Source organism: Akebia trifoliata, chromosome 3 (genome assembly GCF_017979445.1).
Source record: "Akebia trifoliata isolate Shusen 1 chromosome 3, ASM1797944v1, whole genome shotgun sequence".
Taxonomy (NCBI): Eukaryota; Viridiplantae; Streptophyta; class Magnoliopsida; order Ranunculales; family Lardizabalaceae; genus Akebia; species Akebia trifoliata.
Window position 1 is genome coordinate 35,813,265 of NC_141377.1, and position 144,179 is coordinate 35,957,443.

General features: G+C 33.4%; 8 protein-coding genes, 2 long non-coding RNA genes and 2 pseudogenes across 21 annotated transcripts; 6 read left to right on the plus strand and 6 right to left on the minus strand.

Annotated features, from left to right (window-relative positions):
• The window catches only part of LOC147406627 (UDP-glucose flavonoid 3-O-glucosyltransferase 7 pseudogene), a 1,701-nt pseudogene extending 449 nt beyond the window's left edge, over positions 1–1,252 (plus strand).
• A 25,771-nt stretch (positions 1,253–27,023) lies between these two features.
• LOC147406628 (scopoletin glucosyltransferase-like) lies at positions 27,024–28,562 on the minus strand. The gene has a single exon (XM_086432552.1). The coding sequence runs from the start codon at positions 28,560–28,562 to the stop codon at positions 27,024–27,026; it is 1,539 nt and encodes a 512-aa protein (XP_086288678.1).
• An 18,159-nt stretch (positions 28,563–46,721) lies between these two features.
• LOC147406629 (scopoletin glucosyltransferase-like) lies at positions 46,722–47,138 on the plus strand. The gene has a single exon (XM_086432553.1). It carries the CDS (start codon positions 46,722–46,724, stop codon positions 47,136–47,138), a length of 417 nt encoding a protein of 138 aa, XP_086288679.1.
• A 5,260-nt stretch (positions 47,139–52,398) lies between these two features.
• LOC147406630 (coatomer subunit gamma-like) lies at positions 52,399–58,806 on the minus strand. 8 transcript variants are annotated; one of them, XM_086434762.1, is made up of 8 exons: positions 58,233–58,804; positions 56,881–56,955; positions 56,571–56,770; positions 55,106–55,216; positions 54,787–55,015; positions 53,686–54,156; positions 52,722–52,794; positions 52,399–52,607 (listed from the first exon to the last, which is right to left on the minus strand). In XM_086434762.1, the coding sequence occupies exons 2-4, from the start codon at positions 56,911–56,913 to the stop codon at positions 55,192–55,194; spliced, it is 258 nt and encodes an 85-aa protein (XP_086290888.1). In that variant the 5' UTR covers positions 56,914–56,955; positions 58,233–58,804; the 3' UTR covers positions 52,399–52,607; positions 52,722–52,794; positions 53,686–54,156; positions 54,787–55,015; positions 55,106–55,191. The 8 variants fall into 8 exon arrangements, 7 of the variants coding, with proteins under 7 accessions (XP_086290888.1, XP_086290887.1, XP_086290886.1 ...); XM_086434761.1 differs by lacking the exon at positions 55,106–55,216 and having other exon boundaries at positions 53,686–54,166; positions 58,233–58,806; XM_086434760.1 differs by lacking the exon at positions 55,106–55,216 and having other exon boundaries at positions 58,233–58,805.
• A 6,470-nt stretch (positions 58,807–65,276) lies between these two features.
• LOC147406631 (soyasapogenol B glucuronide galactosyltransferase-like) lies at positions 65,277–67,285 on the minus strand. The gene has a single exon (XM_086432793.1). The coding sequence runs from the start codon at positions 66,838–66,840 to the stop codon at positions 65,311–65,313; it is 1,530 nt and encodes a 509-aa protein (XP_086288919.1). The 5' UTR covers positions 66,841–67,285; the 3' UTR covers positions 65,277–65,310.
• A 10,162-nt stretch (positions 67,286–77,447) lies between these two features.
• Positions 77,448–79,708, plus strand: LOC147406632 (uncharacterized). The gene is made up of 3 exons (XR_015176527.1): positions 77,448–77,527; positions 79,369–79,474; positions 79,569–79,708. It is a non-coding gene; the product is annotated as an uncharacterized LOC147406632 (long non-coding RNA).
• Positions 78,277–84,622, minus strand: LOC147406633 (ACT domain-containing protein ACR3-like). The gene is given in 8 exon segments (XM_086434764.1): positions 78,277–78,689; positions 78,692–78,782; positions 79,000–79,104; positions 79,414–80,040; positions 80,747–80,814; positions 80,923–81,037; positions 81,924–81,969; positions 84,425–84,622. Coding segments are annotated over 8 exon segments (1,353 nt in total). The 5' UTR covers positions 84,496–84,622; the 3' UTR covers positions 78,277–78,459.
• Positions 84,623–92,129: 7,507 nt separating this feature from the next.
• Positions 92,130–93,086, minus strand: LOC147406634 (uncharacterized). Its single transcript, XM_086432554.1, has one exon. It carries the CDS (start codon positions 93,084–93,086, stop codon positions 92,130–92,132), a length of 957 nt encoding a protein of 318 aa, XP_086288680.1.
• A 9,472-nt stretch (positions 93,087–102,558) lies between these two features.
• LOC147406635 (anthocyanin 3'-O-beta-glucosyltransferase pseudogene) lies at positions 102,559–103,362 on the plus strand (annotated as a pseudogene).
• A 7,567-nt stretch (positions 103,363–110,929) lies between these two features.
• On the plus strand, positions 110,930–112,750 carry LOC147406636 (scopoletin glucosyltransferase-like). The gene has a single exon (XM_086434765.1). It carries the CDS (start codon positions 110,997–110,999, stop codon positions 112,485–112,487), a length of 1,491 nt encoding a protein of 496 aa, XP_086290891.1. The 5' UTR covers positions 110,930–110,996; the 3' UTR covers positions 112,488–112,750.
• Positions 112,751–117,588: 4,838 nt separating this feature from the next.
• LOC147406637 (replication protein A 70 kDa DNA-binding subunit D-like) lies at positions 117,589–135,626 on the minus strand. Of its 5 annotated transcripts, XM_086434767.1 has the most exons (14): positions 135,163–135,625; positions 131,330–131,389; positions 130,499–130,584; positions 128,104–128,218; positions 122,510–122,691; positions 122,166–122,436; positions 121,924–122,026; positions 121,689–121,819; positions 121,493–121,571; positions 121,267–121,396; positions 121,008–121,162; positions 120,813–120,927; positions 118,761–118,871; positions 117,589–118,180 (listed from the first exon to the last, which is right to left on the minus strand). In XM_086434767.1, exons 3-13 carry the CDS (start codon positions 130,547–130,549, stop codon positions 118,809–118,811), a joined length of 1,395 nt encoding a protein of 464 aa, XP_086290893.1. In that variant the 5' UTR covers positions 130,550–130,584; positions 131,330–131,389; positions 135,163–135,625; the 3' UTR covers positions 117,589–118,180; positions 118,761–118,808. The 5 variants fall into 5 exon arrangements, with proteins under 5 accessions (XP_086290893.1, XP_086290892.1, XP_086290894.1 ...); XM_086434766.1 differs by lacking the exons at positions 117,589–118,180; positions 118,761–118,871 and adding an exon at positions 120,358–120,695; XM_086434768.1 differs by lacking the exons at positions 117,589–118,180; positions 118,761–118,871; positions 130,499–130,584 and adding an exon at positions 120,358–120,695 and having other exon boundaries at positions 135,163–135,622.
• Positions 131,917–132,972, plus strand: LOC147406638 (uncharacterized). Its single transcript, XR_015176528.1, has 5 exons — positions 131,917–131,944; positions 132,035–132,255; positions 132,345–132,667; positions 132,757–132,850; positions 132,939–132,972. It is a non-coding gene; the product is annotated as an uncharacterized LOC147406638 (long non-coding RNA).
• Positions 135,627–144,179: the final 8,553 nt, after the last annotated feature.

Genomic DNA, 144,179 nt, shown 5'->3' on the forward strand with positions numbered 1-144,179 from the left:
TAGCTTGTTCTCTCAATGCGCAATCGATTCTCTCCAACGCTACTATACAACAAGTAGCGACAACAAAAAATCCACCTCATCATCCGATTTTATACTACCAGACCTTCCAGATGAGATCAAGATGACCAAGTCCCAAATCCCTGAACACCTAAGGATTCAAATTCCTTATACAGATGTCATAAAACGGGCCCGTGACTCAATTCCTGGTAGCTTTGGTTGTGTGATGAACAGCTTCTACGAGTTAGAGCCAGCTTACGTTGATTACTTCAAGAAGTTTTTGAACAACAAAGTGTGGTCTATAGGTCCAGTGTCTCTTATAAGCTGTAACGAAGATACGGTCTCTGACGACAAGGCTAAGAGGAATGGTAGTGATCATGAAAGTAGTGAACTTAATTGTATGAGTTGGCTCGATTCAAAAAAACCCAACTCTGTTATTTATGTATCATTCGGTAGTATGACAGGTTTTGGTAGGGCACAGCTTCATGAGATCGCTCTTGGTCTTGAAGCTAGTGGTCATCCATTTATATGGGTTATTAGGAAGCCCAATAATATTGGAGATGAAGAAGAACAAAGGTGGTTGTTACCAGATGGATTTGAGGAGAAGATGAAGGAAAGTGATAAGGGTTTCATCATAACCACGTGGGCCCCACAGTTACTGATCTTGGAACATCCAGCAATCGGAGGGTTCGTGACTCATGCAGGATGGAATTCTGTACTTGAAAGCGTAGGCGCGGGTGTACCAATGATCACTTGGCCTCTCTACGCTGATCAATTTTACAACGAAAAGTTGGTGACTCAAGTTTTGAGTATCGGAGTTCCAGTGGGTTTTGAGAATGAGATATGGAGTGACAATATACCAGAAATAGAAGAAGAGAAGGTAACGGTGACAAGGGAGAAGATAGAAAAGGCGGTGATTGGGTTGATGGACAGTGGAGATGAAGCGATGCAGCTGATTAGAAAGAGAGTAAGGGAGCTTGGAGAGATTGCTAAGAAAGCTATGGAAAAGGGGGGATCATCTTACAACAACATGACTCATCTCATCCAACAGATTAGGCTTTACAACAGGAGCGATAATTGAGACCCAATTAGTCGATCGCCTCGTCCCTTCTCATGGATGTTGTATGTGCGTTATTATGATGTTGTATGTGCGTAATTAGTTCTGTTTTGTCTCTAAACTAAACCCTGCCCCCCCGCCCCCCCTTATGGATGTTGTATGTGCGTTATTATTAATTAGATCTGTTTTGTCTCTAAAAATAAGCATTATTGTTAATTTAGGATTTAATACTTCCCTTCCCCTCCCCTCCCCTCATGGATGTTGTATGTGCGTTATTATTAATTAGTTCTGTTTTGTCTCTAAAAATAAGCATTATTGTTAATTTAGGAGTTAATACTCCCCCCCCCCCCCCCCTTCTCATGGATGTTGTATGTGCGTTATTATTTATTAGTTTTATCTCTAAAAATAAGCATTATTGTTAATTTAGGATTTAATACTCCCCCCCCCCCCCCCTCCTCTCATGGATATTGTATGTGCGTTATTATTAATTAGTTTTGTCTCTAAAAATAAGCATTATTGTTAATTTAGGATTTAATACTTCCCCCCCCCCCCCCCCCCCCCCTCCCCCTCCCCTCTCCTCCCCTCCCCTCTCTCACTCTCTCTCTCACACACACACACACACACACAACCTTTACTGAAATCTTTCACGTGTAATTATGGGTCTACTTCATCAATAACCCAAACCTGTTGATTGAAGGGTCCTGAGTCAGTGTGATCTTAATTAATGGCAAAATGGACATGTAATTTCTAATGAAACAATCCAAATTAATTTGATCATACAGGTCCTTTAATCAAATAATCGAATCTGCTAATGACAAAAAGATGTGTCAGTGTCCCATATTGTTACATCCTGTTTGATGTTCAAGTTTTGCAACCAATTTTTTGTATGGGATATACTTCATGTTCGATATTGGATGTGCACATCCAAATGTAATTTTCATTGAAAATTTGGGAAAAGAAAGAGAGTTGTTTAATCTTGCTCATAGATCTTGTTCCTTGGGATATACAACTGTACATGTTTTATGAGACTGTACAGTTATTGTGTATCCCGAAGAGCATGATCTATGATTTTGTGTCCAAACCACGTCAGCCGAGTATTGACACTGTGAACTCTCTTGGAAAATATGTTGATATCATTTATCTTTCTAAACTGAAGTTTTCATGATGACATTTAGTCATGATTCCTAATCGTATCTGTCATTTGGGATGGCTTTTGAAGAGAATGGATTTTTGCTCTTTTAAAACAATGTTAAATGCGTGACAGAGACGTTCAGTTAGCATTCATATACACGTGGCAATAAAAGAGTTCAAATGAGTTGTGATAATAGACTCACCAGGTGGCATTCCTTCACGTGACAAGTGACAAGTACTAAGGTTGATTCTGCTCCTTCCGGTCCTTCGCTTCACGGCCTGTCCCTCGGTGTGGTAAGTACTCCATACTGTTGGGGCAGCGAAGCTTACACTTGTTCATAGTTCCTCTTTCCTTCTCCCTTTTCTGTTCACTCTTTAGGGTCGGGAGTCCCACAAAGGGGGAGAGAGTGGACTCTGACCATCTCAGTCATTGGCGGGAATTTCACCCGTATCCAATCCTCAATTCTTGTTCAGCCCAGATGATTGTGTTGGGTGAATTGTGGTTTCGTACGATCGTGACGGGTGAAGTTGAAGATTACTTGTTTTGAGACTAGAAGTACAAAAACCAAAGGGTTTTCTGTTGGAGGTTGAAATCATTGATCTTGGGAAAAGTCATCTTTTTAATTTTTTTCAAAAATCTCCTATTGTTATTGAAGTTTAAAAGTTGAAGATGACTGATTTTGGGGATAGAATCAGAGGTCTTATATATTGGAGGTTGAAAATGAGGGCATATACATCATTCAATTGTATATATGAGAGAAGACATAAGAGGGCATGTTATCATTTGAAAATAAAGACGTACCTTTGATATCGACCAAAACGTTGAGAAGCATGTCAACACGAAGTGAGAGTTTTTTCTTGTGTGGTTGAAAAGTGATCCTTAAGATCTGGAAAACGAGAATATATGAAGGAAGGTAGCGGATTCTCTGTGACGACTTTTTCCTGTAGCGCTTTTTAAGAGTGAAGAGACTTCCATGTAAACTGCACAGATAAAAACAAAAAGAAGCACACCGTTGAAAATGGGTTGAACAAGGAAGGGTCGGTGCTTTCCATTTTGAAAGTGTTAGGTCATATAGAAAAATTATTTTTCAAAGTTTTTTTTTTTTGGTTAAATCTGATCAAAACTTTCATAACAGAGGACTATGGTTTTTTTTTTTTTTTGTAGTACCACCCTCCTCACTAGAGATAAATTGCTACAGGAACAAATCGCTACAGAGTGCAATTTTGGAACTTCGACTAATACGTGTATACACATATGTACAAAATATTTACTATATCATAATTAAGAAGTCCGTCCAATATTTACTATTATTATAATTAAGAAGCAATGGGATGATGTAGGGGTGCACATTGGATTGGCTAAATCCGAGAACTGAATCAATCCGAGCCTTTTGGATTGGATTGGTTCGGATTGAGCATGGTTTGGTTCGGGTGTGGATTGTAAAAAAAAAAAAATTCAATTGATTTGGTTCGATTCCGGATTAGGGGTATAATAGAGCCGAATCAATTTTTTTTATTTATCTATTATATATATATATATATATATATATATATATATATATATATATATATATATATATAGGGAGCGGTTCGGCAACCCTAAAGTTTGCCAAGTTTGGTGCCAAACATTTTTTGTAAATCACTTTTGATGGGGTTAGAAGTTTTGGAATAGGCTGATTTTTTGTGAGGATGATCTCTACGGTAAAGAGATCATCCTCACAAAAAATCAGCTCATTTTGAAATTTCTAACCCTAATTTACAAGTTGAAGAATCGTGGACCATCCAATTTTTGTAACTCACTTTTGGTGGGGTTAGAAGTTTTGGAATAGGCTGATTTTTGGTGATGATGATCTCCTCATCATAGAGATCATCCTCACAAAAAATCAGCTCATTCCAAAGCTTCTAACCCATATTTTGAAAAATGTTTGGCACCAAACTTGGCAAACTTTAGGGCTACTGAACCGTCCCCATATATATATAAAACCCTTTCTTAGTTTCGTTTTTCTCTCTCTCTCTGTCAACTATGTTAGTGCGTTAAAGGTCAAAGTCTTCAACTTCATCTCATATGTATTTTTCTAACAAAAACTCATAATCATAAAGCAACAATCAACATTTGATTTCGACTTTGAACAAGTAACAAACAACATTTAGGATTTGTTTGATTGCACATGAAAAATAGGGTGGAAAATCAATTTCCATGGAAAATGACATTTTTCAAGTATTTGATTGCACATGAAAATGAAAATTCATTTTCCACCCCATTCAAAAAGTCCACTAAATCATGGATTTTACTTTTCCACCCATATGGGTGGAAAAATGAAATCCACTCATATTTTTGATCCTCCATTCTTCCCTACCACCACCACCACCATTACACTAACATCGTCGTCATCATCATCACCATCCCCATCGGCTCCGTCTCCGACCACCTTCTCTCTCTCTATTCTTCTCCTTCTCCAGCCCTCACCTCCTTCGTCACCACCACGTTCTCCCCCATCGTCCTCACTTACCTCCATCGTCGTCTCCACCGCCTCCTCCACCGTCGTCGTCGTTGCTGCCGCCACCTTCTTCGCCACATCCTTCCCCTTCCCTCTTCCTCGTTATCTTCTTCTTCCTCTCCCCCTGCTCTCATCTTCTTCCTCATTCTCCTCTTCTTCTTTTTTCTCATATTTTTTCCATGATTTTATCTAAGTGAAATCAAACAATGGAATTTGATTTTCTAACCCTACCTACTTTCCACAAGTCATTTTTCATGGATTTCAAATTTCATGGAAAATGACTTTCCATGTAATCAAACATATCCTTAATTTTAAGAATGATTTTGATCTTCAATCATTCCTTACAAAATAATTGTTAAATGATTTTTATTTTTAATGTGTTATGTGTGATGCTTTGTTTAATATTTATTTTGTTTAATTTTAAGTTTTAATTATTTTAATTTTACTATTAAAAATAATAAGTATGAGAATCAAGAATTGAATTCAACCGATCCGAATTAAGGTTGGTTTGGATAGTTTCGATTTCAAATTCGTAGAATCAATCATGTTTGATTCGATTTTTATTTTATTAAAATCCGAATCATGTGCACCCTTAATGGGATGTGCAAACGTACACATATATATCATAAAAATCTGAAAAACAACAACATTTACTATTATTTTAATTAAGAAGTGGGTGCAATACTTCCTATTATTATAAAGAAAATATTTATTCTAATTAAGAAGCAAGATGGGATGTGCAAAAGTATATGTTATTATAAAAATCTGGAAAACAACAACAAAAGAAAGTAGGTAGCGCGGGGGACTTTGAAACGTTAACCTGACAACATTTACTATTATTATAATTAAGAAGTTGGTGCAATATTTATTATTATTATAAAGAAAGTACTTATTATAATTAAAAAGCATGATGTGATGTGCAAAAGTATATTTTATTATAAAAAATCTGAAAAACAACAATAAAAGAAAGTAGATAGCGAGGGGGGGGGGGGGGGGGGAATGATTTGAAACTTCATAATTATTTCAAAATAATTAAGAAGTAGGCGTAATATTTAGGTGTTGTTTGTTAAATTTTTTTTAAAAAAAGTGTTGAATAACTGAAAGTGCTAAAAAAATTATTTATTTAGATGTTAAAATAGTATTAAATTAATCAAAATTAAGCATTAAATTCGTATAATCATGTTTGTTATACATTGTCGAAACTAGTAAATTATCTTAATAGACACCCCAATTAGAATGGACTCCTACTCGAAAGGGTCCAAAAATACGTAATTTAGAATCACCTACTCGAAAGGGTCCAAAAATACGTAATTTAGAATCACGTATCTACAATCTTTTTTTATCCTTTCTATTATATTATACATTGCTTGTATATTTCAAATGCACATTTTTTATCAAACACAATAAAATATATTATTTCTTGTAAAATTAAAATACAATTCATTTTTAAATAATAAGTAACATTCAAATTTTCAATTTCTAAATAATAATTTTTATTTCTAAAATCCCACAAATTTCAAATTAAAAACAATAATGTCATACAAGTCACCAAAATTTGAAATCAACATTGAAAGAACTTAATTTTAGATGAATAATTTTCAATGGAAAAGAAAGATATGTAATTATAAAAGCAACCCACAAATTAATAAGGACAATCCACATCATAGCCAATTTTTTTTTTTGTCTTATATGAGTTAGAGTTCTTGGAATGAGCCAATTTTTGGTGAGGATGATCTATATAGTCTGGAGATCATCCTCACAAAAAATCAGCTCATTCTGAAACTTATAATCACATTAAAAACTAATTTTTTTTAAAAAGAACAATTTACGGTTCTTGAACTTGTTTTGACGAGATTAGAATTTATAAGGGTATTCTAGTCATTTTACCCTAATACAGCAGAATCCAGCAGTAGTATTAAACAATAAATTATTATATTCTAATAAATAGCACAACACTTTTACAAAACTCTGTCAAACAAACTTTTCAGTATTACAACATTTTATAGTTGTTTAAGACAACAGCTTCTTACAACAGAATTTGACAACAGAATTTGACAACAGATTTTAGCAGTTGTATCAAACGAGGCCTTCATGTTTGATGTTGGATGTATACACCCAAATGTAATATTCATTGAGAATTTGGGAAAAGAAGAGAGTTTTAATCTTGTTATTTCTTATCACTGACCCAATTACTTGAAAGATTCTTTAACAATTAATGAGTTGATGGCCTCTAAGGACTTGTTGGGGTTCATTATCTCAATAATTCAATGGAGCGTACCCCCAACATGATACACATAGCTCACCAACTTATAATGATGCCATATCCCAAACATCAAATGGTAACCTCAGGATTCTAGTCAAAGACTTTGAAAATAAGGTATTTTAGTAACACCCCCTGCAAAATAGGTGAAATTAGGGTTACTCCCTCACGAAATATAAGATGCGGTCTAGCGCTCTGAACTTTCATTGATTTGGTCAAATGATTACCAATGTTTGTTTTGTTAATGGTTTACTATCTAAATACACAAACTATCCTTGTAGTATTTAAATTACAAAAATACCATTGTGTTTTGTTGAAAAAATAAAAAATCAAATCAAATCTCAACTGTTGGAATGAAATATCTCACATCATTGACTTAAAAGAAAATCCAACTTCATCTTTAAGAAATTAAAGTTTTCTCATATCTCACTAGTTAGAGTTTGTATTTGCTATTTGTAGACACTCCAATTTGTACGAACTCATTAGAAAAATTCAAATTTTCTTAAGTTGATTTCAATTAAGAGTTTAAAGCCTTCAACAGACTCGAATTGCATAATAATTGTCACTTGGTACTTTTTTTCATGCATACATGCACATATATCATGTCATATAATTTTGCATACTCAGATATTGTTCTTAGTCTATATCCAATTTCAAACTCACTTATTTAACCCATCATTTCAAACTCATAAAGTGACCCAATACAAACTTATTTCTATTAATCAATCTATTACCCATACCCTAATCCAATATTAATCTCACATCTAAGTCTAGTCTAAATACCTAAACATAAACCATCTAAGGTCCATATCCCAAATTCCCAAACCTATACCAATCTAAACTCATAACTCAAGTCCAAGACAAAATTCATACAAAGCTCATTCTAAGCCCATGGTCAAGAAGGGACACATATTGGTCTCTGATAAACCCCAACACCCAATGCTCAATCCTAATTGGAAAGTCAACTTCTTTAAGAAATCTCAAGAATATCTTAAAAAAGTGTAGTCAAACCAAAAAACATTTTGATCTCTAGTAAAAATTTTTAAAGTTGGGAGAACTTCCAATCATATCTCAAAAGGTAGGAACCTTCAAATACATACATAGAGTTCTCCCTTTAGTTTATTCAAAAAAATATATATTACCCTTGCTTTATAAATTATTTACAAATAAACCAATGTTTATTTTTTACCTACCACTTCACCTTTACATATGTCACTCTTCTACTCATTCTTTCAAAAACACTTTTATTCTTTCACCTGTATTTTATTTTATTTTACTAGATTTTAAACAGTTAAAATAGTTCATATCAATTCCTAAATCAAAATTATTGTTAATATGATTACATATTATGCACGATTTTTAACCATTCCAAATTCCCAGATTTTGGAATGGTTATTAACGCTTCTAGAACCCCTAAATTTGAAATCATTTTCAGCAGTTTCTTTTTATTTGCTATGCCTCAGTGAGAAATGGTTCTCAAACTGTTTCGGGCTTGTTTAGGAATTGCTCAAAATTGAGGGTGCCATCATACGAATAATTAATGATCTTGCTTACACACCACAGGTGTTGTTGTGGTGTGTAAGAATACTTAGATGAATGTTTGAATTGCATTTCAGGCCTGACTTGATGACCCTTCAGTTTGATATATCCAATTTGTTGAGCTGACTCAGTTGGTTTGGGTCTGTTGAGTTTTGAGGTTTTATTAGATTTGGAGGGCAAATTTAAATTATGATTCTAGTGTGATCATCTTAATTAATCACAAAAAAGGATTGGTCGACATGTCATTTCTAATGAAACCATCCAAATTAATTTGATCATACAGGTCCTTTGATCAAATGACCGAATCTAATGACAAAAAGATGTGTCAGTGTCACATATTGTTACATCCTGTTTGATGTGTAAGTCTTGCAACTAATTTTTTGTATGGGATATACTTCATGTTCGATGTTGGATGTACACATCCAAATGTAATTTTCTTTGAAAATTTGGGGAAGGAAGAGAGTTGTTTAATCTTCTTCGGGATACTCAACTGCAAATCTTTTACGAGGATATACAGTTGTGTTTCCCGAAGAACATGAACTATGATTTAGTGTCCATGCCAAGTCAGCCGAGTATTGATTCAATGAAGACTTTCTTGTAAGAAAATCAGCCCTCTTTGACGTCATTTATTTTTCTAATAGTGCTTATTATAATAAGAAGTAGGTATAATATTTACTATTATTATAAAGTGTTTTCTATAATAAGAAGTAGGTGCAATATCTACCATTATTAGTATAAAGAAAGCAAAGAAAGTGCTTATTATAATAAGAAGTAGGTGCAATATTTATTATTATTATAAAGAAAGTGTTTATTACAATTAGGAAAATGATGGGTTGGCGCCATCTTTCTGTCTCCGTTTGTGTCACCCAGCACGACTCTTATGATTGAGAATCTAGTTGGGATGTGTAAAGGTATATTTTATTATAAAATTCTGGAAAAAAACATTTACTATTATTATAATAAGAAGTAGATGCAATATTTATTATTATTATAAAGAAAGTGTTTATTACAATTAGGAAAATGATGGGGGTGGCGCCACCTTTCTGTCTCCGTTTGTGTCACCCCAGCACGACTCTTTTGATTAAGAATCAAGGTGGGATGTGCAAAGGTATATTTTATTGTGAAAATCTGGAAAACAACGACAAAAGAGGTAGATAGTGAGTGCGATTTTGAAACTTTCACGCAGACTGTACAAACGCAAATGTACAAAATATTTACCATTTTTATAAGAGAGATTCTATTGCCAAACCAATTTTTGCTAATCCCACGCCAACTCAATAGTAAATCACCAAAAACACACATCTTGGGGTGGTGGTAGCAAAAGAAAGAGTGTGTGTGTGGGGGTGGGTACGTATCAACCATTTTGGAATGGATAATAAGTCCTTTATTTGCTAATGCCACCCTAAATGAGTGTAAATTAATATCACTCTTTAAGAGGGTAAGATTAGATAAAGGCATATGAGAAAAAAATTTATAGCATCGCAATACTCCCTGTTTCGATTTCATCTTGGATTCTAATTTTTTTTTAGGATTAGATTTTGAAAGTTAACTTTGATATAGCTTTGGTCTCATATCACTGTATGACAGAAATATTTATTCCTGATTTTACCGTCCAAACTACTTAACATGACTATAGAGAATCCATTGTGTACCTCTGTATTCTTGTAAAAATAATTCACATGCCAAACCATGGTTTTAAAATCCTTTGCTAATTTTTCTTAAGTTTCACATTTCATTAACTTCTATAGAGTCTGATATCTATATATTCCAATTAGAATTGAATTGTGTGGAAATTTTCAAACTCAAGCAATAGGTTGTTAAATTCTAACTTGTGCCACAATACATCAACCTTGTTCAGTATTTTCATACCATAAAAAGAAATATTTTCTTTGGTGTAGTATTTTTATATTGTGGATATTTTGATCATCCTTCCGAATTAGAGTGTTACATTAAATTTTGATAAAATCGAGCAAGTTATGAATTTTTGATTGAAGGTATATTTGTTTGTCTTATATGAATGTTTAAAATAAAATAAAAAAGATTAAGATGATGATTTTAGTTAGGTCCAAAATATTTTTTTAATCGATGAGTATAAGTGGATTACTCCTAAATCATCCCTTGGTCACAAATCACGGTTCGAATGATGGTAATGAATCAGGTCGTAGATTTTGAAAGCTGGGGTGTGACATCAATGATTTTCAGACTTTAATGAAGAGCTTGGTTTTGTGGGTCCCAAGCCGTCTACTTGTTGTTTACTTATGATCATCACCATGTAGTGATGATTCTTTTCTTACTTTACGTTGATGAAATTCTCATTACCGGATATAGTGAACTATATCTTACACGTCTTATTACTGCATTGGACTGCAATGAAAGACTTATTTAGGGCGTTTACATTGTTTTCTTAGTTTAGAAACAACTTTCTCTAGTAATGCTCTGCATCTGACTTAGAAAAAGATAACAAGTGCGATTTTGAATCTTCCACTTGACACATGAACAAAATAATTACTATTATTATCAGAGAGATTTTATTGCCACAACAACTTTTGCTAACACCACCCCAACTCACAGGGGCAGAGCCAGGATTTTACTCATGTGGGGGCAACGTAAAAGTAGAAATTTTTTGAGGGCAACAAAAATTGTAATTGTTTTGTGTGGGGGCAACATAACAAGAAAAACTTTTTTGTGGGGGCAACTAAGAGTGTAAAACAAATTATATGAGGGCAAGAGCAGCAGATTTTTTTATTTGCCATTATTATCTTTCACAATAGCTCATTACTCCATAGAAGGTTTGAAAATTCTTATGGGGGCAAGTGCCCCCATTGCCCCCACACTAAATCCGCCCCTGCCAACTCATATGTAGAATTGGTACACATCTTGGGGTGGCGATAGCAAAAGTTGGTGTCACAATAGAAACTCTCTATTATAATTAAGAAGTAGTAGTTTCAATATTTACTTTATTATAATTAAGAAGTACGTGGGATGTGTATAATAAAAATCAGGATTTATGCATCATTAAATGTTTTATCATTAATTTAAATTTATTTAAAAAATTTAAATAAATAATCTAAATTTAAATCATTTTTTACATTTAACCTATGTAGTGGCTTTTTATAATTTAATATAATAAATAAGGTGATTTTGAAGATAACTTTATAAAATGATATTTTTATAATTTTAGTAACCTAACTAAGGAGCTATTGGACTAGCTACAGGGTCCCAAATAATAATTTTATATTACTTATGTTTGATTTAAACTATTAGTTAAGATGATTTTATAGATAATATAATAAAATGATATTTTGTAATTTTATAAAACTAAAACACACTAATGTAACTCCGAAGGGTTTGGCTCAATGACAATTTCGAACCGATAAGCAGCTGATGCTCGTAGATCATGAGTTTAATACCTAGTTTGAGCATTAATTCCTTAGGGGCCACCACCCTCACGTACCTAGTACATGTGATGTGCATGTGTTGCACATCCCTTGGGACTAGTCCTTGGATAAGGCCATGGTCTATGGACTGGACAAAGCCTAGATATGATCTCGATTCACTGTCTATTGCAGTGATACCCGATTATCAAAAAACCTAAAACTAACTAATGTCATTCTAGAAATAAGTGGATTATAATCTTATTCGTTCTGCTATAAATGACTTTAAATTTTCTAATAATTAGGTTGGAAGTAAATGCAAGGGTATTTTTTACCATCTAAATTTTTGTATGGAATAACTTCATTTTGCCATCGTTGAATAAAATTGTAAGATGTGAGAAGGGTTAAAATGGTTGACCCAAAACACTTTGATTAATTTTGTGACATATGTTAAAAGAATGTCTTTATATTTATTGTTTTAAATCTTGTCAAAGATTGAGATGAGTCATTCGAATAATTTCTTGGTATCTTTCAAGGTTATTGTGGCTAGATTCCAAACCACATACGGAAACTCGATTATTGAAATTAATCATTTCTAACACCAAAACAATCAATTCCAACAACTAAACCCCAAGAATATGTTGCAAAGCAAATGCAAGTAATAGTAAATAAAGTAAATAAATGAACACAATCACAACACAAGATATATGTGGTTCACTGACAATGAGACTACATCCATGTGTTAGTCGACAAGTAGAAATTCACTACTCAATGAGGAAATTATAAGTCTGGAGGTTTATACTCACCTCCAACTCTCCGGTGAAGCCCATCAAATCTCTACACGCAACTCTAGTAAGAATCCAAATAAGAAATCGATATCACTCCTGTTGTTACAAATCCGCAATAACAATTGGTAGATCACCCTCAAGTATCTTGAGCATCTAGGTTTCACAAGAGAAGAAAAATACATACATAGAGACTCAATGCTTTCTCATACTTTCAATACAAGAGAATACCTCATTTTCAAAGAAACTCCTTTTATGGATAATAACTACCATTTAGGAACCTCTTTTGTTTCTGATAAACTAATAAATGACATTACCCAAAATACTCTTGGACAATACCCATTAACCTTAAAAAACAAAAGAATGGTGATTTTATATCACCAAACCCAACAAAGGTTGAAACGAATAGTCAATGGTAATCATTTCTTACATTATACATTGTTTTATAAGTAAGATGACTTGAACATTATTACTATCACTCGAGTCAACAAAAAGACTACCGAGTTAATTGGGATTTGATATTTTTAATAAAAGTTTTATAACTTAAATATTTATCATCTAATTAAAAAAGAATATCGTAGTGTAACTAAGTGTCTTCTAATCTATCTTGTCTTATATACAAATTTATAATTATTTGCATATAAACATATATTAATAAATGAATTGAATATCGAATTAAATGATTTATCTTGTCAATTATTCAGTCTTCTTAGTGAATGAGACTAAATGTCAAACCATGTTTATATTAATATATAACTTATAAAATTATATTATATTATATGTTTAAATAATAATTATAAATTAAAAACTAATTTAAATTTAATTATAAAGATTAATTTTTTAACTCATGGAGAAACGAGAATACCACATGATAATATTTAATGAATTGTTATATTTTAAATGATAAAGAATTGCCATTATGTGCCTAACCATAAAAGGATCCCCGAAATCCACGAGGTTCACTAAAAAGCATGTGAGGATAGGATATGTGCGGGACGTACGTTATAACAATGTTTACTGTCATCTTGATAAAATAATATCTTGATAAAATTACTTACGAGACACTATGGTACCAAGGTCTTTCTAAATGCAACCCGAGTTTTGGTGCAGTATCTTACCGATCCAGTCTTTTCTTAATATATACCTGTCAACCCATAAATTGATAAACTCAAATCATGGAAATCAATCATTCAAATCGCTAATCCCAATGATTCATGTTGAAACATCAAGTTAAGAGATTGTAACAAGGCAGATCTCAACAATTTGAATCGTTGATCTCGATGAATCATGTTCAAATGTTGAGATCAACAATTTATTCATTGATCTCAACAGTTGTAAAAGGTTGATCTACAATCGATTATGATAATTTGGATCATCGATTTTACCAATTGAAAGGTGTTAGGGGGATTAAGAAAGATGAGTTTATTAAATGAAAAAACTAGTTATTGGAAAAAAATTAGGGGGTCTTTAGAAAGAAATACCACCATCAGGGTTCACAATTCCAAAGCTTTTTTTATGAATATTTGGGATGCCTTTCATTTTAAAAAATTTGACTTTACTTTCACAATAGGAAATGATGTCAATACCCTTAATCTTTAACTTCTCCAAAATCTATAAATTTCAACCTCTAAAGAATAAAAAAGATTTAAACACGTCTCCAATCTCAATATTTTACATCTTTAAATATTTAAACCTCATTAATAAGATACGATTTTTTTAAATGTTAAATAAGATAAAATTGAAAAAAAAATAATAACAAATTGAAGGTTTTGGCAAAAGGTTAAAGAGATTGGAGATGGTGCATAAAAAACAAGGTCGAATAGGTTAAAAAATAATTAACCCGAGAAGTTTAAGAGTTTGAGTACAACAAAATTCTTGAAAAGAAAAATCAAGGTTTTTGGGTCGAGATTTAACATGAATGCATTTAAGCTATTTTAGTTCGTCTCTCATAGAATATCGAGGTCAATGAAAGTATTTCACCAGTATGAAAACATAAGGGGTATGAATGAAAAAAATTCGAATCACATTGATTTTCCAAAATTCCTCCCACAAACATCCCTATTTTGATGTACACTCGCTCGATCAATCACACAAAATCAAACACCATTGGAAAAGATAAAACACGAGATTTTTCACAGGGTTAGTCGCAAATCCGACGATTACGTATTTGAACTCCATCCATTTAACTAATTTTCATAATCGATCGCATGTTACATTCCTTTCTTCCCTCCCCCTCTTATAAACCATTCTCTCTCTCTCTTCAAATAGATAAAAATAGAACTCTGAATAAATGAATAAATCTTAATCTCTCAAGCATTGTGATTGCCAATTGAATATTTATCCAAAGAAGATAAATCCTAACAATTAAGAGTATTTTCATCTAAGGATTCTTTTCCTAATAAACTAACATCAAATTTCAATCATGCCTTTGTGTCATAACATAATCTCATGATACACCCTTAGATTATCCTAAAAGAAAAGTGGCAATCAATGTCCTTGAGATTTGTACTAGAGTAGCCCTAGTATCTAGATACACACATTTTAGTGTCACCTATTCAATATGGATGAGGTACTATTTATAAAAGACCCTTTCAATGGTGGAGTTTGATTTGATAAATGTTTGAAATATTTTACTTCGAGAATATTAAATCTTTTGGTCAAGCATTATATTGATCCCTTTAACAACTGTAACTTTTAACATATTAATCACCTGACAAATTCCCATGCCATTAACTGTTGTGGATTGTGGAGCTTGATAGTAATGATCAACAAGGACGCACTCTAAATCAAGCCACACCTTCACACCGACCTAATTTAATCTTGAGGAAACACAATGTGAAAAAACCCCAAATTTGACGGACCAAGGCCGAATTGGTGTCCAATATTTCATTGTCAATTTTTTTTTTCGATGAGTCGAAACTGTTAAATTAATGAATGATAGGAGAAATTCGACAGCTCTAAGCCGTCAAATCTTGGAACAACAAGATTTTTGACAGTCCTAAACCGTTGAAATTCAATTTCTAAAATTCGTGGGCCTTGGCTCGAATTTTCCAGTTTACACGTGGTGAAACCACGTAAATTCTCTGTGTTTCTTTGTGTGATTACATCTAGTTTCTGTTTTTAGATTGCACTTGTTTTCTTAACATGAACGAATATGATTCCCGATTGAGTGAGATTTTGATTTAGAGTTATAAATAATTCATCTCCATAATTGAGTCAAATTTTATCAAGTTATCTTTCGAGTCCAACTCTGTAACAAATCATATTGGCTTGGGTGCTATCATATGGACAAGTCCCCTAATTAGTCATCCTATCAACTTACATTCCGAGTATGATTTTCTGATAAGTTAGAATCATTTTGTGCTCTTTATGAACAATAATCCCTAAATGAGTTGTCCTACCAAGTTTACCCTCAAGTATCACTCAGCGATTCGTCAAATTTATTTTCTGTTACAATGGACAAGATACTGAATTAGTCATCCTACCAAATTACCTTTCAACTTCCAACTATGGGTCAAATATCATGTGATTCATGACATGTCAGGTTTGTTTTCTTGTTAGAGTCATGATAATATGACTAGCCAGGTGGCATACTCAATCGACTCCCTGACGTGACAAGCTATAGAATCATAGATTTGTGCGCCTCAGGATACACGATTGCACTTTCCCGTAAAAAATGTATCTCGAGGGAACCGTATCATGAGGTGTTCAGATCTATAGTTCCCAAACTTATCCATACCAAGGAGTCGATTGAGTATGCCACTTGACGAGTCATATTATCAGGACTCTTCTTGTTATTATGGACAAAACTCTCTAAGAATGTGTGACCCTATAAGATACCTTAGAAGTCAAAATTAGGATGCAAAGACAAGGGTTGAACATGATAGAAAGCATAAGAAAAGCTCAAATAACACTACCAACTAAGAAAATGAAACCACACCAAGACACATTGAATGTTCTGGAATGTTTCAGTCTAAGATCATTTTGCTTTTTCTCCCAATTGAAACATTACCCCGAAACAATTGGATTTTAAACCATGAATGAAACCAACCAAGCCCGTAATAATTTCCTAGCAAAAAACATACCTTAAAACCTAAGGGTGGCAAAGTGAGACATGATACAAAGCTAGCCTTAGAAAAACACAAGCACTGGTAGAATAGTTGCAAGCAAGTAAACCTAAAAAATCCTCGATGTGCTTATCTGAGCTTCCACCTTTATCCCATTCTCTTTTGCAAAATCTTTCCACTTCTTGGCATTCCTCTTGAATTTCTCGCCTTTCGCTCCATCCAATATTTCTCTAATCAATGCATAGTTGTATTTTTTTTCTCTCTAAGCTCCACTCTCAATACTTCCTCCACAAACTTGCCTGAATTAGTCTAGAAACTGAAGCATCACAGGCCAACATGGGAACTTCCAAGCTTACTCCTTCAATCGTAGAATTCCGCAAGCATCCCACATCCTAATGGGACAACACCTCCAACTGAGGGCACCATGTCACCACCAATCCTTTTTCTGAAGTCTACTCCACATGCTTAATTTCTAAGAAGCTTCTCTCTTTCGATGCTTTCATCACCCACAAAAAATTTCTCTCATTCTGCCTGAAGCCCAAAGAAAGTTCTTCAATCTGCTCTTCATGCAGATCCTTGACACTCCCGAATGAAAACATACACAACTAATCTTGTTTGTTTTGTGTTGGGCCGCTTTATGCAGGTATCCCATCTACCTTGAAGAGATTGAAATCGTATTCTTTGTCACCTTCCAAACGCTTGTCAAGGTAGTTCGATGGCAGGTTTGGTCATATGGTATTCACTTGATATGTCTTGGACAATTTGTTTACCATCTATTTTTGTTTTGACATTTTCAATCCAATTGCATCAAATTAAAAGCATAATAAACTCTAGGAAAGTAAAAACATATCATCTACGTTAGAAATTAATACACACCAAGGAAAAGAAAAACCCACATCATAAATTTGTTGAAAAGATAACCGATCAAAAAATTATCCTTAAAAAGATAAATCAAACATCCAAACTAGGAATAAATTGATTCCAGTAAAAGTACAAAGAATTGTAATTGCCTTATGTCATAATAACCTTTAAAAACATTCATCTCTATACTAGAAATTGAGACACGATCAACTTAGAGAAACAACCCAAATCATAAATTAACTAAAAGATAAAATAAATCACGCAAAGCAAGAATAAAATTTATTCCAACAAGAAAAGCACAAAGATGTCTAATGGCCTCTCAAAAAATCACATTGTCCATGTTAGAAATCAAGACAAAAAGTCAAAGAAATAACTCATGGTGTTTATCCAAATCATTGATCCCGATGATTCATGTTGAAACATCAAGTTCGGAGATTGTAATAAGGTTGATCTCAACAATTTGGATCGTTGATCTCGATGAATCATGTTCAAATGTTGAGATCGAAGATTTACAATCGTTGATCTCAACAATTGTAAAAGGTTGATCTATAATCGATCATGATAATTTGGATCATCGATTTCACCAATTGAAAGGTGTTAGGGGGAGTAAGAAAGAAAAGTTTATTAAATGAAAACACTAGTTATTGTTGAAAAATTAGGGAGTCTTTAGAAAGAAATACCACCATCAGGGTTTATTAAGCAGTTTTCCTAATATCCTACTTTGATGAAAATATGAAAGCGAGTGTGACAAAAATAAATCCTATTAATGGGTGCTGAGTTTCTTGGAAGTCTCATACGCAAGCTTTGGAATTGCAAACTTTATTTTTTATGGATATTTGGGATGCCTTTCATTTTAAAATTTTTGACATCTTACTTTCACAACAGGAAATGATGTTAATACCCTTAATCTTTAACTTCTACAAAAGTTGTAAATTTCAACCTCTAGATAATAAAAAATAGATTTATCCACGTGAAATTGCCTCGACCCTTTTTCATTAAATAATTTAAAGAGGTAAATTGGGGATGTTTGAGAAATGGGAGTCGCCACCTAATTTAGCTCTAGGAACCAAAATAATTCCAAATGGATATTGATCGGTTCACGAATTAGAGAAGTAGGTAAGGGGTCAGATTATTGGTTTCGAGAGGTGTTAGGCACCAACCCGATCAAGATGATCGGGCTCTATTACAATCCAAAACTATCCTATGGTCAACATACAAAGAATAAATGTCAAATTATGGTCCAATCATCATCAATTTACATCGGATTTGCTAAATGAATTTTACAGATAAAATTCTCCAATTATTACATGATTTCTCGAATTTCACACAAAAAAAGAAAAATTTGTGAAAAAAGCCTTAATCATGTCTCATTATCCAAAATCAATTAGTAATCCACATGTTCAAATATTTTTCAAATCAATAACAATGGGAATTTGTGAAAATTTTATAAAATTAGGAATATAAAATTTCTAAATTCGGAACTTGTAAAGTTTCTAAATTAGAAGTTGAAAATTTTCTAAATTAGAAAATTATAAATATGATGAATTCCCAAATTAGAAATTTATAAAAATAATTTTTTAAAATAGAAAATTACTCATAGAAAATTTTAAAACACATGCAATTTCCATTATTTCAAATAAGTCATAGGGGCATGCACCCATAAATTGATTGACAAATAAATTCAAATCCAGGTGAAAGAATCAATAGATCAATTCCTTTGTTATTTATAAAATCAATGTAATACTTAGCGTACCACGTGCATCTAAATTGTCGAGTCCACCCAAGTAGATTCATAAAGAGAAATTTGCACTTCAAGACCTCAACGTGTACCAAAATCAGTGAGTTAACTCACACATCTAGAATAAAAAGAATCAATTTTAAGTCCCCTTTTGCATCAAAATCAGTGAGTCAACTAACACGCTTTTAATCAAGGAAATTTGATTTTCCTTAATCTCCACATGCACCAAAATCAGTGAGTTGATAAATAAAAAAATTCGATCAATCCATTAATACCAAAAATGAATAGGTCGACTCACTTAACTTGTATAAAAATAATAATTTGATCAATCTATCAACACTAAAAATCAGTGAGTCGATCTACTAATATTTTGGCAAATCAAGGGTCGCTTTTAGTGCCGCGTGCACAAAAATCAGTGAGTCAATTCTATGGTAAAATCTTGGAAAATCTGGATTTTGAAATAATTCCAGATTGAGAAGGCATAAATCGTTTCTACCCCAAACAAACGCGTATGTTTCAAAGTGGACATGAGGTCGATAATTGTTTATGACCTTATGTTAAACACATCCACACTCGGCCACGCTTTTATTGCATTCTTATTTTGAGCCAATTCAATCTCTCTCATATGAATTTAACCCCTTCATGAAGTCACGATCACAAGAATGTCAGTACTCAGTACCCTGTGGAAAAAGAAAGCATATCAGATCATATTGAAACTAATAAAAAGCCAATGTATTTACCTTGTTCACGGTGCAGAATTGTTTTCAATAGAAGGTTAAAAAAAAGAAAAAAGAAAATAAATAAATAAAGCAAGAACAAGCTTCTAATAATGGTGGTGACTGTGGATCCCTTCAGAGATTATGCAAGATTGCAGATGTGGTGTTGCGAGTCATGTGGGAAGAGTCCACGTGGAAGAAGGTTGCAATGGTATTGAGTTGAATGTGCCGGTTTTACAAGAATTAGGCTGACGAAGAAGAAGTGAAGGTGAGTAGTTTGTTTCTTTTTTTTTTTTATCTTCTCTTTTCTGTCCTTTCTTTTTTGTTTGTTTGTTTGTTTGTTTGTTTTTTTTTTTTTTTGGCTGATGTCCCGGAGAAAGAGAGAGGATATGGGAGACATTGGGGCTGGTTTGTGATTGCTGTAAAAAAAGAAGAAAATGAGAAGAAAGTAGCAGAGATGGAGGGCAGAAGAGAGTTGCAGGGCTGTGAGGGAAATGAGGTACATCAAGGTTGCAGGGATGTGAAGGCTATGGGGTGTGAGGGGGATGGAGTGCAGCAAGGTTGCACGTTGGAGAAGAAAGAGGCTAATGTGAAAAAGAAGCAGCAACTTTGTTGCTGTTAGAAGGTTTGTAAAGAGAAAGAGCATCCAAAAAAAGAAAAAAAAAAAACAGCAGAGAGAGACATAGGGTGCTGTCTGTGCGGAGAGAGACGTAAAGAGATTGAGATAGAAACGTAGGACGAGAGGGGTCTGGCAGAGAGACTTGAAGGAGAGCAGCCTGTAAGAGAGATGAGGGCGTGAAGAGAGAGGTCCTTCTAAACGTGGAGAGAAGAGGCTTTTAAAAAGAAAAAAAGTTTCTAAAAATTCTCTTTCTTATTTTTCGTTTTTCTATTTTCTCTTTTTTATTTTTAGGAAACTTGTATAAAAGGAGGGAGACGTGGGATAGAGGGAGAATTTTAAAAATTTTGGTTTTAAAATTTCTTTTCTTTTCTTTTTTTTTTTTTTTTTAACTTTATTTGGGACGTTTTTTTTTTTTTTTAAAGAATCCTTTTTTTTTCCACGTTTTTTATTTTGCATGTTTTATTTCATTTTTAAATAAATGGGAAATAATCCTATGTTTGTCGCAATTTGATAGCTCTTCCTTGAATTTTAATTTGATTGGTTGATCGATTCGATTTTAATTTTGAATTTATTAGTTGATTGATTTTTAATTTGAGTTTAATTTTTAATTGAAATTTTATTTTCATTGGATTGGATTTTTATTCTGATTTTCAATTTGATTTTTATCATGTTTTCCTAAGGATCAAGGTCTCTAGGTTAAAATTGGACATTGAGGGGCATTTCGGTCATTTTTGTGATTTTTCCTAAGTTTCTCTGATTTCGTAGATTTGAGCCCCGTTAGACTCGAAATCATATTTTGAGTGCAATGAAGGTACTTTTGAGATTTTTCGGATGTCCGAAATTTATGAGGGGTATTTGTGTCATTTTGTCAATTTTTATAAATTTTGGCTTGAGGTTTCTTTCAGTCCCAACATGATTATTTATAAGTTCTAAAGTCATGTTTTCCTAGCGTAGTGAAGTCTCTAAGTTATCGAACTGTGTAGCGAACTTAAGCGTACGTGCTTGTTAAATCGGGTGTAAGGTGTAGCAATCCTAAGCATGCGTAAATTTCTATGTTGAATCATAACGAGTGGGGAGATAGAAGGACTAGAAACGAAAGGAATCAGGAATAGTACTCACAAGCCTTCGAGTTCTTTACGCTCATCATTAGGAATTCACAACAACCGAGTAACGAATTGTCGAATTAGACAGATGCAAAAATGGGGTGTCTACACCACGTATCCAATCTCAATATTTTACATCTTTAAATCTTTAAGCCTCATTAATTTTAAACAATGTTGAATAAGATAAAATTGAAATAAAAAAATTGAAGGTTTTGCCAAAAGGTTCAAAATGAGATTGGAGACAGTATATAAAAAACAAGGTCGAATATGATAAAAAATAATTAACCCGAGAGGTTTAATTTTAAATACAACAAAATTCTTGAAAAAAAAAATCAAGGGTTTTTGGGTCGAAATTGAACATGAATGCATTTAAGCTATTTTAATTCTGTCTCACATATAATATCGAGGTCAATGAAAGTATTTCACCAACATGAAAACATAAGGGGTTTGAAAGAAAAAATTCAGATCCCATTGATTTTCCAAAATTCCTCCCACAAACATCCCTCTTTTGATCTACTCTCACTCGATCAATCACACAAAATCAAACACCTTTGGAAAAGAAAAACACAAGAGATATTTTCACAGGGTTAATTGCAAATCTGACGATTACATCTCTGAGCTCCATCCATTTAACTAATTTTCATAATCGATCGCATGTTAGACGCCTTTCTTCCCTCCCCCTCCCCCTTACAATACAAACCATTCTCTCTCCCTTTCGATAGATAAAAATAGAACTCGAAAATAAATGAATCAATCCTAATCTCTCAATCATTGTGACTATCAAATCAATATTTATCCAAAGAAGATAAATCCTACAACAATTAGGAGTATTTTCATCCAAGGATTCTTTTCCTAATCAATTATGATCAAATTTCAATCATGCCTTTGTGTCATAATATAATCTCAGGATACACCCTTAGATTATCCTAAAAGAAAAGTGGCAATCAATGTCCTTTAGATTTGTACTAGAGTAGCCCTAGTATCTAGATACACACATTTTAGTGTCACCTATATGGATGAGGTGCTATTTTAAAAAGTCCCTTTTAATGGTGGAGTTTGATTTGATAAATATTTGAAATATTTTCCTTCGAGAATATTAAATCTTTTGCTTAGGCATTATATTGATCCCTTTAACAACTGTAACTTTTAATATTTAATCACCTGACAAATTCCCATGCCATGAAGTGTTGTAATTTGTGAAGCCTGATAATAATGGTCAACAAGGACTTCCTGTAAGTCAAGTCACGCCTTCATGCCGACCTAGCTCAATCGTGAGGAAATCACATAAAATCTATGCATTTCTTTGTGTGATTGCGTCATGTTTTTGTTTTTCAATTTGTTTTCGTGTTTCAATTGCACTTGTTTTCTTAACATGAATGAATATGCTTCCTAGTTAAGTCAGATTTTGATTTAGAGTTCTAAATAATTCATTTCCGTAATTGCGTCAAATTTTATGAAGTTATCTCCCAAGTCCGACTCCGTAACAAGTCATATTGGCTTTGGTGTTATCATGTGGACAAGTCCCTTGATTAGTCATCCTATCAACTTACCTTCCTAGTATGATTTCAGGATAAGTTAGATTCATTTTGTTCTCTTCATGGACAATAATCCCTAAATGAGTTGTCCTACCAAGTTAGCCTTCAAGTCTCATTTGTCGGATTTATTTTATGTTACCATGGACAAGATCCTGAATGAGTCATCCTACCAAATTAGCTTTCAACTTTCAACTGTGAATCAAATATCATGAGATTCATGACATGTTAGGTCTTTTTTCTTATTAGAGTCATGATAATATGACTTGCCAGGTGGCATACTCAATCGACTACTTGACGTGACAAGTTCAAGAATCATAGATTTGTATGCCTCGGGATACATGATTGCACTTCCCAATAAAAAAATGTATCCCGAGGTAACCGTATCATGAGGTGTTCAGATCTACAGTTCCCAACTTATTCATATCAAAGAGTCGATTAAGTATGCCACTTGACGAGTCATATTATCAGGACTCTTCTTGTTATTATGGACAAAACTTTTTGAGAATGTGTCACCCTATCAAGATACCTTCAAAGTCAAAATTAGGATGCAAGGACAAGAGTCAAACACGATAGAAAGCATAAGAAAAGCACAAATAATACTACTAACTAAGAAAATGAAACCACACCAAGACACATTGAATGTTTTGGATTGTTTCATTCTTAGATCATTTTGTTTTTTCTCCCAATTGAAACATTAACCCGGAACAGTGGGATTTTAAACCATGAATAAGAGAAACCAAGCCTGTAATAATTACCTAGCAAAAAACATACCTTAAAACCTAAAGGTGGCAAAGTTAGACATGATACAAAGCTAGCCACTAGTAGAATAGTAGCAAGCAAGTAAATCTGAAAAATCCTCAATATGCTTATCTGAGCTTCCACCTTTATCCCATTCTCTTTTGCAAAATCTTTCCACTTCTTGGCATTCCTCTTGAATTCCTCACCTTTCACTTCTTCCAATATTTCTCTAATTAATGCATAATTGTATTTTTTTTTTCTCAAAGCTCCACTCTCAATACTTCCTCCACAAACATGCTTGAATTGGTCTAGAAACTGAGGCATCTCCGGCCAATGTGGGAACTCCCAATGTCACTCACTCCTTCAATTGTAGCATTCTACAGCAAGCATCCCACAACCAAATGGGACAACACCTCCAACTAAGGGCACCATGTCACCACCAATCCTTTTTCTGAAGTCTACTCCACATAGTTAATTTCTATGAAGCTTTTCTCTTCCAATGTTTTCATTATCCATAAGAAATTTCTCTTAATGTAGATCCTTGATACTCCCGAATGAAAACATATACAACTGATGTTGTTTGTTTTGTGTTTAGCCGCTTTATACAGGCATCCGATCTACCTTGAAGAGATTGAAACCATATTCTTTGTCGCCTTCCAAATGCTTGTCAATGTAGTTCGATAGCAAGGTTGGTCATATGGTATTCACTCGATATGTCTTGGACAATTCGTTTATCGTTGTTGACACCTTATTTTTGCATTCACCTAATTAATCAATTCGTTAACCCGATTGCGACGGTTCCTAATAATGGATAAATATTCCAATGTTTTTTGTTTGTTACTAGATATGTTTTAGAAATTTATATGAGGTATTTCAAGCAAATAAAAATTTAGAAACTACGTTACGCTAAGACCCAAAAACATAAAAATCATCATTTTAAGACAAAAAGAAGCTATACGAGAAAAATCATTAAAAAATGATCAAATTATCAAAATACCCCTAACATCAAAACATTTTTAGATCCTACATTACGCTTAGGAAAATCCTTTCAAACGCATAAAACAACAAAATAAAACCAAATAAACTGTTTCGTCAATTTTCACAAAATTTGACAAAATCACAAAATTCCCTTCATAGGGTCCATGATCTTTTCACACCAAAAATCCATAAATGACACAAATCGATACTCCCATTGAATTTCTTACGAAAAATGGATTCCAAAATATCCTAAAACATCGAAAAATGACATCTCAATGCAAAAGTCCTCTTCGGGGGCAAAATAGTAATTTTCCAATCCTAAAAATTTAAAATTTTGAAATTAATAATTAAAACATTAATTAACGTAAAGTAAAATATTAATAAATTGAATTAAAATTTCACAACAATTAAAACCAATTAATTAAGCCTATTGACCAAATATTAAGTAGTGACCCATTTAAGTGGGAACCCACCTGATATTTATTAAAAGACCCATCCATCTGAGGGCTCAAATAATTAAAGATATAATTAAGAATGTTCTCATAAAAATTTTAAAAAATATTATTTTATTGTACTTAAGAATGGAAACCCTAATTCCAAACTCTAATTCAAAACCCTAATTCACCTTATCTAAAAGAGACTTAGTCAAACTTAAAAACTTCCAAAAACCTCTATAAATAAGAGCCTCTACGACCCAATCTCACAGGTCAAAATAAACCCCAGGAAAAAGAGGTTAGAAACTTCCTCCAACCTTCCCAAAACCCTAAATTTGAACTCCGAACTCCCTACCTAATATCCAAACTGAAGTGTTTGCTCCAAAAACACCGAGAAACCCTCCAAAAAATATAGAAAATACTCAGATCTAGGAAAAGGATACCCTCGTCTTAGATATTAGAAGCGGATCCAATGACAAATAAAAAATAGGAAAACTTACACGAAGATGCTCTCCACAAATTCTAAGGGAACCAGTTGTCGCAATCACCTAGGTAAGTTAGGTTTTTATTTTATTTTAATTTTTCAGGTCATTTTTAGCAATGTAATAATTTTTGGAAAAAGTAGAGACCGGTGTTTGCCGGACGGGATCGGTGCCTAGCACCTTCTGATCTCGTAACGTGATAGATTAGCACTTTTTTCTGATTTTGAGTCATGTTTCGATTTCTAGACTGTAATAATTAAGTGGTGACTCCCAACCCCCAAAAAAGCAGATCTGCAACCCACGGATCAATGTCGCTTTCAACCGTTTTTATTTTTATTTTTTTTGACATTTTCAATCCAATTGCATCAAATTCAAAGCATAATAACCTTTAGGAAAGAAAAAACATATCATCTATGTTAGAAATTAAGACACACTAAGAGAAAGAAAAACTAACATCATAAATTTGTTGAAAAGATAACCGATCAGAAAATTATTATTAAAAAGATAAATCGAACACCCAAACCAGAAATAAATTGATTCCAGTCAAAGTACAAAGAATTGTAATCGTCTTATGTCATAATAACCTTAAAAAACATTCATCTCTATATTAGAAATTGAGACATGATCAAGTGAGAGAAGCAACATAAATCATAAATTAACTAAAAGTTAAAATCAATCACCCAAAGCACCAACAAAATTTACTCCAACAAGAAAAGCACAAATATGTGTAATGGCCTTTCAAAAAATCATATTGTCCATGTTAGAAATCATGACAAAAGATCAAAGAAATAATCCATGGTGTTTATCTGGTGTATGAGATTAAAGGTTGTTGGACCTAGACTTGACCAGCTAGCAAGATTTGACGAGCTCAAGAACTATGATAGCCCTCAGCATTATTTTTTGGTCCGCAATCAATCACAGTAAACAAACAGGGAAATGGCGATTAATTCTGACAATCCTAACAACTTACTTCGGAAACAATACCTTTTTTTTTTTGAGATAGTAATTGTACACACCGACTACAAGTGATTGTCATTGTACCCATCACTAGAATTTTCCTAAAATAGAAATTTCAAAGATGTGGGTTCCATGGGGATGGATAGACTTGATCTCAATTTTCGCTCCTGCCATAAAGCCTGATCTGTTGAATGAGATGAGTCATATTGTCGTAAGAAGATCCCCCTTTTTCCACAGCTTTCTTACCAATCTCTCCCAATTCCCTCACTCTCTTTCTAATCTGCTGTATCTCTCCATCTTCACTGTCCATCAACCGATTCACTGCTTTCTCTATCTTCTCCCTCGTCACAGTCACCTTCTCTTCATCAATCTCTTGTACCATGACTAACATCTCAGTCCATGTCTTATTCTCAACATCCATCGGAACTCCAATCCTCAATACTTGAGTCACATACTTGTCATTGTATAATTGATCAGCGTAGAACGGCCAAGTGATCATTGGTACACTCGCGCATATGCTTTCAAGCATAGAGTTCCATCCTGCATGCGTCACGAACCCTCCGATTGCTGGATGTTCCAAGATCAACAACTGTGGCGCCCAAGTAGTTATAATCAGACCCTTACCACTTTCCTTCATCTTCTCCTCAAACCCATCTGGTAACCACCTCTGTTCTTGGTCTCCATTGGGTTTCCTAATAATAACCCATATGAATTGATGACCAGAGGCTTCAAGACCAAATGCGATCTCATGAAGTTGTGCCCTACCGAAGCCTGTCATACTTCCGAAAGATAAATAGATGACAGAGTTGGGTTTCTTGGAATCGAGCCAACTCAAACAGCTGTGTTCACTTTCGGTACCATTCCTGTTGGTCTTGTCGGAGGTATCGCCATTGCAGAGAGACACAGGACCTATAGTCCATACATTTTTATTCACAACCTTCTTGAAGTGATCAATGTAAGTTGACTCTAACTCGTAGAAGCTGTTCCCCACAAAACCGAAGCAACCAGGTATCGAATCACGGATCTTTTTTATACGATCCACATAGGGACTTTGACTATTCTTGAGATGTTGAGGGATTTGAGAGCTGGTCATCTTGATCTCATGAGGAAGGCCTGGTAATATAAAATCATATGCTTCTTCTTCTTCTTCTTCTACTATTGTACTATCTTCTGAGGTCGTGGATTGGAGATTACTTGTGTAGCGTTCCATGCTGTGGATTGCACTATGAAAGAAGATGCTACTGAGTTCTGGGTATAGCCTTGGGATTCCAAGCTCTGCAGCTATGCCACTTGTCCAAGGGAAGAACATATCGGTGACAATGCAGTCTGGGTGGTTATCACGGAAGAATTTCTCAATCTGAGGTTGGAGAAGCCTGAAAGCGACATTTAGTTTTTGTGAATATTCAGGGGTTTTGGTGGCACTGTAATTTTCAATTCCTTCGGGTAAGCCGACCTCTGCTGCTGGGAAGTAAAGTAAATGAAGTGAGATTGGGTAACCAGATTTGATGTCTAGATCTATGGAATTTTGGAAGAGTTTGGCATTGAAAGGGGTAGTGATGATGGTTGCTTTAACCTCATGCCTAGCGAAGATTCTGGCCATGTCTACAACAGGTATCATATGGCCTGGACTCAAAAATGGAAGGAAAAATACTTTGAGTACTTCAGTACTGACTTGTGTAACTGAAGCATCCATGGCGGTGGACTACTTGAACAAACAGAGACAGAGAGGGAGAACTAGAATAGTGTGGTGTTTTGTGATTTGTTTTGGGTTTTAAGACGTCTCAATTTATGTGCAGAGAGGAAGATCAAAGATGCTAAAGTTTTAAAAAAGAAAGAGTTTGGATTCTATACACCCAGAGAGGAGGAATGAAACTCTCTTCACATAATACAAAATGTATATTTACGTGCAATGCACGTTAGTGATATTAAAGGTTATACAATTATTATAATCAGCACGAGCTTCTCTTCCCTAATTATATATTTATCCGGCAGGCGATACTGTTGCATTTTTATTACATAACCTCCCTCCTCCCTTGGAGTTCTAACAACTCCACTGGAACCTTTATGAAATTTATTACCCATCAAGTCCCACTTTAGAGTAAGGGGAAAAGATTCAAATGCCCTCAATTTTAATCTAAAGTCAAAAATTCAGATTTTTCTTCTCCAAAATCAATCATCTTCAAACTCTTCAATCTCTAAAATAATTTTAATCTATTCAACATTATTTTCATCTGTTATTTTCTATCTTGCCTAATTTTGTAACACATTCTAAATTTTTCTATCCAAAATTTCATCATTTTATATTTTCTCAAAAATAACATCTTTCCTTAGGATTTGAATATTCAAGACTTGAAGTAAATACAATTTTAAGATGATGATGAGGGTTAAATTTTTTATCCAAAGAGATTGAAGAAAATTGATTTTTAGAGAAAAACAATATGAATTTTTGACTAGAGATTAAAGATAATGACATTTAAGACTTTTTTCCTTAGTCTATTTAAAAGATTGAGGTCAAGGGATGCATATCATTATTTTCAAAATATAGGGGGTAACTCTAATATTCAACCAGACATAGGCCTTAGTATTCTGGAAAACAAAATATTACAAGTATAACTAATAGGCTTTTAATAAAATAAGAGTCCTAATATTGCAACACCAACTTTTCTTAATGCCACACCAATTCCTATGTAAACCTCCTACAAGACTGCACATTGTTAGTGTGGCGTTAGCAAAAGTTGGTGCGGCAACAGTAACTCTCTAAAATAAATATAATACCAATTTTAATTTATTAGCATTATTTTTTTATATTATAATATTACATTCACGTACAAACTCTTTCTCTCCTAAGAGTCAAGTGCACAACCGTTGAATTATTAAGATTAGAAAGACTATTAGTCTTTGAATAAAATTGGTTTAATATCAATTTTAATTTATTAGTATTATTTTTAAATATTATAATAATATAACCAACAACTCTTTCCCTCCTACTAGTAGAATGCAGTGCACATGAGTTGCACATAAATTATTATAATTACAAAAAAAAATATTCGAATAAAATAAATATGATACAAAAACAAGTTATTATTATTATTTTAAATATTATATAATGTAATTAACAATACAATAATGTTATCATGCATTCAACGTATTTGGAAACGGACTAATATAAGGGAAATGTTCAGCAACAAACATTTTGGCAAAGCATTTTTCAAAACATGGGTTAGAGGTTTTGGAATGGGCTGATTTTTGGTGAGGATGATCTCTACGGTGAGGAGATTATCATCACCAAAAATCAGCCCATTCCAAAACTTCTAACCCCATCAAAAATGGTTTACAAAAAATAGACGGTCTACGATTTTTCAACTTATAAACTGGGGCTAGAAGTTTTGGAATGGGCTGATTTTAGGTGAGGATGATCTCCTCACCGTAGAGATCATCCTCACCAAAAATCAACCCATTCCAAAACCTCTAACCTATGTTTTGAAAAATGTTTTGCCTAAATGTTTGTTGCTGAACGGGACCCCTAATATAATATATGGGTCTTGTTAACGTGTGTTAACAGACTAATATAATATATTGAAATGACTTTGTCAAAACAAATAAAAATAAAAAAATGTTCTGGTGACTCATGAGAAAACACATGTTCTCAACATTGTAAAGATGAAATTCAACCGTCAAGATTTAAATGCACCCAGATAACAAAAATCTTGACGATGTTTATTTCAAGGAAAAATCTCAACCATTGTATTTTACGTTTACACTGTTGGGATCACGTGTTTTTTCCATGAGTATTTTTCATAAGTTAACGGATCCCAAAATGGCAAAAAAAAAAAAAAAAAGCCTAAAATGGTTACCTTGTGAACACAATCTTCATTAACATTTTTAAATTTAAATATATAAATAAAAAATAAAAAATTAAAAATTAAAGAAGATTTAAGAGATTAGTTGGACACTAATTTTACCAAATGATATTTAAATCGAAAAGAATAAAAAAATAAGTAGCTTAAGATGTAAGATATTTTACACTTTATTTTTTACAATTGTAAACAATTTTGAAAATGTATTTATAGAAATAAAAGAAAGAAATTTGGACTAACATATTTATGTTAATAAAACAATATTTTTTAAATTAATTTTACTTTGAAAATAAATTTGTAAAAATATATAGAAATGTGGACTGGGCTTTTTTACTGTTAACAGGACATATTAATTTTACCTTCCCAAAAAATATTAATTTTTGAGATTGTTGATATGGCAAAATCTTAGTTATTTTATCAACAAATTCATTAACTATTAAAGTGACAAATTCACCGGGAAAACCACGCTTTGAGAACTAAAATTAATGAATAGTGTACCGAAAATGGAGATTCACTTTTTTTTTTATTTTAGTTGGGATATAATAAGTAAAAGATGGGTTGCCAATAGTAGTTTTCTTTATTATGGTAAAAAGAACTTTTTTTTTTGGTTGTGTAGACATGATAAACGGACGCTCGTACGCTCTTTAACGTGGTAGTCCATTGTGTACGTTTTAGCATGTCAATTTATCATTAATTTGAAATCGATATTATTTTAAGTGTCATGATAAAATGATGCATTAAAACTAACACGATCTATACGTGATTGACAAGGCAAGTGCATAGGACTATAAGCCTATTTCTTCGGGATACACAAGGAAAAAGATTTAAGATTCTAAGTACTTGCCACGTCAACAACGTAAAGATTGTCAATTTTAGCATGTCATTCTATCATTAGTCTTAAAGTAATATTGATTATAAATTAATGATAAACTGACGCATTTAAATATATGCGGTGATGATGCGGTTAACATGACAAGTGCATAGAATCGTAGATCTCTTTCCTTGTGTATCCTAGAGAAAAAAGATCTATGATTTTGTGGACATGCCACATCCACCATGTACAGACCACCTACGTTTTATCACGTCATTTTATTAGATCTCTAGATTTTTAAATGCTCAAAATGTGATTTTAATTCTTTATAAGAATAGTGAGTACATTTGTTGGATTTCAAATATTACTAAGGACTTTCGGTAAACTAAGTAAGGAAAATGTTTAACATTCTTTATTGGTGTCATTAGTTACCAAATCGGAATACAGGTTTAAAATCGAAAAGAAAAATGGAAAAAAAACAAAAAATCAGAAGGCAACGAGAATAAAATGGTAAAGAAATGATTTTTAAGAGAACAAAAAAAAAAAAAAAAAAACATAAGACATTTTTTAGAGAAAAAAAAACATAAGACATTTAATCTAATCTTTTAATATATTTTTAAGAGAAAAAAATCAGTATTCAATATCTATTTATGATAATAAGTTTAACTATCTGTGTATCTTTTGATCAAAATAACACATTATTGATAAAATTAAAAAGAAAAATTTTAACCTCAAAGATATTATCATCAAATCCCACACTAAACAACATTTATGAACTAAATCACAAACAACCATAAGGCCATAGAAATTAATCATAAGTGTATTGAAAAAAATAAATTCTTATTACTTTTAATTTTTGTGGAAAACGTGTTTAGTTTATTTACTAATTAAGTGGGTTGTAGGGCCACCACATGTAAAACTCAGCTCAAAGCTTAAATCTTGACTTTGTCAAGCCAGATTGACCCACATGACTTTTTTTTGAAAAATCTAAGTTCAGGTCCTTTGACTGGGTTTCATTCTCCTCGGACTTTGACATGCAAATACACTCCTCCAGATAACTTTCCGATATGTATTCAATGGTATCATTATTTCTTCGAGCTTCTTATTTCTTATGTTGCATGTCCTTCTGTCACAATTTCACTAGTCTCAGTTTTTTAGTTAATTATTTTGAGTGCATTTTCTTTGTCAAATCTTCCAATACTCAAATCTTTACCCTAAATTGTTTACCTACATATTTACATATTCTTTAACCTCACATACCTTGTTAGAAAATTTTCTCGAGATATGTAGTGTTTCAAACGAGTTATCACATTTTCCCCTCTTAAAAGAAAATTTCATCCTCGAAATTTCTATTTCTATTTTCTTTAAGTTTTTAATTTATTATTGTTATTATTATCATGTATATACTTCTTTTATCCACGGTAGGACCCTTCGGTGCCATTTTGCCAGCGCCCCAATTCACCAAAAACTCCACAACTTCAGAGCCACCGTAAGTGTTGTGTGGTGTCACCGAACTGATGGTATTTAGGGTACTAAATCAAAATCTTTTCTCACTTTTTCTCTTTCTTTCCATTTTCTTTCCTCCTTTCCTTGTCTTTGTGGACCACTCTCTCATTCAAACAATTTTTACTTCCCACCATGATGTCTTTATGGTGTATTCTCCTTTTACTCTCTTCATTCTTTCCCTTAATCTTCCTGGCTAAGCACAAGAATTTGAGTAAGGTGACTCGATCTTGTCAACCTACGTGTGCTTCTTCGTCATGAGCTCCCCTTCCAGTCCCTTCCTCTTCGGAAAAAAATGAGGAAAATCAAGGAGAAGATGTGGGTTTCAACGATCAAGGTCGAACATCGGCTCAAGCCCTGAAAGCTTATGTCAATCGAATGCGTGTCCTTGCTAAGTATGAGGTAGTATTGGACCGTAACTACCAACCTTCTATTATTCATACTTTTGAAGAAGACGTTATTATTCACCATGTCGGATGGGGTTCCATTCTCTAGAGTGCTGGTGAAGTTTGTGAAAGTCAAGTGCAATCGATTTATGTTTCAATTTCTAACATTAGTTTGGTACCACCATCCTTTGATGTTACCAACTACAACACTCAAGATTTTCCTATTCGTCATTGTTAGATTATGTTAGATTATATTATTTTTATTTATTTTGCTTATTTCCTATTATTAGTAGATATCCTATTGTTGGTAGGTTTCATATTTTCTATGTTTCTTATATATAGTTCAGTTTTTATGTAACATAACAATTAAGTGATTATTGGATAAGAAACCCTAGCATCTCTTTGGTTTTCACATGGTATCAAAGCAACCATCTTATGGATTTTTTTCGTATTGTTGAAGAACGATTATTCTTAGCCACAGCTTTCACAGATCGAATTGTGTTGAAGAAACCCTAAATTTTTCTGAAGAAATTTTTTGTTGAAGAATATTTTTTTTGGTGCGTTCGTACAATCGTTTTCACTACCCTTCGCTCACTTCCACACGTCTTGATTGGATTCTGGTTTGATTTCGCATCTCAGTTTGATTTCGTTATTGTTTGGTGATTATTTGTTAGTTTTCTTTATTTTTTTCTCATTATAGCTGACCGTAAAGATGATTCTTTCCAGTCGATTAGTGTGCAATTAGATGGGAAAAATTATTTGTATTGGAGTTATGTTATGAAGAATTTTTTGCAGGGCAAATCTATATGGGGTTATGTTACGGGTACAAGAATTCAACCTACAGAAAAGGTTACTGATTATATAGAATCGTTGGATGTTTGGGAGGCTGATAATTTGAAGATCATCACTTGGATCAATAATTCTGTTACGCACTCTATAGGTGCTCAGTTGGCAAAGTATGAGACTGCCAAAGAGGTTTTGGGATCATCTGGCAAGATTATACACGCAATCTAACTTTGCAAGACAGTATCAATTGGAGACAGGTATTCGTGCTCTTCAACAGAAGGATATGAGTGTTTAGGATTTTTATTCTGCCATGTCAGAATTATGGGACCAGTTAGCACTTACAAAATCTGTTGAATTGCGAGTATTCTTACCTTACATAGCTCGTAGAGACGAGCAACAACTGGTACAATTTCTGATGGCCCTCCGTGATAATTTTGAGGGATTACGTGAGATAATTTTGCACGTAACCCACTCCCTTCTGTTGATTCGGTGGTCAATGAACTTTTAGCTGAGGAGATACGTCTTAAGTCTCAAGCAGACAAAGGGACTGTCCCAATGTCTACTCCATCTATTTTTGCAGTACCTCAAAGACCCCCGAATCAAAATAGGTCGAATTCGAAGGTTTCTCATTATGAATGTGCTTTCTGTAAGAAAAAAATGCCACTGGAAGACTTAGTGCCCATTACTGTTGAATAAAGTCAAATCATCGTAACCCCAACAGCAACAACAACAACAACAACGACTTCAACAGCTACCACTACCATCTCAAATTCATCCATGGCAATTTGGTAATCAATCACCCCAGTGTAATAATGCAGTGGCTGCACCATCATTAGATCCGTATATGCTTAAGCAGTTTCAACAATTTCTTGCCTCACAACCACATGCCATGTCTACTTCTTCTCATTTAGGTTTGTCGTCTTCGAGTACTTCAGGTATATCTTCCTCCTTGTGGATCTTAGACTCTAGCGCCTCTCATCATATGTCACATAGTCTGTCATCATTTGTTTATTTATCTTACCATCACTCGTCCAGATATTGCACATGTTCATGTAGTTAGTCAGTTTGTTACTGCGCCTACTACAGTTCATTGGGCTGCTGTTCTTCGTATTCTAAGGTATCTTCGGGGCACTCAATTTCAGAGTCTTTTATTTCCATCTACTTCACCTTTAGAGCTACGTGTGTACTCTGATGCTGATTGGGCTGGTGATCCTACGGATCGCAAGTCTACCACTGATTTTTGTATTTTTCTTGATGATTCTCTTATTTCTTGGAAAAGTAAGAAGCAATATGTTGTTTCTAGATTTTCCACAGAAGTAGAATATTGTGCCATGGCTTCTACTACTTGTGAGATAGTTTGGTTACATTAGTTGCTTGCAGATATGGGTATTTTTCTTCATCACCCTACTCCCTTATATTGCAATAATAAGAGTGCTATTCAGATTGCTCGTAATTCGGTATTTCATGAGTGGACCAAACATATTGAGATTGATTGTCATGTCGCTCGACATCATTTTTAACTCGGCACCATCACATTGCCTTTCATTCCTTCTTCCGTGCAAATTGCTGACATATTTACCAAGGCGCACTCCACTTCGTGTTTTTGTTTCTTGTTTGGCAAACTCTTCATGCTTCTAGCAGTAGCATTGTGAGCTTGAGGGGGGATGTTAGATTATGTTAGATTATATTATTTTTATTTATTTTGCTTATTTCCTATTATTAGTAGATATCCTATTATTGGTAGGTTTCTTATTTTCTATGTTTCTTATATATAGTTCAGTTTTTATGTAACATAACAATTAAGTGATTATTAGAATAAGAAACCCTAGCGTTCTTTGGTTTTCACAATCATGTCACTGCACATGTACTTGTTGACTGTATGGAATGAATTTCTTTGTGGAGATGGTACAGTAATCTGGTATCTTGGCAATGCTTTGCCTGCCACTAGGATTCTCCTGCACTTCCGAGTATTGCACCGTGTTCTTATGAAAAATGTTTACCCAAGACAGGGTAACACTACCCAACTCACACCCCAGATGATGGACATTGTGTATCGGATCTCACAAGGTGATGATCTCTATCTTCCTACACTTGCTATGGAACATATCATCTCAATTGTGATTGGAGGCGCAAAGAAATGGGGACTTGGCTTTGGTTATATCGGGAGTGGATTGGCTATATGCTTCGGGATTCCAACAGGTACCAGACCTACTGTGATGGGGGAGACCTGGGGCTCTAATAATATCAAGAAGATGGGTTTAGTAGTTCTTGGTGTTCCTGCAGTTATGCTAGTCCGTGATCCACCTATGGCTCCTTTTGCTCTAGAACTGGCACCACAAGACATCACTCCAGCTCCGGCATTTGATTTGGAGTTGAGACTCACTGCATCAGAGCAGCGGTAGAAGCAACTTCACCAGGACTTTCAAATCCATGCAGCTAGCATTGAGTAGAAATTGTAGAAGATACAATGTTATCTTGGCAATTTAGTTCATACTGCGAGCTATCGAGGTGATGACATTGCTCGCACTTCCAGCAGCATCGAGTCCAGGGGTTCTCAGTATCATTATTGGAATCATCATCAACACTATTTTTACATCAATTGGGAGTCTTGCACATCTCCTTCACATCATTATCAAGTCCCTCTCTTTTTGTCATGTTGGTAGTACTAGTATTTCTTGCCAACTTATACTTTTGAGAAAGATATTCATGTATCTCAATTTGACTTCAAAAGAGCCCCTATAGGAAACCACGGCTTCTAAGATGAAGAAAGGATTCGACATGTCGTTCTTCTGTACGTATAAATGAAGCAAGTTTAGGAAAAGAAATGTATCCAAAAAGAGGAAAATATTAGTAGCACTACCCTCAGAGGAAAGTATCCAATGGATTGGCTTAACGTTTCCTTGATCCAAGTTCTTGAACGAACACTCCCTCGACAGGATAGCTTTCTTGCTGGGGCTGGATGGTTTCAAGAGCGGCTTCTAGTTTGTTGGAATTGATAAGAATTGAGATAAACTGAATACCTGGATATATGATCTCCAGTGAGAGCATTCTATTAATGGTTAAATAATTCAGTTAACATAACCGCATAGCCATCGTAACTACAACACCATTATAATTTGGTGTATTTCGAATCACTTTAATAATCTACTACATAACTACTTCTCTAATACCCTCCTGCAATCGCATGTTCCTTTGAAGAAGGAACTTGCAATTGATTACATAAGATCAATGCCTTCTTGTTGGTGATCACCATCGATTTGTTGACGAATCTGATTGCCAATTTCGTACCCTCGATTGAGATGAAGAGGTATTCTTGATTATTGTTTGAGAGACTAGATGAATGATATCGCCCAAGTGTGTATAAGTCGATAAGCATTTTGCTCAATTAAAATGGGCCGAGACCCATGATCAGTTTAGGCAAGACTGAAACCCGATGGATATTAATCCGAAGATATTTTAAAATAGATTGGTCTCTAATGGAGCATAAATGGACTATATGGGCCTTTAAAAGAGAATGAGCCTCCATGGGCCAACTTGAGCTTGATTATAGATGATTTAGAGGCTCAATTTGGGAGATTCATCAAGTTGGTCTCAACCAATTAGGGTTGAGACAAATAAGACCTATTTTGGGTCTTGATATGGAAATTGGGCTCATTCAGAGCCACTGGGCTGTGGGCTAAGTTTTACCCAAAATCAAAAGTGGTGGAATTTATTTAATTTTTTGGCACAAGAGGATGAATGGGGTAAATGAAAGTGTTTAGGCCATAATTAATAGGCTGAACACCGACAACTAGGCAAATCAAATATTTATAGCCCAAGGTTTTAAGTGGAAATGGGTTTGTTTGCACCGTAGACAAGCGCAAACAAAAACGTTTACGTTTGTTTGTGGGATGTGGGGTGCTTGGATGCTAAAATTATGGTGGGCCCCACCATAAAGCAACATACAACTTAATTAAACTTGCAACAAAACCTCCGTAAAGTGTCGTGGAGAAAATACCTCTACAAAAATTTACGTTATGTTAAGTTTTCTCTTTCTCTCTCTCTCTCTTCTCTTTCTCTGGCTTTCACCAACTTCTTAAATATTACCTAATATTAATATAATTATTATTTAAACAAAAAATCGTGGGATAGAATCCTACTTGGAGTTAGTTTCTATTTATATTTTAAAATTACAAAATAAAAAAATGATTTTTTAAATATTGACTTTTTTTTTAAATATAAGAATAACAAGGGATAGAATCCTACCTTGTTAATTTATATTTATTTTTTAAATTAAAATAAAATAATTATGGGATAATAGTCTTATTTATTTTTTATAAATTAAAAAAATTATTTTTCATTAGATGTAGGGTATTAAAATGAATTTGGGGCAAGTTACATTTAAGCACTATCAATGCTAATATTGACATGTTTGGGGCAATGGGGTTTCTTTCCAAAATGGAAAATTAGCAAGTGGAAGTTGGTATCATGTAGTAGATGTTTTAGGATAAATTGTAATTGATTAAAGAGATTTTGGATTTCTATTATAACCTTGGTTTAAAGAGTATAACATTGTATGACTTATATGAAAATGCTTTGTTTATAATTTTTCAATTTATTTTGAAGTGGTACGTAACTATTTATCATTTTTATTCAACTTTAAACAAGATTTTAAAAAGAAAAATAAAAAATAAATCAGTTTTTTAATTTTTTAATTTTTTTAATTTTTTAATTTTTATGCTTATATGATAATCAAGTAAATGTAAAATTTTGCATTAAACACAATCAAGCACTCCAATTACAAAATTATGTAAAATTCAATAAACACAAAATTTTGTGTTTGTTGCAGTTTATGTTGCAAACCAGCAAGGCCATTATTTGGGGGTGGTTTTGTAATTGGACCTACTAGTGAATTTGTTTTGGGCCTATAGTAACAATTTACTTATCTTATAACCGTCCTATACCATAACTCTTGTTGGAGAGATTTTAGATAGGAAAAAAAAAATGAGATCATGCAACATGAATGTGTGAAATTGGGAGATTTGTAGAGATATAGGAGTTGTGATTTTTATTGAAAAAACAAAAAACCTAAAATAATAGCAAAGAAGAAAATAAAAGATAACTAGGTCCGGAACATAGAGAAAAATGGTATTTTTATTGAAAAAAAATACTAATAAAAAACATACTAATAAAAAACATACTAATAACATAAACAAAATGATTAAGGTTCAGTGATGGTTGTAACACCATCGTCGAAGAACGACGCACCAAGATCGATGTGCTCTATGCAGCTTGAGTTCTGATATTATGTAGAAATACTGAATTTATTGATATTTTGTGGATGAATCTTACAAAAGCCTTGGCCTAATAGGGTATTTATAGACATTACATCAACAAAGATATATGAAAACTACCTAATATAAAAATTCTCGAATATCCCAATTGATATATTCTAAATATCAATATATATTCTAGAATATCCTTCATCGCAATCTTCCATTTGTGATGAGATACACTAGCAATGATACAATGTATTTTATGCATTTTAATATAGTGCATTTTATTCTCTAACACTTATAAGCTCTTGGGCCTCTTCACTCATTACCAATTGGTATAAATTTTGAGGTCCAACTCAAAATCAATTGGCAATGAGTGGAGAGACACAAGAGCTTATAAGGAAAGAGACAAGGAAATGAGTGGCTGACCCCCACACGTGTGGACTAGATTGGTCCAAAAGACGTGGAGATATAAACTAGGTGACGTGAAGGAGAGAAAGGCCCACTTTGATACCATGATAAATTTTGGGGTCCAACTCAACCAATTGGCAATGAGTGGAAAGGCATAGGAGCTTGTAAGGAAAGAGACAAGGCAATGAGTGTCCAATTTGAAATCATTTGATCAAACTCCAAGATCCTTTCTCTTCTCCGGCAAGTAATATCGCTACTGTTTGTCGGGCTCAAAGCCTTTAATTAGTTTTTTAAGTCATAATTTTTTTTTTATGTTCGATCATCTTTCTGTCATTTCGTCAAACGGCTACTGTGCAAGATAGACATAGACATTTTTGATAATACTCAAGATAATCTTCCCACCATTAGATCAAGCATGACCATGTCGGCTATCCTGATCCTTGTCACTCATGCGCCTCATCAATTTTTTTAATATGTTTTTTTAAAAAGAAATACAGAGGATGTCAAATTTGATTTCACTATCTTTTGGCATCTCTCTTCCTCCTGTCAATTGTCAATTCTTCCAATGCCACGATAACTGGTCATCACTTATCAATGATTATTATCAACCATCGGTGATGTCAATTGTAATTATCGGATGTTGCTCTTGCACAAACATCAATAATTCCTAGGTCAAGACTTGGAGTTTTTCTTCACCCTTTTTATTTTGGTCATTTGGTTGAACACAATTTCTTTCATGGATTTTCCACACTTTCTCAGACACAACTTCGTCAAACTCTTTTGGTTGTGAAACATTTTGATCCATTTTGTTGTTTTCTTAACAAAGACTTGATATGAAAGATCTAGTTTAATAATTTACCGGCTCTGACAGACTCAAAAAGAGCAGGATGTGACAGTGATGGACTTCATAGACAAACGGTGACCACCAACAGGCATAATTGGCACTTCAACAATCAATGAACATATCCATTAATGAGATTAAGTAATTATTCAACAAAACCAATTGCATATTCCTTTTTTAAAGGACCACGTAATTATGGGAGGATGTTAGAGAATAAGATGCATTATATTAAGATGCATGAGATACATTGTATCATTGTTAGTATATCTCATCACAAATAGAAGATTGCGATGAAGGATATTCTACAATATATATTGATATTTAGAATATATCAATTGGGATATTCTAAAATATTTATATTAGGTAATTTTCATATATCTTTGTTGATGTAATGTCTATAAATATTCTATCGGGGCTTTTGTAAGCTTCATCCAAGAAATCTCAATAAATTCAGTATTTCTACGATAAGGAGATAAACAAAGCAATAAGTGACCGATGTGGAATTAAACTCAACACACCCCCACACGTGTGGGCCAGACTAGGTCAAAACACGTGGAGATATGAATTAGGTGACGTGGAGGAGAGAAAGACCTGCTCTGATACCATATTGATCTTTGGTGACGATTCTATAAATAGATAATGGTTACATAAATTCGGTTAGCATAACCACATAGCCATCGTAACTACAACACCATTACAATTTGGTGTATCTTGAATCACTTTAATAACTACTCCTTTAATAGGAATGTCTCTTAGAAGGGAATTGGGACCAACCTTGGTAGCTCCCCTTGCTTCCACTTCTAGCAATTTGACATCCAACTTGGGGGGAAGTTTTAAAGTTCCCAAAAGCATAAGTTGGGAAACTACTGATTGAAAACAAATACAACGTTAGTATCACCCTTAAGAGACAGAGATATCAGCACTTGGAATTGATAGTCACCATAACTGTGCAATACTCAAACCCAAAAGACTAAATTGTCCTTGCAATATATTAACAAGCTGCAAAATAATTAAAAAAAATGGATATTAAGAACGGTTTTAAGCCGTTCTTAAGCTAGTGTAAAAACAATTTCAAAACCCGCTTCCAATTTAGGCTTCCCAAAGGAATTCAAACGGTTGGAAGCCGTTTCAAATTTTGGTATTTGGAATCGCTAACAACCATTACAAATATGCCAGGATGAAATGGCCTTAATCCGTCAATGAGAGAGTCATAAAAACAAAAGTGATACGACTTGGGACGATTTTAACCATTTCAGATTTCAAAATAATGGGAAAAAAAATAAAATAAAATTTTAATAGATTTTGAAATTGATAGAACAATTAGTGCTATCAACTAAGATTTTATGCTTGGATATCCCATCTTGGAAAGCAAATACATTTACAATTAATCTAAATGATGTTAAAACGTATTTTGTTAAATTTTGTAAAAAGAAAAAACCCTTTACATGCTCTTACTAGTTTAAAAGATAACAAATCATTAGAAATTTTTTTGTTTAAGATAAAAATTTATAAGCTTCCATTACTACTTTTGCTGCACATTCATGTTCTGGATATTCATCTCCATGCTCTCATTAGGAAATCATCTCAAGTATGGAAGGTCTCTCCAATCTACCTCCACTGCACCCATCATTGGATCAACTACTAACACATCAAAGATTCATCTCTTGACAACATGATCTCAAACTCATCCAATGGCCTGCTAATTTACTTCACTATTTCAGTTTTGTTGAGATTTGGCTTTTCTATATTTTTTAGTAGAGCACAATGTGAAAATCATTCAACAACAACAAAACAAAAACAAAAAAAAACTTGCCTCCTTCAAGGCCATTCCAAAGAGTTCAGTCTTGAATACTAAATAAACTTGCTTCCCTGGCTACAGATATGAAGATGAAAAGAGATTTTTTTTTTTTTGATTGATAAGCTGGGTTTTAAGGGACCCCTCCCTAAAAAGAAACACTTCTAACGAGTGTAAATACAAGATGAATCTTCTTCTACAATTCTTATAAGATCTTGAGGAATATTGGAAATATCCTGAATTATAAAAAAACCATTCGAAACAACCCCCAATTTAGCTAGATAATCCGCTGCCCTGTTTGCTTCTCTCCATTGGAATTCAAAATCACATTCGTCAAACTCTCGGCCTTGATTTGTGATTTCCATTAGCGTCTCTACATACTTCCATGACGGACTAAACTCTCCCTTTATGCACTTGATAGAATACATCGAATCTGATGAGATCAGAACCCGTTTGAACTCCCTCATTCGTGCAAACTGCATCGCTTCCAATATTGCTTGAAGTTCGATCTGGATGATATCCTCTTCCTCACTATTACTCCAGCCAATGAATTGGATTACCCCCTCTGTATCTCTTCCAATGAAGCCAAAACCAGCACCTTGTATTGATAACGACCCATCTGTATTAATTTTCAGCACATTAGTCACTGGAGGTATCCACGTTAGATTTTGAATTAATCTTGGAATCAATGAAAATCCACATGACCAGTTCTTCAACACTTGCAACGTCACCTCTGTATTAATGTTCACAACGATCATCCCATCAAACCGATGCCTCACTACCTCATCTACTTTTTTTAGAATCACTTCCTTTCGAACAGATAGTTCAGCAAATAGCCGTTGATTTCTCTCTTTCCAACAAAGATAAATAACTGCACAGAACATTACATACAACATCTGAGAAACCTGTTTTTCCTGGAATTGGACGCTTTTGAGTACCTGCATTTCCTCTTCAATTGTACCCATTCCAACTCTTGTAATTCCAAACTTTTGCAAACATTTATTCCAAATCCATTTGGTGTAAGGACATTCAAAGAAAATATGATCATTCATCTCTTGATTATTACAGCACAAGACACACCTTGAAATCCATTTAAATCCCCTTTTGTTAATATTTTCCACAGTCAATAATTTCCTTTGAATCGCTAACCAAGCAATAAAGGAAAACCTTGGAATTCCCTTCTTACTCCAAATGATCTTCCTCCATCCCACTGATTCCTGACCTTCTTCTAACACATCATAAGCTGATTTCGTAGTAAATAGACCATTTGATGTAAGTCTCCAGATTACTCTATCTTTTAACAACATCTTAGGAACTCGTATAGCTGAAATAATATTCATAATTTCTTCCATACGATCATTATATGGTCTAGGAAACACCCATCTATTCTCCACAATGAAATCTCGAATCATTGCATTCTTATGGCTATCGAATTGATTAATAATTCGGTTTCCAAATCTAGAAATAATACTCCCTTCCTGTAGCCAAGGGTCTCTCCATATTTTAGTGCCTTCACCATCCCCAAGCAAGAATCGAACATGCTTCCTCACAAATTCTCTTTCCTTCAAAATACCTCTCCATGCCCAAGAAGCACTATTTGGAGGTTGGCATCCCCAAACATCAGCCTCACCCACATATCTTGCTCTCATCCATTCCGCCCAAAGAGAATTATTTTCCAACAAACGCCAAAATAATTTAGCCCTGCCAATTTTATTGATATCCCTAAGTCGTCGAATGCCAATGCCTCCCTTATCAAAGGATTTACAAATGTTTCCCCAACTAATAGGATGAATAGAACGACCAAGAGAAGGACCACTCCACAAGAGATTTAATAAATCTGAAACAAAATTCCTAGGAAACAAACAAATTTGAGGTGGAAGGCACCGCTTTCTATATCAAACAAAAAAAGTACTAACCATTCCTTCTGTAATCCGCACCATTTTTACCTAAAATTCAAAAAATGATTCATGGTGGAATGAAGTATACGGCATCAAGTATGTCATGTCCACATTAACTACTTCCTGATGACCACTTTTCATGGCACTCAAGTTGCACTCAGAAGAATACAAGTTCCACAGACCCCACAAAAAGATTCTAAATGGCGAGTAGACCTTATGATGATTCAAATGCTACATTATTCATGTCTATATTGCAAAAAAATTCCTGACACTATGTTAATGGACAAATAAGTTTATGAGCAAGCCAAAGGGTACTAGGTATTGAATGCAAATAATCTGTAATGGGTGACATGCCAATATATGAGCTTTAGGTGTTATAATTTATGGATTATTAGAATAAAGAATTTTGTTTAAAAAAAAAAAGAAAAAGAGAGAAGAAAAGAATAGCACCAATCTTCAATGAGAAGAATAGCTTAAGTTGTTAGCACCGTCTTGCATCTCTGCAATCCACGTAGAACAGTCCCACGTGTTATATTTTATATGTTCTTGGAGAGAGATACTGAAACTAACAAAAGTAGAAAGTAAGAAAATAGCACCATGATCTTTACTCAAACTTTGATTAAAAGTGTCATATCTAGTATCCCAGTCTATTTTCTATATGTGCTGACTTTGCCCCGTAGTGTGGAGCTAAGGCTGGATAAGTTGTTTCGTAATTTCTTATGGCATGACAAAGGTGAGGGTAGAAAGCATCATTTAGTTAATTGGAAACAAGTTTGCTCAGATAAGAAAAAGGGTAGCCTCAAAATTAGAAGACTCGGAACAATAAATCTAGCGTTGAAGGGGAAGTGATTATAGAAGTTTGGGTCTGATGGCAATAACTTGTGGAGACAAGTGAATGAAAGGAAAATATGAGGCTAAGCGAACAAGGTGGGAGAGCGGCACAGCTAGACACCCGTATGGTTGTGGGATGTGAAAAGGTATTATGAAGACCATTTCTCTATTCAAGTCGAGGCTTAAATTCAAAGTGGGTCAAGGGAACAAAGTAAGATTTTGGGAGGATCTTTGGTGTAATAATTAGCCCCCTTATAGAGTTATTTCCTTCTTTGTATTCCATATCCGCGAAAAAAAGGTTTCTTATCATAGCTTTCCAAAGATTGGTAAGCAACGAATGGGCTTGGGACTTTGGTTTCATAAGGGGTCTTGACGACTTGGAATTGGCAGAGGTTGGTAGAGTAATTAATGTTGTTTTGTGCTTTGAGCTCCGCAAGGGTCGGGAGGATGAGAGAGTGTGGATGGCAAGAAAGGATGGTAGGTTCTTGTTACGTTCTTTTTACCATTCCTTGTGTAATGATGATGGTGATATCTCCTTCCCATATGCATTAATTTGGGGCCCGAAGGTACCAAGTAGAGTTGCCTTCTTCACATGGACAGCTTCTTTAGGAAGGTTCCAAACGACGAATTTTTTGATGAAGCGTAGGTGGTATGGGACAAACTGTTGCATTCTATGTATGGACAATGGGAAATCTTCGGATCACCTACTTCTTCATTGCAAATTCACATATGAAATTTGGGCACATTTCCTTAAGTTATTTGGTATATTAACTTGCTTGCCCAAAACAATAAAGGACCTTTTCACGAGTTAGACATTGAGTGGATGTTCGTTTGGTGGTATGAAGAGGTTACTTTGGAGTATTACACCATTCACAATATGTTGGGGGTGTGGCGGGAGAGAAATGGTCGTATCTTTGAGGGGAATCAAAAAGATGGCACAGAAACGATTATTTTCATTTTAGGCCTTTTATTTTGTTGGTCCAAAGTTTTTAGAGAATTTAGGAGGATCTTCTTCGAGGATTTTATCTATAACTGGGATGGGATACTTTGTACTTCTTGTGAGTAGCGTCTGTTTGTAAGGTCTTGCTAGGTTGGTCAGCTCGACTGGCCTAATATTATTTTTTTGATATGAATATATTGCTACTTATCAACAAACAAACAAAAAAAAAAAAAAACAACAATAACAAAAAGGAAGCTATAAAGAAGAACTTATGAAACCTAGTTCACTAACAGCAACATTGAAAATCAAACTCAAGCTTCAACCATCATTCTAGTATTAATCAATATTAGCAATGCTAGCATTTTAGGGGTGTTTCTTCTTTGTTCAATCAATAGAGTTCATTTTGTCGAGCCCCATTCGATTGACAAATTTGCTATTTTTTTTTTCTTTTGTTCTTGTTGGTTTTCCTCACGAGATCAAGACGACTAAATCTCAAATCCCTGAACATCTCAAGATTCAAACTCGTTATGGGGATCTCATGAAACACATCCGTGAATCGATTCCTGGTAGTTTTGGTTGTGTGGGAAACAGTTTCTACGAGTTTGAACCAGATTACATCGATCACTTCAAGAAGGTTGTGAATAGTAAAGTATGGGCTTTAGGCCCGGTGTCTCTCTGCAATGGAGATACTTCTGATAAAGCTAAGAGGAGTGGTGACAGTGAACTTAGTTGTCTGAGTTGGCTCGATTCCAAGAAACCAAACTCGGTTCTTTACGTTTCCTTCGGGAGTATGACAGGATTTGGTAGGGCACAGCTTCATGAGATCGCTTATGGTCTAGAAGCTTCTGGTCATCAATTTATATGGGTTATTAGGAAACCAAATGGACCAGATGGTTTTGAGGAGAAGATGAAGGAAACATATCTTACGTCTCTAAAAATATATAAACATCATTAATTTGAACGAACATCAAATCTCAAACCCCCCCAAAAAAGGAAAAAAATTTATAGACCTCACAAAGACTGTACTCTCATTGTCCCACCATGGCCCACACTTCATATTACCATTATTTTATTTTATTTAAAACAATCCCCACCAACCACCTTCATAATATATTTTGTTTTTTAATGAAACACCGTACCTTCCACCAAGTATGTTTCACATGTCACTCTTTAATATATCAAACTAAAGGTCAGAGAAAAGTATCACGTGTTTTTCGTTATCTTATGTAATTTATTAAAAAGCAACGTACACGATCTATCTCCCAATCAATTCGTTGGAGTGTGGGCCACCGAAGATTTGATAAATAATTTGTCCAGTTGTTGTTGTAAAGGAGAGGGATAATATTCATTATTATTTGTATGAGGTTACATCTTAGAAAAACTATGTGAAGAATATGCTGCAGTGGGAAACGTGTCCAACATCTGCGTCGCTTTCTACTTATGGTCCCAGGGTTGTCAAGGGATCGGATAAGAAATCTAGGATCCACACAATCACATTTACCGATGTCTTGAATAACATTTCTAATTTATAAAAGTACCCTCTTGAATTACATAACTATGTGTATGGTTGACATTATATATCAGTACTGACTAGGGGTGCACATTGGATTGGGTAAATTCGACAACTGAATCAATCCGAAGTCTTTTGGATTGGATTGGTTCGGATTGAGCATGGTTTGGTTCGGATATAGATTGTATATAAAAAAATCCGATTGATTTGATTCGATTTCAAATTAGGGATATAATATAACCGAACTAATCCAAAGTATCTATTGTAATACATATATATATATATATATATATATATATATATATATATATGTTAGTATGTTAGGAAGAGGTAACTCATTAAAGTCTTCAACTTTATCTCCTCTATTTTTTTCTAACAAAAACTCATAAAAATATTCACAAATCTCTCTCTCAACTCTCAAATGGATCAACTCATTTATGGAAAAGTTTTTTCAAAGAATTTAATTCCTTATTTTTTTACGAGAACCTTTATGTCGTGTTTGTTAGATAAAATATATTATACGAACCTAGAATTGGATTCGTTAATCTACCTTTTATGGATTAGTTTCCTCACTAATCCATCTAAAATACCAATTTTAAAATTGTAATTTTTTTTAAAGTCTAATTGAACTTCCTCTAATTTTCAATTTATACAGATTTCAATCAAAATTTAATCATAAAATCATTTTTATTTTAAAAATAGGTATTATTTATGATATGATACAAAAGGTTCCTCTTTTGAAAGAAAAGTACTAGTTCTTCTATTTTGAAAGTACGAGAATCGAGAATCGATCCGAATCAAGGTTGGTTTGGATTGGTTCGGTTCTATAAGGTAATTAGAATGGTTCGATTTTAAATTTATAGAATCAATCATATTTGGTTCAATTCTAATTTTACCAAAATTCAAATCAATCTGAACCATGTGCACCCCTAGTAGTGATCCTAATTTATACATTACCAACCCACTTTTGGTTTCTTCCCTCTTACTTTTTGTTTTTTATCACATAAATTGCATTTATTTCTGTCTTTTTTTTTTCTTCCTCTTAACCTCAAAATAAAACCACAGCCTTCTATATTTCAGGTTATATAAATCAGATTTTTAAACAAATTTTCAAAAATAAAATAAAATAATAAAATTGACCCTGATCCAAGGTTTTGGAAATGGATAGCAAGCATATTTGCAAGTTTAAAATTAAAATTTAATGAATTTTATTTATTTATTTTAACGACTCTTTTCTAAAGTTCGTAAAATTTTATCATCTATGCCGCTTGTGGATGCAATCATTTCCTTAATAAGTTACTAACTTCTTAAGGAAATTGATTTTCATTTTCAACTCTTATAAAAAAAAAAAAGGAAAAAAATGCTTTTTAATTTATATTTCATAAATAAGAAAATTTCTACTCTTTGTAAGAAATAACAAGTCTTGAGTTCAAAACTTAACCTCAAACTATATGAATAAACTATGAAAAAATAAGCATCCCACACGACTTCGGGTCAATTATTGACGAATCAACCAACTTATTGGAAGTATGTAATGCTAACATGACAAGATTCATGTATATGATTGATGGAGTACCATGTGAATTTTGGTGAGGATAGGAAGAAACTTCATCCCCATCACTCTTAGAGAAGTTTTCAGTACGTGCCAAATTCAAAATCCCTCCGTTAAGATTACTAATATTTCAAATATCTACTATATCTCAAAAGACAAGGATGTCCACAAAATCCTTCAAGTTAAAAGAATCGTCAACAGAGAACAAATCAATTGATGATTCTGCAAGAAAAATCTATTTTACTACTTAAATGCACTTAAAGAATATTTTTTCTAACAAAAACACCCTCGAACAATTATTTCCAAAGTATTTTATAGCATCTCCCACCAGTCTTCAAAATCATAAATATAGAGATGAAAATCTCCAAATCTAATTCCAACAAGTCTTCAGTTTTTAAGTTGCCCCCTTTATATAACTATTCACGCCTTCAAATATAGAGGGGAAGAGAAATTTTGAAGTGTCTGTATCTCTCTCTCTCTCTCTCAATTATTACTATTCACCATTTGTAAATACATATTTTGTTCCCTTATACATAAGAGTCGCCGATAAACTGGTATGAAAAAGGGTGAGGGTGATGGCATGCGCAGAGGACTGAACGATGGAGACAATGTCTGCTCTACGTACCCTATCATCCATTATTTTAGGACCATATCTACTAGGTATAGATTTATATATTTAGAAAGTTATATATGATTATGGTATGCACAGAGGATTGATTGGTGGTGACAGCATCTACAGGATTCATAATGTTAAGAAGGGTAGTTTTATAATTAAGGAGGGTATTTTTGTAAATTATGAATGCTATTCAATACACATGGGTACATGTAATTGGTGGATCCCAAATTTTTGTGAGAAATTTTTTTTTTCACAGCTATCCACCATCAATGATAGAAATCATTAATTATAAAAGGATAATATATTTAACACCATTATCCCTTCACAACTTATTTACATTTTAGAAATATATAAAAGTATTCGTCATCACAATAATGATTTGAGTATAAATTGCTAAATGATGATATATTGTCTAACAATGTTAGATCTAAATTATTTCACACCATAATTATTTTAAAATATAAAATTATCTTTTATATTTTTAATGAATTATTAAAATCACGATAGGCTCCTTTGCTTCTACTTTTTTCACCTTTTTTTTTCTTATCCAATCATGATTTTGGACCACATTTAAGCATTGATTTATATATTTAGAAAGAGATGGTGATGGTAGTTAGTTATTGGGATTTCAATTTTTAGTAAAATAATAGATATGGCATGCACGGTGAACAGTCATGAAAAAAAAATTGCTCAAAGAATTCTGGGATCCACCAATCACATATACCCACGTATTGAATAGCATTCTTAATTTACAAAAATATCCTCCGTGATTACAAAACTACCCTTTACTGTTGACATTTTTGGATATCTACATTTAGAAAGTGATGATGACATGCGCAGAGGATAGAACGGTGGAGCATGTGCTCTACGCCCTTATCATCCATTTTTGGATCACCTGATTTTATTTGTTAGTTATTGGGATTTCTATTTTTAGTAAAATGATGAGTCTTGCTGGGGTGACATAGGATTTACTGTGATTCTCACAATTCTAACATGGACATGCATACATAACCGTAAATGATTTTTACTCGTATCGTGAGAAAACACATCTATGGTTATGTGCACATTCCATGTTAGATTTGTGAGAATCGCAGTAAATACTTTATTTCATTTCAGCATTTTCCTAAAATAATAGATACACCATGAACGGTTGACAATCATTAAAAAAATTTTGCTCACAGAAATCTAGGATCCACCAATCACACTTACCGACGTCTTGAATAACATTCCTAATTTACAAAAGTACCCTCTTTAATTACATAACTATGTGTATGGTTGACATTATATATCAGTACTGACTAGGGGTGCACATTGGATTGGGTAAATTCGACAACTGAACCAATCCGAAGTCTTTTGGATTGGATTGGTTCGGATTGAGCATGATTTGGTTCGGATATGGATTGTATATAAAAAAATCCGATTGATTTGGTTCGATTCCGGATTAGGGATATAATAGAACCGAACTAATCAAAAGTATCTATTATAATACATATATATGTTAGTATGTTAGGAAGAGGTAACTCATTAAAGTCTTCAACTTTATCTCTTCTAGTTTTTCTAACAAAAACTCATAAAAAATGTACACAAAACTCTTTCTCAACTCTCAAATGGATCAACCCATTTACGGAAAAACTTTTTCAAAGAATTTGATTCCTTATTTTTTTACAAGAATCTTTATGCCGTGTTTGTTAGATAAAATATATTATACGAACTTAGACTTGGATTCATTAATCTACCTTTTATGGATTAGTTTCCTCACTAATCCATCTAAAATATCAATTTTAAAATTGTAATTTTTTTAAAGTCTAATTGAACTTTTTCTAATTTTCAATTTATACAGATTTCAATCAAAATTTAATCATAAAATCATTTTTATTGTAAAAATAGGTATTATTTATGATCTGATACAAAGGATTCCTCTGCTGAAAGAAAAATACTAGTTTTTCTTACTACAAAATATGAGGTATTTAGAGGCGGTTTTAAACTGCCTCCAATTTCGACTAAACCGCCTCCAATATATTTAAGGGCGGTTTAGTCAAACCGCCTACTACAGTGGCGTCGCTGATTCCTTTTAGTGGCCGACTAAGGGCGATTTTAAAACCGCCTCTAAATAATGATTTAAGGGCCTTTTTTATATTTTTAGAGGCTGTTTTAAAACCACCTCTAATAATAATAATTTAATGACTGTTTAAAAACCGCCTCTAAAGAATATGATTTAAGGGTGATTCTTATATTTTAGAGGCTATTTGAAAACCGCCTCTAATAATAATAATTTAAGGGCAGTTTTAAAACCACCTCTAAATATTGTTATTTAAGGGCGACTTTTATATTTTAGAGGCAATTTGAAAACCGCCCCTAATAACAAATTAGTTTAAAAAAAAAAACAACATTAGAGACAGTTCAAAACCGCCTCTAATGTTGTAAAAAAAATTAATAAAATATTCATTCCAAAATAAAACCCGCAATTATATAAAGAAAAAGAACTGTTATTAGCACTACAAATTTCACTTATTACTTGTTTATAAAAAAATACCACAACCTGTAAATGAATATTTTACCAAACATAAATTACAATATACCAAACATGCATCTACGAAATCAAAAATAAATTACACATTCATGAATATTTTCACTATAAAAAAAGAGACAATTCTATGAATTATAAACAAATGTGATATGTTTCTTGGATTTAGTGTGCACTTGAAGCCAATCATCTCTCATACTCCACCCCATCTCCATGCTCACTCTGGCAAAATAAAATGATAAAGCCATAAATCATGTGCAACCAAAACATATCTTAGAATCTGTCATTTGCAATGATCTCATGGATGGCGTACAACATGAAGGGATTAAAATTAACCTTTTTTCTGGATCTTTCTATCCATGGTATCCACGTCAACATAATAACTAGATTGATAAATCTGATCTCGTACCTATGAAAATATAATAAGAAAGAACATCGATATCAGTAGACTTCTGAATTGTACACAGGGGCGGAGCCAAGATTTTGTATTTGTGGGGGCAAATTACAAATAGAAAAATTTTCTGATTTTCTATGGGGACAAAGTAGTAGAATGTTAAAATTTTGTGGGGGCAAATTACAAATAAAAAAATTTTCAAAACTTTTGTGGGGGCAAAGCAGTAGAATGTTAAAAAAAATTTTAATTTATTAATACCTCCCTATGGATTTTAGAAATTCTTGTGGGGGCAATTGCCCCTACTGCCCCCACTGTAAATCCGCCCCTGATTGTACACATAATAAGAGTCAAAGAATATCAGTTAGTATAACAATGAGACTAAGGAACTCTAGAGCATTAAATTGTTCATACTTATTGAAGCCACAACTACAATTAGCCTTTTTATAGTTTTCAAATCATAAATTGATACTCATTACAAATAAATTATACAAGTTTAAAAAAATTATAAATAAAAGTAAACAGTTTACAGGCAAAACATGCACTGGAGGTCTTCTTACACTAGTCCAACTAGTGAATGTTATCAAGGAAAACTAATAAAGCTAAAAATACATTTTGGCTATCAATGTATGTATATATAGCCAAACTATTAAGTGACTCCTCTTAGTTGCAGTGCACCTGATAAAAGTTTCGATAACAAAAAAAAAAAACCAAAATTTGATGAACCCGAGTACCAAAACAAACAAAGATTATATATAGAGAGAGAGAGAGAGATAGAGACCAATAGTTAAAATGCACAGATCTGAAGAAATAATAAATAAATATCACTGTATTAGATAGATAGGTCTAACACTAGAACAGATTGAGAGCTCGAAAATAAAAAAATGGAAAAAAGAAAAAGAAAAAAACCTGATGAAACTTCAACTTGAACAGATCGAGAGAGGGCACGATTTTGAGAGGGAGAGAGGGCAGATTGAAAAGAATCGCCCCAAAGCCCCGTTGATCTGGATTTTGTGGCGTTGTTCCAATAAACGCCCTCACTGATCTGATTTGAGCGGCGGTTTCGAAAAACGTCTCTGTTGGTCTGAAATTTGAGGCATTTTCCTATAACCGCCGGTGTGTAAACGCCTCCAATCAGTCTCCGTTGAAGATGTTCTTTGTTCTTCACGGCGTTTCTGACGAAATCGCCTCCAAAATGCCTTTCATTGCCTTATCTCGACGTTTCCACCAAACCGCCCAAAAAAAAGCCTCTAAAAGCCCTAATTTTTGTAGTGAGAGTATAGTGATAGCTAGTGTTGCAATGCTCCTGTTCAGATCCGAAATTAAGCTCTCCATATCTATATTGCAATTTGTAATTGCCAAGGGATGTGTCATGGCAACCTGCAGGAGACTTCAGAAAAATTAGATGAAATAAATAATCAGAGGTCCACAACAGAAGAAACGCGATTAAAAGGTACCCAAAAAAAAAAAAAAAAAAGCAAGGAAGAACCAAAATTAGCTATCAATCCTAACTATTAAGTAGATTTTCTCACTGGTTTGATTAGCTCCAAGATTCAAATGCTTTCAGAGACCTATTTCCATGCTCAGCAATGTATCATGGTATCTAAGAATTTATTTATCTAATAAAAGAAGCATTTACTTATTTTGTTTGTATTATTCTATTCCACTGGCAACAGATTCAGTTCTTACTTAAACTTCCCAACCTAGCAAAAGAATCAATTCAAATCTAGTGGCCTGCACTTTTAGTACTCCCATACTTACAATAACGCCTCACACATTTAGAGAGCCCAATGCCCTTGTATTGCTATAATGTTAGCCAAAAATAGTAGAAGTTGCACAAAAAAAAAAAAAAAGGAAAACAGAGAATAAAACAAGAACAACTAGAAAATTTATTACATAAGTAGCATATAGTTATTATAATTTTCTGTGATAAGTAACACAATGTGATTATTGAAGAGAAATATATACCAAAAGAAGAGCTAGTTGTAATTTAAAAAGAGGAGAACCAACTTTGTTTAGAGTACAAACAACAACAAAAAGAAGCACCGGCTTGGATGAACTCAAAAAGAGTTGTAGAACATCGATGGCCCAAATCAGTTATTGATTGGTCACATCACTCAACTCTGTTATTGCTCTCGCAACTTCTAAAATCACCATTTCTACTTTACTTTGCATACAACCCTCAAGATGATCATAGAAAGGACCGGCCCCTCTTTGAGTGTTCAAACCCGATTTATACCTGCATGATTGTTGTTTAATTATACTTCATAATAAGGATATAAGACCTGGGTCATGCAACTATACGTATTATTTTCGGTGGGAAAAGTACCTGAATGGTATATCAAATCAGAAGGCATTGAGCCAAAGGTGAGCAAACTGTTCCATTTGTCAAGCTGATAACTAGCTTGCTCAAAGCTAATCGGTCATTCTGTCGTATATGCTAGTTGAAAATCCATTTACATAGTCACCATCTTAACAAGTCTAAATATTTCATGAACTTGTTATCTAATACAATTCAACATTAGATGTTATTGCTATGAGGTACTCTTTTCTCACATAAAACTTTCCCAATGAACTGCGGGAAAGAAAAATATACAAACTACAATATCAAAATAAAAAGCACAGAGAGCAGGTCAAGAAGTATTATTGTAATATTATGTTGGAGATGTTCTTCTAAACTGGAGGAATACACATTTCAAAAAAGCTTTGAATTTCGACTCTCCATGAATTTTGTAGAGATGCTCCCTATTTATTTTCAAAAAATTGTTATCTCCATCACTAAAAGAAATTAATTCAATTTTTTTTTTGTTATTTAAAGAATTCGGATACAGATATTCCCTGTTTTAAATCCCCATTTCTACTCTTGTGTGTGAACCCTCCATAGATGACATTTTAGATAATCAAACTGTATAGTGAATTGTCCATGTCTTGAAGACAATCCTCACAAAATTTCAAACCTTTTTAACCTAGCTTGTCTTTAATTTGAAGAATCCAGACTGTTCATTTAAAACATTAATTTAATGAAATAAATAAGAATGTACCAATTTTTGGTGACAATTATCTTCATGTTGATAATGGCTCAATATACAGTGGGATGGTATGAAATGTAACCGTATGGGCCCCAAGGCAGGAGTGCAAATATAAAATGGGTTTGTTAGAAACTTTTGAAGAAAATATTATTTATTCAAAAGATTGAAGAATGGCACTAGTAAAGAATAAAAATTGTCAATTGACTTACAAAGAAATCGAGCAAACCACATTATGGTGTCAAGCAATTTTCATAAGCTTGAATACACATTTGATTTTATTACCAAAGCAATGACCAACTTCAAAGCAATGTTTTTAAACATGGAGGATGGGGCAAGGTACTTCTATAACCTAAGCAGGAGGTGTAAGCCTTGAGGTATGGGGTGTAATCCTTATGCACACAAACTTTTAAATGAAAGCGAAAGTAACATGGATTAAATAATAAGATTAGATTCGTAAAAAGGATGTAAGATGCCTCATGAGATTTTACACTTTTTTTTAATAACACTCAGAGCATTATGGGGAAGACCCATCCAAAGGAGAGCCTTACGACATAAACCTCAAATGCTTTTAAAATGCTGCTTTAAATTCTGTATTAAAAACCAAGTATGTTAATAAATGAAACGAAACTTCCAATGTACATTACTCCACCTTTTGACAATTTCTGGGCTTGTCTAATTCAAAAAGGAAAAATTCTATGAGGAAAAAATCCAACATTAAATGTAATATGGTACATATTATAAATAGTAACAAAGTGGTAATGGTACCTGAAGTAAGTGAATTCCGCTAACAAGAGCAGCACTAGCACAGTAGGATTCTTGTCAACAATTGCTTGCTTCAAGTATCTTTCTATTTGGGTGAGAAGGGTTCCATCAATAATTCTACAAAGAACAAGGATAGCATTGGCTCTATACACGTCGATCTTGCTATTCATATCCTTCATCAATGAACTTGTAACAATTATAACCTTTAACAACAACAACAACAACAAAAAGTTTACAAGTAAATGTTTATTTTTCCAAAAAAGAATAAAATTGAGTGAATTTTTTTTAAAAAGGAAGTAAATTTCAAAATAACCTCATCACAAGAGGGGGAAAGTTCCTTGATCATCAAATAAACCAGTCTCCCCAGTCCTATGTCTCCCTGGAAAATCTTTGTGACAGAAAAGAACACTTATGTTTTTCGATCTATAAAAATACACGAAAAAAAAAAAATCCATAAATCATTTAGTAGAGAGAATTGTTTCCTTTTAAACAAGGTGAAAGATGAAGTATGAAATAAGATGGAAAGCTATCCACCATATTGACGACGCTTGACCTTTGTGAATGTCAACTTCCCTTAGTTTGTCACCTCTTGGGGCTACTCATAGGTTTTTTTTTTTTTATCAGTAAAAATAAATTTACTAAAAAGGAAAAGAATTAAGGGGGGTTGAGTGGACTAACCCATACAACAAGGAAGAACAAGCAAATAAAAGGAAAGGAAAAGAAAGACAACGAAGCTCCAAACAAGCTACTCCAACACCAAATTACAAACAGTCAAACACTATCCTCCAGCTCAGTATTGATTCATTTATAAAATCATCTTTCTTAGCTTTCCACTCATCCAACTCAGCATCCCCTCATTGTCTCATTATCAATTGCTTTGCATATACAACACTAGTTGCAATCATACAAGAACATGTGGTAACAAACCAAGCCACTTGACACATTCCACCTAAGACTCTAAGGTGTGATCATATATATATATATATATATATATATAAACTTTTAAGCATGAAAATATGTACAAGGAATTTCCATTATGCTTCAAACGACTAGCTTGTCATCAAGTATTATTGACCAGAGGTAAACTATTACTTGACAATGATTAGTTAGTTACAAATCTATAAAAAAAAAAAGATTAGTTAGTTACAAATTTTAAAAATACATCTTACTGAATGTTTTAAGTTTCCAAACAAATTTAGATCTGCACAAAAACAGGCCACAGAATGAAGATGTTCACGATAATGTCTATATGCACTTCTGAGATATCAAGTTAGTGAATATGCATACCCAAACAATGGCAACTAAAGGATAATCTTTACATGGTATAGGTGTGCAAAACATGCAATGTAAAGTAATTTGGTGGATGGAAAAGGATGATGAACATAGCCTACAACCATGAATCAATTGTGGTCCAAATGGCTTAGAAAATAAACATTCAAAATTATTCAGAGCAAGAACATCACCCAATGAATAGATTGGTGTTTGAATTTGAACATTAAAGAGTAATCCACACACATACACACACAAAAGGAAGGATTTTAGTTGCACACTTGCTCTAGCTCAAACAAATATTATAATCAAACCACTAAAACACCCAATCCATAATTTAAACTGAAAACCCTAGAAACAAAACAAGAGAAAAATCAATGAGGATCCGAAAAATACCTGTAATCTTTAACTTTGTTTGAAGATTTAAAGAGAAATCAAAGAGTGTGATAGGAAGAAAGGAGAATCGAACACTGATTCGATAAAATAACGCCCAGAAACCAAATCATGAGAATCGAAGGAGGAAGAAAAGGAGATCGAGAGTTTTAGGGTTGCCGTGAGAAAATCTTGCCCAAAAATCATACCCAAATCGTGAGAATTGAAGGAGAAAGAAAGGGAGATCGAGGGTTTTAGGGTTGCTGCAAGAAAATCTTGCCCAAAAATCAAATCGTGAAAAATAGATAGAGATTGGCGCCAAAGTAGACAACGATTGGGCGAAAATCTCCTCTTCTTTGCGTCTCTTTGGAGGCGCTTTATCAAAAAATTTCGTTGGTCATTTGAGGTGTTTCTATGAATCGTCACTGATCTCGTGTCTTGCGAGGCGTTCTCACTAAAATCGCCTCTATTTTTGCTCTGTTGGTGGCGCTTCACAAAACTACCCAAAAAAAACGCCTCCAAAAGCCGACGTTTTTAAAATAGATCTATTTTAAAAGTATAAGAATCGAGAATCGAGTCGAATCAAAATTGATTAAAGTAATTAGATTAATTTGATTTTAAATTTGTAGAATCGATCACATTTGATTCAATTCCAATTTTGTCAAAATTCAAATCAATCTTAACCATGTGCACCCCTAGTTCTGACCCCTAATTTATACATTACCCACCCACTTTTGGCTTCTTTGATAACTCACTTTTGGCTTCTTCCCTCTTACTTTTTGTTTTCTATCACATAAATGGCATTTATTTCTTTCTTTTGTTTTTTTTCTCGTCTTCCTCTTAGCCACAAAACCAAAGCCTTCTAGATTTCAAGTTATAAATCAGATTTTTAAACAAATTTTCAAAAATAAAATAAAATAATAAAATTAACCCTAATCCAAGGTTTTGGAAATGGACAGCGAGCATATTTGCAAGTTTAAAATAAAAATTTAATGAATATATTTTTTTTTTAATTACTTTTTTTTTTAATTTCTTAAAATTCTATGATGTATGCCGCTTGTGGATGCGGTCCTTTCCTTGATAAGTTACTGTCTTATCAAGGAAATTGGTTTTCATTTTCAACTTATAAATTGAGGTGTCCATCCCACACCTTTTACATTCTCTCTCTCTAAATTGTATATGTCTTAGGAATCTCTCTAAAAAAATTGTTATTCATGATTCGATGAATAAATACATATTTAATATATAAAAAAATAATTTTTAAGATTTTAAAATATTTAAAATGAATTTTATATGGATATGTTGTTGAATGACATGATTGCATTTCAGACCCTACCAATGAATAGACTGTTTTTCAGATCCCGAATCTTTGTAATTGGCTGAGTTCTGACGGAGTTGATTCATTCAAAAATCTCGTTCACCGATAAATAAACTTATCACCAAACACCGAGTTGACTCATTCAAATTTTGCCACGATGGATGTATATTTTATGTCAATTCAAACTCTGAGTCTCTTCCCTCTAAAAATGAAGGTACATATAATTAGATGGTAATGAGTCAACAAAAAGAAAAGACAGAAAAAGTTTAGTAGCAATATTAGGGTTGCAACTTGATTCAAGTTGGTTCAATTTAGAGTAAAATCAAAATCGAATCGATCAAGGTCAGTTCCATTATATGAGAATCAGGACTGAATCAACCCAAACCAGCTTTAATTCTGTTTTCTTTGGTTTGATTCCATGAGTTGTCAAAAATTTTCTTAAACAAATATTTTTAATAATAAATAATAACAGGTTTATGCATAATTTTGGAGTTTGATAATATTATCAAAAACAATATATTTCTTAAAATTTTAATTAATTTTTGTGTTAGATAAAAAAACAACTTCATATATCTTTACATAAATAAAAAAAATTATTTATTAAAAAAGATTAAAAGAATTTATCTCTATAATTTCGGGGAAAAATTGACTAATTAATATAGTTAGAAATACTAACCACTTTCTCAAAGATGCTCAAAACTTGGAGACATTTTAGATCTTGTGCAGTTGAGATGCGAACCTTATCGTACACAAACGGCAATCCTATCCGTCCATTCTTCCCACTCTCAGGTCTAAACATCGGATGAGTACAAATGATCCCAAAGTCAGTTGGAAGAACCTAAAAACATCAACATTCGATAAATTAATGATACAATGAAAAGAAATCTCTCCAAATCCCATTGATTTGAAAGAAAAAAAATCAGATCCCATTGATTTTCCAAAATTCCTCCCACAAGCATCCCTCTTTTGATCTACTCTCACTCGATCAATCACACAAAATCAAACACCTTTGGAAAAGAAAAACACAAGAGATATTTTCACAGGGTTAATCGCAAATCTGACGATTACATCACTGAGCTCCATCCATTTAACTAATTTTCATTATTGATCGCATGTTACACACCTTTCTTCCCTCCCCCTCCCCTTTACAATACAAATCATTCTCTCTCCCTTTAGATAGATAAAAATAGAATTCTAAAATAAATGAATCAATCCTAATCTCTCAAGCATTGTGACTATCAAATCAATATTTATCCAAAGAAGATAAATCTTACAACAATTAGGAGTATTTTCATCTAAGGATTCTTTTCCTAATCAATTATGATCAAATTTCAATCATGCCTTTGTGTCATAATATAATCTCAGGATACATCCTTAGATTACCCTAAAAGAAAAGTGGCAATCAATGTCCTTTAGATTTGTACTAGAGTAGCCCTAGTATCTAGATACACACATTTTAGTGTCACCTATATGGATGAGGTGCTATTTAAAAAAGCCCCTTTTAATGGTGGAGTTTGATTTGATAAATATTTGAAATATTTTCCTCCGAGAATATTAAATCTTTTGCTTAGGCATTAGATTGATACCTTTAACAACTGTTACTTTTAATATTTAATCACCGGACAAATTCCCATGCCATGAAGTGTTGTAATTTGTGGAACCTGATAATAATGGTCAACAAGGACTTCCTGTAAGTCAAGTCACGCCTTCATGCCGACCTAGCTCAATCGTGAGGAAATCACATAAAATCTATGTATTTCTTTGTGTGATTGCATCTTGTTTTTGTTTTTCAATTTGTTTTCATGTTTCAATTGCACTTGTTCTCTTAAGATGAATGAATATGATTCCCAGTTAAGTCAGATTTTGATTTAGAGTTCTAAATAATTCATTTCCGTAATTGCGTCAAATTTTATGAAGTTATCTCCCAAGTCCGACTCTGTAACAAGTCATATTGGCTTTAGTGATATCATGTGGACAAGTCCCTTGATTAGTCATCCTATCAACTTACCTTCCTAGTATGATTTCGGGATAAGTTAGATTCATTTTGTTCTCTTTATGGACAATAATCCCTAAATGAGTTGTCCTACCAAGTTAGCCTTCAAGTCTCATTTGTCGGATTTATTTTATGTTACTATGGACAAGATCCTGAATGAGTCATCCTACCAAATTAGCTTTCAACTTTCAACTATGAATCAAATATCATGAGATTCATGACATGTTAGGTCTTTTTTCTTATTAGAGTCATGATAATATGACTTGCCAGGTGGCATACTCAATCGACTACTTGACGTGACAAGTTCAAGAATCATAGATTTGTATGCCTCGGGATACATGATTGCACTTCCCAATAAAAAATGTATCCCGAGAGAACCGTATCATGAGGTGTTCAGATCTACAGTTCCCAAACTTATTCATATCAAGGAGTCGATTGAGTATGCCACTTTGATGAGTCATATTATCAGGACTCTTCTTGTTATGATAGACAAAACTTTTTGAGAATGTGTCACCCTATCAAGATACCTTCAAAGTCAAAATTAGGATGCAAGGACAAGAGTCAAACACGATAGAAAGCATAAGAAAAGCTCAAATAATACTACTAACTAAGAAAATGAAATCACACCAAGACACATTGAATGTTTTGGATTGTTTCATTCTTAGATCATTTTGCTTTTTCTCCCAATTGAAACATTAACCCGAAACAGTGGGATTTTAAACCATGAATAAGACCAACCAAGCCTGTAATAATTACCTAGCAAAAAACATACCTTAAAACCTAAAGGTTGCAAAGTTAGACATGATACAAAGCTAGCCACTAGTAGAATAGTTGCAAACAAGTAAACCTGAAAAATCCTCAATATGCTTACTAAGCTTCCACCTTTATCCCATTCTCTTTTGCAAAATCTTTCCACTTTTTGGCATTCCTCTTGAATTCCTCGCCTTTCACTTCTTCCAATATTTCTCTAATTAATGCATAATTGTTTTTTTTTTTTTCTCAAAGCTCCACTCTCAATACTTCCTCCACAAACTTGCTTGAATTGGTCTAGAAACTGAGGCATCTCCGACCAATGTGGGAACTCCCAATCTCACTCACTCCTTCAATCGTAGAATTCTACAAGCAAGCATCCCACAACCTAATGGGACAACACCCCTAACTGAGGGCACCATGTCACCACCAATCCTTTTTCTGAAGTCTACTCCACATAGTTAATTTCTAAGAAGCTTTTCTCTTCCAATGCTTTCATTATCCATAAGAAATTTCTCTTAATGTAGATCCTTGATACTCCCGAATGAAAACATACACAACTGATCTTGTTTGTTTTGTGTTTAGCCGCTTTACGCAGGCATCCAATCTACCTTGAAGAGATTGAAACCATATTCTTTGTCGCCTTCCAAATGCTTGTCAAGGTAGTTCGATGGCAAGGTTGGTCATATGGTATGCACTCGATATGTCTTGGACAATTCGTTTATTGTTGTTGACACGCCATTTTTGCATTCACCTAATTAATCAATTCGTTAACCCAATTGCGACTGTTCCTAATGATGGATAAATATTTCAATATTTTTTGTTTGTTACTAGATATGTTTTAGAAATTCAGATGAGGTATTTCAAACAAACAAAACTTTAGAAACTACGTTACACTAAGACCCAAAAACATAGAAATCATCATTTTAAGACAAAAAGAAGTTATACGAGAAAAATCACTAAAAAATGACCAAATTACCAAAATACCCCTAACATCAAAACATTTTTAGATCCTACATTACGCTTAGGAAAATCCTTTCAAACGCATAAAACAACAAACTAAAACCAAATAAACCATTTCGTCAATTTTCACAAAATTTGATAAAATTACAAAATTCCCTTCATAGGGTCCACGATCATTTCACACCAAAAATTCATAAATGACACAAATCGGCTCTCATTGAATTTCTTAAGAAAAATCGATTCTAAAATAACCTAAAACATCGAAAAATGACATCTCAATGCAAAAGTCCTCTTCGTGGGCAAAACAGTAATTTTTCAATCCTAAAAATTTAAAATTTTGAATTAATAATTAAAACATTAATTTACGTAAAGTAAAATATTAATAAATTGAATTAAAATTTTTAAACAATTAAAACCAATTAATTAAGCCTATGGGCCAAATATTAAGTAGTGACCCATTTAAGTGGGAGCCCACCTGATATTTATTAAAAGACCCATCCATCTGAGGGCCCAAATAATTAAAGATATAATTAAGAAGGTTCTCCCAAAAATTTTAAAAAATATTATTTTATTGTACTTCAAAATGAAAACCCTAATTCCAAACTCTAATTCAAAACCCTAATTAAATCCTAATTCACCTTATCTAAAAGAGACTTAGTCAAACTTAAAAACTCCCAAAAACCTCTATAAATAAGAGCTTCTACAACCCAATCTCACAGGTCAAAATAAACCTCAGGAAAAAGAGGTTAGAAACTTCCTCCAACCTTCCCAAAACCCTAAATTTGAAGTCCAAACTCCCTACCTAACATCCAAACCCAAGTGTATGCTCCAAAAACACCGAGAAACCCTCCAAAAAATATAGAAAATACACAAATCTAAGAGAAAAATACCCTCGTCTTAGATATCAGAAGCGGATCCAGTGACAAATAAAAAATAAAAAAACTCACACGAGAATGCTTTCCGCCAATTCTGAGGGAACCAGTTGTCACAATCACCCAGGTAAGTTAGGTTTTTATTTTATTTTATTTTTTAGGTCATTTTTAGCAATGTAATAATTTTTGGGAAAAGTAGAGACCAGCGTTTACCGAGCGGGATCGGTGCCTAGCACCTTCCGATCCCGTAACGTGATAAATTAGCATTTTTTCTGGTTTTGAGTCATGTTTCGATTTCTAGACTGTAATAATTAAGTGGTGACTCCCGACTCCCAACCCCCAAAAAAGCGGATCCGCAACCCACGGATAAATGGCGCTTTCAACCGTTTTTTTTTTTTTTTGACATATTCAATCCGATTGCATCAAATTCAAAGCATAATAACCTCTAGGAAAGAAAAAACATCTCATCTATGTTAGAAATTAAGACACTAAGAGAGAGAAAAACTAACATAAAAAATTTATTGAAAAGATAACCGATCAGAAAACTATCATTAAAAAGATAAATCGAACACCCAAACCAAAAATAAATTGATTCCAGTCAAAGTACAAAGAATTGTAATCGCCTTATGTCATAATAACCTTAAAAAACATTCATCTCTATATTAGAAATTGAGACATGATCAAATGAGAGAAGCAACCTAAATCATAAATTAACTAAAAGTTAAAATCAATCACCCAAAACACCAATAAAATTTACTCCAACAAGAAAGCACAAATATGTGTAATGGCCTTTCAAAAAATCATATTGTCCATGTTAGAAATCAAGACAAAAGGTCAAAGAAATAATCCATGGTGTTTATTTGGTGTTTGAGATTAAAGGTTGTTGGACCTAGACTTGCCCAGCTAGCAAGATTTGACGAGCTCGAGAACTATGATAGCCCTCAGCATTATTTTTTGGTCCGCAATCAATCACAGTAAACAAACAGGGAAATGGTGATTAATTCTGACAATCCTAACTACTTACTTCGGATACAATACCTTTTTCTGGATATAGAAATTGTACACACCGACTACAAGTGATTGTCATTGTACCCATCACTAGAATTTTCCTAAAATAGAAATTTCAAAGATGTGAGGTCCATGGGGATGGATCCTAAAATAGAAATTTGAAAGATGTGAGTTCCATGGGGATGGATAGACTTGATCTCAATTTTCGCTCCTGCCATAAAGCCTGATCTGTTGAATGAGATGAGTCATATTGTCGTAAGACGATCCCCCTTTTTCCACAGCTTTCTTACCAATCTCTCCCAATTCCCTCACTCTCTTTCTAATCTGCTGTATCTCTTCATCTTCACTGTCCATCAACCGATTCACTGCTTTCTCTATCTTCTCCCTCGTCACAGTCACCTTCTCTTCATCAATCTCTTGTACCATGACTAACATCTCAGTCCATGTCTTATTCTCAACATCCACCGGAACTCCAATCCTCAATACTTGAGTCACATACTTGTCATTGTATAATTGCTCAGCGTAGAACGGCCAAGTGATCATTGGTACACTCGCGCATATGCTTTCAAGTATAGAGTTCCATCCTGCATGCGTCACGAACCCTCCGATTGCTGGATGTTCCAAGATCAACAACTGTGGCGCCCAAGTAGTTATAATCAGACCCTTACCACTTTCCTTCATCTTCTCCTCAAACCCATCTGGTAACCACCTCTGTTCTTGGTCTCCATTGGGTTTCCTAATAATAACCCATATGAATTGATGACCAGAGGCTTCAAGACCAAACGCGATCTCATGAAGTTGTGCCCTACCGAAGCCTGTCATACTTCCGAAAGATAAATAGATGACAGAGTTGGGTTTCTTGGAATCGAGCCAACTCAAACAGCTGTGTTCACTTTCGGTACCATTCCTGTTGGTCTTGTCGGAGGTATCGCCATTGCAGAGAGACACAGGACCTATAGTCCATACATTTTTATTCACAACCTTCTTGAAGTGATCAATGTAAGTTGACTCTAACTCGTAGAAGCTGTTCCCCACAAAACCGAAGCAACCAGGTATTGAATCACGGATCTTTTTTATACGATCCACATAGAGACTTTGAATATTCTTGAGATGTTGAGGGATTTGGGAGCTGGTCATCTTGATCTCATGAGGAAGGCCTGGTAATATAAAATCATATGCTTCTTCTTCTACTATTGTACTATCTTCTGAGGTCGTGGATTGGAGATTACTTGTGTAGCGTTCCATGCTGTGGATTGCACTGTGAAAGAAGATGCTACTGCTTTCTGGGTATAGCCTTGGGATTCCAAGCTCTGCAGCTATGTCACTTGTCCAAGGGAAGAACATATCGGTGACAATGCAGTCTGGGTGGTTATCACGGAAGAATTTCTCAATCTGAGGTTGGAGAAGCCTGAAAGCGACATTTAGTTTTTGTGAATATTCAGGGGTTTTGGTGGCACTGTAATTTTCAATTCCTTCGGGTAAGCTGACCTCTGCTGCTGGGAAGTAAAGTAAATGAAGTGAGATTGGGTAACCAGATTTGATGTCTAGATCTATGGAGTTTTGGAAGAGTTTGGCATTGAAAGGGGTAGTGATGATGGTTGCTTTAACCTCATGCCTAGCGAAGATTCTGGCCATGTCTACAACAGGTATCATATGGCCTGGACTCAAAAATGGAAGGAAAAATACTTTGAGTACTTTAGTACTGACTTGTGTAACTGAAGCATCCATGGCGGTGGACTACTTGACCAACCAGAGACAGAGAGGGAGAACTAGAATAGTGTGATGTTTTGTGATTTGTTTTGGGTTTTAAGACGTCTCAATTTATGTGCAGAGAGGAAGAAGCAGCAGCAGATGCTAAAGTTTTGAAAAAAGAAAGAGTTTGGATCTATGCACCCAGAGAGGAGGAATGAAACTCTCTTCCCATACCTAAATACATGCCACGTAAGTCAAAAAAAAAAAATCTAATCTCGTGAGGTGTGGGAGGAGTATACACGATCCGATCCGAACCGAATTCAAAAATGAAAATATAAAATGTAAACTCTTTATTTATTTTTCGAATTTTTTATATTCACGTGCAATGCACGTCAGTGATATTGAAGGTTATACAATTATTGTAATCAGCCCGCGCTTCTCTTCCCTGATTATTGTAGAGAGATTACCCGGCAGGCGCTACTATTGCATTTTTGTTACATAACCTCACTCCTCCCTTCGAGTTCTAACAAGTCCAATGGAACCTTACTTTATGAAATAGATTCAAAGTCATAAGATTCAAATTTATATTGTTAATTTGTTATTTAACATAATTTGTAATGAATTCAAATCATATCAATTTATAGCATAGAAAAATATGGTATGATGTCACCGAGTTATAAAAGACAAAATTCTAAGAAGTTTTAAAGTGATTTAGACATGCCCCCATATGTTTTGCTGAATATTAGAGATATTCCTATATTTTGAGATTGATGACATGTATTCTTTGACCTCAATCTTCTAAATAGATTAAGGTGGAAAAACTCAAATGCCTTCAACTTTAATCTATAGTAAAAAATACAGATTTTTCTTTTTTAAAATCAATCATCTTCAAACTCTTCAATCTCTAAAATAATTTTAATCTATTCAACATTATTTTCATCTGTCATTTTCTATCTTGCCTAATTTTGTAACATATTCTAAATTTTTCTATCCAAAATTTCATCATTTTACACTTTCTCAAAAATTACATCTTTCCTTAAGATTTGAATATTGAAGGCTTGAAGTAGATACAATTTTAAGATGATGATGAGGGTTAAATTTTTTATCCAAAGAAATTGAAGAAAAATGATTTTTAGAGAAAAACAATATGAATTTTTGACTAGAGATTAAAGATGATGACATTTAAGACTTTTTCCCTTAGTCTATTTAAAAGATTGAGGTCAAGGGATGCATGTCATTATTTTCAAAACATAGGGGGTAACTCTAATATTCAACCAGACATAGGGGTTAATATTCGGGAAAACAAAATATTACAAGTATAACTAATTAGGGTTGTCAACGGATAGGTATCCGATCGAATAGTGTTATATCCGAATTCAAATCCGAAAAAAATAGTAATATTCGAATTCGAATTCGAATCCGATCAGATATCACTAACCACTATTCGAATTCGCATTCGAAAGAATTATCGGATATCCGAAAATATTCGATTCGAATTTAAATAATAAAAAATCTTTGATTTTTACAGTTAATTTACAGGTAAAATAGAGTTAAAGAAAGTAAAAATTACATGAAAATAGGTTTATATTTCTGATTTTAGTCTTGAATCTTAGGCCTATATTTTTTATTTTAGTTGGATTGAAGTTCAGACTCGTCATGAAACTCACTTGTAGATTATTTGCGCACTTTGAGTTACTACCAAGCCTGTTCGTTTAGTAAATATGAGTGTCCGATTCTTTTAAAATCCAACTCGTCAGATGAACCAAGGAGAAGGGAAGAAAGGTTGCTCGTCATGAAATTCACGTGTAGATTATTTGTGTACTTTGAGTTACTACCGAACTTGTTCGTTTAGTAAATATGAGTGCCCGACTCTTTTAAAATTCACCTCGTCAGATGAACCAGGGAGAAGGAAAGACGACTCTTTTAAAATTCAACTCGTCAGATGAACCAGGGAGAAGGGAAGACAGGTTAGACATTAGTCTTGCCTTAACTCGTCGAACCAGGGAGAGGGGTTGCCTTATCTTGTCTTACAGAGAGAGAGAGAGAGAGAGAAGAGAGAGAGAAGAGAGAGATATTATCTTTATTAAAAAACAAAAAAAAAAGAGAGAGTGAGTGTGATGTATTTAATAAAGAGAGAGAATGTGAGGTGAATTGTCTTATCTTTATTTATTATAAATAGAGAGAGTGAATTGTGTATTTATGAAAAAGAGAGAGAGAGAGTGAGTGTGATGTCTTTATTAAAGAGAGAGCATGTGAGGTGAAATGGTGAATTGTCTTTTTTTTATTTATTATAGAGAGAGTGTGTGAATTGTTTGTATTTATTAAAGAGAGAGAGAGAGAGAGTGAATGTCTTATCTTTATTAAAAAAAAGTTAGGGTGCCAATACACTACAAATAGCCGTAAACAAAAACATTTTCGAAGCTTCGCAGATTATGTTTTTCTATTTTAGTATCTTATAGGAGCCTAATCATAATTGTAAACAACTACTAAAATTATTTAAATGAGTGTTATAATGTTGAGATTATAATTTGAGCCAAACCTTTTGTAATGTTAGAAAAATGCGTTTTAATCTTTAATTGGGGTGTTATACTTATTTTAAGAAATTGGGGTGTAATAAATAAAAGTTGGGGTGTCAATAGCAACTCTATTAATTTAATAATTTCAACAATATAAATAATTATAAATGTTTTAATATTTTGTCCTAGATTTAATGTCACACCTCTCTCCCATTTTATGTTACTTCTTTATTTAGCTTACTAGCAATCTCTAATCTTATCTTTCCATCCTCAACAGTAGTTTTTCCAGAAAAAGTAGGGAAGATCAAATACCCATATTGGAGAATTATTGATGAACCATGTCTATGATTTGGGGTAGATACATACCCAACCAGTGAAAATTTTCATCATTGATAAGAACTTTTTTGAATAAAACAAGACCTTTAATGCTATAAAGCTTATGGCCGGTTTGGTTTCTATAGGCTCTCATTTTTTATAAGACATTTGTTTTTATTTATTTACTTTTATTTTTGCAATTTGATGAAATAGTGGTTTATTGTCCTTATTGTTGTATAGAAAATACAAAGAGATTGTGTGTGCAAACAAGAAATAGAAATCATTATTATCAAAAATTTCTTTCAATTATTTTCAGGAATGAGTCAATCATTCACTTTGATATCTTATCATGATTATTTTTTAAAATATTTTATTATAGAATGAGATTATATAAAATCTATATTTTCGTCTTCCATGAGCCAAGTCAGACACAATTACATTATCCCCTATGACATATGACCTCATCACAGAATCGTAAATCATTTTCTCAAGATACGCATAATCATAAATCTTTGTTTTGTGTTTCCCGAGGCAAATGATCTACTGTTCTGTGATGAGGGCGTTGGGGGGCCTATGTCAGAGGTGGGGCGTCAAATTATCACAACTCTTTAAAATAACAGCCTTAACGATGATGTAGCACCCACTTACAATATTTATTTTTCAAGTAAAAGATTTGATCTCATTTTATTCTTTATAAAAATTTGTAAAATAAAAAATTGGATGGAGTTTCTTATTTTTTATTTATACATTTATACAAATTAGTAACCCAAAACAGAGGTTACTAATTTCAACACTAGAACTAGTTCCTTAAAAAAATTTAAATACTTTCAGCCAAATTTAAAGGTCACTTGTAAACAACACATAATTTTGTACTACTTATAACTAAAAGTTAAAATTTAAACTGATCAAATAGACTGTCGATGTGTAGAAATCTCAAATATTTTTTTAAGCATATTATTTGGACATAAACAAAAAAAATGGGATTTGGTCTAAGAACTTAAAGGGTCTTAATCAATTTGGTCAATTGATATTAATCATTCTTTTCCTCTATTTCTTTTAAATTGTGTAAAAACATTCTAACAAAAGATGTTGAAGAAAATTGAAACTCAGATGATTAAGGATCCTATTGATTCTTTTTATGAAAAAAATCTTCAAGTTGGGCCCATTTTCTAATTATATCAAGAAAAAATCTAAATACCCTCTAATATTTTGGGCGGTAGCTTAATTTTGGGTAAGTACGGAGAAAGAAAGAAATCCAAAGTTAATTTCGAGTTCAATGCTTGTTGATTTTTCAAGTGCCAAACCCACACTTCCAAACTTTTTTAAGCATTAAGGTCATTACTAGATAAATCTTCATGTAATACTCGAAACGCACATATATAATGGTGAAGTGAATGCTTTGATCAAAAGCTAGATTCTAAGCATGTTGTTGGAGTTGGATAATCTTAATCAGAGTGTAACTTTTAATTTGAACACTCATTTCTCTATGATTATATATTCATTTCGAGTTTTTGAGAATGTCTATCTAGTAAAGAACTCGATGCTCAGTCTTGTTGCTTTAAAGCATCAAGTTTGACACGTCCTAATTAATTTTTCAAGAGTCGAGTTCGATGCTTTTTTATTTTTCAAGTATCGAGCTCGACACTTTTTGTTTTTTCAAGTCTCAAGCTTGTATATATATATAAATACGATTCTTTCATAAAAAATCAGTAATGATGAATAATGATCATCAATGTTGTAATGTCTTACCCTTTGTGGTGCATTTGATTGACAATACCCCATTTTCCTCACTGACCAAACCATAGTTAGCAATTCGATGGATGGGAAAAAAACGGTATGAAAATAAATCGGGTACCATTTGAAAATAGCGATGCACCGGTCCGCTCGAATATTCGACGAAAAAAACGCAGAACGGTAAAAATACGATATGGAAATAATTCGAGAATGATTCGGATCCAACAATTTTTAAAACTTTCAAAATTTTGAATATATATAACATATGATATGACCTAACAATTCTAATCTATTAATCAAATTATCAATTCTTAAATTAAAAATATCTAAAGTAAACAATTCATAATCACATTCATCCAATAAAATATATATTTACAATTAAATATTTAGTTTTAATCCATCTAATAATAAATGTAAATAAAAAAATATAAAACATGATATACTAATTAATGCCAAAATCATCATGTCCCATGACTTAATTAAATTCAAAAAGAAATTTCTTTTCGTTTCTAAAAAGTTATTAATACAAAGTAGATGGACCAAATAACTCGTCAAAAAGAATATCTTCACGATTAAGTGTAATTTCATCTTCCTTTTCAAGCTCTTCACGATCATCATCAATATATTCTAGAAGCTCCCCAAATTGTTCAAGATTAATTATTTTTGTGGGGGTGAATTTCAACTTAAGGTTTTTTTCCCTTCTCTTGAGTTTTGAAGTGAGAATTAAGAACAGGGAAATACGAAGTATTTTATTAAAATACTTACGGAATATATTTACAAATCATGATCTATTCATTAGGATTAAAAAAAATCTGTGAATTAATCTGAAACTTTAAAACCAACAACAATTTTGATCAGGATGAGGATTATTCATCTAATTCACGAATCAATTGCGAATTTACTAACTATGGACCAGACCTACTAGCAATTATATTTATATATATTTAGTGTAATTATATATTTATTAAGGTATTCTTCTCATTTTTTATACATTCTAGGTGCATTATCAATATTAAAGATATTCTGATCATTTTATTAAAATTCAGCAATAAAAAGTTGTCAAACGAACATCAATTTCTAACTTATGTGCTTTTGTAATAAATAAGTTTATGTTAGATTTGACTTTTCAAATTCTGGACTTCTGCTTTGTAGACACCCCAATTTGAACGGGCCCTTACTCGAAAGGGCCCAAAAAAATAACTTCTTTCAATGGATTTTGCCAACGGGCCTCGAAGGCCCGAAACATTGAAATCATCAATTTTCGTCAAAATCAATGCCTCTAACACCTCTCAATGGGTTAGTAGGTCCACTAAAAGGATTTGGCACACTCCCATCTACCCCGACTCATTTGAAATACCAATTTTCCAACAAAATAGGCCTACAGGCCTCAAGGGCCCAAAATGTTAAAAAATGACAATTTTGAATAAATCAAAGCCCTAAGACCTCCCAATGGTCTAAGGGGCCCACAAGAAGGGGTGTGACTCATCCCACATGTGTCCAACATCACCGCTCCACGCCTACATCCAAAAAAATCGATAAATTCCCCAACGGGCCCAAATCACCAAACACGTGACTCTTTTTTGATCGGATCAATAATCTCAAGAAAAATACAAAAAATCAAAAAAATTAAAAAGCGAGACTTGGGATACCTACCCATCATCCATTCTCTACCGCTCCACCTCGAAATTCGCAAATGTCCTAAGCCTACCTAAGGCCCACAAGGCCTCAACCCCTTCCTAAACCCATTACCATTAACCCAAAAGTTAACCTCATACCCTAAAACCTATCCACCCTCAAAATTCAACCCAAAACAAGTCTTACCCAACCTAAAATAATCTACAAACCAAAGTCCAACACCAAAAGCCCACAAATATCATTCTATCCATATCCAATTACCCAACCCACAACCCTAATCCATCAACTACTACCCACATCAACCAATCACAATCCTCATACCAAAAGATGACACATGTCATCACCACCCTTCACTTCCCTCATCTAATCACTTACCTCCATCACCATTCTCTAAAAATCAATCAAACACATCACCTTCCCTCCAAAAATCAACTCAACCCATACCCTACCCTAACCTAACCTATCCCCATCTTCTAACATCATCAACCACCCACACCTCCACCCATGCCCTAATCCATCACCATTATCTAACATCATCAACCACCCACATCACCACCCATACCCTAACCCATCATCTTCCTTAAAACACTTCAATAAAATCAACTCAACCCATACTTCATACTTCATTCATCATCAATCAACTAACCCATTTCTCTCTCTCTAATCAAACAACCCCCATCAACCAATCAAACAACCCCCATCAACCAATCAACCAATCTCATTCCTCATCCTCTCATCATGATTGCCACATGGCATCATCTCCTTTATTGTCCCAAAAACCAATCAACCAATCTCTTACATTATCCATCTCTCCACCTTACCCTTTTCATCAACCTAACACTCATTCCCTAAACAACTCTCTTACACTCCCCCTCCTCCCATCAACCATCACTCACCCAACACTCTACCCAAATGGATTTGGGTAGGATCCAAACTATTTGGGTTGAAATGCAATCAATTTTCATTCTTTACAAAATTACCCCTAAATTCACTCCAAATTTCATGCCCTCATCTCCTAAAAACCATGTCATTCTCTATCATCTCAACTCTTCACCCCATTATACCCCCAAACCCCCTCCAAACATCTATAAATACCTCCCCTTTCATCCCAAAAAGGGTTACCAAGTCTCATTAAGAAAAACTATCTTCTCTACTCACCACTATACTCTCCCCTATCACCTTCTAAAAATGACTTGACTCCCACATTTTACTAAGGGCTTAAGAAGATCTAAAAGAAGAAGAAAGAAGAACATTGAAGATTCAAGGTGGGTCTTAAGCTTCCCCCTCCCCTCTCTCTCTCTCTAACCTTCTACTCTTCCCTCTTCTAACACCCCCTTCTTCCATTTTATTTTACCCCTTTTGATGATTGGGCACCAAGGCTACGGTTCATAAGGGTCATTTCCATTAATGAAATGATCCTATGATCAAGCCAAAATTAAACCCCTACTTAGGGAACAAATGCACCCACGTGGCACATTTTTCACTTTTTTTTAAAATCAAAATGACCGAGTTATGTAGAGGTTACCGTCACTTGGCGGGGAGAAAATTGTGCCTAACACCTTCCCTTCTCTCCAACCGAGCCGCTTATCCAAATTTCATGGTTTGACCACCCCTTATCCGTTGCGAGTCACTAACGTCAAAAATGGTAATTTTTTGAAAAATGTACCTCGGGTGATCATTCACACCCACTTCCAACTTGAATGGTGGCGACTCTAAATTTTAGTAGATGTGGCCATCGTAATGACGAAAACCACGTAGCTACATGCTTCTTTCAGAAGTCAACTTTTAGAGTTGGAGTTGGCTTCTATAAAGATCAGGCCCTAGTGTCTTTATCTAAGAATTCATCATATTATGTGTCTTTGGATGAGATGTGATTTCAGTCATTTTATACCAATTTCTTATAAATAAGTTACTACTACAATGATGCAAGGGGAGCTCGCTTCATTCTAACCTTGATTCACACATTCCCCATCAAACGTACTTTCCTCTTTATCAGGTACATTTATCATGATATCTTGACCTTTCTCACCAATAAAATGACTTAAATGCCCCTATTTTTAAAGTGTAACCCTTTATACGCTTCTCTAAAACCGTTGGGTATACCCTACTCTTCAAGTAGATTCTACCTACTTCAACCTTCCAAAAAAAATAAAAATAAAATAAACAGTTCACTCTTCAAAAATTTATCCTTGAAAAGAAAGGGGTTTAAAATACTTTAAAGTGTTTGATTGCATATTTTCCCTAAATATGAATCAAGAAAAATCCAACAAATCTAAACCCACAAATGCACCCTCTTTCACGTTTAAACTTTATGTAATCATGGTCAATTTGTCAACTTTTTTAATAGAGACACTCTATTGCTACATCAAATTTTACTAAGGGCACCCTAATTCATGTGATATCAAAAAAGAATTTAGTACATATCTTGGGATACACTTAATAAAAATTGTTATGTCAATTAAAGCTTAAATAATAAAAATATCATTTTTTTCTCTATCATTATCCTCAAAAACATTTTAAATTACAGACAGAGCCTTATAATACATGTGCGTTTGCACATGCACCTGCTAATAGTAAGAAAAATATTTTTTTTTCTTTAAAAAAAATAAAAAATGAACCACTTGAGTAAATAAATATGACTCAAAATATTGTTTTAGGGTTAAATGGATATCATATTGTCGAGCTCAATATTTACAGTAAAAGGCATATTATAGATGGGTAGATAACTAATGATAAACTGACGCTCTTGACGTGACAGTATGAAAAATCATAGATCTTTTTTCCTTGTGTATCCTGAAGAAAAAGATCTATGATTGTGTGCACTTCCACGTCAAGAGCGTCAGTTTATCGTGACTCTAGGTAGATCTATCGATAGATAAAGGCCCCCCCATTTGTTATGTTGAAAAAAGTCATAAAGTCAACAAAAATTTGCAGTGATATATTTGTTAGTTCTACAAATTTTAATAGAAATTCTAAAGGAAAATGGTGCAGATGTGCAAATTTTTTATTTCTGCAGTAGAGGTTTGCATTGAGAAAAATGTGACTAGATATACTTCTATAAGGGCAACCAAACATCAACTTTTTGTTTTTATTTTTATTTTTTGATCTGCAATTGTAGGCATGTAAGGATTTGTTGTTAACAAATGAAGGTGTTAAGTTGTCAAATCAACAGCAAGCTACAAAGCTTCAAATAATTTAGACAAGAGACATGATAAAGCGACATGCTAAATAGTATGTGGCTGACATGCCAAGGGCATAGAACCATAGATCTTTTTCTTTGGGATACACAAGGAAAAAGATCTACGGTTCCCTGCACTTGCCACATCAGCTGCATACAGACCGCGTACTATTTAGCACGATGCTTTATCATTAGTCTTAAGAAAACATAAGGGTGATACTCTTTAAGTGCCTCGGAATTTACATTTTAGCAGACACATTGTAGTTTGTTATAGAATTAACAGCTTAACACCTTCATTTATTATTAGCAAATCCCTACTCTTCCTAGGTGTACCAAGCGAACCATAATGACTAACAATTGGCATACAAGCAGGGGCGGAGCCAAGATTTTCTTGTAGTGGGGGCAAACTATGGTTAGTCGTATAGTTGAAGAACTTGAAGATGAATGGTTTGAGGAAAAATTCAGAAGTTTTTGGTTAGAAGTTGAAGAAAATGATATTTAGGTCATTTCCAATTAGTACATGAGAAGGCCCGGTCAAGAGGCAATGCCATCAACAAAAAATTGAAGGGAGGGGGGCAAAAATTGGAGGGAGGTGAGGGTGTGGGGGCAAATGGGGAGAGAGGCGAGGGAGTGGGAACAAATGGGACATGTAATTAGTTGAAAATATAGGGGTGTCTCAAAGGTCTGTGGGGGCAATTGCCCCCACCAGCTACTTACTAGCTCTGCCCCTGCATACAAGTATGATAATTCAAATGGTATTAGTTCTCAACAATCTTCATAATCACAAATTCACTCTATAAAAAATGAACAATCTCTCCCTCTAAAATACCTTGTGTATATGCTCTAAAATTTCAAGTTTGCATATTTTGCCAAAATGACTTAACCAGCCATTTTTAATATTTAGAAAAAATGACCTGATTTCGTGATTTTCTTTCATGAAAATGGCCATGTGATATATATAGGGGTGTCAATGGATAGTCGAAATCCGAATTCAAATTCGAAAAATCGGATATTATCCGAAATTTTCGGATATCGAATTCGGATTCGGATGTCAGTTTAACATTCGAATGAGTTTCGGATACGAATTCGGATATTGCGATATCCGATTCGATAATATCCGCTCCGATAAGAATATGTATATTGTGTATTTATGTTTTACAACAAAACTTTAACACACATATATATATGGTGATGTGTATTTCTGTTTTATAACAAAACTTAACTCATAAAGTCATCTTCTGTCAACTTCAATCTAAAACGCAGAATCATTCGGTAACGGAGGGTTTGGACCGTGCGAGGCTGCAAGCTCCATAACCCACCGTCTTCTCCGGTCGGCGTCATCCAGGTACATACATACTCTCTCTCTCTCTCGGTAAAACCTATCTTCTCGACTTGTGCGAGTTCCATTGTCGTCGTCTTCTCCGACCGACGAGCATCCAAGCATACTTCCTCTTTCTCTCTCTCTCTCTCTCAAAGACAGTAAAACCCTATTTTACTCTCACACAAAGAGGAAAATCCCATTTGTAGGATTTTTGTCGGATCGGATATTATCGGATATCCGATATAATTTTCAAGTTCGGATTCGAATGTTTGTTAGTGCTATCCGATCGGATTCGAATTCGAATTCGGATATCATTTTTTTTTTCGGATTCGAATTTGGATATAGCAATATCCGATCGGATACCTATCCGTTGACAACCCTAGATATATATGGTCTACGCGATGATTCAAATTTTATGCTCTTGAGTTGAATGTAGGTTAGCAAATGTGACCATACAACATATATTACTATTTGATAAAAATGAATAATTATGAAATTGGGTAAATGGCCAACTGCTCTCATAAATAATTTTTTTTAAAAATGATTGGTTTAGTCATTTTTGTAAAATACTCTGCATTTTTCATAAATCACCTATGCAAACAAAGATGTGTTAATTAAGTATATAAAAGGTGGTCACTACAAGAAAAAGGAGTAAATTCGATGCCAAAGTCCATCGAATTTGGCTAAATCCAGGCAAATTTGACAGACCTTGGCATCAAATTTATCCCCTTTTTCATGTGCGTCTATCTATTACATTAATCTCTAAAACACCATAGCCCAAACCATTATATATATGAGAAGCTCATCCTGTGCTCTAGTTAGCAAGACAAGGTTCAAATGTCGAAATAAGATTCATGTTGCTGATCCCAATATTTGAAATAAGGCATAGATGATGACGATAACCAACTTAAGTTACTGTACATGCAGTCTATTTACCTCAGATCAAGGGACTTGGGTCAAGCTAGGAACCGCTCGGATAAACTTCCAAAGAAGAAGCTTGTCTTTGCCCAACCACTAGACTCAGGTTCCTTGGCACAGGCATCTGGGACTTTCTTCACATTGAACATCATTGTGTTCCCGATTTCTTTGCGAAGAGCTTCGATAGTCTTCATGTCTACCGGATTCCCTGAAGCGTCTCTCACGTAGAAGACATTCATTGCTTGCTCACCAACTGTTGTTACACCGCTCTTGAAACCGATAATCCATTCTCTCGAAGAACCCTCATCACATCTGATAGCAAACCTACTCTATCCCTTGCACATAGTTCTAGACTAAGACCCTGCAATGCACCCAACAAGCTCAATTTTATATCTTCTGCATTCTAAAGGAAGGCTGCTCATGAATGGACCATATTCTTCTATTCAACTTTGTCTGAAGTCCTATCATATGTTAATTCAAGTGTGTTCCTATCCATCCTTACTACCTCAATACCCATCTTTTTTTAATCTTCAGCTTAGTGTTTTAGAATCTTCATAAAGGAGGATATATATACTCACATCACATACTCTTCTTCGGATTGCAGCTTCGAGACACTTGATTACCCTCTCCTTCTCTCCTTCGGTATTGAGCGTGCAACCGTCCATGTGGCGTACATAATACTCCTACAAGTTGTAAAAACACTCAATTAGCAACTCAAATTTCTACCAACAAAAGATTATTTAGTACCTAGTCCCTCCCAACCAAATCTATGATCCTTGATTTGCTTTCCTTTGAAGTTGATAAAAATGTTGAAACTTGAAATCAATGCACAGAGTGAAATCAAACAGGAAAACTAGGATTTCAGGATGGGAGGTTTGGGGAAAAATATGGGCTGTAGTTTCTTTCTCAAAGTTAATGAATCGCTCTCATCTCATCCATGGATGTAGGCACTACCGAACCATACAAACCCGAGAGTTGTTATCCACACATACCTGTAGTGCAAATGGACCATTAGAGGATATAGAGGCATGGAAGACAACATACTGCATGTCGGTAAGTGTACACACGATGTCAAACATCAATTTAGATCGATCTTTGCATTGAACATTCACCACTGAATACCCCTTGTCCTCACAATGCTCAACAGTTACAACTGGCTGGAAAGAAGCAGCAATATTATCAGCCTCTGTGATCACCCCACTGCCTTCGTAGTCCCTATCAGCAAACATCATCTGATGGAGACGACGGTCCATGTGGGTGAAACCCATCGAAAAGCTGGTACGAGCTACTTTTCTATCATCCTCATGTGCACGTAGGATATTCTTGAGCTGTTCCTCCATTGAAGATAATCGGATTGGGTCCTCCACTGCACGACATGTTGTGTCATCGTTGACATAAAGGATGCATGCTACCCGTGTATTGTGGGTCCAGACCTCTGCAGCAACTACATTGCAATGGAGATTGGCAAGGATGGCAGAGATCTCAGATAAGAGACCGGGCCGGTCCCTTCCAATGAGCTCAATGGCTGTGTGATCACCTATGGACTGCACCCCTACCCTCTTTCCTGGCCATGTTTTCATCCCATCTGTGTCTAAAGTACGACCCTTTGGTCCTAAAGCCTGTTTATAAAAATAAAAAATAAAAACATAAGAAAGGATATGATCACAATAATATTGTATTTAAAAGAAAATATGAAGGATGCACCCTGTATGCATTGAGAACATTAAGCACAATTTATTCCTACAATATTTTCATGGTACATGGACTCAATGATCCAAACCTTTCTGTTGGTCACATTGCAGCTGATGGTCTGATTACTTATATAGGCCAGAACTAATGGTTATTAATTTCCAATCATGCTGATTTTTGACATGAAGGTCCATCAAGAAGTGAGCCAAACATTCATTGTGTGACGCAGGATGGCGCACAGTGGGGCTATGTGATAGAGGTGGCCCATGAGTTGGGATCCAATAAGGGGCAGGGTTTGATTAGGTGCTCTGGTATATGAGATAAAGGAATTAATCTTACACTCTTCATTAATTGCGACTTTTGTCAAGTATTGGTTAACTAGGGTGTTATCAGGGTAAAAAAAGAAAGATAGTAAAATTGGAAGGGTATTATTGAAAAAGAGGGAGAGGAGAAAATATAATAAAGTTGAAGGGAAAGAATAGGAAAGGCAATAAAATGAGGTTGTGTGAACTACAATCTTTTGTCTCAATTTGTATACCCCACAAAACTGTAGTAAAATGAGGTCCACCGTTGTGTTTTAGTATAATAGCATTAAGAAAAAAATTGGTGTAAACTTTTAGTTGGAAGAGGGCGTACCTTTTCAATACATTCGATGGTTTTACTGTCTGTAACCTTGTTGCCTTTTTGGTCGGTGACATGGAACACTGTTATTCAAAGAGGGAATTATAAATAAAAACATATCACGTATAGTTATACGAGAGAGAGAGAGAGAGAGAGAGAGAGAGAGAGAGAGAGAGAGAGAGAGAGAGAACCATCCATGAACCATCCACCATCAGAGGATATATAAGCTTTGGAGATGGCAAGATCAAGATCGGTCAAGACTTGCACAACTTCTAGCAGTATGCCTGGCTTGTTCACGCTGTCCACCTGCATCACAATTCACAACCAATGTTTTAAAAACCGGATCGATCGTTGACCTGTATAATTGACCAGGTCAATCTAAATCAGTCTGATCAACGGATCTAAAAGTGAAATATCAAGTACTTATGATTTCTTCCCAAAATTAGGCAGCTGCAGCTTTAAAAACATTACCAGATGCCAGAAGTAGGTAGATCACAAAATTTTAAGAATTTGAAAGAAAACAAAATTAAAAAGATATATTTTCACCTGGATTTAAATTTGAGAGTTGAGTGGTCGTCCATTTTCAAACCCAACGATCAAGTAGAAAAAATAATTTATTTTATTTTATTGTAGTTTAAAATTTCTTCTAGACCATGAACTCTAAAGACTTAATAGTGTTATTTTGCCAACATGATAATCCACGTGAGTCGAACAACTCAAATCTTACTAAGTTTGTCGCATAAGCCTCACTCATTTTACAACAAATTTGAAGATGACGACATTTAGGTTATTTTCATTAGTTTATAAGATAACCATAGCTTGAGGGGGCATGTGATCAATTTCAAAACACAAGGGATATATCAAATATTCACCAAAATGTGCAGGAGTATGTATAAAATCACCCATAAAATTGGACCCGTCCTTCACAAACCCAGACTTATCGATCGGGTCACCAGTCAAACTGCTTTAACCAGGCGGTTTGATTGGGTTTTCCTAAAAATGGGGTTTTATAATTGACTCCACCAGAAGCTATTGATTCAGGACTGATCGACTGATCCAAATTTCAAAACATTAATCACAACCCATTCATCTGTAGTAGTGAGATGCACGTCCGGTTTAGTGAGCCACTCGATCAAGTTGATCTATTCTCAGTTTTTCACAGCAAATTAAATTAATTAAATGGAAATTTTACCTTAATCAGAGTACAATCTCCGCAAGTATCATTATCTATAGACACCCTGCATCATAAAAGAAGATATCAAATATTAGAAGACATGACTTTAGACAAAATGAAATGGAAGACAATATTATTTCATTCAACAGTTCTTAAACCTTTGGTACAGGGCTTCGATAATGATGACTTACACGAAGTTTTCTTGTAATGTCGTTACTTACCCATCTTTATATCCTATACAATTGTCGATGAGAGAGATTATTTTCTCCAAGGATACAAATTGTGCTACAAGTCATGTCAAAGACCTATCTAGACCTTGAATTACAATTGAATTTGAACCTCGTCTACATTTTGCCTTAGGTAAGGCTTGCCTTTTTGTGGACTGGGTCGAAAGGCACTTACAAACCTCAGTTCTGTTCCAAATTTAATTTCGAATCCAACTTCATTGTTTTGGGCTTTTGCAAGTTTTGATTTGAATTTTCCAACACCTGTGTTGAAGAATGCATGATCCTTGTATTTTAATTTAACTCTCATCCTCATGTTCAAATACAAACATCTGAATCCTACAAATTAAAATCCCTCGTTTAACTTGCAAATAACCTTCAACTTTCTCAATTCTGCAATCATCAATCCATTATCAACATCAATGGCCAAATAAATTAGGACTAGAATTGGCATGTTTGAAGAAAGTAAGAATTTGAAAAGAGAAAAAATATGAAGTGGAGAGGAAGAGGGTTTTGATGGATTTGAAGAACTTGAGAGGGAAGAGAAGATTAGAATTAGGGTAGACAACGTTAGGGAGACAACACGAAGCCAATGCCTTTCTATTATATGGGTTAGAAATTTCAGAATTGGGCTCATTTTTTGTGAGGATTATCTCTATGATGAGGAGATCATCCTCACAAAAAATAGTCCAATATGGAGCTTTTAACCCCTTTAAAAGTGATTTACAAATCGAGGGTCCACACTTCTAAACCACTTTTGATGGGGTTGGAAGTTTTAGATTGGGCAGATTTTTTGTGAAAATGATCGTCTCATCATAGAGATCATCCTCACAAAAAATCTGCCCAATCTGAAACTTTTTAGTCATATAGGATAGATTTTGTCTCCCAACATTGTCTCCCTAACGTTGTTTGCTGAACGGGATCCTATATATGTAGCATTCAACATAAAACATTGGGAGACAAAATTTGTCCTATGACTTAAAAGTATTAGATTGAGCTGAAATAAAAAACCCTCGTTCTGGATCCCATTTTATTTGGAAAATTAGAATCAGGTCTCATGGAACCAATCCAATTGAGAACTAATATTGATATAAACCTATAGGAATCGAGAATCAAAATTACTTAAAGAGAAAACTTCTATGATTCCGATCCCATTAATTTGAATTCAAAAAAATCCCTAGACACTAAATATGAAAACAATAAAATAATTACTTTCTGTGTTTAAAAAAATAAAAAATAAAAAATAAACCCTAATATGAAGAAGAGTGATGATAAACTAACACGTTAATCTCAAACACAAAATCCTAAGTCCGAATTTGTTGTTAAGGAATTTTTGTGCTAAGCTGATGAACCAATGGCATGACGCCACAAGTATTAAATAAGTACTAGAAATCCGAACTCCTAACCATTGAGAAATGGTCTCTCCACTGACCAATCACGCTTGCCTTTTCAATACACTTGACATCATGCCATTGGTTCATCAGCTTAGAACATAAATTTATTAATAGCAAATTCGTACTCCAAAATTCTAACTAAGGAAACCAAGCAAACTAATTTCTCTTTCATTCCACAAACAAAATTTTACAAAAATAATCAAACAAAAAGCATGAAAAATAACCCCCAACTCATTAGTGGCTTCAAATGATCAGTTTCACTTAGATATCTCTTGAACCACTGGGACAGTAAGATTAGACATTTTACTTGAAATATTATAAGCGTAATAATTTTCTGACACACACGCCCTCATCATAAAATTGTAGATCATTTGCTTCGGGACACGCATAATCATAAATCTTTTTCTTCTTATCCGGAGACAACTTATCTAAGGGGGCATGCGTCAGAGGAGGGCGTCATATTATAAAGGCTGAACACTAATTTCTCTCTCCCTTCATCTATGATACCAACCCAACCAATACACCAAAAATAGATGAGTCGTGATACTCTGACTCCCCCACATGCTACACTCAATTGACTCTCCTAACATGACAACTGTGGGAACCATAGATCTGTACACTTCGGGATATACGGTTCCCTCGGGATATGCATTTTTATGGGAAGTACAGTTTTGTATCCCTAAGTGTATATATATTCCCAAAGTTGTCACATTAGGAGAGTCGATTGAGTGTGCCACGTGGGATAGTCAGAGTATCACTTTGTTAGGCGTTCTCTCTCTCTCTCTCTCTCAATGAAAATGAAAATTTGACAATTAGACCAAATACAAGGGTATTTCAGTCATTTTGTAAAAAAAAACTGTTGGTCACTCATAGAAGACTGTGGTCTAGTTAAGAGGCATACCTTGGAGGATTAATTCGGAAGCTCAAGTTCTCATACTCAGGGTCGAAATATGGCCGATAAACTCTATCCATTAAAATGCAGTTTTATGTTCACCTCACCAACACCACCAACTCTCTGCATTCCCGTTAAGAGGGAGGTCAAGTTGTTAGTTAAAGATAAAGAGTATATATTACTACTATCCACGATGATTGTATCAAATTTTCCAAACAATCATAACCATCCTTTTCATATGGATGTGACGGTCACATGGATATAAATTTGTGGTGTAGAAGATCTCTTAAATAGATCCCATACTAATTTTTAAATAGTGATATCCGAATTCGTATCCGAATCCGATATCCAAAAATTTTGGATAATATCCGATTTTTCGAATTCGAATTCGAATTTGGATTTGGATTTTGACTATCCATTGACAGGCCTATAACTAATAGGTTTTTAATAAAATAAGAGACCTGATATTGCGACACCAACTTTTCTTAATGCCACACCAATTCCTATGTAAACCTCCTATAAGACTCCATACTGTTAGTGTGGCGTTAGCAAAAGTTGGTGCGGCAACAGTAACTCTCTAAAATAAATATAATACCAATTTTAATTTATTAGCATTATTTTTTTATATTATAATATTATATTTACGTACTAACTCTTTCTCTCCTAAGAGTCAAGTGCACAACAGTTGAATTATTAGGATTAGAAAGACTATTAGTCTTTGAATAAAATTGGTTTAATATCAATTTTAATTTATTAGTATTATTTTTAAATATTATAATAATATAACTAGCAACTCTTTCCCTCCTACTAGTAGAATGCAGTGCACATGAGTTGCACATAAATTACTATAATTACAAAAAAAAAATATTCGAATAAAATAAATATGATACAAAAACAAGTTATTATTATTATTTTAAATATTATATAATGTAATTAACAATACAATAATGTTATCATGCATTCAACGTATTTGGAAACGGACTAATATAATATATGGGTCTTGTTAACGTGTGTTAACAGACTAATATAATATATTGAAATGTCTGTGAAAACACATGTTCTCAACATTGTAAAGATGAAATTCAACCGTCAAGGTTTAAATGCAGCCCGATAACAAAAATCTTGACAATGTTTATTTCAAGGATAAATCTCAACCATTGTATTTTACGTTTACACTGTTGGGATCACGTGTTTTTTCCATGAGTATTTTTCATAAGTTAACGGATCCCAAACCAGCAAAAAAAAAAAAGCCTAAAATGGTTACCTTGTGAACACAATCTTCATTAACATTTTTAAATTTAAATATATAAATAAAAAATAAGAAATTAAAGAAGATTTAAGAGATTAGTTGGACACTAATTTTACCAAATGATATTTAAATCGAAAAGAATAAAAAAACAAGTAGCTTAAGATGTAAGATATTTTACACTTTATTTTTTACAATTGTAAACAATTTTGAAAATGTATTTATAGATCTAAAAGAAAGAATTTTGGACTAACATATTTTTGTTAATAAAAAAATATTTTTTAAAGACTGTCAATTTTAGCATGTCATTTTATCAATAGTCTTAAAGTAACATTCATTCTAAATTAATGATAAACTGATGTGTTAAAATATATGCGGTGATGACGCGGTTAACATGACAAGTGCATAGAATCATAGATCCTTTTCCTTGTGTATCATTAAGAAAAAAGATCTATGATTTTGTGGACATGCCACATCTACCATGTACAGACCACGTATGTTTTATCACATCATTTTATTAGATCTCTAGATTTTTAAATGCTCAAAATGTGATTTTAATTCTTTATAAGACTAGTGTGAGTACATTTGTAGGATTTCAAATATTACTAAGGACTTTCGGTAAACTAAGTAAAGAAAATGTTTAACATTCTTTATTGGTGTCTTTAGTTACCAAATCAGAATACAGGTTTAACATCGAAAAGAAAAACGGAAAAAAAAATGAAAAAGAAAAAGAAAATCAGAAGGCAACGAGAATAAAATGGTAAAGAAACGATTTTTAAGAGAAAAAAAAAAAAAACATAAGACATTTTTAAGAGAAAAAAGATATAAGACATTTAATCTAATATTTTAATATATTTTTAAGAGAAAAAAAAAACCACTATTCAATATTTATTCATGATAATAAGTCTAACTATCTATGTATCTTTTGATAAAAATAACACATTATTGATCAAATTAAAAAGAAAAATTATAACCTCAAAGATATTATCATCAAATCCCACACTAAACAACATTTATGAACTAAATCACAAACAACCATAAGGTTATAGAAATTAATTATAAGTTTACAGAAAAAAAAATCTTATTACTTTTAATTTTTGTGGAAAACGTGTTTAGTTTATTTACTAATTAAGTGGGTTGTAGGGCCACCACATGTAAAACTCAGCTCAAAGCTTAAATCTTGACTTTGTCAAGTTAGATTGACCCACATGACATTTTCTAAAAAATCTAAGTTCAGGTCCTTTGACCGGGTTCATTCTCCTCGGACTTTGACATGCGAATACACTCCTCCAAATAACTTTCCGTTATCTATCCAATGGTATCATTATTTCTTCGAGCTTCTCATTTCTTATGTTACATGTCCTTATGTCACAATTCCACTCGTCTCAGTTTTTTAGTCTTTTAGTTAATTATTTTGAGTGCATTTTCTTTGTCAAACCTTCCAATACTCAAATGTTTATCCAAAATTGTTTACCAACAAATTTTCATATTCTCCGACCTCACATGTCTTGCTAGAAAATTTTCTTGAGATATAGTAGTGTTTCAAACGAGTTATCACATTTTCCCCTCTTAAAAGAAATATATTTTTTTTTGATAAGTAGTATTGTATTCAAGAAAACAAAACCAAATCGGTCGAGTTGACCAACCTAGAAAGGCCTTACATTACAGCACTACTCACGTACAGATCTACAAATCCTCAAAAAATAGACCCCTAAATTCCTTATGCACTTTTGACCAATAAAAGATAAAACCCAAGATAGACATAATCGTGTCCGAACAGTCCTTTTGTTTCCCCTCAAAGATACGTCTATTCCTTTCAAACCACACCCCCCCCCCCCAACAAATTGCAAACGGTGTAATAGTCCACAACATCCTCTTTGTGCCGCCAAATACATGGCCAATTGACGACCAACCAATGAAGATATCCTTAACTGATTCCGGTAAGCATGTTGAGACTCCATACAACTTAAAAAAATGAGCCCAAATGCCGTACGAGAACTTGCAATGTATTTGAAGGTGATCCGATGATTCTCCACTTTCCATACATACCACACAACAACTCGTCCCGCACCATCCACGCCACATCAACAAATCCGTCGTTTGTATCCTTCCTAAAACCGCCGTCCATGTGAAGAAAGCGACTTTGTTTGGCACTTTTAGACCCCAAATCGAAGTATGAGGAAATACAGAATCCCCATTATTGCACAAAGAATTGTAGAAAGAGCGTATCGTGAATCTTCCGTCCTTGCTTGCCATCCATATTCTCTCATCTTCTCTTCCTGTGCGAAGCTCGATACTCGAAGCGGCACCGACTAATCTCCCAACTTCTTGAAGTTCCAACTCATTAATGTCCCTTCAAAATCCAAGATCCCATGCCCAATCTCCACCCATGACTCGTCGGATGTGAATAAAAGAAAATTTCATTCTCGAAATTTCTATTTCTATTTTCTTTATCTTTTTTATTTATTTGCTTATTTATTATTATTATTATCATATGTATACTTCTTTTATCCACGATAGGACCCTTCGGTGACATCGTGCCACCGCCCCAATTCACCAGAAACTCCACAACTTCAGTGCCACCGTAAGTGTTGTGTGGTGTCACCGAACTGATGGTATTTAGGGTACTAAATCAAATTCTTTTCTCACTTTTTCTCTTTCCATTTTCTTTCCTCCTTGCCTTGTCTTTGTGGTCCACTCTCTCATTCAAACACTTTTTACTTCCCACCATGATGTCTTTATGGTGTATTCTCCTCTTACTCTCTTCATTCTTTCCCCTAGTCTTCCTCACTAAGCACAAGAATTTGATTAGGGTGACTCGATCTTGTCAACCTACGTGTGCTTCTTCGTCATGAGCTCCCCTTCCAGTCCCTTCCTCTTCGGAAAAAGATGAGGAAAATCAAGGAGAAGATGTGGGTTTTGACTATCAAGGTTGAACATCGGCTCAAGCCCTAAAAGCTTATGTCAATCGAATGCGAGTCCTTGCTAAGTATGAGGTAGTATTGGAGCGTAACTACGAACCTTCTATTATTCATACTTTTGAAGAAGACGCTATTATACACCATGTCGGATGGGGTTCCATTCTCTAGAGTGCTGGTGAAGTTCGTGAAAGTCAAGTGCAATTGTTTTATGTTTCGATTTTTAACATTAGTTTGGTACCACCATCCTTTGATGTTACCAACTACAACACTCAAGATCGTCCTATTCAGCATGTCACTGCACATGTACTTGTTGACTGTATGGAATGAATTTCTTTGTGGAGATCGTACAGTAGTCTGCTATCTTGGCAATGCTTTGCCTGCCACCTGGATTCTCCTGCACTTCCGAGTATTGCACCGTGTTCTTATGAAAAATGTTTACCCAAGACAGGGTAACACTACCCAACTCACACCCCAGATGATGGACATTGTGTATCGGATCTCACAAGGTGATGATCTCTATCTTCCTACACTTGCTATGGAACATATCATCTCAATTGTGATTGGAGGCACAAAGAAATGGGGATTTGGCTTTGGTTATATCGTGAATAGATTGGCTATACGCTTCGGGATTCCAACAGGTACCAGACCTACTGTGATGGGGGAGACCTGGGGCTCTAATAATATCAAGAAGATGGGTTTAGTGGTTCCTGGTGTTCCTGCAGTTCTGCTAGTCCGTGATCCACCTATGGCTCCTTTTGCTTTAGAACTGGCACCACAAGACGTTACTCCGGATCCAGCATTTGATTTGGAGTTGAGACTCACTGCATTAGAGCAGAGGTAGAAGCAACTTCACCAGGACTTTAAAAGCCATGCAGCTAGCATTGAGTAGAAATTGTAGAAGATACAATGCTATCTTCGCAATTTAGTTCATGCGAGCTATCGAGGTGATGTCATTGCTCGCACTTCTAGCAGCATCGAGTCCAGGGGTTCTCAGTAGATTTGTTTATGCATGACAATGTTAGGTAGCATGCGTTAGGTTATGTTTTCTTCTTTTCACGAAATGTTGTTTTGTATGTCTCTTAAACTATCAGTCTCTAGAAGACTGGGTAATAAATTTCAATCAATGATCAATCAAAACTTAATCAATCAATCAAATCATCAATCGATTCGTGAATCGGACTAATGACCAATCGAGTTAATCCAATCAACAAATCCACCCTTTGATTAATTTTGAATTCACAAATGCACTCTTTGATAATTAACCATTCAATGAAATTGAAAAATAAATTTTCAATTAAATTTAAACACCAACCAATGGATAACCCCTTAAAATTTCTTGATCAACTTAAAACCATTGAGAAATTAATTTTTAACTAATTAAATTAATGTAGAATTTTTTTTTTCTTTTTTACAAGTGGGTAGGTTGCATGGGATCATTACCCATTGCTCTTACGGCAAAATTAAAAACATCCACTATGTATCTGAATAGGCATTTTGAAATTTTTCTAAAAAGAGAAAGAGGAAGAAACAAAAGAAGAGAGAGAGATTCTCTCTCTATTTGTTGGTGGTAAAAAATGATAATAGTTGAGAGTCATTTTAGTGGAGATGAATTTGTGGAGAGCCATTTTTGCTAGTGAAATTTAATGCAAACCCCTTAAATAGGCAAAAGGCTTCTCCATAATAAAATGCCTAGCTAATATGACTATTTGTGTTGAAGTTGCTCTAAAAATAAAAATAAAATAGTGGAATTAATTTGAAGCCTTCGCCATTCTCATTATTGGAATCATCATCAACACTATTTTTACATCAATTGGGAGTCTTGCACATCTCCTTCACATCATTGTACGTCTTCATCAAGTCCCTCTCTTTTTGTCATGTTGGTACTAGTATTTCTTGCCAACTTATACTTTTGAGAAAGATTTTCATGTATCTCAATTTGACGTCAAAAGAGCACCTATAGGAAACCACGGCTTCTAAGATGAAGAAAGGATTCGACATGTCGTGCTTCTGTACGCATAAATGAAACAAGTTTAGGAAAAGAAATGTATCCCAAAAGAGGAAAATATTAGTAGCACTACCCCTAGAGGACAGTATCCAATGGATTGGCTTAACTTTTCCCTGATCCAAGTTCTTGAACGAACAATCCCTCGACACCATAGCTTTCTTGCTGGGGCTGGATGGTTTCAAGAGTGGCTTCTAGATTGTTGGAATTGATAAGAATTGAGATAAACTGAATACCTAGATATATGATATCCAGTGAGCATTCTATTAATAGCCAATGGTTACATAGATTTGGTTATGTTAACCGCATAGCCATTGTAACTACAACACCATTATAATTTGGTGTATCTCGAATCACTTAAATAATCTACTACATAACTACTCCTCTAATATCCTCCCGCAATCGCATGTTCCTTTGTAGCTACGTGGCTTTCGTCATTATGATGGCCATATCTACTGATAACATAAAATCAATGCCTTCTTGTTGGAGATCACCATCGATTTGTTGACGAATCTGATTACCAATTGCATGCCCTCGATTGAGACGAAGAGGTATTCTTGATTGTTATTTGAGAGACAAGATGAATGACATCGCCCAAGCGTGTATAAGTCGATAAGCATTTTGCTCAATTAAAATGGGCCGAGGCCCAGGGGCGGAGCTAGGATTTTGTTTTCGTGGGGGCAACTATGAATTCATTAATAATATTAAATTTTGACTTTTAAAATATATAAAAAGTAACTTTTACTACATGTATTTTCAATAATTTGACACTTACAAAAAGTATAAACTAGTAATATATACACAAAATTTTCACATCGTTTCCAAAAATATCCAATCACTGATATATATACATAAATCTTCACAATCGTTCCTGTCGAGTTTTCATATTCTGAAAGTGTTGAATGATCATCTCATTATCAATGGTATCAAACACATCTTTCTCGATATACGTAACCAAACAATCATTCATTCATTGATCTCCCATTCGGTTACGCAATCGATTCTTTACTATGTTCATTGCTAAAAAAGCTCTTTCAACGGTTGCAGTTGTCATTGGTAATATTAAGGCTAGTTTCACAATCAAATACACCAATTGATATACAACATTCTTTTTTGTCTCAATTTCTCTGCAAGGCCACCGATTCCTTTAAGTTGCAAAAATTCATTGTTAGAGCGCATATCAAGTATATAAGTCTCAACTTGATTATCAAGTGTCATAAGTTCCACGTTAGAAAATTCTGATGGGTAAAATTGAGCAAGACGAATCAACTTATCCTTATTAAAAGCAGAGAATGTATCACATGGATTCAAGCATGCCACACAAAGAAGTAGCTCGGTGTTTCTTTCTGTAAAACGATCATTAAGCTCTTGAAGTTGTAAATCTAACACCATACAAAATAATTTAACACGATAATTATGTAGATTGGTGACTTGTTCAACATTACGTCTTGGCCGCACTCGAACTACATACATGTCATCCATATTCGGTATAACAATATCATGTCTTTCACAACAAAAAAAAGAAACTTCATTGAGCAAAGATTCTCATCCAATATCTCTCATCGTTTGTAACCGTTGCTTAGATACTTTAACCAAGGTCAAAACATTTACAATATCTTGATCTTTCCTCTGCAGTGCTTGTGACAATTCATTTGAAATTTTCAAAACAGTTTTCATTAAGTGCATGATGAATTTAAAATCAAAAGATTGAATCGAATCTAATAAAGCACTCGCTTCACCTCTTTGCTCAGAATTTGTGCTATCATCTTCAACAGTCACAAGCACATCAACAACAGAAGAAAACATAGAAATCAAAATCATCAAAGTACCATAATGTGAGCCCCAACGTGTATCACCAGCTCGTTGGAGACTAGTTTTTTGATTTAAATCACGTTCACTTGAAATTTCACCATTTTCCAATGCTTGAATAATATTGCTAGCACATTTTTCTCTTAGAATATCTCGACGTTTGCACGAAGCTCCTACAACATTCAATAAATTAGAAAAAATATTGAAAAGATTAGCAACTTGACTATGTTTTTTTACAGCAAGTACAAGAGTCAATTGAAGTTGATGAGCAAAATAGTGAACATAAAAAGCAGATTGATTTTCTTTCATGATGAGACTTTTGAGACCATTAAATTCTCCTCTCATATTACTAGTCCCGTCGTAACCATGTCCACGTAATCTTGACATACTTAATCCATGTCTTGAGAATAATGCTTCAATCGCTGCTTTCAATGATAAAGTCGTTGTGTCACTAACATGGACAATGCTAAGAAATCGTTCAATAACACATCCCTTTTTATCTACATAACGAATCAAAATTGTAATTTTTTCTTTGATTGATACGTCACGAGATTCGTCAATCAAAATAGAAAATAGATCATCTCCAAGATCATTAATTATTGTATTGGTAGTTTCACTTGCCATACAACGCACGATATCCTTTTGTGTATCATGAGATACAATCTTCAGATTCTTGGGAGCATTCTTTAACATGACATTTTTGATCATTTCATTATGATTTGAAAGAAATTGTAGAAATTCAATAAAATTTCCACGATTTCTAGAAGATTCGGATTCATCGTGACCTCGAAAGGCTAACCCTTAACGTAAAAGAAATCGGATATTTTCGATTGTTGCAGTCAAACGAATCCTATACTCATTTCTAGCCTGATCAAATTGTCTAGAAAAAGCAACTTCAATGTGTCGACTTTGATTCATTAAATCCTGACATTTCCTCCAAACTTTGTTATGAGCGCTATTTGGACCTCCAACATGGATTTAAAATCTTTCCTTTTTTTCTAATTTGTGAATCCCACGATAATAAAAGAATCGCCACCGAGTAGCTCCTCAAAATCAACTCTCATCAGATAGCAACACAAGCAAAATGCAGCGTCTTTCGTAATACTATACTCTAACCAATTTCCAAAATTATCAAACCAAGTTGAATTGAAATGACGTGACACATTCCCAAACTTTCTTTTAGGGAAATTATGTTCACAAGATTGACATGGACCTTTTTGTAAGTACGCTCTTCGAATTTCATCTCGATCATTAGAATTATAATCTAAAATTTTGATTCGCAACTCAGGATCCGAAGGAAGATCTTCCAAGTTGATTTTAACACGACTATGCTTTGAACATCGTCGTATGTCATCATCACTAGGATCATTTCTTGCTTGAGTAATGAATATTTGCCTCAAATTAGACTTTCTTATAAGAAATCTATCCATATCTGATTCACAAATTTAATTTATTTAGTTAGATATCAAGATTTTTAACATATTTCTATATATTAAAGATACCTATTATTCTATCCTAGAAAGTTATGTAATCCAACGTTGAAAAATGGTTTTACATGTAAAAGAAAGGTAACAAGAACTAATCTAATCTAAATCTCGTAATCAATAATTTCAATAAACAATAAAAATTAAAATTAATAACATTACAATTTTATAAGTATAATCAATAATCAACAAATGGGGCTCTACCCCTATATATTCATAAAAGGAATAATAATATATCTTCAATAAGTTAATAATTGGGCTCCGCCCCCCCTGTATATTCAATATTTCATCAATAAATTAACAATAGGGCTCCGTCCCCCTGTATATTCATAAAAAGAATAATATTATTTCATCAATAAATTAACAATAGGGCTCCGTCCCCCTGTATATTCATAAAAAGAATAATATTATTTCATCAATAAATTAACAATAGGGCTCCGCCCCCCTGCTTATTCATAAAAAAGAATAATATTATTTCATCAAGAAGTAAATAATAGGGCTTCGCCCCTATTTATTCATAAAAAGAATAATATTATTTCATCAATAATTAAATAATAGGGTTCCGTCCCCTATATATTCATAAAAGAAATATAAAATTCTCATTATTAAATTAACAATGTGGCTCCCCCCGTTATACATTTATAAAAAAAAAATAATGACATGAATTTAAAGGGAATACCTTTGAAGTTTGACGTTTATTCGATGCTTAAATAACATAATTTGAAGAGTTTTGATCGTTGACTGATCAAGGCTTAGGTTAGATGATAAATTGAAAGATTCCTACAAAATTATACTTGGGTTATAACAAGTAATTAAGAAAAATTATCAAAATATACACACCAACTTTTACTGGTAACACATAAATATATTTGAAGGGAATATTCATTGACAATTTACCAAGGTTTATCTTAAACTTAGATTTTATAAACACATCGACCTCAAGATAAAAATTTTCAACTTCAAAGTCCGTTCATCTTTGAAGTTAATCAGCATTTAAAAAAAAACCCAAAATGTTATTCCCTTACACAAATCATCAAATACATTTGATGCAATACAAGAATCAAACTCTAATACCACTAATAATTGCAATTTTACTCATAAGGCTTTGAATTAGAGAGAGAACTACTAAAATAAAAAAATAAAAAAAAATCTATCCTAGACTATCCAAACTTACATTAATATACAAAATTTTAAATTTCAAAAAAAAAAAAAAATCAAATAATAAAATAAAAATAAAAAGGGCAACTGTATTTCATTCAAACATGTTAACTTGATTTCAAAAATCCGAGTTGAAACCCTAGATTTTAAAATTTTCTTTATTAATGAACTTTTAATCTATTCAATCTCATATATCTTTAATCCATCATTTTCAACATAATCTTAACCCTATATAGAAAATCCTAGATTTTTTTTAATTCCAATATTTTTCTATTTCCTAAAAATTCTTATTCGATTTTTCTTCCCAAAATGTCATATTCAAGATCTTTAACCTCCATTCAAAATTTTATTTAATCCACTTAGCATATCTTTGGTCCATGGTTTTAAACATAATCTAAACCCCATCCAAAAATCAAATCCAAGTAGAAACCCTAAGTTTTAAAAATTCCTCCATAAATGAACTTTTAATCTATTCAATCTCATATATCTTTAATTCATCATTTCAACCTAATCTTAACCCTATGTAGAAAATCCTAGATATATTTTTTTTAATTCCAATATTTTTCTATTTTTCTAAAAATTCTTATTTGATTTTTCTTCCCAAAATGTCATATTCAAGTTCTTCAACCTCCATTCAAAATTGTATTTAATCCATTCAACATATCTTTGGTTCATTGTTTTAAACCTAACATGAACCCCATCCAAAAATTAAATCTAAAACCAAATCAAACTCCAAAATGAAACCTCAAATCTTAATCCATCGATCCTCACCCTTTCCAAAATCTAATTCCAATGAAAATTTGTATAATATCTTCAATTTTCATCTAGGGTTCGAAAACCCCTTTCACACATACACAAACCTCTCACGAAATCAAATCACAATGTTCACAATAGAGAGAGAGAGAGAAATTACATACCTAAAACCAATGGAGCATGAAGGAGATGTCACCTATTAAGAGCTCTTCGACTTCGAGGTTCAAAATCGTGGGGTTCTTCTCGTCTTGTTGACTAGTAGCGATGGAGAAGGAGTCGTCTAGCCGTCTAGGGCTTGTAGATCGTGAGAGGAGGTTGAGTATTGGAGAAGAGAAATCAGTGACGCCATCATGGTTGGTGGTGGTGAAGACGGAAGATTGTAGATCGTGACTTCGTGAGAGTTGAGACTAAGAACTAAGGAGTTTTTCAGTTTTGTTGAGTTGTTATATTCGAAAACCCCTTTCACACATACACAAACCTCTCACGAAATCAAATCACAATGTTCACAATAGAGAGAGAGAGAGAGAGAGAGAGAGAGAGAGAGAGAGAAATTACATACCTAAAACCAATGGAGCACGAAGAGATGTCACCTATTAAGAGCTCTTCGACTTCGAGGTTCAAAATCGTGGGGTTCTTCTCGCCTTGTCGACTAGTAGCGATGGAGAAGGAGTCGTCTAGCCGTCTAGGGCTTGTAGATCGTGAGAGGAGGTTGAGTATTAGAGAAGAGAAATCAGTGACGCCGTCATGGTTGGTGGTGGTGGAGACGGAAGATTGTAGATCGTGACTTCGTGAGAGTTGAGACTAAGAACTAAGGAGTTTTTCAGTTTTGTTGAGTTGTTATATTGGAGAAGAAGCTTGACAGTAGATGTGTGTGGGGGCAAATTCTTATTCTAAAAAACCTTTAGAATTCTGTGGGGGCAAACAATACAAATGTAAAAAAAATTTAAAAATTATTAATACCTCCCTAGTGTTTTAAAAAATTCTTGCCCCCACTGTAAATCCACCCCTGCCGAGGCCTATGATCAGTTTAGGCAAGACTGAAACCCGATGGATGTTAATCCGAAGATATTTTAAAATAGATTGATCTCTAATGGACCATAAATGGTCTATATGGGCCGTTAAAAGAGAATGAGTCTCCATGGGCCAACTTGAGCTTGATCATAGATGATTTAAAGGCTCAATTAGGGAGATTCATCAAGTTGGTCTCAACCAATTAGGGTTGAGACAAATAAGACCTATTTTGGGTCTTGCCAATGGAGATTGGGCTTATTCAGAGCCATTGGGCTTTGGGCTAACTTTTACCCATAATCAAAAGTGGTGGATTTTATTTAATTTTTTGGCACAAAAGGATGAATGGGGTAAATGAAAGTGTTTAGGCCATAATTAATACGCTAAACACTGACAACTAAGCAAATCAAATATTTATAGCCCAAGGTTTTAAATGGAAATGGGCTTGTTTGCGGGATGTGGGGTGCTTAGATGCTAAAATTATGGTGGGCCTCACCGTAAAACAATACAAAACTTAATTAAACTTCCAACGAAATCTTCGTAAAGTGCCGTGGAGAAAATACCTTTACAAAAATTTACGTTATGTTAAGTTTCCTCTCTCTCTCTCTCTCTCTCTCTCTAACTTCTTAAACTTCTCTCTCTTCGCTTTCTCTGGCTTTCCCCAACTTCTTAAACATTACCCAGCATTAATATAATTATTATTTAAACAAAAAATCGTGGGATAGAATCCTACTTGAAGCTAGTTTCTATTTATATTTTAAAATTACAAAATAAAAAAAAAATGATTTTTTAAATATTGATGTTTTTTTTTTAAATATAAGAAAAATAAGGGATAGAATCCTACCTTGTTAATTTATATTTATTTTTTAAATTAAAATAAAATAATTATGGGATAATAGTCTTATTTGCGTTAATTTATATTTATTTTTTATAAATTAAAAAAATTATTTTTCATTAGATGTAGGGTATTAAAATGAGTTTAGGGCGAGTTACAGTTTGGCACACTATTAGTGCTAATATTGGCATATTTGGGGCAATGGGTTTCTTTCCAAATTGGAAAATTAGCAAGTGGAAGTTGGTATCATGTAGTAGATGTTTCAAAGTAAATTGTAACTGATTAAAGAGATTTTGGATTTCTATTATAACCTTGGTTTAAAGAGAATAGCATTGTATGACCTATATGAAAATGCTTTGTTTATAATTTTTTGATTTGTTTTAAAGTGATATGTAACTATTTATCATTTTTTATTCAACTTTAAACAAGGTTTTAAAAAGAAAAAAAAAATGCAGTTCCTTTTTTTTTTTTTTATGTTTATGTGATAATCAAGTAAATGTAAAATTTTGTATTAAGATACAACCTAGCACTCCAATTACAAAATTATGTAAAATTCAGTAAACACAAAATTCTGCAAACACAAAATTTTGTGTTTGTAGCAGTTTACGTTGCAAACAAGCAAGGCCAATATTTGGGGGTTTTGCAATTGGGCCTACTAATGAATTTGTTTTGGGCCTATGGTAACAATTTACTTATCTTATAACCGTCCTATACCATAACTCTCGTTGGAGAGATTTTAGATAGGAAAAAAACGAGATCATGCAACATGAATGTGTGAAATTGGAAGATTTGTAAAGATATAGGAGTTGTGATTTTTATTGGAAAAACAAAAAACCTAAAATAATAGCAAAGAAGAAAATAAAAGATAATTAGATCCGGAACATAGAGAAAGATGGTATTTTATTGAAAAAAAATATTAATAACTTAAACAAAATGATTAAGGTTCGGCGACAGCTGTAACGCCATCGCCGAAGAACAGCGCACCAAGATCGATGTGATCAGTATCTTGAGTTTTGATACCATGTAGAAATACTGAATTTATTGAGATTTCTTAGATGAATCTTACAAAAGCCCTGATAGGGTATTTATAAACATTACATCAACAAAGATATATGAAAAATACCTAATATAAATATTCTAGAATATCCCAATTGATATATTTTAGAATATCCTTCATCGCAATCTTCCATTTGTGATGAGATACACTAATAATGATACAGTATATCTCATGCATCTTAATACAGTGCATCTTATTCTCTAACACTTATAAGCTCTTGGGCCTGTTCACTCATTACCAATTAGTATAAATTTTGAGGTCCAACTCAATTAATTAGCAATGAGTGGAGAGGCACAGGAGCTTATAAGGAGAGAGACAAGGCAATGAGTGTCCAATTTGAAATCATTTGATCAAAACTCCAAGATCCTTTGTCTTCTCCGACAAATGATATCATTGTTGCTTGTCGGTCTCAAAGCCTTCAATTAGTTTTTTAAGTCATAATTATTTTTTTATGTTTGATCATATTTCTGTCATTTTGTCAAACGACTATTGTGCGAGATAGACATAGACCTGTTTGATAATACTCAAGATAATCTTCCCACCATTAGATCAAGCACGACCATGTCAGCTATCCTGATCCTTGTCACTCATGCGCCTCATCAATTTTTTTAATATGTTTTTTAAAAAGAAATATAGAGGATGTCAAATTTGATTTCACTATCGTTTGGCATCTCTCTTCCTCCAGTCAATTGTCAATTCTTCCAATGCCACGATAATTGTTCATCACTAACCAGATCATTATCAACCATCGGTGATATCAATTGTAATTATCGGATGTTGCTCTTGCACAAACATCAATAATTCCTAGGTCAAGAATTGGAGTTTTTCTTCACCCTCTTTATTTTGGTCATTTGGTTGAACACAATTTCTTTCATGGATTTTCCACACTTTCTCATACCCCAACTTCGTCAAACTCTTTTGGTGTTGAAACATTTTGATCCATTTTATTGTTTTCTTCACGAAAACTTGATATGAAAGATCTGGTCTAATAAGCTATTAGCTCCAACTGACTCAAAAAGAGCAGGATGTGACAATGATGGACTTCGTAGACAGACGGTGACCACCAGCAGGCACGATTGGCACTTCAACGATCAATGAACATATTCATTAATGAGATCAAGTAATTATTCAACAAAACCAATTGCATATTCCTTTTTTAAAGGACTATGTAATTGCGGGCGGATGTTAAAGAATAAGATGCATGAGATACATTGTATCATTGTTAGTGTATCTCATCACAAATGGAAGATTGCGATGAAGGATATTCTAGAATATATATTGATATTTAGAATATATCAATTGGGATATTCTAGAATATTTATATTAGGTAATTTTCATATGTCTTTGTTGATGTAATGTCTATAAATACTCTATCTGGGCTTTTGTAAGATTCATCCAAGAAATCTCAATAAGTTCAGTATTTCTACAATAAGAAGATAGACAAGACAATAAGTGTCTGATGTGGAACTAAACTCAACACACCCCCACATGTGTAGGTCGGACTAGGTCAAAACACGTAGAGACATGAATTAGGTGATGTGGAGGAGAGAAAGACCCACTCTGATACCATATTAATCTTTGGTGAAAATTCTATTAAATAGATAATGGTTACATAAATTCGATTAACATAATTAACCACAAAGCCATCATAACTACAACACCATTATAATTCGGTGTATCTTGAATCACTTTAATAACTACTCCTTTAATAGGAATGTCTCTTAGAAGGGAATCGGGACCAACCTTGGTAGCTCCCCTTACTTCCAGTTCTAGCAATTTGACATCCAATTTGGAGGGAAGTTTTAAAGTTCTCAAAAGCATAAGTTGGGAAACTATTGATTGAAAGCAAATACAACGGTAGTATCACTCTTAAGAGACAAAGATATCAGCACTTGGAATTGATAGTCACCATAACCGTGCAATACTCAAACCCAAAAGACTAAATTGTGCTTGCAATATATTAACAAGCTCCATAATCAACAAATAAAAAAAAATGGATATTAGGAACGGTTTTACGCCGTTCTTAAGCTAGTGTAAAAACGATTCCAAACCCCGTTTCCAATTTAGGCTTCCCAAAGGAATTCAAACGGTTGGGAGCCGTTTCAAATTTTGGGATTTGGAATCACTAACAACCATTACAAATATGCCAGGATGAAACGGCCTTAATCCGTCTATGAGAGAGTCATAAAAACAAAAGTGATACGACTTGGGACGATTTTAACCATTTCAGATTTCAAAATAATGGGAAAAAAATTAAAATAAAATTTTAATAGAATGTGAAATTGATAGAACAATCAGTGCTATCAACTAAGATTTTATGCTTGGATATCCCATCTTGTAAAGCAAATACATTTATAATTAATCCAAATGATGTTAAAACGTATTTTGTTAAATTTTGTAAAAAGAATAAACCCTTTACATGCTCTTACTAGTTTGAAAGATAACAAATCATTAGAATTTCTTTTGTTAAGATAAAAATTTATAAGCTTCCATTGCTACTTTTGCTGCACATTCACTCTCATTAGGAAGTCATCTCAAGTATGGAAGGTCTCTCCAATCTACCTCCACTGCACCCATCATTGGATCAACTACTAACACATCAAAGATTCATCTCTTGACAGCATGATCTCAAACTCATCCAATGGCCTGCTAATTTACTTCACTATTTCAGTTTTGTTGAGATTTGGCTTTTCTATATTTTTTAGTAGAGCACAATGTGAAAATCATTCTTCAAACAACAAAACAAAAACAAACAAAAAACTTGCCTCCTTCAAGGCCAATCCAAAGAGTTCAGTCTTGAATACTAAATAAACTTGCTTCCCTGGCTGCAGATATGAAGATGAAAAGAGATTTAATAAATCTGAAACAAAATTCCAAGGAAACAAACAAATTTGAGGTGGAAGGCACCGCCATCTATATCAAACAAAAAAAAAAGGATTAACCACTCCTTCTGTAATCCGCACCATTATTACCTAAAATTCAAAAATGATTCATGGTGGAATGAATTATACCGCATCAAGTATGTCATGTCCACATTAACTACTTCCTGATGACCACTTTTCATGGCACTCAAGTTGCACTCAGAAGAATACAAGCTCCACAGACCCCACAAAAAGATTCTAAATGGCGAGTAGACCTTATGATGATTCAAATGCTACATTATTCATGTCTATATTGCAAAAAAAATTCCTGACACTATGTTCATGGACAAATAAGTTTATGAGCAAGCCAAAGGGTACAAGGTATTGAATGGAAATAATCTGTAATGGGTGACATGTCAAGATATGAGCTTTAGGTGCTATGTGTTATTGAATAATTTATGGATTATTAGAATAAAGAATTCTTTTTTTTAAAGAGAAGAAAAGAATAGCACCAGTTTTCAATGAGCAGAGTAGCTTAAGTTGTTAGCACCGTCTTGCATCTCTGCAATCCACGTAGAACAGTCCCACGTGTTATATTTTCTATTTTCTTGGAGAGAGATACTGAAACTACCAAAGGTTGTTACTATGCCTTGGTACAAAGTAAGAAAATAGCACCATGATCTTACTCAACGTCTACAATGACTTATGCAACAACAAAAAGGAAGCTATAAAGAAGAACTTATGAAACCTAGTTCACTAACAACAACATTGAAAATCAAACTCAAGCTTCAACCATCATTCTAGTATTAATCAATATTAGCAATGCTAGCATTTTAGGGGTGTTTCTTCGTTGTTCAATCAATAGAGTTCATTTTGTCGAGCCCCATTCGATTGACAAATTTGCTATTTTTTTTTTTCTTTTGTTCATGTTGGTTTTCCTCACGAGATCAAGACGACTAAGTCTCAAATCCCTGAACATCTCAAGATTCAAACTCGTTATGGATATCTCATGAAACACATCCGTGAATCAATTTCTGGTAGTTTTGGTTGTGTGGGAAATAGTTTCTACGAGTTTGAATCAGATTACATCGATCACTTCAAGAAGGTTGTGAATAGTAAACTTTGGGCTTTAGGCCCAGTGTCTCTCTGCATTGGAGATGCTTCTGATAAAGCTAAGAGGAGTGGTGACAGTGAACTTAGCTGTCTGAGTTGGCTCGATTCCAAGAAACCAAACTCGGTTCTTTACGTTTCCTTCGGGAGTATGACAGGTTTTGGTAGAGCACAGCTTCATGAGATCGCTTATGGTCTAGAAGCTTCTGGTCATCAATTTATATGGGTTATTAGGAAACCAAATGGAGATGAAGAAGAACAAAGGTGGATACCAGATGGTTTTGAGGAGAAGATGAAGGAAACTGATCAAGGTTTGATAATAACTAGGTGGGCCCCACAGTTATTGATCTTGGAACATCAAGCAATCGGAGGGTTCATGATGCAAGCTGGATGGAACTCTATACTCGAAAGCGTGTGTGCAGGTGTACCCATGATTACTTGGCCATTCTACGCAGAGCAAATTCACAGTGACAGGCTTTTGACACAAGTGTTGAAGATTGCAGTTTCAGTGGGTGTTACGAAAGAGACGTGGCATGAGATGATACAAGCGATAGAAGAAGAGAAGGTTACTGTGACGAAGGAAAAGATAAAGACATCTGTGAATAGGTTGATGGGCGGTGGAGATGAAGCGGTGCAGATAAGAAAGAGAGTGATGGAGTTAGGAGAAATTGCTAAGAAGGCGGACCTTTTTACACCAACATGACTGATGTCATCGAGCAGATCAGGTGGGCAGAACCATAATTGAGACCAATGTGAGCATTTAACATCGTTCAACACTTTTTTTTTTTTTTTTTTTAATATCCTTGTTAATTTTATCTTTTAATAAAAAATAATAAATAATAAATAAATTTCTTACACCATTAATAAATGCATTGATTATGTTTGCACTAATTATTAAAATATTTATTATAAAAAAATATTTAATTCAAAATATCTAAATACTCATAATATTTATTATGTAAACAAATGTTTATAGTGTAAAAAATCGATACTCTTATCTTTTTTATTAAAAAATAAAATATAAAAAAAATATTGAACAATACTAATATATCCATTAGATCTTGAATTTTAACATTCTCCTTATATTATTTTTTTAATAAATTTTTTTTAATCTTTTAAAATTAAAATAAATATTATATTAATAATTTTAGCAATTTTATGCCAAACACCAATGGCAGCTATAACTATCCTTTTGCAATTTGTGCTTGGTTTTTATTACAGTAAGGGATCTATGATGTAAAAATAATTAAATGGTTTGTGAATGTTGAATTTGTATTTAGAATAGAAAAAAATGAGGCTTGGAGGAGTTTTTCAATTTAAAAGAGGAATATGTAAATAGTATACTTTGATTTTGGGTCGGCACTTTGAATGATTAATATTATTTGGGGGTGATACATAATTTTTGTAAGATATTTTAATAATATTTTGGGGAGAGAAACACACGGGCGCGTGTGCATAAGTTTTAAATCCAATGGCTAAATTTATCCTTGAGATAAGTGAAAGAATAGATGCAACAGAGATTTTCTGTTATAAACCAATGGCATGACGCCACCTGTATTGAAAAATCAAGCGTAATTGATTGGTGTAGAGAAAATTTCTTAGCTGTTAAGAGATCGGATTTTACATACTTTTTTAATACACATGGCAAGTTCATTAACTTAACACAGAAATTTATTTAACATTAAATTAGTACTTGAATAGGTGTTATTGGAGTCTCTTGTTACAAGACACATAGCGTTTAAAATTTATTTCACACCCCTACATTTCTCAATAATTTTGAAATACCTCCACGTGTAATCCAATGTAGAGAATTCCTTCAAAATTTTGAAATTCAAAGTTTTTTCGGTATCATTGGCATAAGCATAGACCTTGAGAGTTGGACGACTTTACAAGTAATCTATCATGTTTTCTTTCTCTTTCTCTTTCTTTTTGGTCATTTTTCTTAGTTACTGACTTAAAAGAAGTTCCACATATATATATATATATATATATATATAGAGGGTAGCGTTCAATGGCAAACTTTTTAGCAAACGTTTTGGCAAAACATTTTTCAAAACATGAGTTAGAGGTTTTGGAATGGGCTGATTTTTGGTGAGGATGATCTCTACGGTGAGTAGATCATCCTCACCAAAAATCAGACCATTTCAAAACTTCTAACCCATGTTTACAAGCTGAAAAATCGTGGACCGTCCATTTTTTGTAAACTGTTTTTGATGGGGTTAGAAGTTTTGGAATGGGCTGATTTTTGGTGATGATGATCTCCTCACCGTAGAGATCATCCTCACCAAAAATCAGTCCATTCCAAAACCTCTAACTCATGTTTTGAAAAATGTTTTGCCAAAAAGTTGGCCCTTGAACGCCTCCCATATATATATATATGGGGGGAAATGTTCAGGACCCTAAGTTTTACCACACACTTTAACAAACGTTTTTTGTCCTACATGGGTTAGAAGTTTTGGAATGAGCTGATTTTTGGTGAGGATGATCTCTATGATTAGAAGATCATCTTCCCCAAAAATCAGCCCATTCCGAAATGTTTAGCCCCATGTTTACACGTTGAAAAATCGTGGACCGTCTATTTTTTGTAAATCAATTTTGATGGGGTTAGAAGTTTTGGAATGAGCTGATTTTTGGTGAGGATGATCTCCTCACCATAGAGATCATCCTCACCAAAAATCAGCTTATTCCGAAACTTCTAACCCATGTAAGACAAAACGCGTTTGTTAAAGTGTGTGGTAAAACTTAGGGTGCCGAACGGGACCCATATATGGGTCCCTTTCAGCAACAAACATTTTGGCAAAACATTTTTCAAAACATGGGTTAGAGGTTTTGGAATTGGCTGATTTTTTGTGAGGATGATCTCTGCGGTGAGGAGATCATCCTCACCAAAAATCAGCCCATTCCAAAACTTCTAGCCCCATGTTTATAAGTTGAAAAATTGTGGACCGTCCATTTTTTGTAAACCATTTTTGATGGGTTAAAAGTTTTGGAATGGGCTGATTTTTGGTGATGATGATCTTCTCACTGTAGAGATCATCCTCACCAAAAATCAGCCCATTCCAAAATCTCTAACCCATATTTTGAAAAATGTTTTGCCAAAATGTTTGTTGCTGAACATTTCCCTATATATATATATATATATATATATATATATATATATATGACAACGAAAAATAATAATTTATGAATTAAAGTTGTTCCGAGAGATATAATAAGAAAGAAACTTTAGATAATGGTGTAGCATTAAATAGGAAGGAAAATGTTAGAGTGACATTAAAATTCACACATTACTGATGTGTGGAGATGTGCACATAGAATCATAGATATGCTTTTTCACTCACACTTCTCCACATCAGCAACGTGTAAATCGGTGTAAATTTTAATGTCAATCCAGCACGACTCAAACATGAAATATTGAAATAAAGTGAAAAAAAATTAGGATATATGGCCTTGTTGGAGGCCAAGCCTGAATCATCTCAATATTGTTTGTAAACAAGTGAGATTTTAAATGTGAATCATAAATTCTTCCGAGATCCAACATAGCTCATCTTGTATATTGAATATGTTGGTCTAGTTAATAAAACCCAACCGAGTCAATCAAGTTTTGTATTTCAAAAAAATTAATTTTAATGATTTAATTAATTATTATTTAAGTAGAAATATATATTATCTTTTGACTAGCATCTTCTAAATCAATAGACTATTATGAACGCAATTAATCCATTGTTACGTTTTTACATCAAAGGGGTATATAGTCTTTTGCTTTTATATCAGTGTCGTTGACATTAGATATCAGTACTGACCCCTAATTGATAGATTACCAACTCACTTTTGACTTCTTTCCTCTTACTTTTTGTTTTCTATCACATAAATCGTATTTATTACTTTCTTTTTTTCTTTTTTTTTTTCTTTTTCTTTTTTCTCTTCTCTTCCACTTACCTTACTCAACCCCAAAACCCGCAATTACTTTCTATCCCTCTTACTTTCTGTTTAATCAGATTTTTAAACAAAATTTCAAAAATAAAATAAAATAATAAAATTGACCCTGATCCAAGATTTTGGAAATGGACTGCAAGCATATTTGCAAGTTTAAAATTAAAATTTAATGAATTTTATTTATTTATTTTTACGACTCTTTTCTAAAGTTCTTAAAATTTTATGATCTATGCCGCTTGTGGATCAGTCATTTCCTTAATAAGTTACTAACTTCTTAAGGAAATTGATTTTCATTTTCAACTTATAAAAAAAAAAAAAAAAGGAAAAAAATGCTTTTTAATTTATATTTCATAAATAAGAAAATTTCTACTCTTTGTAAGAAACAACAAGTCTTGAGTTCAAAACTTATCCTCAAACTATATGAATAAACTATGAAACAATAAGCAACCCACGCGACTTCGGGTCAATTATTGACGAATCAACCAACTTATTGGAAGTATGTAATGCTAACATGACAAGATTCATGTATATAGTTGATGGAGTACCATGTGAATTTTGGTGAGGATAGGAAGAAACTTTATCCCCATCACTCTTCGAGAAATTTTCAGTACGAGCCAAATTCAAAACCCCTCCGTTAAGATTACTAATATTCCAACTATCTCCTATATCTCAAAAGGTAGGGATGTCCGTAAAATCCTTCGGGTTAAAAGAATCGTCAACAGAGAACAAATCAATTGATGATTCTGCAAGAAAAATCTATTTTACTACTTAAATGCACTTAAAGAATATTTTTTCTAACAAAAATACCCTCGAATAGTTATTTCCAAGGCATTTTATAGCATCTCCCACCAGTCTTCAAAACCATAAATATAGAGATGAAAATCTCCAAATCTAATTCCACCTAGTCTTCAGTTTTTAAGTTGCCCCCTTTATATAATATTCATGCCTTCAAATAAAGAGGGGAAGAGAAATTTTGAAGAGTCTCTCTTTCTCTAAATTATTACTATTTACCATTTGTAAATACATATTTTGTTCCCTTATACATGAGAGTCGCCGATAAACTGATATGAAAAAGGGTGATGGTGATGGCATGCGCAGAGGACTGAACGGTGGAGACAACGTCTGCTCTACGTACCCTATCATACATTATTTTTGGACCATATCTACTAGGTATAGATTTATATATTTACAAAGTTATATATGATTATGGTATGCACAGAGGATTGAATGGTGGTGACAACATCTACAGGATACATAATGTTAAGAAGGGTAGTTTTGTAATTAAGGAGGGTATTTTTGTAAATTATGAATGCTATTCAATACACATGGGTACATGTAATTGGTGGATCCCAAATTTTTGTGAGCAAAATTTTTTTTCACAACTATCCACCATCAATGATGGAAATCTATAACTAACAAACAAAGGGCCTGTGTGGATTGACTTTTCTAAGTACTTCTGACTTTTGCAGGGAGTCAGAAGCACTTTAAAGGTGTTTGGATAAATTACTCCTAGAAAGAACTACTTTACTGTGGAGTCATTTTAGTGCTTTTTCACGGAGTACCGATGGTGCTACTTCTCTAAACTACTCTTGCGCGGAGCCACAAAATATTGTCAAAATGACGAGATTAGGACAAGTATGCTCCTCATAAATTTCAAAAATTACAAATCTACCTTTAAAAAAGCAATTGAAATAATATTATATTACTATCCATTGATATGGTGGTAGCCTTTTGGTGTAACATTTGGGACAAGCATACCCCTCATAAATTTTGAAAATTACAAGCATGCCCTTAAAAATGCAATTGCAGTAATACTATATTACTATCTATTGATGTGGTGGTAGCTTTTTGGTATAGCATTTGGGACAAGTATGTCCATCATAAATTTTGAAAATTACAAGCATACCCTCAAAAATGCAATTAAATAATATTTTATTATTATCCATTGATGTGGTGGTAGTCTTTTAGTGTAGCATTTGAATTTGAATTTCTACCTCCCCCAATTGCTTACTCAATGATTTATCCATGAGCATTCCAACTATGGTTGAAATTTTCTTATTGGAAAATTGATGTGAACAATTACACACAAATTTACTATCCATTGATGTGGTGAAAGCTTCTTCATATTTTTAGTGGTTGTATATATTTGCTCACAATATTTTCTATTTATTTATAATTGTTGGGTGTTTATATTAATTTTTATAGATAAAAACAATAACTTTTATTTCTTTTGAAGAATAATTTGTTGAGTTATAATGTTAATAATAGTAACTGATGCTTATAAGGGCATTTTGATCATTTAAACAGAATTCAAAATAGTTTCCAAACACAAAACTCTATCAAAAGTACTTCTAACAGTACTTTTCAGAACCTGCATCCTAACACACAACAGTTATCCACTTACTCGAGACAGTACTTAAAAAAGCATTTATGAAAGTACTTATGTTCTAAGTACTTCTGACTCCTGTATCCACACGGCTCCAAAAAAATTGGTAATCCTACGTAGTGCCTAATAACACAAATCTTTTGACGGGAAGACCAAGAAGGCTAAAACTCAAAAGTATTATTTACACAACGGTCTCTAAAATTGAGATAACTTCTCACAAACCTTCCTTTTTCCGCTTATTTTAGTTTTTAATGACAAAAATATTACTCTTCACATGATTTTATTTGTTTGTTATTGGGATTTCTATTTTTCGTAAAATGATGAGTCTTGTTGGGGTGACATAGGATTTATTGTGATTCTCACAATTCTAACATGGACATGCATACATAACCGTAGATGATTTTTACTCGTATCGCGAGAAAACACATCTATGGTTATGTGCACATTCCACATCAAATTTGTGAGAATCGTAGTAAATACTTTATTTCATTTCAGCATTTTCCTAAAATAATAGATACACCATGAATGGTGGACAATCATTAAAAAAATTTTGATCACAGAAATTTAGGATCCACCAATCACATTTACCGACGTCTTGAATAACATTCCTAATTTATAAAAGTACCCTCTTTAATTACATAACTATGTGTATGGTTGACATTATATATCAATACTGACTAGGGGTGCACGTTGGATTGGGTAAATTCGATAACTGAACCAATCCGAAGTCTTTTGGATTGGATTGGTTCAGATTGAGCATGGTTTGGTTCGGATATGGATTATATATAAAAAAAATCCGATTAATTTGATTCGGTTCCGGATTAGGGGTATAATAGAACCAAACTAATCCAAAGTATATATATATATACATATGTTAGTATGTTAGGAAGAGGTAACTCATTAAAGTCTTCAACTTTATCTTCTCTAGTTTTTTCTAACAAAAACTCATAAAAAATGTATACAAAACTCTCTCTCAACTCTCAAATGGATCAACCCATTTACGGAAAAACTTTTTCAAAGAATTTGATTCTTTATTTTTTTATAAGAACCTTTATGCCGTATTTGTTAGATAAAATATATTATACGAACTTAGACTTGGATTCGTTAATCTACCTTTTATGGATTAGTTTCCTCACTAATCCATCTAAAATACCAATTTTAAAATTGTAATTTTTTTTAAGTCTAATTGAACTTCCTCTAATTTTCAATTTATACAAATTTCAATCAAAATTTAATCATAAAATCAGCTTTATTTTAAAAATAGGTATTATTTATGATCTGGAACAAAGGGTTCCTCTTTTGAAAGAAAAATACTAATTTTTTTATTTTAAAAGTATAAGAATCGAGAATCAATCAGAATCAAAATTGATTTGAATTGGTTCGATTTTATAAAGTAATTAGATTGGTTCAATTTTAAATTGTAGAATCAATCATATTTGATTCGATTTCAATTTTGTCAAAATTCAAATCAATCTGAATCATGTGCACCCCTAGTTCTGACCCCTAATTTATATATTACCAACCCACTTTTGGCTTATTTACCAACCCACTTTTGACTTCTTCCCTCTTACTATTTGTTTTCGATCACATAAATAGCATTTATTTCTTTCTTTTATTATTATTTTTTTTCTCTACTCAAACCAAAGCCTTCTAGATTTCAGGTTATAAATCAGATTTTTAAACAAATTTTCAAAAATAAAATAAAATAATAAAATTAACCCTGATCCAAGGTTTTGGAAATGGACAGCAAGCATATTTGCAAGTTTAAAATAAAAATTTAATGAATATTTTTTTTTAATTACTTTTTTTTTTTAATTTCTTAAAATTCTATGATGTATGCCGCTTGTGGATGCGGTCCTTTCCTTGATAAGTTACTACCTTATCAACGAAATTGGTTTTCATTTTCAACTTATAAATTGAGGTGTCCATCCCACACCTTTTACACACACTCTCTCTCTCTCTCTCTCTCTCTCTCTCTCTCTCTCTCTCTCTCTTTCTGTGTGTGTGTGTGCGCCATGGGTGCTTCACTTACAGAGGTCACTAAACTTAACGTATTTTTCCTTCCATTCTTGGCTCCAGGCCATATGATTCCTCTCGTAGACATGTCGAGAATCTTTGCTAGGAGAGGTGTTAACGTTACCTTCATCACCACCCCTTACAACGCAAAACTCTTCCAAAACTCCATAGATCTAGACATCAAATCTGGATACCCAATCTCACTTCACTTACTCAACTTCCCAGCTTCAAAAGCTGGCTTACCCGAAGGTATTGAAAATTTCAACACCACCAAAAGCGCTGAACATTCTGAAAAACTATATTTAGCTTTGAATCTTCTCCAACCCCAGATTGAAAAATTCATCCGAGAAAACAACCCACACTGCATCATCACCGATATGTTCTATCCTTGGACTAATGCCCTAGCTGCAGAGCTTGGAATCCCGAGGATCTACTTCAACCCAACTGGGTTTTTCCCTCAATGTGCCATCGATTGCCTCGAACGTATAACAAGTGACAAAGAAAAATTCAAATCTCTCCCAGATACAGAACCATTTTTATTACCAGGTTTTCCTCACGAGATCAAGACGACTAAGTCTCAAATCCCTGAACATCTCAAGATTCAAACTCGTTATGGGGATATCATGAAACGCATCCGTGAATCGATTCCTGGTAGTTTTGGTTGTGTGGGAAACAGTTTCTACGAGTTTGAACCAGATTACATCGATCACTTCAAGAAGGTTGTGAATAGTAAAGTATGGGCTTTAGGCCCGGTGTCTCTCTGCAATGGAGATACTTCTGATAAAGCTAAGAGGAGTGGTGACAGTGAACTTAGTTGTCTGAGTTGGCTCGATTCCAAGAAACCAAACTCGGTTCTTTACGTTTCCTTCGGGAGTATGACAGGATTTGGTAGGGCACAGCTTCATGAGATCGCTTATGGTCTAGAAGCTTCTGGTCATCAATTTATATGGGTTATTAGAAAACCAAATGGAGATGAAGAAGAACAAAGGTGGTTACCAGATGGTTTTGAGGAGAAGATGAAGGAAACTGATCAAGGTTTGATAATAACTAGGTGGGCCCCACAGTTATTGATCTTGGAACATCAAGCAATCGGAGGGTTCATGATGCAAGCTGGATGGAACTCTATACTCGAAAGCGTGTGTGCAGGTGTACCCATGATTACTTGGCCATTCTACGCAGATCATATTCACAGTGACAGGCTTTTGACACAAGTGTTGAAGATTGCAGTTCCAGTGGGTGTTAAGAACGAGACGTGGCATGAAATGATACAAGCGATAGAAGAAGAGAAGGTTACTGTGACAAAGGAAAAGATAAAGACATCTGTGAATCGGTTGATGGACGGTGGAGATGAAGTGGTGCAGATAAGAAAGAGAGTGATGGAGTTAGGAGAAATTGCTAAGAAGGCTCTGGAAGAAGGCGGATCTTCTTACAACAACATGACTGATGTCATCGAACAGATCAGGTTGTATCATGTGAAGATCAAAAATTGAGACATGAACGAATGTTGGTTAATTCTGGGTTTAGCTATGTTATGCATTACTGTAGTAGTTTAGTTTAATTTTGTTTTGTTTGGTGTTATTAATAAGAGAAATTATAGTGTGTATTGTATCGTCATGACACTATAAAAAACCGAAAAAAACTATTATGTATTGGTGTGATCCGTACGTTCAAAGAATATTTTCCTTTTTTAGGATTTATTGCGGATTACATATTTATAGTTTTCCTCTATTAAATAAATTATTATCTGTTGCAATTTTTTTTTTTTTTTTGATAAATAGCATTTCATTAATAACAACACTAGGCCAGTCGAGGTGACCAAACTAGCAAAATCTTACAGATATGATGCTACTCACTAGAAATACATCGAATCCCATCCCAATTGAAGATAAAATCCTCAAAGAAGATCCCCATAAACTCCTTATAGACTTTGGACCAATAAAAGATAAGACCCAAGATGGACAAAATTGTTGCCGTACAATCTTCTTGTTTTCCCTAAAAAATACGCATATTTCTCTCAATCCACACCCCCAACAAATTGCGAATGGTGTAATGCTCCATAACAACCTCATCGTTCCACCAAACGAGAAACCAATTGACGACCAACACGTGAAGAGGTCCTTTACTGTTTTCGGTAAACAAGTTATTACTCCAAATAACTTAAAGAAGTGAGCCCAAACACCATGGGCAAATTTACAATGTAGAAGTAGGTGGTTCAATGATTCTCCATTATCCATACAAAGCACACAACAACTTGTCCCGCACATCCCACGCCTCATCAAAAAGTCTATTATTTGAATCCTTCCTAAAGACACCGTCAATGTGAAGAAGACAACTTTACTTGGCACTTTCGGCCCCCAAATTGAGATGTGTGGAAAGGAAACATCTCCATTATAGCACAAAGAATAATAAAATGAGCGAACCAATAATCTTCCATCCTTGCTACCCATCCATACTCTCACATCTTCTCTACCCGTATGTAAAATGATACGTGAAGTGCCATCAACTAATCTACCAACTTCTTCAAGTTCCAATTCATCGAGTCCTCTCCTAAACCTAAAATCCCATGCCCATTCTCCACCCATAGGACGTCGGATTGATGTGATTGGACACCCTTTTTTTTAGGATATAGAATACAAATGTGGAAATACCTCCATAAGAAGCCGGTTGCCACACCAAATATCTTCTCAAAATCTTACCCGGTTGCCTTGGCCCACTTTGAATTTTATTCTTACTTTGAATAAGGGGGAGACCTTCATGATGCCTTTCCACATCCCGCAGCAACCAAGGGGCTGCCTAGTTGGTCTGCTTTCCCAACCTGTCTGACTCGATCCGTATTTGCTTTCTACAACTTGTCTCCACAAATTATTCCCATCGGTCCCAAACTTTCAAAGTCATTTCCCCTTCAAACCCATGCTCATCTCCCTGAGTCTCACCCCTTTGCTTTATTACCTAAACAAATCTTATTTTATGAATCACGTTATCATAACCAATTTAGTAAGATTTCAAATCTTATTAAGAGACATAAGCTCACATGGACAATTAAATTATCAATTCAAGGACACAGGCTTTTAGATTACATGAAAAAACTCAAATTTGACAGAAAATATAAAATAAAAAAAAATTCCTTTTTAGCTTTATAGTAAATGTTGAAAATGGATGTATATGGAACTCTCAAATTTAAATATAAAATTAAATGAAGAAAATTATTTTATTTTTTTAATTTATTTTTAAAGTTGTTAAAATTTTATCTTTTATAATTTTGTAAGTCAATCATGTTATTAAACGACACAAATTGATGCAGTTAGAATCCATTATATGATATGTTACGAAAGCAAACTCCATTAAACAAGATTTTCTTGGAGTTTGTCAGAATTTCAACGTAGTTTTTATGATAAAATTGTATATGTCCGAGGAACCTCTCTAAAAAATTGTTATTCCTGATTCGATGAATAAATAAAAAAATATTTAATATATAAAAAAATAATTTTTAAGATTTTAAAATATTTAAAATGAATTTTATATGGATATGTTGTTGAATGACATGATTGCATTTCAGACCCTACCAATGAATGGACTGTTTTTCAGATCCCGAGTCTTTGTGGAATTGGCTGAGTTCTGACGGAGTTGATTCATTCAAAAATCTCGTTCACCGATAAATAAACTTATCACCCAACACCGAGTTGACTCATTCAAATTTTGCCACGATGGATGTATATTTTATGTCAATTCAAACTGTGAGTCTCTTCCCTCTAAAAAAGAAGGTACATATAATTAGATGGTAGTGAGTTAACAAAAAGAAAAGACAGAAAAAGTTTAGTAGCATTAGGGTTGCAACTTGATTCAAGTTGGTTTGATTTAGAGTAAAATCAAAATCGAATCGATCAAGGTTAATTCCATTATATGAAAATCAGGACTGAATCAACCCAAACCAGCTTTAATTTTGTTTGGTTTGGTTTGATTCCATGGGTTGTCAAAAATTTTCTTAAAAAAATATTTTTAATAATAAATAATAACTGGTTCATGCATAATTTGGGAGTTTGATAATATTATCAAAAACAATATATTTCTTAAAATTCTAATTAATTTTTGTGTTAGATAAAAAAACAACTTCATATATCTTTACATAAATAAAAAAAATTATTTATTAAAAAATATTAAAAGGATTTATCTCTATAATTTCGGGGAAAATTTGACTAATTAATATAGTTAGAAATACTAATCTCTTTCTCAAAGATGCTCAAAAATTGGAGACATTTTAGATCTAGTGCAGTTGAGATGCGAACCTTATCGTACACAAACGGCAATCCTATCCGTGCATTCTTCCCACTCTCTAGTCTAAACATTGGATGAGTACAAATGTGATATGGATGAATTTTGGGCAGAGAAGAAGGAGAACAGAATTGTGTTAGGAAGAATAAGGATTCTGGAAAATTGACATGCTTTATTCCATACTTTTGACTACTTAAATAGCCTTAACTCCTAACAAAAATACAACTACTAAGCTGGAAAATAGGACTACTATCACTTAGGCTGAAAATCAGCACAACTTGAGCTTATTCTGCTAACAGCTTAACAACTTAGCAAACTTGACCTTTTGCTAACAGCTTAACAACAAACTTGACCTTTTGCTAACAGCTTAACAACAAACTTGACTAAATCCTACTTGACTAGATCTTCTCCAAATCTGCACTTCCAGTTGGCACACATCTGCACTTCTAGTTGGCATGTTATTCATTGTAGCACATATCAAAATGATCCCAAAGTCAGCTGGAAGAACCAAAAAACATCAACATTCGATAAATTAACGATACAATGAAAAGAAATCTCTCCAGCAAATATCAACCATCTAATATCCTTAATTACCTTCAAAAAAAAAATTCCTTGGAAATTTTTTTGACCAATAATTCATCAACAAAGATCGTATCTGGCTTTAGTTTCTCCATTGGAATAATTTGAAGAATAACTTCACTAGACAAGATCTAACAACATATCTGATTGTTCTTCAACTCCAAGAGACGAAAGAGAGAGAGAGAGGATGATCTGCTAGCCGCCGGAGTTGAGAGGCAACCAGAAGCCCGCAGCCACACCTCTGCTTGCAAGAGACGAGAGAGAGAAAGATCAGCCTGCCATCGGAGTTGAAAGGCAACCCGTAGCCTGCAACCCCACCTCTACTTGTAAGAGATGATAGAGAGAGAGAGAGAGAGAGAGAGAGAGAGAGAGAGAGAGGGGATGATCCGCCCGTAGCCCACAACTGGCAGTCGCAGCAAGAGACGTGAGAGAGAGAAAGAAGAGGAGGGAAAGAAGACAGACGCCCAGTTAGGGTTTTAAAAAATCTTAATTTTATTTTAAAAGAACATATTAGTTCGATTATCGATTTGATTAATCACAAAATATAGTAACAATTTTGTCGTTTATCCTCAAAACTTTATTTTCTTCAACATTCAAATCCCAAGAATAAGATAGATGTTTTTACGGAAGGTGAAGATGGATTTTGATAAGAAATTCATAACCATCATTTTGCATACCTCAAAAAATTTCTGATTTTGTACAAAATTTTCAAGACTTTATCCAAATTAAATGATTTGAAACACTAGCAAATAATTATTGGACTTGAACACTATTTTATTTTTTTTTTCTAAATGGAACACATCTTGACATTATTACACGTGCATCCTCTTCGGAGTTAAGGGAGTAGAAAAGGAAAGACAAGAAAAAGTTTGAGGGATATTACTGGAAAAGGGTGTAAATGAAAAAACAATAAAATTAGAAGAGTATTCTTAAAAAAATGATGAAAAAGAAAAGACAATAAAATTGGAAGGATATTCTTCGAAAGAAAGAGAGGAGAAATGACACTAAAGTTAAATATTATTCTTCTTATTCTTATCAAGATTAAATCTCAACCCCTCTTCATAAGTGGATAAAGGAAGTCTCTTGTTTTATTTTATTGTTACATATACATATATATATTTCTTTTCCGTTAGAGATACATATACACATGTACATATGTACAATGATTATAAGTCTAAGCATAGAAATATGTATTTAATCACTAAAAGGAAAAAATGTTGAAGTAACATTTAAATTAACATCAATTCTCACATTGCTGACGTGGATGTATGTATGGAATCATAGATGCTTTTCATCAAGATACAAGTGAAAAGCATTTATGACTATGCGTGCACCTCTACATCAACAATGTCAGAATCAATGTTCATTTTAATGTTCTCGAAGTAAAATTATAAGAAACCTATCTCTCTCTCTCTCTTCAAAAGAACAAAACTCCAATCTTTTGGGTTATAAGACGTCTCAATTTATGTGCAGAGAGGAAGAAGCAGCAGCAGGTGCTAAAGTTTTGAAAAAAGAAAGTTTGGATCCTATACACCAGAGAGGAGGAATGAAACTCTTCCCATACCTAAATACATGCCACGTAAGTAAAAAAAAAATCTAATCTCGTGAGGTGTGGGAGGAGTATAAACGATCCGATCCGAATTCAAAAATCTGAAAAACAACATTTACTATTACTAGTAAAGTGCACGTGCGTTGCACGTGAAATACATGTTTAAATAAAATATGATTGTCCACACCAAAGATGGAAAACATGGGAATCACAACTTCCAAAGATTGGCATAACATCCCAGCGTTGGGATTAATTATTCCTTAAAAAGTCAAACAACAAATAGCACCGACCCCATATGTAACTCACTAAGAAGAGAAATATGTAAGGATGTTAAAAGAAGAGAGACATGATGAGGGATACTATATTATATTAACAGTCTATTGTACAGCCCAAAAGGACCATTGATCTTACACCTGAAATCAATAGGAACAGCTTGTTTTTTCATTATATTTACACTAATTTAAATTTTAGTCATAAATTAGTTGACCTCCTTTTATCAGAATCCGTCTTCATTCTCTTTATATGCATCACCCAACCCAAAGCACCACCACCACTGTTTGCTTGTTAAGTTGGTTGTTGGGCCCAAACTTGCTGATTGGTTACCTACTGACTTAAGTTCACATCCCTCTGGCCGATGGAGGACCAAGATTCGGACCTTTGACATTGTGACTCATAGTGGGAAGAGACATGGGACCAGTCCTAGGCTTCCCAGAAATATGTGTCTGGATATGCAATCTTGATTATGTCAAAAAAGAGATCTTGTACTTTCCTCACTTAAGATCTCACCTGTGCATAAAAAACAGTTCATTGAGGTTCTGGCTTCGACTTGTCAAAATAAGGAGAATATAAATACATCCCTAGTAACAATTCACTAAATGAAGAGAGGATTGTTTTGTTCTTTTCTTTTTTGACTATGTTCCCTATGAATTGGAAGAATATTCTAATTAGTTACACAACAAAGAATAAAACTACAACCTTTTTAAGGTCCTGAAAATATTTGAAAAATCTAAACATTTCTTGAAGCTAATTTTTTTTGTTAACTATGATTTCATTAAAAGAAAAGGAGGTTGAACAGATTCTCTAACACGTAACATTTTTTACGGAATGGAACACTGCTCTTGATCATGAATTTTTCTTTTAATTTTTAAAAAAGCTACAATAAGGAAGAATTGTTACGTGCTTTAAAACATGTACCATGTCACAGGTCTTCTTTTCTATCTAACTTCCATCTATATTTTCTCTTTTTAATTCTTGATTTTATATAGATTTTCAACAAAGAATTCAAATTTGAAACAAGATTGAGTCAATATATCAGAAAAGAAGAATTAGCAATACATCGTTGTTACACTCTCTATAGAAACCTTACCATATTGGGTTGTTGTGTCAGCCAGCTCTGCCTAGAAGAGGAACATATCTAGTGGTGGACCGTACACAGTCTTCCATGAGAGTTGAATGAGCCATCCATCTCCTTCATTGGCTAAACAAGAAATCAAATGAAGTTGTGTTGAAAAATAAGAGGAAAATAATAATAATTGGGTATACAATAAAAATAGCAACAAACATAGAATTGGGTATTCAACAACAACTCTTCTTTTAAATAGGAATGAATGGAGGACAAAAATTCAAACCACTGAGATGAAATAACAAAAAACTTGACCATATAACATAAAACATAAAAGAAATTTTTTTTTTTGTTCAAATTTAATTTAAGTTAAGAAATTGTTAAGGTTTCCTTTATCATTAAATGTAAGGCTTCAGAAACGACACCTTGCAAGAAGAGAGCAGTGTCACAAAAGGCAAACTTGGGTAGTAATATTCAGGTTCAAGTTCATTTTTAAAACATGAACTATCCTCTTGCATAGAATTTCCTTCGGGATAATCATCGAGATACTTCTACAGCCTTTGTGCTGAGTTGTACTCCTGGAGTCTTGTCCACCCAAGCTATTCATAATTATTGTCTGTTCCATCCGTATTGGTACTTGAGAGGTAATATATTTGTGTACTACTGAGATGACAACAAGGTAAACACACAAGTCCCAAGCCTTTGAACAACAATGACGATTGACTAAGTAGAATAATTGAGGAAAAGATCATATACCTTGATGTATCAATTTTTTTTCTCCGTCCAGAATCTATGCTAGAAAGCACAACAATATGTTTTTTTTCTACTGGTAGCTGCAAAATTGGCCAAATTCTTTGCAAATTCAATCATCATTCCCTGTTGGTAATTTTTGTGTCAATATTTCAAGAACTATAAATATTCAAATGAACATAAAACTCAATAAGTAACAAAATACCTACATTAGGCTGAGGAGGGAGAATCTGATCAACAAGCCTCCGCTATGGATGTGTCTCTGTCTTACATCTAGGGTGAGTGAGAATCATCGAAATATGATTCTCACCAATTGATAGTTTTATTGGATCATATAAGGTGGTTTTATAAACTCCTACTAAGACGTCTAAAAATAAATAGAGCACAAAAAATGTGCAAGCATGAGACATTAAGTTCCAGATGTTGCTTCAACTTTCCTCAAAAAATATACAATTAAAAACATCAAATATTTCACACCAAAAAGGATACTTCATGATTTCAGATAACAAACATATGTAGATCAGTTCTAGTAATATCACATTAGAGAAAACCCCAGCAATCATACTTAAAATGAGAAACCAAAATATTGAGGAACATTTTTCAACAAGGATTGCACATCAGCCCCAAAATCCATCACCCCATTATACTCCAATTTGTCCACATGCAAGTCAATCCTCCGTAAATCCAAAATATTACTTCCATCCATACCAGACATGTAACTTGAGTTCTCAGTACTCTTCCACAAATCCATTAACAGAGATACTATTTGATAACCATCTTTATCAATTGATCAAATTGGATCAGTTAGAATATCTATAATACATGGTATGAGTATGAAATTTTGCACCAAAATTTCATTCAGAAACATATATGAATAAATGAATAAAAATCATAAAAGACAATTTATATTACAAGAATGTATTTTGATAATATCCCTAACATTAGATAATCATAATATCCTTAATCCCTAAATTCATATAACATACAACAATCCAAAATAAATTTAATCAAAAAAGTATTTAACTGTCTTTTTTTAAATTAGAAATCAGTAATTTATGCATGTTATTCATCAATATTAGCGATCCCCACACATGTGAAACTCAATTTGTTTCGATATCCATTGCTGAATTATTTTGTTTGAATGTCAAAGATATATGATCTTTCCAAGCAACTTTCCAGAATACTCATATAATTAGAAAAGTCATTCTCCTGTAAATAAAATCAAAATTGAAAAATAAGTACATTAAATTCTTATAAGATTGTTTTTAAAGAAACTAAAATAATAATTCAAATTATGTATTTTCTAAATTAATATTAATTTTTTACCTTCATCTTCCTGATATCATCGACACTATATTCCAAAAATTTTGCAGCCTCATTGTTGAATAGTGTTACCCACGTCGAAGCAGTCTCATCAGTAATTTTTAGACGCAGCATATATCTGCAAATGTAATTATTGTTAAGAAATAGTTAAAAAATAATTATTTGACATAATATACTTTTAACATTGTTGTAAATTACCTGTAAATGATGTCAATTCCTGTTTTGGTACATTTTGGACATTCAAAAATTTCCATTATTTGTTGTACCTTTTTATTACATATTTTACATGCAATATACCATGGGTCTTGTTCCTTATTTAGCTCCGTTATTTTTATATTGACCTGAAATAAAGGCTGAAACACAACATAAACAATAACATTTATTTTATTAAGATTATTATTATGATTTAGTAAATAGTAACAATTAGAAAAAATTTATTTGTGTAATTTATACATACATGATCAGTATCTTCTGGATTAAGAGTGAGTAGATCTTGTACAGTTACTTGTTCAAGCTTGATGTTAGATGGACGAATGACGTGCAAATCAGCAGAATACTCTTCTTTTCCAGACAATCTTTTTTTAAACCTATTACATATTATTTTTTTATTTGAATATTAAGATAGTAAGAACTTTATATATTAATTATTAATATGTAATATGTAAATTTAAAAAATTACATACCAGTTCCTCAGTTCAACAATTTCTGCTCTTGAAGAATTGATCTCCACAATTGTATTTTTTGTGGATGATAGAGTGATTCCTATATATTTTAAAAGATATCAATAATAATTACGTATAATACATAATAATGTTTAGAAATTCAATCATATATAATTACTATTAAGAATTTGGTGAAATATAGTAATTTATAACAAACCTCCTTGGAAATTCTGAATTTTCAACGATGTTGCAGCAATTACAGGATTTTCACTGATCATTTCATTAAGTTTTTCACTATAAATCTTTACCAAACTACCCCATAATGTTAAAATTACGGGAGATGGTGAACTTCAAAGAAAAAAGAAAGAAATATTAGTTTAAGTACTTGTAAAATATGTTCAATGTTAATATAATATAAATCATAAAAAATTTGATAATTGATAATATCTTACGATGAATCCAATAATGTAATTTCTCGTCGAAGAACTTCTGATCCATCAAGCTTTCTTCTGATACTAATTGATTCACCAAGTCCTGTTACAACTCCTACAACATCTATAATATAAAACATAATTAGAGAAATTTTATTTGTAGGAATATGAATTAATATAAAGTAAATTTATATATTAATCAATCAAGATAAGCAAGATAAATGAATAAATATCATATATAATTGATAGTATGAATTTTGTACCTATCAATTGATCAAATGTTTTATGCTCTGACAGTGAGGAAAGCTTTACAAAGTTGCATTTGATCATATAAATATCTGATGCCACATCATCGATTTCTTCCAATTTACTTTTTCTATCGATAATGAGCTCAAATTTCGTACTCCCAACATTGTATTGTGGGTTTGCTACTTTGATGGTTCCATCCGAAATGGAATAGATATTGTCACATTTTAAATATGATTTAAAATGTTCTATTGTATCATTGAACATTGTCGCCTGGATCCTATCACCCTGTAAATATAGAAATTATATAATTATTATTTTATATTATATATAATTTAAAAAGAAAAAAATTAATACTAACATTTTCATCAACAAAGATAACTGTCAAGACTGATCCAGATCCATTTTTGTTATTATAATGATGTGGATCTCCTACTTGTGCAAGGCGACACTTCAAATTCCAATTTGTAGCATTTTGACTCAAAGAAGTAATCATTTGATACTTTAACTCTGTTGATTTGTTATTATTGGACACATCATGACCTACAAATAACAATTATAATTATAATTAATAATTAAATAAAATAATCATCATTTCCAAAAATTTAAGATAACATTGAACAAAATAATTCTTGTAATAATAGTTTGTCATGAGTATGTTTCTTAACATTCTATATAATATTTTTTTTTCTTAAAATGTGATTTATTTTAATAAAATTAATAACGTTGGTTGTAATCAATTAAATAAAATGTTGAACTTACTCATATATCTCCGTATATACAATGTTTTTTGTATATCCCGCTTCATCATCATTTGCAGATAATGGCTTTATAAGAAATCTTGTTGTTGATCTGGAGACACCCCTTGACATTGCCACATAGAGTTGTCCATGTGAGAAGACTGGTTCTGGCAAATATATACCAATATGTGGTATAGTTTGCCCTTGTGATTTGTTTACAGTCATAGCAAATGCCAATCGGATTGGAAATTGTTTTCGCTTGAATGTGAAAGGATATTCCTCATTCTCCGCTGGATATAATGGAATTCTAGGTAGAAAGACTTCTCTTCCAATGTACTGTCCAATAGCAATCTCTGCATGTATAACATTTTTTCCAAAACCACGACAAATCAGGCGTGTCCCATTGCAAAGTCCGTTTGATGGATCTAAATTTCTCAATAACATAATTGGACAATTGAGTTTCAAGACCAACTTGTGCGGCGGGAGGCCATTAGGTGTCAGCCCATTCAAAATCTCTAACTGATAATTGTTATTAGTCTCATCTACAGCACTATCAAAACTATAGTAAATAACTTCATCGCCGGAAAAACTATTAATAACCAAATTGTTCAGATCATCAACATACTCATTCTTCGTAGCCAACAATGCCCGTTCTGTTATATATTCTGAACAATGACCCTTTTCATGTATGGAAGGAAAAACTGTATCAATAAGTCGATGCTTTGATTTCTCTTCATCTTCATATTTAATCAACATGTCATTTGGAATTTTTATAACATCTTGAAAAATCGTTTCCTCAATACCGTCGCCAATACGTAATAGTAAATTACAAAAATCTACATCACTTTTAGCACGCATATTGGTCTTCAACTGAATTTTTTCCATCTTTGGCCATAAGTATGATTTTACTAAACTGGAATCTATGGCTTGTGTTCTTGTAGCTCGACGTACAATAGGAAGAACTTGCCTGAAATCCCCACCAAAAACAAGTACCTTACCTCCAAAAGGTAATTTTGAATCCATAATATCTTGTAAAGTACGATCGAGAGCTTCAATTGCTAGTTTCTTCGACATAGGAGCCTCATCCCAAATAATTAATTTTGTCACTCTTATTAATTCGGCGAGACTGCTTTGTTTGGGAATGCCACACATGCTCGAATGATTAACAATCAAAGGTATTTTAAATCTTGAATGTGCTGTTCGACCCCCAGGCATAATTCCTGCAGCTATACCTGATGTTGCTGTAGCTAGAGCAATGTTATTAGTTGATCTCACATGAGCAAGTAATGAACGATATAAGAAAGTTTTCCCAGTTCCGCCCGGTCCATCAACAAAGAAGACACCGCTTTTGTTACGATTGATTCTATCAACGATAGTAGTAAAAGCCCCCAATTGGTCTGAATTAAGAAGGTCACATGCAAGAAGATCATCTGGTGGTGTGAATACTGCCATTTCATCTTGTATATCTTTCAATCGACTAATTCCATCATTGCTTGGCAAGTTGAGTATTGGCAAATCATAATCTTTAACTTTTTTTCCCATACTTTCAAGAAAATTATTTATATCCTTCAATACTTCTCGACTTAGATATTCAGATGGTAGAGCAGCAGACTTACAATAATCTTCAGACATAGATTGGAAAAAAGTTTCCCATAACAGCTTGACGTTATTTGGTTCACAATACGCTAATATTGTAGCAAATAGTCTTCGAAGTGCAAATGGCATCTGATATAATACTGCTTCTTCCAAACAACGAAAAGGACCATTATCATTCTCCAAAATACCATGTATTTGAGCAGATTCTCGAAAAGTATTATAACGAATTCCATCGACAGTTAACAAATAATCATATGATATCGGACCCCGCACATGGTTTAAAAGCATTCTCAAATAATACCTTTCACCTTCAGAAGGATTTGCTGCACTAACTCGACCAATCGCACGTTTTGATTTTCTCCTACTCCAACTTTTTGGTGTTTTATTCCAAACGTAATGTTCAGGGAATTCTCTATAAAGATATTTTCGAGCATCTTGATCACTGACATTCATATTGAAGAATTCTGTTAACATCGTTCGTGCTGGAAGATCTTCGCGAAGTAACTGTGTCAAGTCTTTATTTTTCCAGTATGTGACAAAATTCTGATTTGGTAGGTGTAATTGCAGAACTGTAATGGATGGGTAAACTTCATTTAAATGGAACTCATATATCCTCCACATTGCTTCTGGTGCAGAAACCCACCGAGCATCTTGATAATTTCGAATTTCATCAACCCTTGCTTTAGAACCATCTGAATCTATATGTACGGCTATACGATCATGCCCCTTGTAAATGTACTTATATAAGTACTTAACAGCAGATATGCTTGAGCAAACTTCAACGTTTATGTGACAATTGTACCTTTTAAGAAGGTATGGATTGTAAGGCACAACCCATCTATTATCGAGATACGCTTTCCGAACTTCTACTTGACGTCCATTATTTCTTCTTCGATAAATAGGATAAGAGTCTTTTGCTTCAGTTGTTGTTTCAGAGAATGATCTTGGATAATGAAATTTACATGTTCCTTCTATCATGCAAGGGGAACTCTTCCTCAAATTGCCGCATGGACCATGCATCATATGCTTTACGACTCTCGCATAAAGTACGGGGTCTATATCTTGATTTGGTATTTCCGCCGTAACAATTTCATCATAATCTGTTGGGGTCAACACCTTATCTGTATTTTCTAAGATAATCAAGAAATGAGCATGTGGTAAGCCTCTTTTTTGAAATTCAATAACATGAACATGAGCAGCAACTTGTCCAAATATCTGATCCTTGAATAATATATTCTTCAAGTCTTCAATCTTTGATCTAAATACACGAGTTGTCAGATCTGGTCTGTTGAAAGCTTTTTCGAAAGGTCTTAATCTTGAAGTTATATCCTCCCATTCTGGATTGCATGTGATTGTGAGAAAAATATCAGGCTTGCCAAAACGATGTACCAAGGCCATTGCATTTAAATATCGCTGACGCATATCACGAGGACCACCAACAAAAGAAGCAGGGAGCACAACTCTTTTTCCCACTTTATCACCTCTAACTTCACCAAGAGTCACACTATCCACTATACCTTGATATAATTCTGAACGAATTTTATCTTGATATTTGTAGTAGAAGTCAAGTCTTGTTGTCTCGATCTTGATATACATATCAACCACAAATTGTTGAAATAGACGTCCACTGTATAATAATACTGTTCTAAGATGATCTCTTATTTGAAATAGGTAGCAATAGTATTCTCTACAAGAGACGCATTTGGCAGCTTCTTTGACGGTATCTATAACAGAGACTTCTATTAATTTATTTAGATACACATAAGTGTAATGAATTTTACAAAAAAAAAAATAACGATAATTATATTTATGCTATAATAAAAAATTTATAATTGAAAATTTTTAAATAGGTACCTTGTTGTTTACGTAAGACTTCGTCAAAATCTTCAAATATTGGTTGTGTAATATGCGATACTGATGACTCAGAACATGCATTGTTCTTATTTCCCTTAGACTTGCTTATTCTTTGATGCCACCCAGTTTCTCCAGAAGGAAACAATAAAGGATATTGTAATGGGTCGTAACAACCATAATATGGTTGTACTTTATATGAACTTCCTCCATGACCATGCACCATTATGTCCCTTTCATATCTTCCTTCTAAATTATTTCCCTCAACCCATACCGCAGCAACTTGTGAAACAGATGGAGCATTGTAAACACGTTGATCTAGACCACAATCTCTTTTGATTATGATTTTATGATCTTCTAACAATGATAGACTCCTTAAACTCCTTAAGAACATAGAATACGGATTCATATCAAGGATTGATATTAATTTTTCTATGATTTGAGGTTTTAAAATTGGAAGATGGTGCATTCTATTCATAACCTCATTTTCAGTATCATAGAAATATAATTGAAGAAACTTAGCATGTCCATCAGTTGGTATCAAACTGGGTATATAATGATAGACCTGACCCTGAACTTTGAAAGTATATACACCACCCTTCTTGTTGGCCAGTTCTTTGTCTACCTTAGCACCCATTGATGTGAAAGCGAAAGCACTATTATAAGCACGGACAAATTCTTGAAATTCCTTAGATTCGTCTGTTTGAGAAGTAAACAAGTCGAACAATTCCATAGGTGCGGGATTGATATTTAATACAACTTCACCATTGCAACAACAAAATGATGGAGGTTCAAATTTCAACTTTATAGCACGACAATATTTACAATATCCACTTGTCTTAACAATATGCACCTCCTTAAACTCTGGTATCATTCTCTTTTTCATGTGTTTGGTACTACCTTCTGAAGAATGTGTAACAATATTTTTATTTTTTGTTGTACCACCTATATACATCAAGAAAAATTGATTAATTTATCTTTTATTTATCATTTGTCAATTTTTAAGATTTAAGATTTATTAGGAATATGTATATTATAATACTTAGAATAGTATGAGAGTACACCTTGGAAGGGTGTCCTTAGAGAAGAGTTGGACAACAAGATGCTTTGTCTATTCATACTTAATATATCGTCGTTATTGTGATCAATATTCTGAATTCTTTCACTGGTGCTATAATAATTCATCCTCCTTTTCTTCAGTTGTTCAGCTTTGCTATGTTCGTCCATCCTAGCATTTCGCTGACGAGCTTGAATACGTCGTAACTCTTTTTATATATGCGAATTAAGAGTATATAGTTTAGAATTAATGTAATTGAAGTATGATTAACAGCAGAAGAATCTAATGAAAATTTATTGCTTATGTTGCTCAGTTGAAATTTTGCAATATTATTTTTTAACAAACGTAAAATCAATGACTAAGAAAATTTTAATATAATTGTATTATAACATATAATAATATATAATATATAATATATAACATAAATATAGATAATATAAATATAATTTAAATAAATGATAAATATTGACATAGACATGCGATATGTATCATGAAGATGATTTCATTATTATCTCCATTAATTCTTATTGAATTAATGATTTATAATTAAGTTTGAACATGCAATTGATTTTTTTATTAAACAGAGCTAATTTCTACTATAATCATATATCATTTATCATTTATAATTATAATTATAATTTTAAATTAATAAATAACAAAAAAAATTATTAATGCATATGCATATTTAAATTAAGGAAAATAAATAATAACCTTTTTTTTCATTATTTGTAACATTCCCATGATTCTTCTTGGAATTAAGTATACTTGCATGATAAGAACTTTCAGCCATTATGATCGTATTATAGACGACAAAGATGAAGAGTTCCTGTAAGAAAATGAAATTAATATATTATTAATTTAGAATGAAGAATTGTTCATTTCAAAGAATATTTTTATTGGATTTGGTACAACTAATCATTTTAGTATTATTGTCATTATTAGATAATCCAATTATATATAAATAAAAAGAACAACTAAAATAGAGAGAATATAGAATTATTAGAAATAGAAATAGAAATATAGAGAAATATAAATTATTATTATTAGATAAGAATGTGATAAATGAAAAGGGAACATTGAGCAGAACACATACAACCAACACCATATTATGACAGAAAATGATACAATTATACCACAAATAATAGATTTTTAGCATTAACACAAAAATAAAATACGAAGTATAGAGCAAGGTTGATCTAGACAATGAACCAAATGAGTAAACAATTGACATCATTTGAGTGGCCTAATAAAATAAATTGTAGATTATCATTAAAAGTATTAGGAATATTTTTGTAAGTACTTATAACAATTTCTTTTTCATCTTTCATACATGTACATATTAATCCAATTTTTGTTCTAATACAAATATAAATTTATATTCTTTACATGACGCTATGTGACTCTAACAACTTAAAGTTGTCTGCAACACGTTCGGGTGGTGGACCAACGACAACATCATAATTAGAATACTTTTCTTCATCTTTTTCCTTGTTCAGACTGGTTTGGATATTTAAATCATTGAATTGGACATATTGCCTAAATAATATTTTTTTTATAGAAATAGGTTGATTCGTGCTAGATATAGGTTCCAAATATCGATATCGAGAGTGTGCTACTCTTTTACGAGCTGTTGTCTTGAAGATGGCCATGTCCTACATTTGAAAATGAGGTTATGAGATAGTAATGACATAATTTGGTTAGAATTGCATATCACCTAAGATGAATCTTAATTTTTATGTCCTACCAACAAATTTTCTTCAAATCTATCAAAAATTTGAGTTAACATACAAAAATTACATTTGAAGAATGTAGAATTTCCGATCATGTATCTCTCCCTTAAGATCACTGTAGCATTACAACTACAAATGAAAAAATCAGAAACGTCTGCAAGAACAACTTAAGGTATTATGCTATTAAAACTTATTAAAATGGTAGTAAAGAAACTGCAACCCATGTGTCCATCTAGCAAACAAATGCCACTTAATAGTGACACTAATACGTAAATGAAACTAATACAAAACTATCCATTATGAGTTTATGAGCCATTATAAACAAACACTGCCATAAGAAGATGAAAACCATATAACATAGATTTTCTTTTATTATCCGCAAAATTTACAAAAAAAAAATAGGGAAACAATATTGAGTTCTCGACAAATGCAAATCAAAATAAAAAATTATAAAGAAACAAAAAAATTTAATGGAAAAAACATATCTCAGACATTTTATCAAACGGTTGGCATGTATATACTTAATTCTGAAAGAATTAAATATTCAAATATTTATATATTTAGTTAAACTAAGAAGATGATCGAAAAAAAATAAATTAGGAGACCCAAGAAAAACCTGATCACATATGCTACAAATCATATTTATATCATATAATTCAACAAGAAAAAAAAATCTTTTATTATAAAGAGATCAAGAAAAGTAAAACTAAAATAAAGGAAAAAAATATATATTATGACCGGAAAAAAATAAATTAGGAAACCCAAGAAAACACATATGCTAAAAATAATATTTGTCATATAAATCAACAAGAAAAAACATCTTTTATTATAAAGAGATCAAGAAAAGTAAAACTAAAAGAAAGGAAAAACAAAAAACAAAAATATTAGAACTTGTGTTTAAATCTCTTACCGAAAAATTGGAGGGATGGGAGGTCGAAGTTGATTGATGTTAATGAGAAGAATGTTAGAATATTATTATTTGTAAGCGTAAAAACTATAATCAAAGAATTTTTGGCCTTTCTCCAATTAATAGTTAATCTTAATCGGTAAACTCCAACCGTTAGATTTAAACAATTTTATTGTAATTTTATTGTAGATTTGAAACTTAATGTTTATTACTCATTAGCCTAGCACGAGTGTAGCATTTACGCATCTAATACATAAAAATCTCTCTCAGAAGTAATATGAGCCAAATTTTTAAAGAGGTGGATCTATTTGCATACTTTGAAAATGATGAGGAAATGACTCTTGAAGAACAAGAAAGCAAGGTTTCACAGCTTCCCAAAAAATAAATTAGCGATATCAAGGGCATTAATGATTTTGTACTTTTATTGATCCTTAAACGCAACTAATGATTTCTGGACAAATATGTATACCTGATCATGAGATCGAGAAGAATTCATCTCCCTTTGTCTCCATGTGTACATGAAATACCTCTAACAGAAGTGGAATTTACCCTTCCCTAAGTTGCACAAAGGAGATATAATTTTACTAATAATTAACCCAAAATTATAAGGGTGTGTTTGATTAATGGGAAATCTTTTCCAGGAAAATTATTTGCCCAGGAAATGATTTCTCAGCATTCATTTGAGTACACATGAAAAACAACTTGGGAAGCATAGTAACAAGCACAAGGTATGAAAGAGAGTAACATAAAATATATCTCTTCAAAACCCCATGACCAAAAGTATACAAATAATGAAGCCGCCACAACAAAATTCAAAAAGTGGGATTCTAAAAATATTTATTCATCCCAGATATCGAAACCAACATTTTCGATCAAAACTTGAATGGTTCTCCAAAAACTATGAAGAATCAAATCAAATTACTATTTGATTCAAAACTTCTACCAATCATGAAGATGATTTCATCAATTGTAAAATCAATGTTGAGAATTAACCAAAAAATAACAAACATCTATAGAGTGGATCACTAAATTTCATCCAAAGACATGAACAAAAGTACACAAATCTAATATAAAAAAAAAACAACTCCAAATCTGGAGAACAAAAATATTCACAAACATATATAGATTGGATCACAAAAAATCATGATAAAACATAAATAGCTCTAAATCTAAGGGGGAAAAAAAAGGTCATCTTCGAAATAAAAAGTTGTCTCTTAACAATCTAAAATGCTTAGATTTTCAAAAAGTACAATCAAAGCCACAAACATGAAATAAATTAAATGTAAGTAAAAATCATTACCAGAGATGAAATTGTTCCTCAAACAAAATGCTATTTTCGATCTTTACACCCAAATATAATCTGAGAGAGAATAAACCATACAAATTAGAAATTAAACTAAAGAATCAGAAATCGGAACCACATGAGAGAGAGAGAGAGAGAGAAATATGTGGTTGAGATAAAAACTGTAAAGCAGATGAACACAACAAAATTGATAGAATCAATCTCAAACCTCACTCTCCACCAATCCAAACCATAAGTCAACAAAACAATTTTAATTCCCTCAAACAAAACAAAAAAATAAAACAATTTGGCAAATTCTTAAAGTGATGGATTCGTCCATTAATGGTTGGTTGGTTGTAATATATTTAGAATATTTACATGAAAAGTATGGATATAAAACCATGGAGATGGATCTAGAGAAAAGTTTTAAAAAATCTCAAGACACTAAAAAAATAACTTGCCACACATATAGGGTTCAAACAAGTCATGTATTTCTTTAGTATCCAATGCGAAAAAAAAAATGTTAACCTCGTCCAAAAAGAATAAGAAGAAGAAAAACAACTTGAAACTGACTTAAACCATTGGCAGAGAACAAGAGAAACTTCGCTTGAACAGTATCTACAATTCAAACAGGTTAGAACTTAGAACAAAACTATTTCAAAATTTTGTAAGATCTTTTGTTGGCTTTTAATTTAGTGATTCCAATATAAAATTTTCTCACAGGAAGTTGATAAAGAAGAGAACAAGAAGACCAAGTAAAGCTCACTATGATTCCAAATCTCCTTCTTAGCCCTTCTCTTTCAAACATGACTGATTTTTTTTTTAAATGTTCATACAGGAAAGAACGGGATCCACTAAAACCAAAGAAGCCTTTATCAGCATTCTTTATGTTCTCGAGGGAGTGGAGGGAAGCTCTGCTTGCAGAGACCAAGAATATTTTGGAGGTAACAGACACAAATTCTAATATTTTTGTTATGGGTCTTGATTAATTTTTTTTATATTGGGATTGTTCTCATGTTTTTGTTCTTGGCAGATTGCTAAGATAGCTGGAGGTGAATGGAAGAACATGAATGAAGAACAGAGAAGACCTTACGAAGAGGTTCGTATACTCATCTTCTATGTTCTTGTGATGAATCTCAAGAGGCTTTATTGGTTTAATTTTGATTCTTCTCTTGTTTCTTGCTGATTGCAAAGAAACAAAATGAAGAGTATATGAGAGAAATGGAAATCTACAAATAGAAGAAGGCTGAAGAATCTGCAATCCACCAACAAGAAGAGGAGGAACATATAAAAATTCAGAAACAAGAAGCCCTTCAATTGCTAAAGAAAAAGGAGAAAACAGAAAATATAATCAAGGTTTGTTCACTCAATTCCATGGGTGCACATAGTAATTTCTGCAAAACTATATATATGGCTAACTGTGTGTCTTACTTCCGAATGTATAGAAAGTAAAAGAGACCAACAAAAGAAAAAGAAGCAGAAGGAAGAAAAGGATCCTAACAAGCCAAAGAAGCCTGCCACATCATTTCTTCTCTTTAGGTAAGTAGATAGATCAATCAAATATGTAAAAAAATGTTTATTTCACTATCGATATATAATCATTGTAAATCACATTTTGTTAATGCAGCAAAGAGACAAGGAAGAACCTACAGTAGGAAAGATCGATATAATCATGTAAATCACTTTTGTTTAATGCAGCAAAGAGACAAGGAGAACCTACAGTAGGAAAGACCAGGAATCAACAATTCTACACTCAAGCTTGATTTCAGTGAAATGGAAGGTATATATATATATAATAAGATTCTGAATTCTGATAATGTTTTAACATATATGGGATTGGGATTGGTCTTTAGTTGTTTTCTTATTTTTGGGACAAAAAAATGTTGGTTTGCAAGTGTGTTGCTTTTGGTTTTAGAAACTTGACTTTATTCAACTAAAATTTTTAACTCTATTGGGGCAAATTTGATGAGAGAGCACGTAATTAGGCAACCTTGCTTAATGAAGCATATAGCTAATGCAAAATGATAGATGATCATCACTAAGGACGTGGTGCCAACGCGCATACACACACACATTAACCGCATTCTCAATAAGAGCAAAGTGTGAAAACCCGTACACCCCGTCCACTCAAGGCTAGGTTAGACTTTCCAGCAAGCAAGTTGTCCAAGACGAAAACAAAACCAGCTAAAGTGTAGGCCATGGTGCAGAGAAAACAGCTAACACAGTCCAGATTGGAGTCTTTCCACCCATACTCAAAATCAGGAACTCCCACATACAGCAATACTACATCAACACATGCCTGATTTTCTATTTATCTTATAGTCATAAGTTCTTTAAGACAAAACAATACCCAATCTATTTTCCCTCTGTTGTGTTACACTTCTACACTCCAATGTTTAGTATTTTTAAAAATATTGTTCATCTTTGGGCGGCCATACTTATTATTTGTTCATTCTAAAATTGAAACCTAGTGTTGCCCTCTCAAGGTTGGGACCATTGAATCCTGATAGAGTGATGCCTAGACATTGCCGGTACACGAATAGGGGCAAGTTCTACATTTAGGACAGCGTGCATAGTAAAATTATGAAAAAGGTAATTGTGTGTGTGTGTGTATATATATATATATATATGGGAGTGGTTCAGCAGCCCCTTATGGTGCCACACATGGTGCCATGAATTTTTTGTAATTACTTTTGAAACTTCTAACCCAAGTTTAGAAGTTGAAGAATCGTGGACCATCCAATTTTTGTAAATCACTTTTGATGGGGTTAGAAGTTTTCGAATAGGCTGATTTTTGGTGAGGATGATCTCCTCATCATAGAGATCATCCTCACAAAAAATCAGCTCATTCCAAAGCTTGTAACCCATGTTTTGAAAAATGCATGGCACCATGTGGGGCACCATAATGGGGCTGCTGAACCGCTCCCTATATATATATAATTCTTTCCCACACGCCATTGAGTATTGAATATCCATACCTGAGATGTGTGTTGCTGGCAGCAACATACATATTTAAAAAAAAAATTGAGGTGTTGTTGTGTTGGTAATATGTTGTGTTTGGCAGCAACATGATAATATAAAACAGAGTGGAGGTGTATGCATGTTTGTTGGGAACAAAAAAAAAAAAAATTAACAAAAACAAACAAGTTGTGAGTGTTGCTGGCAGCAACAAAATCCACAAACCCTCTTTGCATTTAGCACCTCTCTACAAAATTCCAATAGGTGTGTTTTCCACTTTGCTTTCAAAAATTATGTTTTTCTTATGTTTAAAGATTGTGTTATCTTTTTTTTTTCCTTTTGATTTTCCTTTTGACTATTGGTGATTGTTCGATCTTAAAGGGTGTATCTTGAGACAAATCATTCTCTTACCTACGACAAACAAAGGCTCGCATTGGAGTCGTTCCACCCATACTCAAAATCAGGAACTCCCACATACAGCAATACTACATCAACACATGCCTGATTGTCTATTTATTTTATAGTCATAAGTTCTTTAAGACAGAACAATACCCAATCTATTTTCCCTCTGTTGTGTTACACTTCTACACTCCAATGTTTCGTATTTTTTAAAATATTGTTCATCTTTGGGGAGCCATTCTTATTGTTTGTTCATTCTAAAATTGAAACCTAGTGTATGCATGTTTGTTGGCAACAAAAAAATATAAAAATATAAAAATTAACAAAAATAAACAAGTTGTGAGTGTTGCTGGCAGCAACATAATCCACAAACTAACATTTCAACATTTTTCTCTACCTAATATAGCATCCAAAAAGAAAACCCAAAACTGACGAACTTTTATCAGAAATAGCATAGAAAACTAAAATAAAAATTCGAACCTTAGAAATCTTACCTGATTTCTCCAATAAGCAGAAGAGTTATGAAGTTGATGAGTAGATTGGGCGAAAGAGAAGATTTGTTTGTTGTTTGTTGATGCCCTAGAGATCGAATACTTGTTGATTGTTGATGAGTAGATTGGGTGAGAGAGAAGATCTGATTGATGTTTGTTGATGAGGAGATCTGGTTCTTTAACTGAGTATAAAGATTCGAAGCAACGCCAACTCTCAAAACGGTTGCAACGGAAACGGTTGCAATCGAAGGGTTGCAAAACGGTTGTTCGGTTCGATTGAAGTGATGATATGGTGTTGTCATCGATTCAAAGAGAAGATGATCGTTGAAGACTCGAATGGATCTGATTTTCAAAATGAGAAAGACTGTACTAAACAGAAAATAGAACAATAATCCCACATCGCCTGTGGGAGCTCAATCTGTGCGGCTTAAAACAAGAAGGCACTGACCGTAGGACATTGTTTTATAGGTGAATTTCTGCCTATGGGTCTTGGGCTGGTGAAGTTCGTTGTCTGTTTGGGCTGGTTAAGCCTTTTCTGTTGATCATGGCTTGGAGGATGAGTTAGGCCCATGGACCTAAATAGTTCTCTCATTCTTCATTGTTTTATAGGTGAATTTGGGCTGGTGAAGTTCGTTGTCTGTTTGGGCTGGTTTAAGCCTTTTCTGTTGATCATGGCTTGGAGGATGAGTTAGGCCCATGGACCTAAATAGTTCTCTCATTCTTCATTCTTCATTGTTTTATAGGTGAATTTCTGCCTATGGGTCTTGGGCCGTTCGTTGTCTGTTTGGGCTGGTTAAGCCATTTGACTCAGTCTGCTTCGGTTTCACCATGGCTTGGAGGATGAGTTAGGCCCATGGACCTAAATAGTTCTCTCATTCCTCTCGATATTGATAGATTAGATAAATAAAAAATGAAGGGTATTATTGTCACAATTAAAAATTCGTACCAAAAGCAATCCTCTTTTATAGTAGGACGTCAATAGTTCTCTCATTCTTCATTCTTCATTGTTTTATAGGTGAATTTCTGCCTATGGGTCTTGGGCCGTTCGTTGTCTGTTTGGGCTGGTTAAGCCATTTGACTCAGTCTGCTTCGGTTTCACCATGGCTTGGAGGATGAGTTAGGCCCATGGACCTAAATAGTTCTCTCATTCCTCTCGATATTGATAGATTAGATAAATAAAAAATGAAGGGTATTATTGTCACAATTAAAAAGTCGTACCAAAAGCAATCCTCTTTTAGAGTAGGTAATAGATTATAATAAGAAGTAGGTGCAATGTTTATTATTATTATAAAGAAAGTGTTTATTACAATTAGGAAAATGGGGGTGGCGCCACCTTTCTGTCTCCGTTTGTGTCACCCAGCACGACTCTTATGATTGAGAATCAAGGTGGGATGTGCAAAGGTATATTTTATTATAAAAATCTGGAAAACAACAACAAAAGAGGTAGATAGTGAGTGGGTCTTTGAATCTTTCACGCAGACTGTACAAACGCAAATATACAAAATATTTATCATTATTATAAGAGAGATTCTATTGCCAAACCAACTTTTGTTAATCCCACACCAACTCAATAGTAAATCAACAAAAACACACATCTTGGGGTGGTGGTAGCAAAAGAAAGAGTGTGTGTGTGTTATATACGTATCAACCATTTTGGAATGGATAATAAATCCCTTATTTGCTAATGCCACCCTAAATGAGTGTAAATATCACTCTTTAAGAGGGTAAGATTAGATAAAGGTGTATGAGGTAAAAATTTATAGCATCGCACTCCCTGTTTAGATTTTATCTTGGGTTCTAATTTTTTTTTAAGATTAGATTTTGGAAGTTAACTTCGATATAGCTTTGGTCTCATATCATTGTATGACAGAAATATTTATTCCTGATTTTACGGTCCAAACTACTTAACATGACTATAGAGAATCCATTGTGTACCTCTGTATTCTTGTAAAAATAATTCACATGCCAAACCATGGTTTTAAATTCCTTTGCTAATTTTTCTTAGGTTTCACATTTCATTAACTTCAATAGAGTCCGATATCTCTATATTTCAATTAGAATTGAATTGTGTGGAAATTTTCAAACTCAAGCAATAGGTTGCTAGATTCTAATTTGTGCCACAGTACATCAACATTGTTCAGTATTTTCATACCATAGAAAGAAATATTTTCTTTGGTGTAATATTTTTATATTGTGGATATTTTGATCATCCTTCCAAATTAGGGTGTTACATTAAATTTTGATAAAAATTGAGCAAGTTATGAATTTTTGATTGAAGGTATATTTGTTTGTCCTATATGAATATTTAAAATAAAATAAAAAAGATTAAGATGATGATTTTAGTTAAGTCCAAAACATTTTTTTAGCCGATGAGTATAAGTGGATTACTCCTAAATCATCCCTAGGTCACAAATCGCGGTTCGAATGATGGTAACGGGCCAGGTCGCAGATTTTGAAAGTTGGGGTGTGACATCAATGATTTTCAGACTTTAATGAAGAGCTTGGTTTTGTGGGTCCCAAGCCGTCTACTTGTTGTTTACTTATGATCATCACCATGTAGGGATGATTCTTTTCTTACTTTACGTTGATGAAATTCTCATTACCGGATATAGTGAACTATATCTTACACGTCTTATTACTGCATTGGGCTGCAATGAAAAACTTACTTAGGGTGTTTACATTGTTTTCTTGGTTTAGAAGCAACTTAGAAAAAGATAACAAGTGCGATTTTGAATCTTCCACTGACACATGCACAAAATAATTACTATAATTATCAGAGAGATTTTATTGCCACACCAACTTTTGCTAACACCATCTCAACTCATAGTAGAATTGGCACACATCTTGGGATGGCGATAGCAAAAGTTGGTGTCACAATAGAAACTCTCTATTATAATTAAGAAGTAGTAGTTTCAATATTTACTTTATTATAATTAAGAAGTACGTGGCATGTGTATAATAAAAATCAGGATTTATGCATGATTAAATGTTTTATCATTAATTTAAATTTATTTAAAAATTTTAAATAAATAATCTAAATTTAAATCATTTTTTTCATTTAACCTATGTAGTGGCTTTTTATAATTTAATATAATAAATAAGGTGATTTTGAAGATAACCTTATAAAATGATATTTTTATAATTTTAGTAACCTAACGAAGGAGCTATTGGACTAGCTACAGGGTCCCAGACATTAATTTTATATTACTTATGTTTGATTTAAACTATTAGTTAAGATGATTTTATAGATAATATAATAAAATGAAATTTTGTAATTTTATAAAACTAAAACATACTAATGTAACTCCAAAGGGTTTGGCTCAATGACAATTTCGGACCGACAAGCAGCTGATGCTCATAGATCATGAGTTTAATACCCAATATGAGCATTAATTCCTTAGGGGCCACCACCCTCACATACCTAGTACATGTGATGTACATGCGTTGCACATGCCTTGGGACTAGTCCTTGGATAAGGCCATGGTCTATGGACTGGACAAAGCCTAGATATGATCTCGATTCACTGTCTATTACAGTGATACCCAATTATCAAAAAACCTAAAACTAACTAATGTTATTCTAGAAATAAGGGGATTATAATCTTATTCGTTTTGCTATAAATGACGTTAAATTTTCTAATAATAAGGTTGGAAGTAAATGCAGGGGTATTTTTTACCATCTAAATTTTTGTATGGAATAACTTCACTCTGCCATCGTTGAATAAAATTGTAAGATGTGAGAAGGGTTAAAATGGTTGACCCAAAACACTTTGATTAATTTTGTGATATATGTTAAAAGAATGTATTTATATTTATTGTTTTAAATCTTGTCAAAGATTGAGATGAGTCATACGAATAATTTCTTGGTATCTTTCAAGGTTATTGTGGCTAGATTCCAAACCACATACGGAAACTCGATTATTGAAATTAATCATTTCTAACACCAAAGCAATCAATTCCAACAACTAAACCCCAAGAATATGTTGCAAAGCAAATGCAAGTAATAGTAAATAAACTAAATAAATGAACACAATCACAACACAAGATATATGTGGTTCACTGACAATGAGACTACATCCATTTGTTAGTCAACAAGTAGAAATTCACTACTCAATGAGGAAATTATAAGTCTAGAGGTTTATACTCACCTCCAACTCTCCGGTGAAGCCCATCAAATCTCTACACGTAACTCTAGTAAGAATCCAAATAGGAAATCGATATCACTCCCATTGTTACAAATCTGCAATAACAATTGGTAGATCACCCTCAAGTATCTTGAGCATCTAAGTTTCACAAGAGAAAAAAAATACATACATGGAGACTCAATGTTTTCTCATACTTTCAACACAAGAGAATACCCCATTTTCAAAGAAACTCCTTCTATGGATAATAACTACCATTTAGGAACCTCTTTTGTTTCTCATAAACTAATAAATGACATTACCCAAAATACTTTTGGACAAAACCCATTAACCTTAAAAAATAAAAGAATGGTGATTTTATATCACCAGACCCAACAAAGGTTGAAACGAATAGTCAATGGTAATCATTTCTTACATTATACATTGTTTTATAAGTAAGATGACTTGAACATTATTACTATCACTCGAGTAAGCAAAAAGACTACCGAGTTAATTGGGATTTGGTATTTTTAATAAAAGTTTTATAACTTAAATATTTATCATCTAATTAAAAAAGAACATCATAGTGTAAGTAAGTGTCTTCTAATCTATCTTATCTTATATACAAATTATAATTATTTGCATATAAACATATATTAATAAATGAATTGAATATCGAATTAAATGATTTATCTTGTCGATTATTCAGTCTTGTTAGTGAATGAGACCAAATGTCAAACCATGTTTATATTAATATATAAATTATAAAATTATATTATGTTATATGTTTAAATAATAATTATAAATTAAAAACTAATTTAAATTTAATTATAAAGATTAATTTTTTAACTCATGGAGAAACAAGAATACCACATGATAATATTTAATGAATTGTTATATTTTAAATGATAAAGAATTGCCATTGTGTGCCTAACCATAAAAGGATCCCCGAAATTCAGGAGGTTCACTAAAAAGCATGAGAGGATAGGATATGTGCGGGACGTACGTTATAACAATGTTTACAATCATCTTCATAAAATAATATCTTGATAAAATTACTTACGAGACACTATGGTACCAAGGTCTTTCTAAATGCAACCCAAGTTTTGGTGCAGTATCTTACCAATCCAGTCTTTTCTTAATATATACCTGTCAACCCATAAAATGATAAACTCAAATCATGGAAATCAATCATTCAAATCGTTGATCCCAATGATTCATGTTGAAACATCAAGTTCAGAGATTGTAACAAGGCTGATCTCAACAATTTGAATCATTGATCTCGATGAATCATGTTCAAATGTTGAGATCAACGATTTACTCGTTGATCTCAACAGTTGTAAAAGGTTGATCTACAATCAATTATGATAATTTGGATCATTGATTTCACCAATTGAAAGGTGTTAAGGGGATTAAGAAAGATAAGTTTATTAAATGAAAAAACTAGTTATTGGAGAAAAATTAGGAGGTCTTTAGAAAGAAATACCACCATCGGGGTTCGCAATTCCAAAGCTTTTTTTGATGAATATTTGGGATGCCTTTCATTTTAAAAAAATTGACTTCTTACTTTCACAATAGGAAATGATGTCAATACCCTTAATCTTTAACTTCTCCAAAAGCTATAAATTTCAACCTCTAAATAATAAAAAAGATTTAAACACGTCTCCAACCTCAATATTTTACATCTTTAAATATTTAAACCTCATTAATAAGATACGATTTTTAAAAATGTTAAATAAGATAAAATTGAAAAAAAAATAATAATAACAAATTGAAAGTTTTGGCAAAAGGTTAAAGAGATTGGAGATAGTGCATAAAAAACAAGGTCGAATAAGTTAAAAAATTATTAACCCGAGAGGTTTAAGAGTTTGAGTACAACAAAATTCTTGAAAAGAAAAATCAAGGGATTTTCTGTCGAGATTTAACATGAATGCATTTAAGCTATTTTAGTTCGTCTCTCATAGAATAGTAAGGTCAATGAGAGTATTTCACTGGTATGAAAACATAAGGGGTATGAAAGAACAAAATTCGAATCACATTGATTTTCCAAAATTCCTCCCACAAACATCCCTATTTTGATGTACTCTCGCTTGATCAATCACACAAAATCAAACACCATTGAAAAAGAGAAAACACAAGAGATTTTTCACAAGGTTAGACACAAATCCGATGATTACGTATCTGAGCTCCGTCCATTTAACTAATTTTCATAATCGATTGCATGTTACATACCTTTCTTCCCTCCCCCTCCCCCTTACAAACCATTCTCTCTCCCTTCAAATAGATAAAAATAGAACTCTGAATAAATGAATAAATCTTATCTCTCAAGCATTGTGATTGCCAAATCAATATTTATCCAAAGAAGATAAATCCTGACAATTAAGAGTATTTTCATCTAACGATTGTTTTCCTAATAAACTAACATCAAATTTCAATCATGCCTTTGTGTCATAACATAATCTCATGATACACCCTTAGATTATCCTAAAAGAAAAGTGGCAATCAATGTCCTTGAGATTTGTACTAGAGTAGCCCTAGTATCTAGATACACACATTTTAGTGTCACCTACTCAATATGGATGAGGTACTATTTATAAAAGACCCTTTCAATGGTGGAGTTTGATTTGATAAATGTTTGAAATATTTTACTTCAAGAATATTAAATCTTTTGGTTAGGCATTATATTGATCCCTTTAATAACTGTAACTTTTAACATATTAATCACCTGACTAATTCCCATGCCATTAACTGTTGTGGTTTGTGGAGCCTGATAGTAATGATCAACAAGGACGCACTGTAAATCAAGCCACACCTTCACACCGACCTAACTTAATCTTGAGGAAACACAATGTGAAAATACCCCAAATTTGACGGACCAGGGTCGAATTGGTGTCGAATTTTTCATTGTCAATTTTTTTTTCGATGAGTCGAAATTGTAAAATTAATAAACGATAGGAGAAATTCGACAGCTCTAAGCCATCAAATCTTGGAACAACAAGATTTTTGACAGTCCTAAACCGTTGAAATTCAATTTCTAAAATTCATGGGCCTTGGCTCGTCAATGTTTTCTATCGAATTTTCCAGTTTACACGTGGTGAAACCACGTAAAATCTCTGTGTTTCTTTGTGTGATTACATCTAGTTTCTGTTTTTAGATTGCACTTGTTTTCTTAACATGAACGAATATGATTCCCGATTGAGTGAGATTTTGATTTAGAGTTCTAAATAATTCATCTCCATAATTGAGTCAAATTTTATCAAGTTATCTTTCGAGTCCAACTCTGTAAAAAATCATATTGGCTTTGGTGCTATCATATGGACAAGTCCCCTAATTAGTCATCCTATCAACTTACATTTTGAGTATGATTTTCAGATAAGTTAGAACCATTTTGTTTTCTTTATGAACAATAATCCCTAAATGAGTTGTCCTACCAAGTTTACCCTCAAGTATCACTCCGCAATTCGTCAAATTTATTTTCTGTTACAAAATGGACAAGATACTAAATTAGTCATCCTACCAAATTACCTTTCAACTTCCAACTATGGGTCAAATATCATGAGATTCATGACATGTCAGGTTTGTTTTCTTGTTAGAGTCATGATAATATGACTAGCCAGGTGGCATACTCAATCGACTCCTTGATGTGACAAGTTATAGAATCATAGATTTGTGCGCCTCAGGATACACGATTGCACTTCCCCATAAAAAAAGTATCCCGAGGGAACCGTATCATGAGGTGTTCAGATCTATGGTTCTCAAACTTATCCACATCAAGGAGTCGATTGAGTATGCCACTTGACGAGTCATATTATCAGGACTCTTCTTGTTATTATGGACAAAACTCTCTGAGAATGTGTCACCCTATAAGATACCTTAGAAGTCAAAATTAAGATGCAAAGACAATAGTTGAACATGCTAGGAAGCATAAGAAAAGCTCAAATAATACTACTAACTAAGAAAATGAAACCACACCAAGACACATTGAATGTTCTGGAATGTTTCAGTCTAAGATCATTTTGCTTTTTCTCCCAATTGAAACATAACCCCGAAACAGTGGGATTTTAAACCATGAATGAGACCAACCAAGCCCGTAATAATTTCCTAGCAAAAAACATACTTAAAACCTAAGGGTGGCAAAGTCAGACATGATACAAAGCTAGCCTTAGAAAAACACCAGCACTGGTAGAATAGTTGCAAGCAAGTAAACCTAAAAAATCCTCAATGTGCTTATCTGAGCTTCCACCTTTATCCCATTCTCTATTGCAAAATCTTTCCACTTCTTGGCATTCCTCTTGAATTTCTCGCCTTTCGCTCCATCCAATATTTCTCTAATCAATGCATAGTTGTATTTTTTTTTTCTCTCTAAGCTCCACTCTCAATACTTCCTCCACAAAATTGCCTGAATTAGTCTAGAAACTGAAGCATCACCGGCCAACATGGGAACTTTCAAGCTTACTCCTTCAATCGTAGAATTCCACAAGCATCCCACATCCTAATGGGACAACACCTCCAACTGAGGGCACCATGTCACCACCAATCCGTTTTTTGAAGTCTACTCCACATGCTTAATTTCTAAGAAGCTTCTCTCTTTCGATGCTTTCATCACCCACAGGAAATTTCTCTCACTCCGCCTCAAGCCCAAAGAAAGTTCTTCAATCTGCTCTTCATGCAGATCCTTGACACTCCAGAATGAAAACATACATAACTAATCTTGCTTGTTTTGTGTTGGGCCGTGATGCAGGTATCCCATCTACCTTGAAGAGATTGAAATCGTATTCTTTGTCGCCTTCCAAACGCTTGTCAAGGTAGTTCGATGGCATGGTTGGTCATATGGTATTCACTTGATATGTCTTGGACAATTCGTTTAACATCTATTTTTGTTTTGACATTTTCAATCCAA

Coding starts and splice junctions, on each gene's coding strand:
- LOC147406634 (XM_086432554.1), bottom strand. CDS start 93,086: ATGTTAAAGAATGCTCCCAAGAATCTGAAGATTGTATCTCATGATACA.
- LOC147406629 (XM_086432553.1), top strand. CDS start 46,722: ATGAAACACATCCGTGAATCGATTCCTGGTAGTTTTGGTTGTGTGGGA.
- LOC147406631 (XM_086432793.1), bottom strand. CDS start 66,840: ATGGATGCTTCAGTTACACAAGTCAGTACTAAAGTACTCAAAGTATTT.
- LOC147406630 (XM_086434757.1), bottom strand. CDS start 56,913: ATGATCAAGGAACTTTCCCCCTCTTGTGATGAG. Junction 56,771..56,880: donor TTTCCCCCTCTTGTGATGAG/GTTATTTTGAAA, acceptor TTGTTGTTAAAG/GTTATAATTGTTACAAGTTC. Junction 54,167..56,570: donor GCGGAATTCACTTACTTCAG/GTACCATTACCA, acceptor ATTTTTCTGAAG/TCTCCTGCAGGTTGCCATGA.
- LOC147406637 (XM_086434766.1), bottom strand. CDS start 130,549: ATGTACACATGGAGACAAAGGGAGATGAATTCTTCTCGATCTCATGAT. Junction 128,219..130,498: donor CTTCTCGATCTCATGATCAG/GTATACATATTT, acceptor ATTTTCTTACAG/GAACTCTTCATCTTTGTCGT. Junction 120,928..121,007: donor GGAATTGACATCATTTACAG/GTAATTTACAAC, acceptor TTACATTTGCAG/ATATATGCTGCGTCTAAAAA.
- LOC147406628 (XM_086432552.1), bottom strand. CDS start 28,562: ATGGATGCTTCAGTTACACAAGTCAGTACTGAAGTACTCAAAGTATTT.
- LOC147406636 (XM_086434765.1), top strand. CDS start 110,997: ATGGGTGCTTCACTTACAGAGGTCACTAAACTTAACGTATTTTTCCTT.